Source organism: Halichoerus grypus, chromosome 2 (genome assembly GCF_964656455.1).
Source record: "Halichoerus grypus chromosome 2, mHalGry1.hap1.1, whole genome shotgun sequence".
Lineage (NCBI taxonomy): Eukaryota > Metazoa > Chordata > Mammalia > Carnivora > Phocidae > Halichoerus > Halichoerus grypus.
Window position 1 is genome coordinate 71,199,553 of NC_135713.1, and position 127,046 is coordinate 71,326,598.

The 127,046-nt window shown below is 34.4% G+C and overlaps 1 long non-coding RNA gene across 2 annotated transcripts; it reads left to right on the top strand.

The window, feature by feature from the left end:
• Positions 1 to 7,603: 7,603 nt before the first annotated feature.
• On the top strand, positions 7,604 to 107,916 carry LOC118537505 (uncharacterized). 2 transcript variants are annotated; one of them, XR_013445321.1, is made up of 3 exons: positions 7,604 to 7,821; positions 88,307 to 88,421; positions 96,427 to 96,578. It is a non-coding gene; the product is annotated as an uncharacterized LOC118537505 (long non-coding RNA). The 2 variants fall into 2 exon arrangements; XR_004918163.2 differs by lacking the exon at positions 96,427 to 96,578 and adding an exon at positions 107,779 to 107,916 and having other exon boundaries at positions 7,605 to 7,821.
• Positions 107,917 to 127,046: the final 19,130 nt, after the last annotated feature.

The window sequence follows — 127,046 nt, forward strand, 5'->3', positions numbered from 1 at the left end:
GAGAAGCAGCAATGTCTGCTTTCTGACAGTTTTAGCCCAGTGTATTCTGTCCTATTCCAGACCCTGAACACCCTTCCTTGGCCAGAGTGACTGCTTCTAGAAAGTAATTTTGGATTGAATTAGAGCTTTCTGAGACAGACAAAACATACTTTACAGTAGGCAAATTGAATTTCTCTGGTTCAGTGACTTGCTGTGCCACAGCGCCTCTCAAGAAGACTTTCACATTATTGAGAGCTGGTAGATTTCCTTGTAAAATAGCCACAGGCTGCACGCACATACTACACAGCTGATTCTTTGTCTGCCATTTCTCTCAGAAATATTTCTATCTTTCTTTCACACACATACAAAACTATTTAAATGAAGCATACAAAGAAACGACATAAACTATTGTCTCTGTCTTTGAGAAGAGTATGTTTCAAGTGGTTACTAATTCATAAAGAGGTCTCGAAGGAAAGGCTTAGCCCAGTACCTGGTATTGTGGAAATTCAAAGTATCTCTAATGGAATGAAATGGAAGGATCATTCACTTATCTCGCATACAACTATGAAGGGAGGATTGGAAATATTTGCAATGATTAAACTGGGGACACTATGTGGTACCAGCTGTTGGAGATACTATATTTATCCTAACAGTTTACAAAGAAATGAGTGTCTTCTTTCTAATTTTCCCTTTTGGAACATCCCTAAAAATTATAGGCTGACTTAACTTACAAAAAAGATGTTACTTTCTAAATATTTTTGTTCAAATGAAACCAGAAATTTCTATTGAGTTTTCAACATTTACAGGTATAAATGGAGGGTTCTTTGGTGGGGTGAGTATCAGAGGAATTGGCAGCACTCATGAGAAATAACTTCATACATCCCAAGTTTCAAAGTTGACTCAAGAATACTTTTATGATTAAAATATTATATATAATAATCTATATAAATATTATGATTAATATTTATTAAAATAAATTTTCATAGGGCAAACTTTTTTTTTATTCACTCTTATTTTTTTTCCCCTTGATATCGCTTTATTTCTAAAACACCTCATCTTGCTGATTTTGGAGTCACATTACCTGAGAAGAAGTATGCCTACATACTTTTCTACATGGCATGAAGTGCCACAGTCTAATTTATACTGCTTTCTCCTACACACATGTCATTTTATACATCTCAGGTAAAATTTCATGCTAGGAGAAAAAAAATGTCAGGGTCATTAGGCAATGAGGAACATTCATTCTGACACAGGGGAGAGGATTGCATTTAACCAGAAAATGCAGAGTTCTCTGTGGTATTTCTTTGCTCAGAGGTCCCTTGGGCTTAGAGCCCTATGAACAGATGTGATCTCATGCCTGGTCTAAAGAGAACAGAGCCATGGGCGGAAACACCTCCCTCCATCAGTGAGGGAGCTTCTGCCAAAAGCAGATTTCTCACCAGGAGGACCCTAAACTCATTGCCAAATTAGAATCTGCCTGGTGAGAAGTCACTGGGCATAAAATCTCCAGTGATTTGGTGCTTGTTCAGTGAGCAAACCAGAAAGCATATGTGAAGAATTCACGAAAGGGCCTGTGTGCATGTGCCGAAGCCATTGGGGAAGTCAGGCAGGGGGATCATGTTGGCTTCTCTTCTGAAAGCACTTTCTCAGCATATGCTGTATTGTTAGAAACCTCTGGCAAAACTAGGATATCTAGAACATATGGGTTGGGAAGGTTGATATGTGCTTTTTCCTTATTGTGTTTGTCTCAGTAGTTATGTTTGATTTTGTTTGGTTTCTACTTTTGTTTGGTTTCTACAAAACCATCTGGTTTCTACTTTTCTTTTTTTCTTTTAAAAGTATAAATAAGACATTAAGAAGAAATTTGAAAACAGACCATAATAATGCTTAATAGGTCTAGCAAGAATAAAAAAAAGGTTCTACGTATTAAAGGATTAAATAAAATAAGATTTATTATAGATACCTTTTAACCCTCACTTTAAAGAAGAAGTAACACAACATTCAGGACTTTGTCCTAAATTCTAAATCGCTTTAGTGTACCTGCAAATTAAAAGCAATGTAAAGAATTTAACACTGATTTATGTATTGATGGGTTATATCACATAATGCCATGAATACATGTAAGCTACCTAGCTTGTTAGCATCTTAGATGCTATGTCAGAAAGAATAGCTTGAACATTTTATTATTTTGTTTTGTTTTGTTTCAGCAGCTTTGAGGTCCCATGCACTGGCTAATTTCACAGCAAAAATTACGTTTTTACTGCTTTACATATTAATCAGGTATTTAGAACATCCCTGCTGAGAAATACCATCATAGCAACCACACCATTTTAATGGAGAAATGCAAAGACACCCTGGAGAATCAATTACAATGAAGGCCTGTGAAAAACTGTTTTGTTTTTCATTATTTTATGGGGTTAGGAGGACAACTGATGAGGTAATAAGACCTGAAACACTTCCAGTACTTCACAGGGAAAACCGAGTAAAATTCAGTTGGATCAGAAGAGTTACTAGGTTGCAAATGTTGGTCTCTGTGACTGAACACTTGGAGACAGTTTGTGTATCATATGAAGCACCTCAGGTAACGGTAGGGATGCCTTGACTAAATTAGTTCAGTTCCACAAATTTTCTTCAGAAAAAGATTGGTGAATACAATGCTGGGTGACATCAAGTTCAGAATTATGCCCAAGTAAGTTTTTTATCAGAGCTAGTCTGAAGAAAGCCGGCAAATTATCAGAACGCGTCTGAAGAAAGGAATTTTAAAATTAGCTGCTAGGTGTTACTAACCAGAAATCTGCAGTCTGTAGTTGAGAATCTTATTTTAATATTTTTTTAGTTGGGATGTATTTGTCAGTACCCAACAAGACAGTGCAACCCTAACGATATCAATGAAACCTATTCCTGGAAGTGTTTCCCATAAATGCAACTCACTTCACGTAATAAAAGAAAAGAATGAAATACAAAGTGTTTTCTGAAGCAATTTTGCAAGACTAAATGCAAGAGAACTTCCTTTTAATCATGTCTCAACTTACATTTTCAGCCCTGTCTCCCAGAAATTCTTCTTCTGTCACCTACTCTTTAATAGCATATAAATGATTTCTGCTCCTGATCCCCACTTTAAACTTTCTGCTCAAAGCAAAGCAGACTTCCTTTCCCTTATTTTCACTTGCCCAAAGCATGTTCAGCTTTCATGGTTGGTACTCCTTTTTCCTTAAAGCATTGCCTAATCCTCCCAGCTGGAAGTAATTGGCAGAGGGCAGTTTGTGCTGTAACAGCAATTTGTAAAGCTCTCAAAATACTTAGCAGGTTCTGTTTTGTATTATAGATAGGTTTGTACCTCTCTTCAATTCAACTAGACTCTAAGCTCCTTGAGGATAAAGATCACATTGCATTCATTGCTCCTAGTATGAAACACAGTATCTTAAACTTAGTAGGTGTTTAGTATAAGATTGTGTTAATTAGTTAAGTTAATGATCCACTGAAAACTACATCAAAAAGCATTGTTCCACTTCAGTTTACATATTTAAGAACACTCTCTTCAGAGAATTCACAGAATTTAGGGATGTTTTAATTTGTGGCTAAATCATATGTGAAAACTGACTAAAATGGCAGAACTTTTTCCTCAAAATATCTGTCTTGTCAGATGAATGAAAGTGTGTATAAAAAGTATCAAATAGAGCAATTCCCTTTGGGCAAAATGCATTCTTCACTGATAACAGAAACATTATTATTGTATAAAGTGAACCACAAAAATTAACATTTAATTTTTATCATACTCCTTCAAAATAAAGTGAAAACTAAAATGATATGGGTAGAAAAAAACCACTAATCCAAACTCTGACTGAATTACAAATCTGGACTCATAAATAATTTCTTAGCATAGTTGAGAGCCACATTTCGATGGTGCTGTAATTATAGATGATAGGTGTATCTTACATAACAGTGATCAAGAAGGTTATTACTTTAAGACTTAGAAGAGGTGATACGATGCCTCTTTATTTTTGAAAACTATAACTATTACATCTTTTTATAAATTGATTTATAGATTACATTGTAATATATCATTTAATTCTGTGTGGGATTTTACAATATAAATTCTTCATCGTTTATTACAAATTCCTAGATATTTGACGTTTAATATATGCAGGAATATACCTCTGGAAAGCCTGAAGCCCAAGTTCTCAGGGCCTAGAACACCAGGAAGATTTACCCTAAGTGACTGACCTTTATTCTATCCTCACATAAGCTTAGGAAATATGTTGGTTTTGACACCTCTTAGTTGGGGCAATAGGCTGGCACAAACATATCCAGAGACTTCGGAATATTCTGATGAATATGAACAACTTCCTGCTACTCCCCTGGCCCCCGCACACCACCTATGCTTTTTGAAAGGATCTGAAAAGTGTCAGCTGCAGCAGGACATCTCTGTGACAGCTTGAAAGATAAGGAGGCTTTCTTCCCTCCATGGAGGATAGTGACATTGAGTCTCTTGCTTTGTATGATTATCTTCATGCATTTACATTTATGTACATATACATATATAGTTATAAATGGTTATATATATATCTTTATATATATGTGACTATATATATATTTATATATAAAGGTATATAGTAAAATTTTATATGTTCTCTATTATATATAGCACTATTGTTCTTTTTTTTTTAGCACTGTGGTTCTTTTGATTTATTTTTACACATTCTCATAATTATTTAATTGGGATAAATTCTTAGATTTGGAGTAGGGATGTGAATAGAGGGTGGGTGAAGGGGTATGTTTGCACTGGTTTTTATCCTATATATCTTATTGTTTGAATTTATGATTTTATTGAGTATGCCTTCTGTAATATTTTAAACATAGTTTGAACAAAATTATTTTTCTCTGTATTTTTAGATTTCTGTTTTCCTTTCTTACTCTTTTTTTTTTTTTTTTTAAAGATTTTATTTATTTATTTGACAGAGAGAGACACAGTGAGAGAGGGAGCACAAGCAGGGGGAGTGGGAGAGGGAGAAGCAGGCTTCCCGCGGAGCAGGGAGCCCGATGCGGGGCTGGATCCCAGGACCCTGGGATCATGACCTGAGCCGAAGGCAGACGCTCAACACACTGAGCCACCCAGGCGCCCCCGTCTTTCTTACTCTTGTGATTTTGTGTCTTCCCTCTTGTTTATGTCAAACAACATTTTAAATATGTTTTTCAATATTTAAACTATATATTTTTGTGGGATAAACACTATAGTTCATTGGTGGACTTGTTGGCATTCTCTTGGAGATATATCAGAAATTAATTGCTATTCTGGTTTTACAGAGAGGGACCTCAGGAATGTTCTTGGATCAGTCTATATTTTCACCAAGAATCTGAAGCTGATGTATCAGTACATTGTTCCTCTTTGAATTTAGTGTTTACAAGTCTCTACCCTTTGGGAATCTTGGTGAGTCTTTGGTAAGCCATCTATTAAGTATATTTGTCCATAGTCATTTGTAAAAACTCTCTTTATTTTTTTAAAGATTTTATTTATTTATTTTGAGAGAGAGAATGAGAAAGAGAGAGCACATGAGAGGGGGGAGGGTCAGAGGGAGAAGCAGACTCCCTGCTGAGCAGGGAGCCTGATGCGGGACTCGATCCTGGGACTCCCAAGATCATGACCTGAGCAGAAGGCAGTTGCTTAACCAACTGAGCCACCCAGGCGCCCAATGTAAAAACTCTCTTTAATTGTTAATGTTGAATTGTTTAATGTAGCAATGCCTAAATTCACCCTAATTATTCCCTACATTTTATTCATTTTGGATTTATTTTACCATTATTTTTCTAGATTTTTGTCCAATCGATTACTTTATCTTTTTAACATAGCTTATTCAATGAAAGTACCTTAGTTATAAAATTTCCTGGCAGTTATAAATTTCCCCCTTTTCATTAATTTTATATTTTTCTTATTTTAATCATTTCCTAAATATTCTTTTAGCTACCATTTGATTTTTTTCCTTGATCCAGGCAATTAGATGAGTTGTTCTCAAAGATTTCCCTTAGTTTGTTTATCCCTTTATATTATTATCTATTGTAATTCATTGTGATCAGATAATACCATGTGTAATATTCTTTTATTAAAAAGCTTTATTATTTTCTTAGTTTTTAATAAATGTATACCCCATTTTCCCATTTTCCCCACTCTTTCTTTTTAATATATTTAAGTATCATTGAGCTTAGTACACTATCCACTTTTGTAACACTTCCCAGACATTTAAAATAATGCATTCTCTCTTTTCTCCGTATGGAATGAAGCATCTCTAATTCTCACATATTGTTATTATTAACTCTAGTCTGTGAATGGGTAACTGAGGCTCACATAGTTTGAACTTTTTGAAGTCAACACTGGTTATGTTTGAAATAATTGGGACTGGATCCTCTGCCTGACTCCAAAGCTCTGCTAGCATGGCAAATTTATAGGGTTTTTTGGGGAGGACCCAGGAGTAGACAATACACAAAGCAGTTAAAGTGGGTGGAAGAGGGAGGAATAGATCATTCAATAGAGCATCAGGATGCATGAAAGAAACTAAAGTATTCTAAAACATTGGTAATATATCCATGTGAATGTCAACAGGGAAAGGAGTGAGCTCTTCCAAAGCTGTGAAATTATGAGAGAGGAAGAAGACAGAATAGAGCCTTGGTTTTTCATATATATTCTCCTTCCTATGTGTTTAGGAAAATGGTGACATATGGCAAGAATAAGTTGCAATCCAGAAAAAAAAAAAGGCATTGAACACAGGGAGGAAAAGGCTGTGGCATTCAAATTATCTTCTAAAATACTGAAGTATCTTCATTTTAGAGGAAAAGATGGATAGTCACAAGTAACAGTGAGGAATGAAAATGGATTTAATCACACAGGAGGCCTTATTACAAATATATATATATATTTAATAAAATTATTTTGATAAGGATTTTTTTTTACTTTTTATTTGTTTCTTTTATTTTTATCTTATGCTTTTTGTCAAAACATTGTTTTTGCGGGGTGCCTGGGTGGCTCACTTGGTTAAGTGTCTAGCTCTTGGTTTCAGCTCAGGTCAAGACCTTAGGGTCTTGGGATTGAGTCCCACCTTGGCTCCATGTTCAGTGCTCAGTGTGGAGTCTGCGTGAGATTCTTTCCCCCTTCCTCTCCCTCCTCCTCTGCTCCTCAACCTGCTTGTACTCGCACTATCTCTCTTAAATAAATAAATAAATAAATAATAAATAAATAAAATATTTTTAAAAAGAGTTCTTTCAGTAGTTTTTACCGCAGGGATTTTTTTTTTTTTTTAGATCACATGGATTCATAAAGTTGAGGAGGAATGTTGAATGCTTAATGTGACCTTAAAATATTTCATTTCAGTTGCAAACATAGGGGCATGGTTTAAAAAAAAATTAAATGGTACAAAATGATACATAGTGAGCAATAATAACAGGATGATTTTTGCACCCTCACAAAATCCAACTGCCTATAGATGAACCTGTATTTAGGATTTTGTATCTTTAAATAGCAACAAGCCTCACTGTTGTGGTGGATTGTTTTCTCATGCTTGTGGAAGGTGGACGAAATAGCCTCACCAAAACAAAGCAAAATAAAATAAAGCCAGACGCCAAATGTGAGGGAGAAATGTGGTTGGAGGGCAACATGAATAATTGTGTAGAAGGTAAGAGAGTGGAGAACATAGTTTAATTCACAGAGGACTTCTCTCTACAGAGCTGCCAGGATCCCACACAGTTGTGCTAATTTATTTCCTGGCTACTACCCAACTGGGTGGTTTGCCGATCATGGAGAATTTTGAAACCCTGTAGAACCTACACCAACCAGAACTACCTCACCTGTTATGGGTGAGTATTACCCTGTGCATCTATTGTTAGTAACTTTGAAAGTGCTTTATGTATCCATTGCTAGGAAACTGTACCATGATTTTCCTCTAACATGGCTATGTTGTCCAGTAGAGTCTGACCAGTTAGAGTAAGCAGTTCTAAGCACAACATGAGTCCTCATACCAGACATTTATTTATTTAGCAATCACTTAGAGTGCTTGCAACTTTATTGCAGCTGTACAGTTTCTCTGGGATAACCATTGCAAATGAGATCTAGAATCTTCCCGATCCCCTTAATTCTCCAACTTTAGAACAAACTTCATTAATAATAATCAACTACAGTGATATATTTTTGAGTTGACGTCAATATGTATAGTGTCCTGAATATATTAACCGAAGTATATTTCCGTCTCCCTGTATTTTGGTATGTCTGAATCAAGGAAGAGATGCTTCTTGGCTTAGAAATGAATTCATGGCATAGCTTTGTTCAAATTCTACTGTAATGGGGTATTAGCTCCTAGATTGCTGCTTTCCTGATGTTACCAGAGCTGGGGCTATAGATGTATATATTGAAGAAATCCCTAGAGCCATAAGTATTCTTCTGTTATGATAATGTTACCATTAGTCTTGATTGCTTTTGACAATGGTTACTGAATTGCCCAAAGCAAGTTTAGTTTGTTCACATTTTCCCCCTTAATTTGAGAGAGTGTTTTTATTTCACTTTTATTTGAAATGAGTTCCTGTGCTGTTATTATGGCATTTTATGTGGCTTGTCATTGTAGTAATCAATTTTATATTTTCTTCACGCCAGTTCAACATTCTGCTCTTGACGAGCACTTTGTCATATTTACTGGGGTTCTTGTCATACATAGGAAAACGCTTCCTCTATTTGTCTCCTAAATTTTCTTTTTCCCTTGTTAGTAATTTTGCTATCTCTATATCAATGTTCTGGCTGGTTGCAATTACAAGTTTTCCCAGCTGGGAGCTTGTAGCATTTTCTCAGTCTCTGCAACATGCTGATCTATTCTGATATGAGTTCCAATTGTTTCACCTCCGTGTTCTGCATTTTTACCATGCCTTTGTTGAAAAGGAACTGTCGAAATTTGAAGCTGTAGACGTTTTCTTTTTTGTGTATTTCACCTAAGACAAACTTTGTGTTTTTCAAATATCTTCCCAGTGAGATGAATACTTTTTGGCTGAACTCTTGGAATTGATGCTTAGAGATTCTTATTCAGGTTTAATCTATAAAAATGTGAAAGGCAAACAGTGATTAAGTTCAAATCCTGAATGAGAAACTAATTGTCCCTGCCCATGGCAACAAACGTTAAAAAGATTTTTACTTTGTATTCAGTAATTGTGAAGATCTTTGTGGATGTGTGCACATGTATGTCATAAGTGTTCTCCATTGAGACTAGAGTCTTAATTTTTGCCACAGATTGCTACATTTTCTTGTCTGTTTTTTTTTCTCAAATAAATAAATAAATGAGTAAAATAAAATAATCTGTTGACAATGAAGGTGTTACTGTAGCACAATGACTCTAGTTGTAAATCAGAATCACCTGGATAGCTGATTAAAGCACAGAGATTTTGTAGGTCTAGAGTAGAGTTCAAGAATTTACATTTCTAATAAATTTCCAGGTAATGCTAACATTGCTAGGCAGAGGATCAACTTGCTCTAAGCAATGAGGCATTTGACTTTAATGGGTCCTAAATTTCTAAATCAATACTTCTCATATTTTTTAGAATATTGTTTGAATGCTCCTTTAGATGTGATGGCAACCAAGGGAAGGACAACACCAGCCATAAATTACTCATAAATTAAAAATTCACTAGTCCAAAATTTTAAATTATATACATACAAACACACACACATATATTTCTCTTCTATAAAAAGTTTATGTATTTGGATGATTTGACTTAAAGATTTATTTCTGATATAACATAGATTGAAACAACAAAAGATTTTTCTATGGTGTTCCAAGCATTACTTCAAAAACCATACAAAGGAAGCAAAAACACAGCAATAGAAGGAAACTTTAAACTGATAGCCTAATTTGAAATGACACTAAGGCAAGTTTGATTTTTCTACTCAAAGTTACTTTTATTTTTCAAATTACCAAAATTTGACTGACAATCCAGTTATAAATACTTTTCAGATCTGATTAGGGAAAGTCAGCAGAAAAGGGTTAAAAAAATAGGTTTTCTCTATGAATGTATTTTGGAGGCTAAAGAGTTAAGAGAAATAAAGGCAAATTTGTAGAATAATGAGAGATCTACAATTATCATTATATGTAAGAAATTTAAACTAGTTAAGCCAGCCATTAAAATGTTATAACAAGGGACAACTGGGTGGCTCAGTCAGTTAAGCATCAGACTCTTGATTTTGGCTCAGATCATGATCTCAGGGTCGTGGGATTGAGCCCAGCATGGAGCTTCACGCTGGGCATAGAGCCTGCTTTAAGATTCTCTCCCTCTCGCTCTGCCCCCTCCCTCGCCAAACTTGCCCACATGCATGTATGTGCATTCTCTCTCTAAAAAAAAAAATGTTAAAATGAAATATAAAAACTATTTTAAAAACATAGTTACAACCACCGCATTCATAATATTTTAAATATTATTTTGGTTTTAAATAACCTGTATTTTCATGTTAATATAAGAAGCAAAATCTTGGAGGTGTTGGGAAACAACCTGAAAGGTCTTGAAACAATGTTTGAATAACAGAAGATCATCAATTTTGTTTTCTGGTTTGGGCTGTTTCATACATTTCAGAAGTCACGCATATAAAAATTTGTTGTAATTATTTCTACTATCATTTAAATAGCTTTCAATCCATATCTAATATTTTTATTTTATCTTAACAGTTAAATTGACATACAATAAACTAGATATATTTAAAATGCACAGTTTGATTAGTTTTGATATACATATAAGCCTATGAAATTGGTAAAACAATCATTATAATTAACATACTCATCTTTCCTCAAAATATATCCTGCCCCTTAGTAATCCTGTTTTCTCACCTTCCCTAACACTCCTCCCTGTCCCCAGGAAACCACAGATTGCTTTCTGAAACTGTATGTTAGATGGCATATCCTATAATTCTATATCAGTAGAATCATCCAGGACATATACTTCTGAATCTGCTTTTAAAATTCAACTTAATTATTTGGAGCTTCAGCCACATTGTAGCATTTATTCACAAGCTCTTTTAGAGCACCTTCCAATTCATTCTCACATCCTTTCCACATTGTAGAGCATAGAGAGAAAAAAGAAAGTTGTGTTTGCTACAAGGCCATTTTTCATTAGTATCTACAAAAATAATATAACAGAAGCTGAATTATAATATCAGTTTCTCTCACCTCACATCCTTTATGGGAAAAAAGTCCCCAGCTTCCACTTCAAAACTGCACCGCATCTGGAAACCAGTTCCCTAATGGGACTTGGAGAAGGGAATAGAGTAAGAGACATTGCCCGAAATCTTAAGACAAGCCCTACATATATCAAAAACAAGATACAGTGCACCCACAATACGATACACTTAGAGGAAAACTATTCAAAACATACATAAAGCCCACATCTACCCTGGCCTTCCCTGACTCTCTTTCTCTCCCCAGATCCTTTTTCCTTAGTGCCCAAAGTCTGGTCTCCAGACACTGCACCTTAGCTCCCCTACACTGTGTTTTCTTAGATGTTTGGTAAGGAAGAACTCTGATAAGGAATGTTAGAACTGTGGCAGAGTTAAATGGGAGTACCAGAAAATTTCTGGATGAATTTCAGAGAGGGAGTAGAAACCCCTGAGATGACTCCGTACAAAATCCTGAATCAAGCTTGTTTGTGGCTCAAATTATTTAAGAAGAGAAAAACAAGTAGCCTAATATCTAGCTCAAATGTAGCTTCAGAGTTCTCCCTATTGCAAATTGACACCCAATATCCCTCTTTTTAAAATTAAAGTTTATTTTTCAAAGAAGTTAAGTGTTTCCATAGAATTTTGTTCTTATATAAAAGTGCAAAAATGCACAGATAAAGTAAATGTTCCAGTAAATGTTTGAAGTATTTTATGAATATAGCTTTGTTTTTAGAAAACCATGTTATATGTGTTACCAGTTAATCCCAGTGAGAAAATGATCAAATTTACAGGTTAAGTGATTTGTAGACAATTACATAGCAAATCAGGGAAGGAAACAGAATGATGACTCTTGTCATTGAGGTATATGCACTTTCAAGCCCACTCTATGTCTAGTGAGCAATGATAGTAAGCACTGAGAACCACCATTCTTTATTCTAGGTCTCTATCTATCTATTGATTGATCTATCATTTCTTTCTAAATGATAAGTTACCCATTCATTCCATTAGAAACATCGGAAAGTTTTTGAAGTTTAAAGATTGATCCTCTCTTTATAGTACTTTAAGTATTATAAAGTATAGTACTTTATTCCTGAAAGGCTCTAGGACAAGCTTGTATAAGTAAAAAAGGATAACATTTTTTCTGGGTTCCTACTGAAACAGTTTGTAAGAGCCTGGGTATAGAGACACTGAATCACCTACATCCTTCATGGTGGGGCAGGGAGGCTTCACATTATACTTTATTTGATAATGCCCCCAAAAGACAGTACACTGCACGTGTGGGTTTATGTAATAGCCCTTCCACAATTCTCTGTGCCTCCATTCAGAGCCACAATGTCAGGGTTTTTGTTTTTGTTTTGTTTTGTTTTCGTACTGTTATCAGCGGTCATTACATGCTCTGACGTGTTTAATCCAAATGACTCATTACTTCTCACAATCAAAGAATAACAGAACAATATGAAACATCATAAAATCTAACATCATCTCTTCCTATTTCATTAAATATTCTCCTTGTAACAGGTTGGCCAAAACATCCCTTCAATATGATTAGATAAGTGAAGAAATTATATTAGATTCAGTTCCCTGAAAGACCATCTACAGTAAATACAGCAGTGGGTTTCAATTTAAATTAAAATTGATTGTATGCTTATTGGTTCTTCTAAGCTTTGGAACTGGAAAATTAAAAATTCACCCATAGCAATTTTGATTTGCTTCTGAGAAAAAGTTCTTGATTTAGACGCCCAGCAGGCTACCAAAAGGTAAATATAAAAGTGGGAAAAATATAAAAGTATTCTGTTTGGGAGGTTATCACAATTGTATGGAAAAAACTGAAAGCAGTCGCTACCTCTGGGCTTCTTAAACAATCATATCATAAATTTCTAGTTGTTGTTATGGTTGAATACACAACAGTAAGGTTAGCGTATCTCCTTTTTTTCTTGAGATTGCCTTAGTTTACATATGTTATCCCAGTGTAATTTTCCCAGTTTCCAAATTATCCAGGTGGATGCTCATTTATATTGACTTCTTATATATTAGAAACTGCAGTCTTAGCTGCAGTCTAATAACAGCCTCAGATACTTAGAGCTGGACTATTGCCCTTTATTCAAAGGTGTTTTTCCAGTGGTGAACTGGGAGTAAACACCATCAAATTTAAATCATTATAGAATCACATTTGAATTTTGTAAAGATTGGTTTCCAGATGGTATGTAGGACCTTGGAGTTAGGTGATTATAGTTGAATAATTAAAGTTTTGATCTAGCCATACATTTAAGTAGATAATGAATGAAATGAAATTTGTCTTTCGCATCAAATCCATCCAGTCACATTTGCCCACCACCTGACCATCTCTGTTTAAAACTAGGTTTTTGAAGATCTATTCATATATGTTTGTGATGGACACACAAAATGGACAGGAAGATAAGAGCTCTCCCTTAGAGTAATCTGCAATCAATTAGAAGCAAAAAAGTAGAATTAAGAATACCAAAATAAAAAAATTGTGTATCATACCCAGTCCATCCATGGAAATCCAGAGGAACTTTATCAAAGTATTTTATAATAATTCTGAAAAGTAATGATACAAGCTAATACCAACTGGGTACTTATTACATACCAGGCACTGTACTAAGTCTCACCCAAAAAATGTAGTCGGTACCTTTATTATTTTCACATTACAGATGATGAGACTGAGGGACTAATAGTTTCATTGTTTACTAGAGATAATGTTTTTAGAAATCAGCGGAGCATGGACTTGAATCACATAGTCTGACTTCAGAAACTGCACTTGAGCCACTAATAGGTACTAAAAAGAAGAACTGTGTCATGCCTTCCACAGGATAATGAAAACCTAGGTACTTGAAAATTGAGAGTTACATAACTTTTATAATACCAATTATACAGAGTCCATAAATCATCATTTACCTAAATGATTTCCATAATTTGATCTGATATTAACATGAGATTCATTGGTGTATATTTAAAAAATTTATCTTTTCCCCTTAAAAAATTCACAAGGTTAACCCACACTCTGACCTAAAAATACCTCACGTCATTCTTCATGATTCCTCAGAAATTATAGATAATGATTCATAGTCATATTTAAAAGTACTAGAAAATAATACCAGTGAGTTCTGATTATGTCAGTGCTATTCCCAATACTTGACATATATTATATCATTCAGTCTCACTAGAACCTCATGAAGTGCGTACTATAGTTCTCCTAACTTTTATAGATAAAGTACTTGTGATTTCTGGGATTCTTGGAGATTTTCTAGGTTCTTTGTTATTATTGCAACTAACATGAATATCAAAAGAAATACATGATTTAGGTGGTATTACAGCTGATTGTTTTTAATTTCTTCCAGCAACACAGCATATAAAATATATGGACATGTGGAGGAGTATAATATCGTCTCTTAAAATTTCAACTACCTAGAATGTCAATCCTTTATTTCAAATTAGTTCTGTAATTTATGGTGTAACAACTATTATCATTCTCAGAAATAACCAAGACATAATGTGAGTTGAATCACCTCATTAATTTAATAATATTTTACCATTACTCTTAAGCACCAGTCCACTCTACTCTCTCATTTTTGTTGTTTATCTTCTTGATTTTAATATAAATTTAAAAGCCTAATTTATTTTCTTTCAACACTTATTTTGCCCTGCAGAACTCACCACATTCTAGGCTTTATTTTTCTGCTCAGCCTTATTAACTGGTATCACTCTTATATTCTCAGCTATTAAAAATAATGATATTAATAAGAGGAATGTCTTCCTCATTATCTACTCTAAGCTTGGCGCTCACAAGAAATGAGATGGAAGAATCAGGTTGCTAGGGCTGACAGTAGGAAAGAGGTCAAAATTCCTCAGTTTAGGGCATCCCACTATATATTTCCCCTACAGGAACCAAACAAGACTTTTTCAATCTAGCTTATCTTTTGATTCACTTAATCTTCACAACAATCTTGTACACTAACTATTAGAATCTCAACTGATTGTATGAGGAAATGGATTGTATGAGGAAATCCTCAATGGTGAGGATTAAGTAACTCGCATAAAAGACCATGTACTTATGTGTATAGAGATCTGGGATTCAAACCCAGCTTTGCTGATTTCAGAACCTGTCCTCCACTAATATCCTCACAGAACCCATCACTGCCCTGCTGGGCTTCTCTTTGCTGCTCTTCTCTGCCTTCTGTAAGACCCCATGATGTTTCTTTTCTCTCTCTCTCTCATATTCTGGACAAGAGAAACAGAATAAGCCCTGCCAGAGCGGACAAAAGACTGAGAATCCAGGCCTCGTGTCCATACCTTCTTCTCCCCCAAATCTATACATTTCTTCCCATGAAAAGCACTTTTCTGAAGGCCATAAATGGCTTAAATTTAATATCAGAAAGTTCTCTTGTAGAGTGTGAAGAGCCTATAAGACTTCATTTTATAGATGGAAAAAATGAGACAGAGCAGAGAAAGGATGTGCCTCAGAATCATACATCTAGTAATGATAGAATTGAGCAGAGGACCTAGGTCTTCTGAGTCTTGTATCCACACTATTGTTTCCCAGATTATGGGGATATTGGATGAGTTACAGTTCTCAAGGTGATTTTAGCTGTTACATGGCAACAGAATTAGATAGCAGTAAATCACATACTGAGAAAGTTATTCCCATTTCAATTCCTTACAAGCCTTCAATGAGAAATTCTTGGTTTAATGCTAGTGTGTCTTTTAACCCCACTTAAACATGCCTCAAACCTTGCTTTCCTGTATTGAAAAATATAGTGAATGATACAACAAACACCTGTGTCTTTCTGCTTTCTTTGAAAAACAAAGTATTACCATTGTTGAAGAATATACGAGCCTGTCTTAGATTTTTCGGGCTGCTATAACAAAATATCACACACTGGGTGGCTTATAAACAGCAAACATTTATTTCTCACAGTTCTGGAGCTGGGAAGACAAAGGTTAAGATGTCAGAAGGTTCACTGTCTGAATTCCTGGTTCATAAGACAGAAGTCTTCAGTTTCTTCACATGGTGGGAGGGGCGAGGGAGCTCTCTGGGATCTCTGTCATAAGAGCACTAATTCCATTAATGAGGGCTCCACCCTCATGACCTCTCATAGGACTCACCTCCTAGTATTATCACATTGGGGATTAGGTTTCAATATGAATGGGGGAGGCACAAAAATTTAGTCTGTAGGAGAGCCCCTCCATGATTTTTTCCTCCTCCCTTTCAACTGGCATTCACTAACCAGAATTTGGTGATTTCTATTTAAATGATTTTTTCATAATTTTAAGGATAAGTATATTCATATATATGTATATATGACAGATGCATATGTACAGTCAGTAAAATCAGAAGTAGTATATGTAGTTTTATCTCTCCTTTAAAGATAAGGCCCTATTTTCATTTTTAATATATACTCAAATGATATCACACTATTTTTTTTAAACTTAATTTTAGCTTATGCCTATGGCTTTCATTTATTTTTATTGCTATATATTATTTTACTTGTTCATTCTTCTATTAATATGCATTTCATTTTCTTCAGTTTTTTTCTTCTTTTTTGATATTACAAGCAAAGCTACTTTGGATATTCATGTTCATGTTGAATTATCTATACAAGTTCACAAGTTACTGTTATTTTGTGGAAATAGAACAGTAATTACCAGGAAAGTCTTGTGTGTATATATTTACCATATATTTACCAGATTCATTTTCTTCTCCAGAATCATGATCCCAGTTTCATAGTCATCCTATGCTGAATGAGTATTGTTAATCCTTATTACGGTCATACTTTTTGAATTTTTGCAGAGTAAAGTACAAAGTAATTGTGTCTTTAGTTTGAATTTCCCTATATTAGTAAATTTAAGCATCTTTAATATGCTTATTTTTCATGTGTATTTATGTTAATAACATTTTCATATTTTTTTTAAAGATTTTATTTATTAATTTGACAGAGAGAGACACAGCGAGAGAGGGAACACAAGTAGGGGGAGTGGGAGAGGGAGAAGCAGGCTTCCCGTGGAGCAGGGAGTCCGATGCGGGGCTGGATCCCAGGACCCTGGGATCATGACCTGAGCCGAAGGCAGATGCTTAACGACTGAGCCACCCAGGCGCCCCACATTTTCATACGTTTTACTTGCATTCACCAGTATTTTACTTTAGATAATTATGTATTTATGACTTATAGATATTCTTTTTATATTCTAGATACCAATTCCTTGTTGGTCTTATATGTTTCAGTTGTATTATTCCAGCATTGGGCTAATTTTCTTGACTTTATTTATGGTATTTTTAGATAAAATAAAACTATTTTAGTGTACCCTAGTTTATATATATTTTTTAGAGTTCAAGGGTTTTACTTCTTAGTTAAGAAATCTTTCCTTTATAAATATTTGAAATATATTCTGCTACATTTTATTCTAAAATGGATATAATCTCTTATTAAACATACAGAGTATTACATAAGCAATCATATCATGTGAAAATAATAATCATTATAATTTTACTCAAAAATAGTTTATGCTTTCCCATATAAGGAGCTTGGAATTGACCACTCCATCCTAATAAGAAGTAAAAAGCTGAAGAGACTAAAAAATCAACAAGACTGGGGAGGACACAGGGCAAATTTCTGCCCCTAAGATTGGAGAGACAGATAGAAAAATACAGGGAGTCACAGGTTATTGAAGCAGATTAACCTGGGAAACAGTGTAGGGGTAGGAAAACCTGAACTGTAATTGACAAATTATTGGAGACTTAGTGTGGACAAGTCTGAGAGTTAAATAACTCACAGAGACCAAGTCATGGTGGGCCTCCTTAATATTGTGAGATGTACATCCAGAGCTCAATCAGGTCCTCACAGTAAATATCCAAGAAAAATCCTCACATACATCCAGCAGGGGGAAAGAAAAAGAAATAGGCCAGAGAGCACTGTTCTTCCTAACAAGGCCTGCCTTTGGGGAAACTAGTAAACGAGAACCTAACCTGCCAGGGTATTAATAGAGACTAACTGACCTGGGCAAAGGGGAATACTCTAGCCTACTCTGCTATCTTGTTCCACCTAACCTGGGGCCGGGGGGGGGGGGTTGGTTAGAGAAAACAAACAAACAGAAATACTTGTGTCTACTAAGAAGTTGCTACAGCTTAGGTCAAAGAGTTTGCTGCCTGTGTTCTCCTTTAGGATTTTGATAATTTCCTGTCTCATGTGTAGGCCTTTTATCCATTTTGAGTTTATTTTTGTGTATGGTGTAAGAAAGTGATCCAGTTTCATTCCTCTGCATGTGGCTGTCCAATTTTCCAAACACCATTTCTTAAAGAGACTGTCTTTTTTCCTTTGGATATTCTTTCCTGCTTTGTCAAAGATTTGTTGACCATATAGTTGTGGGTTCATTTCTGGGTTTTCTGTTCTGTTCCATTGATCCATGTGTCTGTTTTTGTGCCAGTACCATACTGTCTTGATAGCTTTATCATATAGCTTGAAGTCTGAAATCGTGATGCCTCCAGGTTTGCTTTTCTTTTTCAAGATTGCTTTGGTTATTTGAGATCTTTTGTGATTCCCTACAAATTTGAGGATTGTTTGTTCTACCTCTGTGAAAAATGATGGTGGTATTTTGACAGGGAGTACATGAAATGGGTAGATTACTTTGGATGGTGTAGACGTTTTAATGATACTTGTTCTTCCAATCCATGAGCTTGAATGTTTTTCCATTTATTTCTGTCATTATCAATTTCTTTCTTAAATGTTCTATAGTTTTCAGAGTACAGATCTTTTACGTCTTTGGTTAGGTCTATACCTAGGTATCATGTTTTTTGGTGCAATTGTATATGGGATTAATTCCTTGATTTCTCTTTCTGCTGCTTCATTATTAGTGTATAGAAATGCAACAGATTTCTGTACTTTGATTTTATATTCTGTGACTTTGCTGAATTCATGTATCAGTTCTAGCATTTTTTGGTGGAATCTTTTGGGTTTTCTACATAGAGTTATCATGTCGTCTGCAAATAGTGAAAGTTTGATTTCTTCCTTATCGATTTGGATGCCTTTTATTTCTTTTTTACTTCCAGTACTATGTTAAATAACAATGGTGAGAGTGGATATCATTGTCTTGTTCCTGACCGTAGAGAAAAAGCTCTCAGTTTTTCCCCATTGAGGAGATATTAGCTGTGGGTCTTTTGCATAAGGCCTTTATGATATTGAGGCATGTTCCCTCTATCCCTACTTTGCTGACACATCTCTGGGGGCAAGGGAAACAAAAGCAAAAATGAACTATTAGGACTTCAATAAGATAAAAACTTCTGCACAGCAAAGGAAACAATCAACAAAACTAAAAGGCAACCTATGGAATGGGAGAAGATATTTGCAAGTGATGTATCTGATAAAGGAGTAGTATCCAAAATCTATAAGGAACTTATCAAACTCAACAACTCAAAAATAAATAATCCAGTTAAGAAATGGGTAGAAGACATGAATAAGCATTTTTCCAAAGAAGACATCTGGATGGTTACAGACACATGAAAAGATGTTCGATATTACTCACCATCAGGGAAAAACAAATCAAAACCATGGTGGGATACTAACTTACACCTGTCAGAATGGCTAAAATTAACAACACAGGAAACAACAGATGTTGGTATGGATTCAGAGAAAGGAGAAACTTTTTACTGCAAACTGGTACAGGCACTCTGGAGAACAGTATGGAGGTTCCTCAGAAAGTTAAAGATAGAACCACCCTACAACCCAACAATTATACTACTAGGTATTTACCCAAAGGATACAAAAATACTAATTTAAAGGGGTATGTGCACCCTGATGTTTATAGCAGCATTATCAGTGATAACCAAATTATGGAAAGAGTCCAAATATCCATTGACTGATGAATGGATAAAAAAGATGTGTGTGTGTGTGTGTGTGTGTGTGTGTGTGTGTGTGTGTGTATAAAATGGAGTATTACTCAGCAATCAAAAAGAATCAAGTCTTGCCATTTGCAATGATACGAATGGAACAAGAGTGTATTATGCTAGGCAAAATAAGTCATTGAGAGAAAGACAAATATTATATGATTTCACTCATACGTGGAATTTAAGGAGCGAAACAGATGAACGGGAAGGAAAAAAAGGAACAGAAGCAAACTATAAGAGACTCTTAACTATAGAGAACAAACAGGGTTGATGGAGGGAAGGTGGGTGTGGGATGGGCTAAGTGGGTGATGGGTATTAAGGAGGGCACTTATTGTGATGAGCACTGGGTGTTATATCTAGATGATGAGTCACTAAATTCTACTAAAACCAATATTACATTATATGTTAACTAACTAGAATTTAAATAAAAACTTGAAACAAACAAAAAACAACAAAAACAAACAAGCCAAAACACTTGTGAAGTTCATACTCAAGCACCATAGACTCATTAAAAGACTGAGATACAAGGCAGGAGGGAAGAATTAGGATTACTTTGTTACTGTAAGGTACTCACATACCTATGAAGTGTATAGTGTTATTTGAAAGTGGACTTGGATTAGCTGTAAATGTATATTGCAAACTGAAGACAAACCACTAAAAAAAGTAAAAAGGAAGTATAATTGATTTGCTTAAAGAGGAAAGTAAAATGGCATCATATAAAATGCTCAATGAAAATAATAAAAGGCAGAAAACAAGTGGAACACAAAAATAGAAAAAGGACAAGGTCAATAAATAGAAACCACTAATAGATATGGTAGATATTAATCCAACTCTGTCATGAATCCCTTTAAATGTCAATAGTCTAAATACATAATGGGGTGCCTGGGTGGCTCAGTCGTTAAGCGTCTGCCTTCAGCTCAGTTCATGATCCCAGGGTCCTGGGATCCAGCCCCTCATCGGGCTCCCTGCTGCGTGAGAAGCCTGCTTCTCCCTCTCCCACTCCTCCTGCTTGTGTTCCCTCTCTCGCTGTGTCTCTCTCTGTCAAATAAATAAATAAATCTTCAAAAAAATACATCAGTTATCAGACAGATATCAGAGTGGATCAAAAACATGACCTAGATATATTTTGTCAACAGGAAATCCACTTTAAAATGAAGACAAATATAGATTAAAAGTGACTGGATGGTGAAATATATACTATACTAACATTAATCAAAAGAAAGCAGGAGTAGCTATATTAATTTCAGACAGGGCAGATTTCAAAGCAAGTTATTGGGGATAAAGAAGGGCATTACATAATAAGGGAGTCAATTTCAAGAAGACATAACAATCCTTAACGTGTATGCACCTAACAAGAGTGTCAAACTATGTCAAGCAAAAACTAATAGAATTGCAGAGAGAGAGAGAGAGAGAGAGAGAGAGAGAGATCAGTGCACTATCATAATTGGAGACTTCTATATCCCTCTATCAGAAATGGATAGATAACAGCAGGCAGAAAATTTGTAAGGACATAGTTGAACTCAACAATATTAATCAATTGGATACAATTGACATCTGGAGACTATTTCATTCAACAACAGCAGAATACACAGTCTTCTCAAACTCACATGGAACAATCACCAAGACAGATTACATTCAGGGCCATAAAACACATCTTAACAAATTTAAAAGAATAAAAATAATACAGTGTCTTCTCTCACACCACAATGTAATAAAACTACTGGAAATCAATAACAGAAAGTTAATTTGAAAATTACAAAATACATTGAGATTACCAACATGCTTCAAATTTACACATGGGTCAAAGAAGAAATCTCAAGATAAAATTAGAAAGTATTTTGAACTGAATGAACATGAAAACACAACTTATAAAAATTTGTGAAATGTAGCAAAAACAGTGCTTAGAAGGAAATTATAGCATTGAGTGCATATATTAGAAAAGAAGAAAGCTCTGAAAGAAATAAAGTTTCCACCTTAGGCAACTGAAAAGAGCAAATTAAATTTAAAATAGCAAAAGAAGATATGTAATAAGAATTAAAACATAAGTTGATGAGCCTGAAAACAGGAAGTCAGTAGAGAAAAATCAGTGAAACCAAAAGTTGATTCTTTGAAAATGTCAATAAAATCAATAAATCTATAGCCAGCCTAACTAAGAAAAAAGAGAGAGGACACAAAATATTGAAATGAAAGAGGAGATATCACTACAGATCTATAGATATTAAAAGGACAAAAAGGAACACTATAAGCAATTCTATGCCCACAAATTGATAACCTAGATGAAATGGACAAATTATTTGAAAGACACGATCTGCCAAATCTCACACAAAAAGAAACAGACAATCTGACTAGGCTTACATCTACCAAAGAAATTGAATCAATACAATATCTTTCAGAGAATAGAAGCACAGGGAATATTTCCTAACTCATTCTATAGATCAGCATTACCCTAATATCAAAACTAGACAAAGTCATTACAAGAAAACTACGGATCAGTATATCTCATGAATATGGATGCTATCAAAGATGTCAAGCAACAAGAACTCACATTCATTGCTGGTGGGAATTCAAAATCATACAGCCATTTTGGAAAATAGTTTGGTACTTTCTTATAAAATTAAACATTCTTTTACCATAGGGTCCAGCAACTGCACCTTTAGGATTTGAAAACTTGTACATGAAAAAACATGCACATAGATGTTTGTAGTGGCTTTATTCATAATTGTCAAAACTTGAAAACAACAAAGTAGGTGATTGATAAATATATTATGGTATATGCAGACAATAGAATATTATTCAGAGCTAAAAAGAAATGAGCCATCAAGCCATGAAAAGACATGGAGACCCACTGTGTGGTTCTAAATATATGACATTTCATAAACATATGAAAAGGCAAACTATGGAGACAATAAAAAGATTAGTGATTGCAAGGGATTGGCAAGGAGAATGGATAAATAGGCAAAGCATAAGAATTTCAGGTCTTCATGATATTATAATGATGGATATGTCATTTGGTTGGTCACTCTGATTAATCCAACTCGCAGAAGCTGACCACATCCATTCAATTTGTCTAATTCAACATGCAATTAAGGATACTACAGACTAGACCCCTAGAATCATTGAAGGCATTGAACTCAACCATGTCCACTAGGGACCTGGATTCAGCCAGCTGAACAATTCCATAAACTTGCAAGGCATACTTTAAAAAGCCAGATGGCTTTCTTTTAAAATTTCTGTAAAGGTCTTTCTACATGGCCCACTGCTTAAATCAGGCAGAGAAAGATTTGTTAGTGATTTTAGACTATATCTTGGCTTGCAAGGAGGAACTCTGGGCTAATTTTATCATTCACAACTCTGGCCAGTAAGCTGCAGCTGATCTGAATGCCTTCCGGGGATCAGATGGTGTCATCGATCATTTCATTTAAAGTCTGGAACAAATTTTGTACCAGCTTTTCTAATTGGATGACTCCAGTTATAAGGATAACTGACCACTGATAACATAGAAATATTGTGTCAGTTATCCCTACAGGAAACTCCCTCAAGGAACTGAGGGTAGCCTCATTTTGGAGGGATCACCAAGTGATGTGAGAGATACATAATTTGGAATTTCTTTAAACCAATAAATAAAGGTTCCCTTTAAGTTAGAGCTTTAATTTGGGTGGGAATTTGTGGGACAATGTTTCCCCAAAGGGAATAGCCCAAATTCTTTTGGGTAAAGTGAGATGCCACTAAGACCATCCTTTTTTGAATATAGCATTTCTATTTGACAAGCAATGCTTATCAGATCCTTCCCACTATATTAGTCACCATATCCAAGTCAGCCTACCTCAAAATGGCAAAATCAGACTAGAGAATTATTAGACTTCCATAGTATAAAAATTCAGTTTTGATAAGAGCCTCATAGAAAACAAATAACTGTTTTTCTAAATGCATATATGTGCTTGCCAAGGAGAGGTTGAATTTAAAACATCAAGGTGTGCTTCCCTTTGCCTGAGGCTCTGATAAGCAAAATCATCAGCCACAGAGACTTGTAGGTTAAATTGTTAGATTATTTGCCTGGAAGGTAGAGAGCATGCCTCAGCTTGCTAAGTATTTTTCCAACACAAACTATTGGTTTGGGTCCCACTCACAGTATGCTGATTTGTGTGCTAGTTAATATAAACAATCAACTATAATAAGTAAGTGAGGCACATTCGATCTTCAAAGGACTCAACAAGGTCCTGTATCTTTTTTTGGTGATGGTAGCCAAGGGGATAAGAATCAAGATTTTTCTTCACTATGAAAGGGATTGAGCACTGTAAATCTCCCTACATATTCCAAGTAACTTTTCTTGCCAAGCAGGCACCTGAATACATTGTTTAACTATTGGCATATATATGACAACACTGTGCTCAGGTCTGTTGAGTCTAAGACTTCTGACGAACAGGACACCCTCTATACATTGAAAGCTTTTTTATCTCATAGAGTAAAGGCACTCACATTAAATCATGATCTGACTGCTCGTTGGAAGAAATGAGTTTATATATACCTTGAAAACTATTGCAAACATTATTAGAAGACTTAGCACATGAATGGGAATTGGTCTTGGCCCTCAGATGACAGTAGGATATAAAAGAGGTTGTTAGCAATGCTAAGGCAGCATGCCAGTGTCATTAGTATGGGCAATGGATTCAGTTGCAGTGACAATTTCTGGAACAGTCAGGGCTATGGGAGCAACAACTAAATTCAGTTGACAATAATCCACTATAAGTCTCAAGAGCCCATGAGCCTTTTTTACCGGCATACATGGCTGTTGTATTGAAATATTTCATCTCTTTTTACTCCTGCTGCCTTTAAGTCCTAATCAAAGCTGTGTTTTCCTTTTCTCCCTCTGGAATTCTACATTGCTTCTGTCGGACCAACAGAGTGGAGACAGGGAATTGGTTTGAAAGTGATTTACACCTCCCACTGGTACTCCTTTACATGTAGCTATTCCCAATCAGGATAAACCCTCTGAACTTTATGAGCATTCATATTACAAGCATGTAAAACATTAATCACAATTAGACAGGCAACAGAAGTCACAACAGTACATCAAATCATTCCCAAGGGCCCTACCCACAAGATAACTTCAGTTTCCTTTCCTTGCTGAATCTTGGTCTGTATCCATCAGTTAAATTTGAGTTTCCCCTGCCAAACAAGGGCAGATACAGTAGTGACTCCAGTGTCTGTATTCAACAGAACTCTACAGTTTGAGCCCCTCCCTTCCCCAAAGTTCTTTAGTATATTCAGATAAGTGTGTATGGCCTTTTGGTTCCCCTCAGAGATCAGGAGATTCAGCTGTACCATTGGTGATTATTCTCCTTAGAACAGCTGAGATCAAGGTAGACTGGAAAGGAGGGATCAAGGGGCATGTCAGGAGAAAGTGACTCAACACTGGTAAGCATGGCTTTGCATTTACTTTTGATTTGGGGTGCATGGTAATAGCTTGTGGATCAATCAGATCCATTTCTGATGTTTTCAGTTTACTCAGTGCTAAGCTGGTTGGTGAGATCTTCGTGGTTGACACCATCTGTATCAGACACGAGGATCCCAATACTAGGCCACTTTGTTTTCTAGATAAAGCCACAGGGTTTTCTGTCTTGAGTGACTTTGGCTTAAAAAAATGTCCACATTAATTTGGACTACTTTCTGTTCCATTCACCTAATAATACTTCTTCAGTTTTCACCTAGTTTTTACATAAGGGCGTTGGGAGTTCTCAAGAGTGATGGGGATAGCTGAAGGAATTTACCTATATATCTTTGTGTTCTTTTTAATTAAATTAATTAAATTAAAATTTTTAAGTTTTTATTTTAATTCCAGTTAGTTGACATACAGTTTTATATTAGTTTCAGGTGTACAATATAGTGATTCAACACTTCCATACATCACCCAGTGCTCATCATGACGAGCGCCCTCCTTAATCAACATCAACTATTTAACCCAACCCTCCATGGGGAGGCTGGGTGGCTCAGATGGTTAAGCGTCTGCCTTCGGCTCAGGTCATGATCCCAGGGTCCTGGGATCAAGCCCCACATCGGGCTCCTGGCTCAGCAGGGAGCCTGCTTCTCCCTCTCCCTCTGCCTCTCTCCCTGCTCATGCTTTCTCTCTCTCTCTCTCTCTCTGTATCTCTGTGTCTCAAATGAATAAATAAAATCTTAAAAAAAAAAAAAAACTATTTAACCCAACCCTCCACCTATCTACTCTCTGGTAGCCATCAGTTTGTTTTTTATAGTTAAGAATCTGATTTTTAGTTTTCTCTCTCTCTCCTTTTTTCCCCTTTCTCATTTGTTTTGTTTTTTAAATTCCACATGAGTGAAATCATATAGTATTTGTTTTTCTCTTATTTTGCTTAGCATTATACTCTCTAGCTCCATCTACATCATTCCAAATGGCAAGATTTCACTCCTTTATATGGCTGAATAATATTCCATTTAAATATATACAACACCTTTATCCATTCATCAATCAGTGTACACGGGCTGCTTCCATATCTTGGCTACTGTAAATAATGCTGCTGTAAACATAGGGGTGCATGTATCCGTTTGAATTAATGTTTTTATATTATTTGGGTAAGTACCCAGTAGCACAATTGCTGAATCATAGGGTAGTTCTATTTTTAAATTTTTTTTAGTCCATTTATATTTATTATATTTATTAAGAGAGTTGGGCCTATTTCTATCTTCTATTTTTTTTCCAGTTTGCCCTATCCTTTGTTTTCTTTTTTCTTGTTTTTTCATAATTGGTATCTATATTTCCTCCTTCTCTTTGATTTTTTGTTTTGAAATAATTTCAAATTACAAAAAAAGGTACAAAAGTTACAAATTATTCCTGAATATCCTTTACCCATTCCACAGATGTTATCATCTTATATAATCATTGTACAATTATTAAAACTAGGAAAGTAACATTGATACAATACTATTAACTTATCTATGGACCATATTCATGTTTTGTCAATTGTCTAATATCCTGTTTTTAAATTTTTGAGGAACCTCCATACTGTTTTCCAGAGTGGCTGCACCAGCTTGCATTCCCACCAACAGTGCATGAGTGTTCCTTTTTCTCCATATCTTTGCCAAGCACCTGATGTTTCTTTTGTTTATTTTAGCCATTCTGACAGGTATGAAGTGATATCTCATTGGGAATTTACCTATATATCTTTCAATCAGTTCTTGTTATCCAGTAAATTATATTCATCAGTATCATAAACCCAATTTAGGGCAGTGAGATCTGTTTTCTTCCAGTCTTAAGAAGCTTAGAACTGCATTTTAAGGTTATGAATAGTAAGTCTGAAGTATTTATCATCTATATACCTGTGTTTTAACATGTTAACTTTATAAGCATATCCTGTTTTTGCATTATTCTTGGTTTTAATCTTTATTTTTATTCAAGCATTATAATTGTGTCATAGTAATTCACTTTCTTCAAACTTCAAATTCTTTAATTAATTATAGTTTATAAATAAACATAGAGAGAAATAGGTGATAATTTGCAGATTCCCAAATAAATTTCAGAATTTTTCTACAATGCTGAATCTTCAATAATAGCTAGACTTCAGTTCTTTGCTTTTTCCACAGACACCTATGCATGTGGACCACACATGCACACTCAAGCCACCAATTTCGCATTCTGGCAGGAATATGTAGATGCTTCAGCAAAACCCTCTTGCCACTTCTAGATAGACAATATTTTCATCTGCAAGTGGATAAATTTAATTCTTTTGTTTTTGTGAATAGCAACTTACTGTTATAAAATTTTTCCCATCAAATTGCACCTAAAATAATGTAGATTTATTTCCCTAATGGGCTTTATTTTATTTCCAATTACTGAATGCACTTATGCTTATTGTAAACAGCATCAAAATTCTTTTTGTTGAAACACCATCAGGACCAGAATTTTCCTTAAGTGTCTTGATTGGTTTAGTTTAACCTTCGTATGATGTTTTTTTCTACTTTTTCGTTCCAAATTACTTCAGATCTTGATTATCATCCCTGTGGCTTTTCATACAGATCTTCTAGCCTTCTCTGATTTTCAAGTGGAAATCTTGAAGTTTTGAATACAAATACTGTATTTTAAACTGACACTTTCTTCAAAGCAGTATCTGGTGAAGAGTTTATTTGGCAAGACACAGAAACACAATGTATTTAAGGCCTGGCTCAAAATCATATTATAAGGTGGTTGGGGATCTGAGAGTAGAATTTAGGAGTATTTTTTCTTTTTTCTTTTTCTTTTCTTCATTTTCGTTTAATCCACAAAAGAAAATAATTGTTTCAATTAAGATGAGAAGAGAAACAATTCTAGATGACCTCCAAAGTCCTGTCCTCTAAAACTTCTCGACTTCACACAGCTTATCTACATAACTCTTTCTTTTTATGTATATGTGTTTGTGTGTTTATTAACTTTATCTCATACTCTCAAAGCAAAAAAAAAAAAAAAAAGAATAAAATAAGCCTCAATATCTATTCAATTTTAAATACAATTCAAGGAGTTGGCAAAATGTAAAAAAAATGAAGGCATAGTAAAGAAAATGAAATGGTGGATTCAAAAACTAAAAACTATGAACTATTTTTGGGGGCGCCTGGGTGGCTCAGTCCATTAAGCATCCGACATTTGATTTCGGCTCAAGTCATGATCTCAGGGTCCTTAGATCAAGCCCTGCGTCAGGCTCCTGCTCTCTCTCCCTCTCCCTCTGCTCCTCCCTGCCCCACTTGCACTCTCTCTAAAAAAACAAACCAAACAAAACAAAGCAAAAATCGATAAAAATGTTTTTAATGTAAAACAGGGGACACAAATCTAGTAATTTTTATAAACTAGTAAATAACACATATTTATATGCCCAACCACAGGAAGAATGAGTATATATAAAAAAGAAGCAGGGAAGAAGTATCAGAACACTGCTGTGTCTGGAAAGCTTTCAGTTATTTCTCCAAATGCTTGGTGTAAATAAACATAGCAAAAGATAAAGTATATTTGTGTGTGTGTAACATTGTAAGCATAGTAACATACTGAGGTATATGAATACACTGTCTTGTTTCCCCAGTACTCTCTGTTTTACCATATTGGTTCAGTGTGACCATGCATCCCTAAAACTGAAGGATCGGTTCTTAGGCTTTACATTCCTTGAGTAGAGCAAAAATTGAGTGTCATCTACCGAATTATTCATTCACTTACCTTTTTAAAATAAAATTTCATCTAAACTATACTCTTACTGGCTCTGGTACAGTAACCAGGCAGGCTGACTAGAACCCATAACCTATCTGGACACAGTGATTTCTCTGAAAGTGTAACCACATAGGACATATTGCCCCCATCAGATCATTAGAACCTTTCTATTTGTGGGGACAGGTCAGATGTGCCAATTTCTTTATACACAGAGTCCGGCATAATCTCACCAACCATTCTACATATACTGAGAATCCCAAACTCACCATTGAGTACCCACCAACCAAACACTGTTACCCCAAGCGCCACAGCCCTCCTATGTGATGAGCTCTAATGGACCACTCTGCAAGGAGGAGGGGAAATGAGGCCAGGTCAATAGCTCAAAGACACCATCTCCACTCCACATATAGATCCATAGTAATTTTCTTCAAATTCCAGTTAGACAAGTATTTATTTGATGACCATAGCCAAGCAGCAAGGGTCATTTAAAAATCATGTAAATTAGTTTGTAAATACTGATACTTGTAAATTACATGTAAATTAATTTTAAATACTGATACTAGAGGATTATAGGGAAGCAATAACTGTATGAGAATATGTATGTTTCTGACTATTTATTCAAGCTTTTTGAAAGCATTATTGGAATTTCTATAAAATGTTAACCTTAGAAACCTGCCACTTCTTTTTCATTAATGCAGTTTATTAGCATTTTTAAGATTTGCCTATTTTTTACTCTGAGAAAATAACAAACTTTTGACAAAATCTTTATTCATTTCCAAAATATAAGTCATATATATCTCAAATTGGTTTTTTAAGTTTGAACTTTTGATAAGTGTTATCTGAGGAGAAAGTATCAGTTGCAAATAAAATAATTATAATATAGCTTATAAGTAAAATAGTAATAACATTCTGATTATGTATAATGCTCTTAAATACATAAAAGAGAAGAAGAAAGGAAAGTGGGAAAAGAATTTGGAGAGACAGTATTCAGAAAAGAAAATCCATATAGCCAATACACACATGTAAAGATGCTCAAAATTAAGCAAAATTTTGTATTTTCTAAATCTTATTAGATGACTGATATAAGAAGAGAGATAAATTAAATCCTTACTTGTATAGATAGTATCAGGGTTTAGCTATTATAATAAAACTGAAATAATTAAATTTTTACATTCCTGAAGATAGAATGAGTATATAACCTCTTTATCTTGCTTGTGAAATAAGAGTTGTTCAGAGACTAAAATATGGTAATGGCAATATAAAATTTAACATTTTAATATTGTTGTTTATACTGTTTCATTTACTGTTTGGAGGAGTAGCTGTGTATGATGATGAAACTCATGCAAACACTCCCTTTGAGTTTAATAATACTAGTTTTTAACTATGTCAACTAAATAAAGGAATATTTATTATTCTCTAGAAGTTAGAGCACTGTAAATTGAAAGAATAAAGAGATGCCTTTATGACTTATTAGAGTCTTAAAAATTAAGAAAATAAACCATGATATCCAGTTTATGAGAATTAGAGGAGATCCTCTCCTTGACATGAGAATTTGATATTGTGTAACCACCTAAGGAAAAATTCTGACTTCTTATGTATTTTAATTTTAATAATTAAAGTTAGTCATACATTTGGCTAAAAAATTCCTCTCCAGAGAGCCTTGCCTATAGTAGTAAGAAAATAACATGCTTATTATATAAGTAAATATGATATATACATGCATAAATATATATCCAGAAAAGTTAGAAATATGGAAACAAAAGTAATATCAACTGTTACTTCTTTATGATAGAATTTTACTCTATTCTTTCAAACTTAAGGTATTCTTTGGATTTTTAAAATACAAATACTTGCCCTTCCTATTGAAAATAGAGTTATTTCTAAGTTCCTTAAAAACACAAAAATACAAATTTAAATTTCTCTACTTCTTTTTTATCATAAGATTAAATTTATAATTTTCATTAGATTTCCTGGCTTGCAGTGACACAAACTCAATGCTAAATTTATCTTTTAACTAAGATATCTACAGTACGTTGAGATGAAAACTTCTTCCTTCAACAAGGTAAATTATAGTCTTTTATCTCCTTTTAACTGTCTTTTGTCTTGGAAACAAGTCTGGAGTATAGTGTAAATAAAGAGCTCCACTTTCTACAGTAATCTTAACAGATCACCCTTTTCCTTAAGAAATGACCTACGGAATTATTTTCATTTATAAATTGAAAGCACAGGGTGCCTGGATAGCTCAGTCGGTTAAGCATCTGCCTTTGGCTCAGGTCATGATCCCGGGAGCCTGGGATTGAGCCCCACGTCGGACTCCCTGCTCAGCGGAGAGTCTGCCTCTCCTTCTGCCCGCCCCCCCACCCCACTCCTGTGCTTGCACTAGCTCTCTTTCTCAAATAAATAAATAAAATCTTTAAAAATAAATAAATAAATTGAAAGCACATAATTATACAACCATAATACCATCAGACTCTACAAATAAGAAAAAAAATCAATAAAAACATAAAGGGGATTTATATTATGTTTAATTCAAATACAAAGCCATTTTAATATTTTATTAAGAATTTATAAAGATTAGGATATATCTATGGAAACTCCAAACTCAAAAAATATATTCCAAAATATTGATTATTTCAAAATAAGGCCATATATAGAAATCTTTCTCCATGTTATATTTAACCTGAAGTATGTGTTAATCCTATTTTCAAAAATGAGCTTAATCTCATTAGATTCCAATATATTTAGTAGTGAATAGTCAACATTCCATTAAACAGGTGACACAGTAGCACTCATACAAGTCTCATACAGAAATTTCACCTTGATGAAGTAATGTAAATTTGAGATATGTTTATTTTAACAAAATAGGCAGAGCTTTTTCCTCTGCCCTCCAAATCCTAAATATGAGATCAGCCTTGATGCCTAAAAGTGGTTTAAAATGAAATTCTTAGCCTTCCTTGTTTTTTTTTTCCTTTCCTTTTTTCCCTCTCTTTTTTTTTTTTTTTTTTCTAGCAGCTTGCACATTTCCTTTTTGAGAATAGTCTAATACATTGCATGTTAACTGAGAATATTTTATGTTCCCAGCAGAGATGGGGGATAAAACTAAGACATACATTTTTTTAGTCACTTCAGAAAGCTCATAAAACATTTGGAAGAGAATATTTATATTCACAATATTATTATCAGTAGCATTATACAGTAAAGAGGCAATTAAAGAATTATTTGGAATACTAATAAATACTAATGGGAAAAAGAGGAAGATAGGTATATAGGGAGGACTTGAATTCATCTAATTTTAACATGAAATATTGAACTTTTACAGTATGGATTTGTTTTTCCACATGAAACCCTGACAGTTATAGTTTGAGTTCTTAGAATTGAATATACATCTTTTACTTTAAATACATATCTTGAGAAAATTAAATGCATACATTGAGCAAATTAACAGTTTAATATACACACATATAGATATAATACAATATAATTTTTACATTCACAAAATTTTAAAAAATTAGGCACTAAAATCTGGTAATGAGGTGAACATTAAAAGCTCATGAGTATCTGCATGTTTCTGTCTTAACAGTGTATCTCTCTGTGGTTATATATTACCTCAGTTGTACCAAAAGTCAAAAGCCAATATTTAAAGCCCTTTGTGACTCTGTGGCTCCCATTCCATGAAGGATCCCAGCAATATCAAAGCTTCACTATTAAATCATCAGTGTCAGACAGAGTATGAATTCTCTCACAAACCACGTGAGACACAAGTACACTCTATATGATTACCCCTTTCCCGCAGGCTATTGTTTGGAGGCTTGGTTGGAGACCCTGGGTGGTAGAAGTGGTAGGCACCATCCCATCTCTCACTAAAAATGCCTAAAAGATCTAGATCAGCAGCACTGTCATATAGAAATTATAAATCTAAAGTGTAACATCTATGTGATTTTAAGTTTTCTAATAGCTATAATGATTTTTTAACAAAGGCAAAATTGAGCCACCTAGGTGCCCCAAGAATTTTAATATTCTTTTAGTTTTTACTACGTCTTCAAAATACAATGTCTTTTATACTCACAGCACCTCTCCGTTAGACCAGCTGCATTTCAAGGGCTCAGTAGACATCTGTGCTTAGTGCCTACCATATTGAAAGTACAAACCTAGATCTTTCCTTTCTCTACCTCCTGGCAGTCAAGCCCCTTCAGTAGGACTGTGCTGCTTGGGACTTTGAATCTTGAGTGAGTAAACACAGAGAAAAGTAGCTATTAAGTTGCATTAAAGCATGAGCTGTGGTGATTCCTGTAATATACTGGCTTTCTGGCTAGACTTTCCCACATAAAAGATGATTTTGTGGCTACTTTTTGTTCCTTTGAAGCTGCCTTATTTAATTAAAGCCTATTTTTCAAATCTTGGTTTTCCCCCTTTCATTGCTTCTCTGAGCCTGATATCCTTCCAAATAATACAGTAATTACATTTTAGGAGAAAGACAAAGTCTGATAATGTTCCTTGAAGCTGATGCATTCCTAATCAATACATAATAAATATTATGGATAAAAGTGAAAAAAAAAACTAACCATAGCTGATACTTAAACTTTATGTATTAATATTAGAGATAAAGCATAATTGGGGATAGCAACTGTTCTTCTTTCATAATAAAACCTTATGCTGTGAAGTACAGTACATGCTCTGAATTAGTAGCCAGGGAACTAATTGCAATTCTGGAACTACATTCATTCTCCCACTTATTCAGTATCTCTTTTATTTATTCATTCTTTTAGCAAATATTTATGGAAATAGATGATGTTCAAGACACACTGACTTATAAAGATGAATAACGACACAGTATACCTAATTCAAGGATTTATTTTCTTAGAGCATTTGTGTCATATACACATATGTAAATTAGCAGACCAATATCACATGATTGGTATAAAGAAGATTGTTGTAATTTGGGGGAATGAAGTGGTGATGATTTGTGGAAGAGGTACCAAATATACTAGGATTTAAGGGATAAGAAGAATTTTAATTCCCTAAAATATGAATAATACAGAGGATTAAGGAAAAAAATGCATAAAGGCAGAAAATCACAGAATATGATTTCAGAGCCAAGAGTGATCAGTTTAGCTGGAACATTATAGTGCCACAGTGGGACAGTGATGTTGCCTGAGAGTAGCCAACTGAGATTTTTTGAATTTTACTGACCCACCATCACCTTATCACCCGGCTTCCCTTTTGTAAGTGGGGCATTTTGCAAGATACATAGTGTGAGATCTGCAAGCAGAACAATATTAATTGGCCATGTGGGGATTAGACCCTTAGCCTTGACCCCATTAGCACCAGACTCTAAGCAGCTAAGTTGCCTAATTGAAACTGGCTCAAAGTAAAGACCTCTGTCGTTACCTTCTCATCCCTTTATTAAAAAACTAATACAAAGAAATGTTCTAATGTTCTACTCTGCACAAAACATCTTATGGAACAGTTTATCTTTATATGCTCTTGTTAACAATTTAAAGATAGATGCCTAAAAGGAAATATGGTTACATGCATATGTGTACATTTGATTCATGAATCAAACCATTTGTATTCAAAATTTTAGAAATTTATTTTTTATTAGGATATGAGGATATAAATGTTATGTGTTATGTGCCTTTTGGAGTTTAGGAATGTGTTTAACTAGTGCAATTACTGCCCAATTAGCTCAGTTAAAATGATAAATTTTTGTTAACTCATGTTAAATAGCTGAGATATTCAAGAAGAAATACATTTCAGCCATTATAAAAAATTTAGGAGATCTAGTACAATTCATAGAACTTCACAGATATAGGTAGTCATTTATCCATCTTTGTGGTCTGTTTCTCTGGAGAAATAGTAAATTTAACTATACCTTGAGAGTTTATCTTAACTTTTCCATACCACCATAGCATTCATGAAACAATTGCTATGCTAAAATATATATTCTAAAAACACACACAAGGTCCTGATTGTTATTAAATCAAGCAAGTATAGTTCCTTAAGAAAAGTAAAACTGTTTGCATAGACAGTTTATATTATAGACACTTTAAAATACTATATGAACCATAAAATAAGGAGATTAGATGCTGAATTTTTCATAAATTGGGTATTTAATGGAAATCAAGGAGAAAGACGTAGTACCGTATGTGTACACTAAATGTAGTGAAGGGAACCAGTTAGATTTTCATCCTTCTGGGGCGATTTCCCAAACAGCTGCATCATTAGAATACAAAAGTATATTTATTTTACTTCCATAAAAGGATAAAGTAAATAATTGAGAATCTGGACATTGTTAGTAAGTTAGAGTACTTTTATTAATGAATGTACATACTTACTTTTTTGTTTAAAATTCATCAAAGTGTGCAATAATTTTTATTAATGCAAACAAAGCTTACCTTAGTTTTAAGAAATATGGGAGGCCTTCCTGCAGTGTTTTATTCAAACTGAGCAAAATGAGTCAAAGTGACATTTATAGAGGTGTAGAAATTTTATTTTTTATTTTTTTTAATTTTATTTATTTATTTGACAGAGAGAGAGAGACAGAGTGGGAACACAAGCAGGGGGAGTGGGAGAACAGGCTGAGCGGGTAGCCCGATGTGGGGCTCAATCCCAGGACCCTGGGATCATGACCTGAGCCAAAGGCAGACACTTAACGACTGAGCCACTCAGGCACCCCAAGGTGTAGAATTTTTAAATTTAGATTTTTCTTTAAAAACTTTTCACTAAGTCAGATACAGTGTAGGGTTGAAATTATTTAAATGTAATATATTATCACAAACTGGATTTTATAAATTTACTATATTTCTCTTCTCAATTTGTCTGAAGTCTCAGGTGTTTATTAGAGGACAAAGTCCAAATGACTCCTTTCCTATTGTAGTTCTTTCCCTACTTAAGGTGGAGACTGAAAAAATTCCATGAGAAGTTTCTGCAGGCTATCCCTGAAGATGGTTGGGACTTGCTCTGACCTCTCCTTTCCCAATGACTAGTGATGTTGAGCGTTGTTTTTGTGCTTATTTGCCATTCTTATACCTGTATCTTTTTTGGTGACATATTTATTCAAATCTCTTGCTCAATTAGCATGTCTTATCTGGTTGTTGTTGTTGTTGTTATTATTATTATTATTATTGAGTTATAAGAGTTCTTTAAATATCCTAGATATATGTTATATATCATAGATAGATGTTGCAGATATTTCAGTGCCTTGCTTTATATTTTCCTAATAGCAGATTTAAAAAAAAAATTTATTCTTATGAAGTAAAGCTTATTTTATTCTTACTGTGACTTATCTATGAAATCTATTTCTAATTAAAGGTCACAAAGAAGTTCTCATACGTATTTTTAAAGTTCTATCCATCTATATACAAGTTCTATACATTCCCTACACAATGCTTACATTCAGGTTTATGATGCACTTCAAGTTAATTTTTTATTTCAGTTAGAAGTATTGAAGCTCACATTTTTGTTTATTTGTATATGTATATCCAATTGTTCTAGCACAATTTGTTGAAAAAGACTATATTTTTCCCATTGAATTACCTAGGGAATTTTCTGAACACTCAATTAATCATGTATATGTTGGTCTCATTTCTAGACATCCTTATCTATTCCAATGATCTCACGCAATAACACACTTTCTAAATTTTTGTAGCTTTATAGTAAGTTTTGAAATCATATAGTATGAATCATCTATCTTTGTTCCTTTTCAAAGTTGTTTTTGCTCTCTGAGAGCCTTTGTTTTATCATAAAAATTTTGGAAGCAGTTCATCAGTTTTATAGAAAAGAACCTCCTGGGATTTCTGTTGAAATTGCATTGTGTCTGATCCATGAGCATAATATTTCTCTTCACTTATCTGAGTCCTCTGTAATTTTGCTAAACAGTATTTTATAGTCTTTGATGTAGAGGTTATATTCATATTTCATTAAATTCATCCCTAAATACTTCGCATTAAAAAAATTTTTATTTCGACCATCTTTAAAATTCCCCTTACTTCTATTATTATTCTGAGTGGATGTATTTGTATAATACCTCTCTCGTTTTTATCTTTTTTTAATAAGATGTGCCAGAAGTTTGAGTATTTTCCTTAGGAATTAGCCCTCCATTTTATTTATCAAACCAATTTTTTTGTCTATTGTTACCAGTAATTTCTATATTTTTGTTCCTTTTGCTCTTCTTAAATTTGCTTTCTGGGACTTTATATCCTTTTTTAAAATTTTAATCTAAAAAAAGCTTGATCGAGAAAGCATTTTTAATTTATAGATATTTTATTTTAGCATGGTCTTGAACAAAAATTTAGAAAACAAACAATTTATGATGATCCCATGACCCCAAATATGTAACTGCTATCTTCAGGCGTTTTCTTTCTCTGTATATGTTTAATTTTTTTTAAGTTTTTATCTTTTGTAATTCAAATGAGAAAAAATTGTACTAATGGTACTTATGCAGGCAGAACATGAGTATAATAATTCACAGCTTTTTGATGAAATTGGCATATTTTTTCTTGTTTTAATTCAAATGAACATACAGTGTTATATTAGTTTCAGGTGTACAGTATAGTGATTCAGCAATTCTACACATTACCCAGGGCTCATCACAATAAATGTGCTCTTAATCCCCTTCATCTGTTTCATCCATCCCCTCACCAGCCTTCCCTCTGGCAACCACCAGTTTGCTCTCTATATTTAAGAGTCTGTTTCTTTTGTTTGTCTCTTTTTTGTTTGCTTGTTTGTTTTGTTTCTTAAATACCACATATGAGTGAAATCATGTGGTATTTGTCTTTCTCTGACTAACTTATTTTGCTTAACATTGTACCCTCTAGATGCATCCATGTTGTTGCCAGTGGCAGGATTTCATTCTTTTTTAATAGCTGAGTAATATTTCTTTATATATACATATATATATATATATGTCTTCTTATCCATTTATCTATGGATAGACACTTGGGTTGCTTTCATATCTTGCCTATTGTAAATAATAATGCTGCAGTAAACATAGGGATGCATATATCTTTATGAAAAAGTGTTTATTTTTTTATTATGTTATGTTAGTCACAATAAAATCATGTTCCATGATTCACTGTTTTCGTATAACACCCAATACTCCATGCAATACGTGCCCTCCTTAATACCCATCACCAGGCTAACCCATTCCCCCCCCAAAAAAACCCTCAGTTTGTTTCTCGGAGTCCATAGTCTCTCATGGTTCATCTCCCCCTCCGATTTCCCCCCCTTCATTTTTCCCTTCCTTCTCCTAATGTCCTCCATGCTATTCCTTATGTTCCACAAATAAGTGAAACCATATGATAATTGACTTTCTCTGCTTGACTTATTTCATTTAGCATAATCTCCTCCAGTCCCATCCATGTTGATGCAAAAGTTGGGTATTCATCCTTTCTGATGGCTGAGTAACATTCCATTGTATATATGGACCACATTTTCTTTATCCATTCATCTGTTGAAGAGCATCTCGATTCTTTCCACAGTTTGGCTATTGTGGACATTGCTGCTATGAACATTGGGGTGCATATGGCCATTCTTTTCACTGGACATACAAATGGCTAACAGACACGTGAAAAAATGTTCATCATCACGAGCCATCAGGGAAATTCAAATCAAAACCACATTGAGATGCCACCTTATACCAGTTAGAATGGCAAAAATTGACAAGGCAAGAAACAACAAATGTTGGAGAGGTTGTGGAGAAAGGGGGACCCTCTTACACTGTTGGTGGGAATGCAAGTTGGTACAGCCACTTTGGAAAACAGTATGGATGTTCCTAAAAAATTAAAAATAGAGCTACCCTAGGGGTGCCTGGGTGGCTCAGTTGGTTGGGCGACTGCCTTAGGCTCAGGTCATGATCCTGGAGTCCCTGGATCAAGTCTCGCATCGGGCTCCCGGCTCAGTGGGGAGTCTGCTTCTCCCTCTCGCGCTCCCCCCTCTTGTGCTCTCTCTCTCTCACATTCTCTCTCTCAAATGAATGAATAAAATCTTAAAAAAAAAATAAAAAAATAAAAATAGAGCTACCCTATTACCCAGCAGTTGCACTATTGGGTATGAAAAAGTGTTTAATATAATTGGTATATTTTAAAAGTAGTTTCACTTATTTTAGAGAGAGTATAAAATTATTGCTCCTGGATATTTTTTTCCCTTTTATTATTTTGAAATTTTCTTCTTTTTTTTTTTTTGGATAATTTGTAATATATTTCTTTTGCTCTCTAGTCTCTTGTCATCCAGAAACTTGAGAAGGGTATCACATTGCATTATGTCAATCACAAAGTCAGTTAATGGAGCAGTCATAGGGAAGTGGTTAAGGATCGGGGTTTTGACCCAGATTCTTTGGATTCCAATTTTTGGCTTTGCCACTTACCATTTATGTGACCCTAAGCAAATTACCTAACATAGCTATACCTTAGTTCTTCCAAAGATAAAATGTGAATAATAGTACTTACCTCATAGGATTAAGAGATCAAATGGTAAATATACATAAAGTGTTAGAAAAGTAAAAGTTGTTGTACACAGTAGCTATTATCATTATTTATGCAGTCTGCTTTTTTGTCTTAATCATAATATGAAGAGCATAGTCCAGCATAAAAACAAATATATATAATAATGGAACAGATTAGAGAGCACAGAAATAAACCTACACGTATATGGTCAATTAATTTATGACAAAGGAGCTAAGAATATATAATGGGTAAAGGACAGTCTCCTTAATAAATGGTCTTGGAAAAAATGGACAGCCAGTTTTCGTCCAAAAGAATGAAACTGGACCACTATCTTACATCATATAAAAAAATTAACTCAAAATGGATAAAAGACTTGAACATAAGACCTGAACCATAAAACTCCTAGAAGAAAAGATAGGTGGTAAGTTTCTTGACTAGGTTCTGGCAATGGGTTTTTAATCTGACAGCAAAACCTAAAGCAACAAAAGCAGAAAACAACAGGTGGGACCAAATCAACCCAAAAAGCTCTGTACAGCAAAAGAAATCAACAAAATGAAAAGGCAACCTACTGAATGGGAGAAAATATTCACAACTCATATATCTGATTAGAGGCTAACATCCAAAATATATAAAGAACTCACGTACAATTAATAACCAAAAAAAAGCCAATTTAAAAAAATGGGTGGAAGACCTGAACAGACATTTTTCTCAAAAAGACATACAGATGTCCAACAGGTACATGAAAAGATGCTCAACGTCGTTAATCATCAAGGAAATGCAAATCAAAACCACAATGAGATATCACCCCACAGTTGTTAGAATGACTGTTATCAAAAAGACAAGAAATAGCAGGTATTGGTGAGGGTGCAGAAGAAAGGGAACTCTTTTGTACTGTTGGTGGGAATGTAAGGTGTAGCCACTATAGAAAACAGTATGGAGGTTCCTCAAAAAATTCAAAGAACTACCACATGATTCAGCAATTTTATTTCTGAGTATTTTTCCAAATGCTTATAAACCTGACTTATAAATAAGACATTTTGACATTTGTTCAGGTCACAGGGAATTTAAAAATATAAATATATTTTAATTGATAAAAATATTTCGAAGTCTGAAAATTGATAGGAAATGGAAAATGATAGGGTGGGGTGTGTGTGTGTGTGTGTGTGTGTGTGTGTGTGTGTGTGTAGGGCCTAGATAGGCTAATAGTATAGGTAGAGATTGTCTAAAAATCATCTTATCCTGCCAACACCTTGATCTTGGATGTCTAGAGGCTGGAACTGTGAGACAATAAATTTCTATTGCTTAAGTCACCCATTTATGGCATCTCTAACAAATTTACAAGCTGATTAAAGTGACATACTTATATTTGTTTATGAATGGTCAACTATATGTGGTTTAAACTAGTTCCAGCTATTTGTCTAAATAGTAAAAAAATTAAATTTACTATTCATAATACTATTTAAAAACAGTGTTTATTAAACTAAAATATTATTTTTATTTCAATGTACAAAATGCTGAACACAATATATAATACCGCAGCAAGTCAAATTTATAATCATTTATGACAACCACACTACCATGCATCAATACAAAACATCAGTCAGTGGTCTTTATACATTTGTAATTGCTATTATTTGTACATTGAGATGCTGAAGTAATTAGATAAACAGAAAACAAATTATGAAAGATTGTTGTGGATTTAAATGATTGAGAATAATTTGAAACTTTTGAAGTAGAGTCTGGGTACAGTTCTGGAGGATGCCAAGAGATATAGTTTTTTAGGGAAAAATGTGAAAATAATTTCTTTTTCAGGCATTTGGAAACTAGCTGTTTGGAGGCAGGGAAAGGTAAAGTAAATGGGTACTTTCATGCAGTTTGTATGGACTGCTTACAACTTAAAGTTCACATTTAGGATCAGATATGTTTGGTTATGCGAGTGCTGATGAGATGAAAAATGATACACTCAACCTGTATTATCATAAAATATTATCAGAAAATATCTACTGAATTTAAAGGGAGGACATCATACTTAAATATGATTATGAAGTTATTATAGCATATATTAATAAATAAGTAGAAGATGGAAAATTTAGCACCTATATTTGATGGAGAATCAATAAAATGTAATGGTATATTAAAGGTAATTAAAGAAAAAAGGTAACAATATATCTGGATATGTCAAAAATTGATTATGCAAGGAGTAATATTTAACATAAAGTTTAGCATCCTAGTTATAATTTACCTACTATGATAAAAACAATTTTAAAATTTTATATTTTGTTGATTTGCATAACAAAATTTTCTTTAAGTTTGGAGCCAAATGAAATCCGAACATCTATCTTATGATAATAATTTGGTTTTATTACAGTTCTAACCCAAACCACAAAGATTCAGTTTTTCACACCTAACCACAAAATAATTTTGAAAAATTCCCTGGTTCTATTGTAACCTGAAGTAGATTTATTCAAAAGATACATGAACTTTGGCCCAACTTATTCCAATTTGAGAATGGGTTTTATATTGTACATTGCAAATCAAGCAAGAATTCTTTGTTTGAAACTCTCCGTTAAAATTCTTTTCATGAAAGTCTGGTATAGGCTTAAAAATTGGAAGAAAGAGTCAAATGTAACAGACATGACCTGTCATTTTCATCTCCTGTGTAAGTGACTCAAATGTACTTCTCTTAGGTCAGAGCTCAGATATCATCATTCACCAGATAGTTATAGAGGCTGTACCTTAAAAAATGCAGGAAATGACTCATTAGACTTCTACTAGCATGAACATAAAAATAAGCTGGATTGGCAAAAATGTTGAATGTGGAAATTTATATGAGTTTTAAAAATCAGTATATTTTTAAAAATGTAATTATTGGATAGATTTAATGCACAACAATTGAAGCAAAGAGAAATGAGAGAGGCTCAGAAGATTGTCCTTCAGGACTTACAGTAACTTAAAGCAAATGGCAATTCTGAGTGTAAAATAAACATTTACCCTCTATATTTCTTTTTTTTTTTTAAGATTTTATTTATTTATTTGACAGAGATATAGAGAGAGAACACAAGTAGGCAGAGAGGCAGGCAGAGGGAGAGGGTGAGGGAGAAGCAGGCTCTCCGCTGAGCAGGGAGCCCAATGCCGTACTCGATCCCAGGACCCTGGGATTATGACCTGAGCCGAAGGCAGTCGCTTAACCAACTGAGCCACCCAGGCACCCTACATTTCTTTTGTTATAGTGGTAATATTTTAACTATTCCCACAGTAAAGAGCATATACTTCCTAAAAGTGATTATACGGTAGGCTTCTCCCTCATCTTCATCATCATAAAGTGGTCTTTGCTATGGTTCAGTTTTCAAAAATAACAATAGGATTTAGTGAAAGCAAAAATCTAAACATCACTGTCACCATGATATTTCTCTTAATTAGTGAGATTAAATTAGTGAATTAAATTCACCATTGTGTATCCATTTCATTTCAAAGTTATTCTGAATTTTATTTTTTAATTTTTTTGTTATTTGCCTGTGCATTTAATTTTTTAGTCTTTGAAGACCATAACAATTCTCTACTATTTGATAAGTAATACTGTTACACATACTATTTGATAAGAAATTAATTTTATCTTTATTTTGCATTTTTCTTTGAAATTTGAAATACAAAATCTCATTTCTACTATATTAAGTGATATTTAGAATTTCCTTTGGGAATTGTACAGTATGCAAAAGCAATTTATTGCAAAATCTTCCTTTTATGCAAATATACATTCATAGAGTCACAAGTGTTCTGCTTAAAATTAGCATATAATAATTGTATCATGTTTTATGATTTACAGTTCTCCTATAGTTTGATGGTGAAATCATAACAGTAAAAAGAAACATTTCATGGGGAAATCAATCATCCTTAATCCAATGTTTTTGTATCTTCTAGTTATAGTCTAATATACTTATAAAAAGCATCTCACTAGATTTACCTCCATTATTGTAATAACAATACAAATCCATATATGTATGGATTATTATTAGCAGACCATTAATCATATAAGCCACTTTATTTAATTCTTATAACAAATATCTCTCTTGTACATGTTATTTCCATTTTCAAAAGAGAACTTAAACATAAAGTTTTCATAGTCCTTTCTATGCACTCCTTTTTATGTCATTTTTTCATTCATTCATTTGTTCAGTAAAAATTATTAGAGTATTGGGGCGCCTGGGTGGCTCAGTCGTTAAGCGTCTGCCTTCAGCTCAGGTCATGATCCCAGGGTCCTGAGATCGAGCCCCGCATCGGGCTCCCTGCTCCGCGGGAAGCCTGCTTCTCCCTCTCCCACTCCCCCTGCTTGTGTTCCCTCTCTCACTCTCTCTCTCTCTGTCAAATAAATAAATAAAATCTTTAAAAAAAAAAAAAAAATTATTAGAGTATTTACATTGTGCTAAGTGTTGGGCATGTAAGTCTGAATCATGCAGATGCTTTTCCTGAGTTGAAGAGGAGATTAATGTGTTTGATAAAGTGAAGAAGGCCCAGGTGTGAGAGCACATTAAGTAGTTCTTCAAAAATTTTCTAACTAGTTTTTTTCATCCTCAGTTACTCACAAGTATTATGAAAATTAATATATAGAAAATGATTAGATAAGATCATATAGAAGTTTTATACTTGTATTTAATTTGCACGAGACTAAGGAAACATCTGTGGGAAAGTGAGGGTGAAGATCTGGGGCTCTGTAGTCAAACTGTCTGGGCTGGAATCCCAGTCACTTCTTCAGTGATTTTAGATTCTGAGTCTCATTTTTGCCATGTTTCCAGAGTGAATATTAGCTTTATTACAAGGCTACAAATTCCTTGACTATGCCTGGCTTTTAATATGCACTGAGAAAACATGTACTTCCTCCCCAAAACAAGACATTCTTCTGTATTCCCTGTGGATGTTAAACATGGCCTTCTCTATTCAGTTACTCAAGCTACAAATCCCGAATTCTTGTCAGCCTTCTCTCAGTCCTCCATCAAGTAGTCCGTCATCCAGTCTGGCCAATCCTACTTTATATTTTTCTTAAACTGTTACTTTATTTTCATGTGGCTGTTGACTTAGTATATAGACCATTGCCACTTTTGCTTAGACAATTTATTTGAACTAACTGATCAATAAGCATTTATTTAATATCAATTAAAAAACAATGAAGAAATTCAAACTACTGTTTCTTCTCTCTTGGGGCTTAATATAAAGTTGGAGAAACTGGATATAAATGTGTAAAGTAATAAATAATACTATTTTAAAAATAAACTTCAAAGTATTATTGTAGTAGATTCCACAAGACAGGGGCGCCTGGGTGGCTCAGTCAGTTAAGCGACTGCCTTCGGCTCAGGTCATGATCCCAGGGTCCTGGGATCGAGTCCCACATCAGGCTCCCTGCTCTGCGGGAAGCCTGCTTCTCCCTCTTCCACTCCCCCTGCTTGTGTTCCCTCTCTCGCTGTGTCTCTCTCTGTCAAATAAGTAAATAAAATCTTTAAAAAAAAAAAAAAAGATTCCACAAGACATATGTAATTAATTGATAAATAAGCAATATAATAATAATTAACATGGGAGTCTTGAAAATCAGAAGATAAGTGTTGCTAATGGTTTTTAGGAATGCTTACAAGTTCCTGGGGATTTGGTTATATTTTGATCAGCCAAGAAAGGTGAGCATATTAATACTAATATAGGACTAAATGAATTAGGGTAATACTGTTCAATATATTTAAACTTCAGTTCTTTTTTAGATAGATTTTCTTTCCTCAGCCTTAGACAGTGAGGAATTCATGTCTTTGGCTTCGTGATATTTTGTGCCCTGTGAGGCAGTTTCTGGGAGACACCTGTAGCTTCCGCAGCCAGCATGGTGAATGACTTTCCAAGACTAGCTCAGTTCACTGTATAGAAAAATGGACTCTACCATAAATTGCTTGAAATCCTATATCTGTTTGTCCTCTATGTAAACATATGTTTCAGATAAATGAAATTAATAAGATTTGAAATACATATTTTGTTCATCGTTTATGTTAGTGAAATAAAATTTGAAACTGAAAAATATATGCTGGATGCTGGAGAAGAGAGTAGTAGAGATTCCCTTGATCTCTAATTAGTTCCATGAATGAGTGAAACCTGGGAACCAGCTCAAAAGTATTAGCTCATGATCGGAGGGGGAGATGAACTATGAGAGACGATGGACTCTGAAAAACAAACAGGGTTTTAGAGGGGAGGGGGGTGGGGGGATGGGTTAGCCTGGTGATGGGTATTAAAGAGGGCACATACTGAATGGAGCACTGGGTGTTATACGCAAATAATGAATCGTGGAACACTACATCAAAAACTGATGATGTAATATATGGTGATTAACGTAACATAATAAAAAAAACTAGAAGAAAAAAATAAAAGGCATCTTTCATCTTCAAAAGAAAAAAAAGTATTAGCTCATGGAGGCCTTTTCTATCACTTCCTAGGCATTGTAATCATTGCCTTGTATGCATTAGCACTATACCTTAACATATCCCTAGTGTTCAGCCCTCACACTAAATAGAAGTTTTGATTTTTTTTTTTTTTTAAGATTTTTGTTTATTTATTTGACAGAGAGAGAAAGAGAGAAAGCACAAGCAAGGGGTAGCGGGAGAGGGAGAAGCAGACTCCCCACCGAGCAGGGAGCCCTATGCGGGGCTCGATCCCAGGACCCGGGGGATCATGACCTGAGCAGAAGGCAGACACTTAACCAACTGAGCCACCCAGGCACCCCTAAATAGAAGTATTTTTTAATTTGCCTATATTCTCAATTAAGAAAGCAAGCATATAAAGACAATGGCATGTTTGTTTTGGTTTTAATTTAGTACCAGGTAGAATGCTTTAGTAGTCACTCAGTAAGAGAGTTTGATTGCATAACTTTACACTGTTCATCATTCAATTAGTTGTTTTATCTAAAAGGCAATTTAGTAAGAAATTATCTTTTTTTAATTTAAACTGGACTTTCTTTTTTTTTTTTACTGAACTGAATAGATGTGTGTGTATTTGCTAGATATAACTCTGTTTTGAATAATAGCTGTACTAAGCTGGCTTCAACTGATAGCTGTTTTCCATGTCCTATAGGCATTTTGATTGATTTTTACAATTCATGGGTTCTTTAAACTTGCCTGAACACAATTCTTTCTCTACACACACCAAAGAACACACAGTGTATTTCATTATCTCAATTGATCGTTTTAACTTCTAATCTTCATGGTAGGATTCCAGTCACTTCCCTGACTCCTTAAGTCTTTTACTTTTGTTGGTTCAAACCCCCTTGCTCATTTTAGTTATGAAACCAAAATACTTCAGATGCTAAATTTGAAGATGGGGGAACTTATATATGTTTTTTTTTTCTTTCTATCTTGCCTCTAGGCTTCTCTGATTCTTCTGCCTGAATAATGTCTTTGACAATCCAGAAATTGTATACTCCCAATTCCTGCGGGCAATTTACAATAAACATAGCAAACATGTAATGTCCGTAATATTGTGAAATATTTGCTGATTTAGGCCATTTCAGGAAGCTGGTTTCAGACCTCCCCATGCCTCATATCCTGTCATATGCACGGAGAAAGGGCAAATAATTTTGCTGCTTCAAAAGGAGAAAATATGGCATTGTGTGGTAAAGATTCTTTTTAAACTTGGTTTGAAATAATTGCAGACTTATAGAAAAGTTACAGAAACAATAAAAATCATTCCCATTAACCCTTCACCTAGATTCCCCAAATGTAAACATTTTATCAAGTGATATTTGTTATACCATTCTCTTTTTCTTTCTATATATTTTTTTCTGAACCCTTTGAAAATAAGTTACTGAAATGATACAAAATGATACCATTTACCCCTAAATAATTCAGTATGTGTTTCCCCAAAACAGAAACATCTTATTAATAACCTTAGTACGTTTATCAAAATGAGGATATTAACATTTCTACCATATTACTATCTAAACATTTACAGATTTGTTCAACAATGTTTCACTTGTACCACAAATGTTCTTTATACCAAAACAAAGAGTAGTTTTGTTTTGTTTTTTTCTGGCCCAGTATTACATGGTACATTGAGTTATCCCATCTCTTTTTCTTTGTTTGTTTGTTTGTTTTTAAACATTTTATTATGAAAAATTTCAAACATATACAGAGGAGTGAGGATCATAATGCTCCTCTCTTTACCCATGACCCAGCTTACACAATTAGCAACCTTCTGTCATTCTGATTTATAATACCATCACCTTGTTTTCATCAATTGCATAAAAATAATCATTTCATCAATTACATTAAAACAATCATTGTAATAGTAACTCAGATCTGATCAAAGGAAGTTAAAAAGGTTTTTTAAATTTATGTATAAATTTTCTTGCTAAGAAGTTTGACGGGTTATCCCATCTCTTATTTCCTTTAAACTAGAAGTGTTCCATAGCTGTCTTTTTCTTCAATTTGATATTTTTAAGAAATAAAGGCCAATTATTTTGTAGAATGTCTCTCAAATTAATCTTGCCTAATGTTATCTCATGATTACTATCAACTATGTAGTTCTGCAGGAATATAACATAAGTGATACGGGGTTCTCAGTATACCACATCAGGAGGTAAATAATGTCTACTGGTCCTATTGCTGGAGATGTTGACTTGGATTACTTGGTTAAGATAGTGTCTAATAGTTGTATCTAATACAGAGTTACAGTTTTTCCTGTGTTTTAATAACTATCTCATGGAGAGATATAGTGAGATTCCCATTTCTCTTTAAACTTCCACCCACTAGTTTTAGCATCTATTGATGATCTTTGCCTATAACTATTACTATGGTGGTCGCCAAATAGTGATTTTCTAATGCAATCATTTTTTTACATTTAATAGTTATAGTTATACAGGTATAGGTATAGCTTTCTCTTTTTGCCATATTTATATATTTCAATCTGCGTGGACTCACTGGTTCTCATTTTAGTCTAAGGGTTAAAATTACTTATTATCATTATTTATCTTAATTATCAATGTGTAGTGGAAGACCCTATCAAAGTGGCCATGTGTCCTTTTTTTTTTTACCATTTTTTTTTCATTTTTTACCATTTCCTTACTATCACAAAAATACATTCCAGTCTTGCACTTCCCTTGCCAAAGCCAGAAGAAACCATTTATGAAAGGAGCCTTAGTTTCTTTTAGTAAAGAAAGATATTTAAAACTGAGATCTGAATGCTAGGTATGCCTACTTTTTTTTTTCACATCAGTGCTTCTATTACCTCTAGTAAATGCATGCACACATAAATAAAGATATATACACTTATACATCTGTATTCATTCATTCATCCATCATTCTGTTTAAAATATATTTTATATAAAATTGACAAATTTTTGAAACATACAACTAATGGAAGCTGTGAAAAGAGGTTGAAAAGCTAGATAGTCCTAAATCTATTAAAGGAAATAAATTTACGGACATCCTTTCACTTACAATGGAGTTATGCCCTGATAAACCCATCCTCAATTGAAAATATTTTAAGTCTGGAATACATACAATACATCTAACCTACCTAACATCAGAGCTGAGCCTAGGCTACCTGAAACATGCTCAGAACACTTACATTAGCCTGTAGTTGGGCAAAATCATCCAACACAAAGCCTATTTTATAATAAAGTGTCAACTATCTCATGTAATTTATTGAGTAGTGCACTGAACACTGAACGTGAAAAACAGAATGGCTCTACGGACACCGAATGGTTGTAAGTCTATCAGTGGTTTGCTCTCATGCTTGCGTGGCTGACCGGGAGCTACAGCTGGGGGCTGCCCAGCATCGCCTGACAGTGTCACACCACCTATCAGTAGCCCAAGTGATCAAAATTAAAAATTCCAAGTGTGGTTTCTGATGAATGCATATTGCTTTCACACCATCATAAAGTCAAAGATTTTTAAGTCTAACCATCTTCAGCCAGGAACTCTCTGTATCACTAAAAACAAACAAAAAACTTTTTATAAAGAGAACTCTAAACACAATCACATTCTTAGTGAAAGCTGCCTAACATGTAATAAAGATAACACCCATCTTAAACTCTTTCAAATATAAAAGAATGGAATATTTTCCAATTTGCTTTTTTGAGGCTAGAATAACATTGATTCCATATTTATAAAGAAGCTCACAAAAAATAAAAGTCACTCTTCAAACACTTTTATGTTTATAGGTACAAAAATAATTATTAAATCAAGTTTATATATTAAAAATTCTCAAAGAGCACAAAATTACATGTAAATCTCTGCTCATGGCTATTTTTTGGTAGATTCTAATTGGCTTTTTTATGCAACATGCTTGTTGTTTTAACTGTACAGCTCTGTCGCTTCAATATGGTTCATTTTTCTGATTTTATATCTTAAATAATTAATATATGTATTTGCAAGATCTGTTTTTCCAGTATGCAGTGTATCAGTTAACCTTTTTGTTAAATCTGTTGACTCTCCCTCAAAGTAACTTTTGTTGATTGTTAATGCTGTATTACATTTCCTCTCTGTTGAAGTCCACTGTGCTCTGGACCATGAAGATGTTGCTAGGTGACAGTTTTGAATTGGTTGGTATCTTTCTGGTTTTAGAAACATTTTGTTTCTGGAACTTGAGGATTTCTCCTTCTGTCTCTTGAGATCTGTTTTCTTCTCCTTCTCTGTCTTCTCCTTCTTCTTTTCCCCCTCCTCCTCTTCCTCTGTCTGTCTCTCTTTGTCTGTCTCTCTTTGCCTGTCTATATCTATATCTGTATCATCTATATCCATATCTATATCATCATCTATATCTATATCACAGTATATATATATACATTGGTGGGGTGGAAAAAGGACCCATCTTTTTCAGCATAGCACACTATTTTGCATTTCCACTTTTTTTAAATTCCAGTATAGTTAACATACAGTGTTAAATTAGTTTCAGGTGTACAATATAGGGATTCAACAGCTGTACATTACACAGTGCTCATCAGGATAAGTGTATATATAATCCCCTCACCTATTTTACCCATTCTGCCCACCTCCCCTCTGGTAACCACCTGTATGTTCTCTATATTTAAGAGTGTTTTTTTGTTTGTCTCTTTTTTGTTGTTTGTTTTGTTTCTTAAATTCCACATATGATTGTAATCATATGGTATTTGTCTTTCTCTGACTTATTTCACTTAGCACTATACCCTCCAGGTCCCTCCATGTTGTTGCAAATGACAAGATTTCATTGTTTTCTATAGCTGAATAATATATATATATATACCACTTCTTTATCCATTCACCTATTGATGGACACTAGGGCTGCTTCCATATTTTGGCTATTGTAAATAATGCAATTAACATAGGGGTGCATATATCTTTTCAAATTAGTGTTTTTGTATTCTTTGGGTAAATACCCAGTAGTGCAATTAATTACTAGATCACATGATAATTCTATTTTTAATTTTTTGAAGAACCTCCATACTGTTTTCCACAGTGGCTGCACCAGTTTGCATTCCCATTAGCAATGCACCGCGGTTCCTTTTTTCCACATCCTTGCTGATACTTATTTCTTGTATTTTTGATTTTAGCCATTCTGATAGGTGTGAGGTAATATCTCATTGTGGTTTGATTTCCTGTGTCTGTTGGCCATCTGTATGTCTTCTTTGGATAAATGTTCATGTCTTCTGTCCATTTTCTAAATTAAATGCATTTTCACTTTTTAAATTAGAGTTAGTATTTTAGAACACGTATACGTCTAAATACTATTCTAAGTACCTTGTCCCCATTGATTAATTAATGCTAACAAAAGTCCTCTGTATGAGATGCTTACAAATATTACCTCATATTTTTAAAAAAATTTCCTCTTTTGCTCAATAAGAAACCTGAGGCAAGAGGGGTTTTGTCCCATGTCATATTGTCTATAAGAAGCAGAGACAGGATTTTGGATTTACATAGATTATAGAGCTGACACCATGACTACCAACCCTTTTTTCTAATCTTCCTATATCTTCCTTTCCTTCAATTAGACTGATTCTTATAGATAGATTTTTTTATATGAAATTTGTTTTTTTCCTCCCAAAGAATGAAAATTTGAAAATTTTACTCTATATCTTTTCAGATTCTAGCAAGTAGTTGGTGATAGATTTTGAATATTTTTCATGTTTATATAAAAGTAGTGTGATTATCAGCATGTTGGTGCTGCAATGTGAAGATTTTTTCCAAATAATTCTATTTGTTATTTGCTCTAATTTGCACATGATCAATTATTTCATCTTCCTTGTTACAATGATACCAATTTCCTCCTTCACTTAACAGCTCTGACCATTGTCTCTGATACCAGTAAGACTGCCTTATGTTGTTATTTCTTTTTTTTATTATTATGTTACGTTAATCACCATACATTACATCATTAGTTTTTGATGTAGTGTTCCATGATTCATTGTTTGCGTATAACACACAGTGCTCCATGCAGAACATGCCCTCTTTAATACCCATCACGAGGCTAACCCATCCCCCCACCCCCCTCCCCTCTAGAACCCTCAGTTTGTTTTTCAGAGTCCATCGTCTCTCATGGTTCATCTCCCCCTCTGATTTCCCCCCCTTCATTCTTCCCCTCCTGCTATCTTTTTTTTTCTTTAACATATAATGTATTATTTAAAATGTTTGAAATAAGAAAAAAATTACATGATTAGCACTTTCTCAAATACTTTATCCTTATATATTTTCAGAATTCACACTTAACAAATAAGTTCAAGACATATATTGAGTTATTTATATGCAGTCACACATCCCTTAGTTGCTGTGAATAACTTTACCAATAGGGACAAATCACTAAAACCTTTTGAATATATCCAAAGAGGAAAGCCATGCTTAAAAACAGCAACAAATAAAAACAAAATTATCCAGCATTTTAGAAGTTTATTAATCAATTATTTTTCATACATTCATTCATTTGCTAATTTATTCAAGATGCATGTATATTCAGATATATATAATTTATTCAAGATATAGATATAGATGATATATTGGAGGGACTTTTTTGATTACCTACCATGTACTACCTACTACATAATATTAGGAAATATTTTAAGCACTAAGGATATAAGAGTGATCAAGAACCATAGAATCTGGGCATTCATGTGGCAAAATTTCTAGGGATAAAAAGAAAATAAACAAATAAATGAATAAGATATTTATAAATTATTGATAGGAGAAAAATCTCCATGGATTTCTCACCTTTTATACAGGTTTGGTTTCTGAGCAGAAGAAATGTTGGAAGAGCAAATAGCCTTGAAATCTAGAGAGAATGTTTCCCCTCTGGACAGATTTAGATGTATATTTGCCTGGACATGTCTATGTTAGTAAAGATAAAGCCCCTTCTGCCCACTTTCCACAAATATTTGCTTATATTCCAAGAAGCAAGCCTAGAGAGTTGTCCTTTTACATCCAGGAGATTTTCCTATATTCAAGAAAAATGAGAAATCTCTCTTCAGAGAGGAGGGTGGGTAGATTTGCCAGCAGCCCCATAAAATTCAAGTCTCCTCCCCTTCTGTGGCACAGCCCACTGCTCATGGAGGTAAACATCTGTCCCTCTTCAAGCTGCTCTCTGAGAACTGGGGTATGGGAAACTGACATACGAAGCCGCTCTGGCTACTGCTTTTGATCTTTTCCCGTGGTCTATTTTTGACTCAGCAATCTCAATCTTTTGTTGACATATCTCTATCTCTATACATTCTATATAAATGTATTTATATGTATCCTTCTGTGTGTTTGTGTGTGCACACGTATGTGCACACCTGTAGTGCCCGGGCCAGCTAACTAGGTAGTTAGCAAATAGGGTCAAAATCTCAGATCCTTCACAATTTCTGATTTAATAATCATATGTACTAGGCAGGAATTACACACAGTAAGAAAAAGGAAATATATGAATATATGGGTGGAGATGGACATGTTTAAGGAAAGGCTCTCAGCCAATGAAACAGACATGAAGATAAGCCATCATCAATGCAAAGAAAAGAAAAAAAAATGAGATGAGATAACATGAAGTATTCAAGGAAGAAAAAAAAATACTAGCATGGAGGAAGCTTAAACAGTCAGAGACTGTGTTGTGGAAGACAACAGAAGGTAGTTTTTCATATGCTGTTGTGGCGATGTGTCTACTGTATTTGACAATGTGATAGTCATTGGCAAAATTCATATGATTCATTTTAGTGAATGTGCCAGGATGGTAGTTGATCAGAGTGGGTTAATTGGTAAGTAGAAGGTAAGAATACAAAAATACTGAGTGCATTAAATGCGTTAGAGTCCCCCCCGCCCCCCCACCCCCCCACCCGTGTAAAGATGCAAAAAGAGAAACTGAGAGATAGATAGGTTCAAGTGAATTTCTTCACGTACTACTTTTTTCTTTTTTCCAAGTTAGGGTCATTAATGTGAAAGGACTATCATTGGGTATTAGTCTTATGATGATCAAAAAACCCGTTGGCTGTTAAAGGAGATGTAGTTCTGTATGATGGAAAGAACACTGAACAATGTGGGTAGGGTTCTATAATATAGTCCTGGGTCTTGTACTCATTAGGGGTGTTACCTTGGACAAATAATGGCCTACCTAATCCTCAATTTCTTCATATTTAAAATCCAGAAAATATTTTTTAATCTATATAGAGGCTTGTAAGATTAAAATGTGTTTAAATATGAGAACACATTTTCAAAATCAGTGGAAGCTATATAAAAATGTAAGGATTTATTTCATCCATTTATACTAAAACAAGAAAAATAAAACTACTTGATATCATTAATAATGTATAATAGGAAACCATAATATGCAATACAATGTGCTTATCTAAGTGTATTAAAATAGAATTCGTTATTTTATTTTAATATAGAAGAATGTAAAACTCCTGTAAGAATAGGGGCAATGTTATCAGGTCATAGCCAGTCCTCATTATATTTTCATGTAGGTGGAAGTCCTAGAAATTAGTCAGAATGCTCATTTAGCAACTGTAATCTGTTTTACATATAAAATATAAGAGATTTAAAGAAGTTAAAATAGTTGAGAAAGTGTAATGAGTTGTATTATTATACTTTTATACTAGAATAGAAAGTGTTCTAATATCTTGATATTCAAGTTAACAATTTTATAGGTTAAAAGTATGCTTTATGAAAAAACTTATATTTTGACTAACTTTTAAAATAGTTTACTGGCTCTTTAAAGTGAATAAATTACAAGACATTCTAGAAAAAAATGATACCAAATACTTTTGGTAAAGTTGGCTCTAACAAAATAAATGGCAACAAAAATCCGTGGGCTTGGAAATGTTTGGATATTTAACTGTATTTTTCAATTATCGTTTAGTATTTTCTAGATCCAGGCATCCCCCTTTCTCTCATTTTATTAACTACTTGCTCTTCGAATTTTGCTGTGGAAATATTTGTTTGTCATCATATTAAATTATCTCATATGTCAATAAGAAGCTCCCCCCCAAAAAAAGAGAAAGCATTTTTCTCTCTCCCCAATATCAGATTTTTGACCATTCTCCTTTAATCTTAAACACAGAGCACTGATTTGGAATGAATGGGAAGAGAGAGGTTTTACATTTTTGTTTTATATCAATGCAGAAGAAGGGGACAAAGGCTGTTCCTTTACCATTTTATTCAAATGTCACCATTCTTTCCTTACTAATTTATAAAAATGTTATGATTTTACAATTTTCGAATATCTGAGGTTAATCCATGCATTTTGGTTACCTGTGGGGACAATATGTCAGCCTGCTTCTGACATCATTTCTCTCTCTCTCTTGCTATCAATCTGCCACCCTCACTTTACTCTTTTTAAGAGTTTTAGGATCCTCCAAAGTAGTGATAATAACTACAAAATTTTCCCTTCAAATGAAAAGGAAATACGATAAAAGATTTAGGGCCTCTCATGTAAATCATGCCATTGTCTATTTTTTTATGGACTTCGAATCACTAATTGAATTGTTATATTTCTAATTGTGCATGTGACAGACTTCTATTTTACTGTTCTATACAAAACGTATGTAGCCCAAATTAAATCTTAGCTTTTTAGTCTGTCAGAATTTTTAAAATCTAATACATCTGTGTTCACTGGTTTGAGTATAATATCTTGGTCTCCATGGCCTGCTAGTCATCAAATTGTTCTTTTTCATTTCTGTCATACTCCTTCTGAGATACTTACTAGATGTCACATATTTGATTAAACACAATTTTGGAGAAATAGAAGATCTATTTGATGGAACTAAGAGACTGCTATTAAATGTTTCCTCCCAAATCACTACTCTAACTAATTCACTTGGTACTCAAAGTTTTATATATGAAATAACAACAGAATTTTTGCTAAGGGTCAAGTTTATGATGAAAAAAGAAAAAAAAAAAAACTTCCCAGGGTGAGACACATCCACTGTGTGTCTATACATTGCGTCTAACATAGGTTCACGTTTTTTTTAATCTGCCTTTATTTTTATTTCTGATATAAATGGAAGTATGTTTTTACTTAAATATTAAAGTCATGAATGTATCTGGCCCGTGATCCATTCATTCTAGCTACCAGAGTACAACCTCAGGGGAAAGAAAAGAGGGCAAGTGACCTGGCCTAATCTTCCTGTCAACTGGGTCTCTGGGTACATAGACTAATGATATTTTCTAGGAGGAAGAGACCTTATCTATAGAACTCCTTAGCAAGATGTCCCTGGCTAAAGGATTACTTATAGTAAATAAAATTGCAGACACCAGATTTATGAGGCATGGCTCCCCGGAGAATGTCATGTAAGCCATACAACTCTGTGGGTATAAAATAGAGATGTTATATAATTTAAATGCCTCCTGTTGTGTTAGGTAAAGCCACAAAATCTTCTTTCAAAACCTCATCTATTATTCTGGGCAAGAGAGTGTGTGACTGATATTGAAAAGAAGGATCTTGTAAGGTTGCCAGATTTAACAAATATAAATACAGATGCCCAGTTAAATTTGAATTGGAGAAAAACAATGAAATGTATCTGTGTGTTAAGTATGTCCCATGTAATATTTGGGATTTACTTACAGTAAAAAAAAAAAAAATGTGTTGTGTCTCTACAATTGAAATTTAACTGGGCAACCCATATTTTATCTGCAAACCCTAATCTGGAGAAGAAACAGTTGGGATATCCCAGGCATGTGGCATTTGTCGTCTTCTGTGTCCTTGCCTCTGAAATACTCATATTATCAAGATCATTGGTAAGCTTGATACAGGATAATATCTCGGATTCATAAGTCTTATTTGACAATTTGATCCTGTATGTGAGCTCAGTAGAATATATATACGTATATACATAAATCAGTTTTACTTAATGCATCACACTTTTAAATTTGTTAAAGTAATTGTTCATGAATCACTAATACTTTATTAGTGATTAGGGGCCAGATTTGTGCTTATATACATGCCTTGCAGATGCATAAATCTCATATCCATACCCACCCATATTTTCACTAATGTAAAAAGTTATGTCCCATATAGCAGAAAAATTTCTCATACTTAGAAATTAGACAAAAGTATGATTGGCTGTCATTCCAATACCATACAGGAGTATTATTTAATAGACATACCGAAGGGCTATTTAATTCTCTATAGTAAAGTACCTTTGTTTGACTTCCTATTTACACTTGAGTAGAACCCAGAACCTATGAAATTTTATGTTAACTGGTAGATGATTTCTTATAGAAATGAAAATAATTCCTGCCTTATTGAAAAGATAATCCTAAATTCTATGTCATTATTGCCCTTTAGGAGAGGAAGTAGTTTTATATTTGACCTAGACATCTTATAATATCAGTGTTCTTTCAAAGCCCATATATACTCACCCTCTCAAGTTCTTTGAAACAATTTCGTCTTGCCTTTTATTAATGTGCTAAATAGCACTTTGGCCCATGTTTGTTCTGTTTGTATGTAAATCACATCTTTAAACTTTTTTGAAAATAGTATTTTGACATGCCTAATATTGAAGAGCTTATGGTTTGTTGGGGAGCCTGATGACTAAATAGATGGATTATGTCTTCTGGCATTACTAATTTGTATACCTCTTCTATTAGACAAGATGTTGAGAGCAGTGACTATATTCAGTCATGTTACATTTAGGAAGTGACTGAGTCAAATCCATCCAGTTAAAACTATCATTCAGTATTTTGCAGATGGTAGATGATTAATAAATTGAGCTCTAAATGAAACATTTGTTGATTAAATGACATATTCCTCAATACACTGTATACAGCTAAAATAGGATTGTAAATAAAGCCAATAAATTCTGATAGCATCCCCAAAGAGGCTCTGTGGTGTGATACATTTAATCAGTACCTTAATAAGAAAGAATGAATGATGACCTTTTCTCTTGAATGACCACTGTCCTACATACCATCCATTTGACCTTCCAGATACACTCCTTATACTTTTTTCTACTTTTTTTCCTTAAGGCTGACCTGTATGGCACTCTTTAAGTTCTCTTGCCCTCTGGATTTAGTTTGCTCTTATCAAATGCTGACAAGAGCTAAGAAAGAAACTCTTAGCACTGCTGGTGGCAATAGGCTGCTTCCTTATTCTTACAGCTTTTAGAGTCTAAGTTCAAAAGAACTTGACTACAAAAGATCTTGTTGACTCCTTCAATGTCATCTAATTAATTGATTGATTTATACTCTACTTCCCGTCCCCCAGAATTATCAGTGAATTACTTAAGAAACACTTAAAAATCACAAAATGACATGATATAGAAAAGTAGTATGAAAGAAAAGATTAAATTAGAGTGAGAGAAAAGTGATGTGGGGTGGAGTTAAGCTTAAGTGCATATCATGATGACCTTTACCTATACAATTTTGAGGAATCACAAATTTGTCCAAAAAAATTAAGAAAAGGCAAATTTTACCCATTGCAGTTCATGGTGTCTAAATGGAAAGAATATTGCTTGAAATTCAACTGCTCATAGGACAAGAAATAGATATATTCTCTCTAAGATCTTCATTAAAATCTTTGTAATGTTAAGTAACACATTTAACAAATCATTTTATGTCGTTACAGACTTAATATGACTTTTGTTACTGTTTTGTTTTGTTTTAGGTAGGTGCTTTGCTTTGTTTATAACAGTAGTTATCAATATAAGATGGATAATTTACATACAATTGTAATTCATATACAAGTACTGAAATTCTGAGGGAAAGATTGAGTGTGAAAGACAAAGCGTAGCAGAATGCAATGTCAGCACCTAGGGGACTATTTTAGAATAAGTGAAATTCATTCAACTGGATTGTAGGTAACTCTTGAACTCTACTAAGCATGAGATTTTACTCTGTCAAATGCCTCATTTGCCAATATTGCCCATTGCCAGTTGAGAAGAGACTCACAGATATAGATGTGCTACAGTCACAATGGGAGAAGAGTGAAGGTCTTTTTGAGGAGGTTCAGAGGCTAATGATGACTTGTGCTTGAAGAGAACTCTTCAGTCTGCCCTAAACTGGAGTGCTGGCAAGGCCATGTTTCCTCTTAGAAAATTATTTTAAAACAACTTTACCACACTGTCAAATGGACAGTAAGGGCAGAAAAGCTTGACCCATCGAACCAATAAGTAGTAAGTTTGTAGTTTAAACCTAGCTCTATTGAACAACTCAGTCTCTGCTTTTTCTGATGCACCATTAATAACATTTAGTGTTAGCTATTAGATTAATATTACTCTGAACATTATTACTGCTATGGTACGCTTGTAAATACAGATGTTTCAAATAATGATGCGACGACCTCAATAAATATTGCCACTTCTCAGTGAATTGCTCCAAAATGAAGTGGCTCTTTAAAATTAGATGTTTTAGCGTTCCCTACTAAGTGTCCAACTGCTCATTAAGAATGAAAATGTGTTTCACATATGCTGGTCTTTGACCTTTCTATTTATAGAGCATTTTGCACTTATGGTTTCATTACCTTCTCCAAAGCCCTTACAATATTTGGCAAGCTTTAGAAAATAGTAACTTGATCAGCTTGACTTAGGGCCACCCAGCAAGTCAAGAGCAATCAAATAAGCACAAGACCCCAGGCATTTCGACTCTCTTTTTTCCTACCTTGTACAAAAATATTTACATATTAAAAATGTACTTTTTCCTCAGAAGTGCATTTTACATCTATATTGATAAAGTATTATTAAGAAATTACTTAAAGAACATTTAAGGAAGTAAAGCAAGTTGATAATGCTCTAAGTTATATTGCTAAATTTTTTAGCTCTTAGTACCAGTAAGGTGGAACTTTCTGAGTCATGGTTACCAACTGTTTGAAACTCATGATTGATAAGCAGCTGCCAGAAATGCTCAGTTATAAGAGGAAATATTTTACAACTTTTCGGCTAAAAGTAATCTTTAGTACACGTCTTCTTAAATGAATATTTGCTTTTTCTGAAAATTACCCAAAAAGCTAAGAGGCTTATTAAATTAACTCCATAATTCATATGAGATTATTTGCATAACCATTGCAATGAAGCTTTCCTCCCTCATGCTAAATCCATTCCAAAGATAATTGTAGAATAAAATCATAGAGCTTTACAAGCAAAAGGGCCCATAGAGATAATTGCTGTCCTTGCTATGTATGTAAAGAAGTTGAGGTCAAAAAGATTAAGTGACTTGTTCAAGGTCACACAACTAACTGGTAAGTAGCATTTAGAGATCCTGATACTCACTCCATAATATTGTGTTTATGATCTATTTAATAGCTTTCTGTGAAAAGCAGTAAATAGCTTAATCACTTGATCACAAGGGTACATTGATTCGACAAGTCAAATATGACACAGCTTAAAAGGTGCATTTTAGAAAAGATGTTTATCTTATCCTTATTTACACAGCAAGGAACTTTGAGGAGTTAATTTCAAAACTGTAAGCTGCATGAATCCACTTTGATGAAATACAAATATAGAAAATCAGAACAACCTCTAAGTATTTTAAGTAGATAAATTTAATAATATAACTTAGAAACATGCCCCATTGTGTTTGCCGCTCAATGAGATGGAAGTTGATTCAAAATTCTTCATGTCAAGTCAGCTTACAAAAAGATCAAGAAAGTGGAAAATAAATCCAAGTAATAAAAAAGAAACTCACTGTGATCACTATACATAAAATCAAACTTTCTTTTTTTTTTTAAAGATTTTATTTATTTATTTGACAGAGAGAGACACAGTGAGAGAGGGAACACAAGCGGGGGAGTGGGAGGGGGGAAGCAGGCTTCCCACAGAGCAGGGAGCCCGATGTGGGGCTGGATCCCAGGACCCGGGATCATGATCTGAGCCGAAGGCAGACGCTTAACTACTGAGCCACCCAGGTGCCCCAAAATCAACTTTCTTTTTGTTCAACTCTTTTTTTTTTAGGGAGGTGAAAAGGGAATAAAGTAGAAGATATTCAGCCAAAGGTAAAAGGTAAAAATCCAAACCTGGATTGTTTAACTTAACAATAATGTCAAAATAGAAACTATAAATTTGGAAACCAAATTTAGGTATGTGTACAGTCTCATTAATTAGCATAAGAAAATGTTTTTAATAGCAGAGGTTTGCGTTATTAGGATCTTAAAGAAAAAAACTTTAATCATTGTGAATTACATCGTTGTACTATGAAGAAAGACTTTAGAATCATAATGCAAACATTAAATGTATTTTTCCACATTTAGAATTAATCCATGTATATTCTTTTGTTCATTAATAGATTAAGTTTTTACAACAAATTTAATTATGATTAAAGAACAGAATATAAAGTATATCAGTTGTGACAATGTAAAAGTTATTTGATGTAGATTAGGAGGTGGTAAGGAGAGAATGTTAAGGGAACAGAAGATGTACAAATATTCTCATTTTACAAAGACATGCTGTCTATTCTTGACAGAAAAGGAAATGAAAGTTTAGATTATTATTCCAAGTTAGAAATTTTATGTAACTAAATAGAATAATAAAAATATATAAATGAAAAGGATAGTTCAAGTGTATAATTAAGACAAATTCTCTTCTGCTACAGTATGCATATAATAGGTAATGTATAAACTTTATACATTGAGAAAGAAAAGCCTATAGTATATTATTTAGAGATATAAAATTAGTCACCAAAAAAAGAAAAGCTACTTTAAAATATCTGTTAATAAGAATGCCCCAGGGAATGGGTAAAATACTTCCTTTTTATATTCTTTTATTTTGTATATCACATTTATATATTAGCAATTTTAGATTTGATTATAAGTTCTTTATTAAAGTAGTAATTATATAATCACTAGTTCTGACTTAAAGTCATCAGTAAGATCGTCTCTAATCTGTTACCAAATTTCACTAAAACTGAAAGTATAAAATATATGACCATTTCAAACTACATTCAACTAATATATATCTGCAAAAATAACCTGGGCTTTGGCATAAGCTTAACTGAAGAAGTGATAGTCTTTAGTAATATTTTCAGTTAAATCAAATAGTTCACAGAGTACCATGGTTATTAGGAGCAAACCAACTTAAGTGCAAACCTGGTGGACTGTTGACTATATTGAATTAAATCCCATTCTGCATTCTTTTGGAAAAGTCTTTCAGAATCGAAAAATAATTTAAATGACATATTCAGGGGCTAATTAGACTATACTTCTAAATATATAAAGTTTGGAAAAATAGTTATGTACTCTCATACATAAAATCTTTTAAATTTTTATTATTCACTCTTTGGGAGTATTTAGTATTGAGAATGATGTTTTTTTAAACCAGTGAGAACAAATGAGAACCATATATTCTAGGCATTTAAAATTAACCACACATTATTTTAGTGTTGTTAATACAGTATAATAACATGTCATTGTGCTGTAGTCAGCATTATTGTGCAATATAAGCATATTTAATATATTTTTGAAAGGAAGGTATATTTTAGTTTTGATTAACAATTTTAATAATAATATAAATGGTGGAAGACATTTTAAGCAAGATTTTAAAATCTGAAACAATATTGCATCATAAAATGTCTCATATTGTTAAAGAATTTAAACAGTGTATATGGATTATTTTGTTCTGTAGGGAATACAGTGTTCATACACATATTTACACATGATGTGCAAATTATTGCTTGAGCATCACAGATATTTCAGAAATATTTCCTAAGCTGTGTTGGTTGTGAGGAATCTTTATTTTAGTTCCACCAATGCCAGTAAGTAGTTATGAAACAGTTGTTGAGTCATTAACTTCTCTGAGCTACGGGTTCACACCAAGTTCAAACTGTGAAATTCTAAACAATGAATGATTTTACATTTTTAAGTTTTTAAATTATCTCTTAGAAATCTTAGGCTATCCTCCAACTTAAAAGTACAAACAACTTAAATACAGAAGTAAAACAAATGATTATGTCATATTAGTTCTATTTTAGTGAATGATGACAGTAGGTTAAAGAATAATGTAGCAAATTAGAAAACCTACTGTGACCAGAAACATAGTGTAAATCAGTTGGGCAGGAAGAGTGTGAAACAGTAAGGATATAGTGGGCTTTCTTGAGCTACAGAGAGCATGCTTCTTCAAAAACAGGCTGCGGCTACACAGATTCAATTGCCTGTTGCCATGTGAAAAGGGGTGGGTCTTGTGTTGTAGGTTTGCAGTTTCTCTACAGAATCCATAAATCTAAATTTTATATAAAATATCTAGTTTCTAAATGTAGGCAAGTAATTTAAACTATGTGAGCAAAGAAATAAATCTGCTGACCAAATATGTCCCATTGGAGAACAATAATTTTTTTTTGCATATTTTACCGTTTCATAGTTAACTACAAGAAAGATTTTTTTCATCCAGTAATACATAATGGGTAACTTAATAGAAATGTTTTAGTCCTTTGATTTTAATTAGTGTTTATATTGATTTCTTGGAAAATTTCATTTTAATATTAAGATTAAAAGAAGATATTCTTTTTTTTAAAAGATTTTATTTATTTGAGAGAGAGAATGTGTGTGAGAGAGAGAGCACAAGCAGTGGGAGGTGTAGAGGGAAAACAGACTCCCCAGTGAGCAGGGACCCTGGGATCATGACCTGAGCTGAAGGCAGATGTTTAGCTGACTGAGCCACCCAGGCACCGCTAAAAGAAGGTATTCTTTAAAACTTATTTAATGACTTGTCTTGCCTATATTGAGATAATACTTCATTGAGCCATTACAAAACACTTGCATTTTTAATTGCACTTTATCCTAAAGACTTTAGCATGATCAGAAACCATATCATCTTTGGACCCTAAGGGAATAGAAAATTAATTATAAAGTTAAGGAAGTAAACATGTTTTAAAAATGAGTCTATGGGGCAAATGAAATGTGGTGATATGATGTAGTAGAGTATGGTGCCTTTCTTCTAGCTCAATTTTAATGGCATTTGAAGTAGGAAAAATGAATACATGCCACAATTTCTAATGTTGAGGAGTAGAAAATGTAGTATTTATAAAGTTATTAACTTTCCAAAAGCTCAGTGATTGTAAACACACACACACACACACACACTCTCTCTCTCTCTCTCTCTCTCTCATGCTAAATCTAAACATTAAACTCACTTTGTAACAAATTTTGTTATAAGCCACCAAGATCTTGGCCTCTGATGTTAGATACCCACGGGTCATGTGTGTGTTGGGGTGAGCTGTGTGTGAGACAGACTGTATACCTAGTGTCTAGAATATTGACTGACATGTGATAGGTTGTCAATAAATATTTGTTTAATCATTGAATTATGTTTATGGGTTTTTCATGGCACATTTTTGACAAATGTGTTCCTGTCTCCTCTGCATGCATACATGTAGAACAGCAGTATTAAAGAAATTGTTGGTATTCTCAGTAGAAAAAAACGCTCTCAAAACCATAAACACTGTGGTAGGGCAGTAACAGACAAGACAATCTTATAGGCACAGAGGATCTGCACAGAAGGATCTGAAGGTGAAAGGAGTACACTATTTATATAAAAAGAGAGAGGTGAACCAAACAGGTCATGTGAATTATCTACACCAGAGAAATAAAACAGCTTTTCTATCAGTGAGCTTACTGTGTCTTCTATGTTTGTTTTGAACTAAAAGATTGAAAGAGTGCTGTGTTACTCAGGTTCAAACCCTTCAGTGACCTCTCAACTTTTACAAGATGCTTTAACAACTTTAGACTTTTTAGTTATTGGTTCAAAGACAAAATGTTATGGGTGTGCACAGGGTTTGTCCCCTCAGTTGCAAATAAATTGAAGCAAAACTAAATTCAATTTAATTTTCCTCTGGCACAGTGGGTGATCATTGAGATTGGCCATTTGCAGTTCAAAGAAACTGAACTATGTTGTGCTTTTTGGATGAAACTTTTTCTAGCCATATGTATTCCAGATGATGTACTAGTTCCATGTTTAAATCATATTTCTTCTTACTCCCATTAGGATAGCATTATAACTAGAATATGACTTTGATATTTATGAATGAAAATGTTTATTTTCAGTGCAATTTTTCAAAAAGATTACATTTTAACTCTTACAAAGCTGGTGGTGTCCATATTTCCATAGCTATTCCATGTAGTTATTAAAATTACTCAATCTTTATTATCTATATTTTATAATAGTAAAATAACAAAAATTTATCAGTTTTATCCTAAAGGAACTCTGAAAAAGTAAAGAAAAATATTTTAGCTAATAAAACAAGTGTAATGTTTAATCCACAAACAAAAATACAGACTTCCCTATATAGAGTTCACAGTGTAAAATGTATCTCTCATGCTTTCTCATTGCATTCTACTATTGTCCTACACAGTAGATAATTGCCATGTTATCACAAAACAGGCATAACAGTCATCAGAAAACAAGTTTGAATACTAATTCAGAAAGTTCTGAAATTCCATTCTGTTATTTGAAATGTAAACACCTGACTTGTAGACCCTTTGATCTGGCAGACCTTGTCTACTATTTTAGATCAACTCAACATTTATATATTATGGATTTACTGTATATCTACGATATACTTTATATACATTTCTAGCTGCTAGGAAGCAAAATTAATTTGAGTAAATTCCTAGTCTCCAGAGGCTATAGTCTAATGAGGAATCAGAATTTCACACGGTGTAATCTTCAAACACCTGCATCAGTATTATCAAAGGACTTTAGTAAAAATAAAGATTCTTTGGCCTAACCACAGAGCTAGTGAATGAGAATATTTGAGAGTAGAGCCACCAATCTACTAATTGAACAAACAGCCAATTTGAAAACCACTGGTATAGTCTAATCCCTTAATTTTAAGGTGTTTAAGGTAAAGAAATTTAGTTTCAATTAGTTTAGCTTGGCCAGCCCATAAGTTAGTTAATGACCAAGTTAGTTAGCTGTTAAAATACACACAACACTCTTTTTCTCTCTGCTCCAAATGTGCACTACCACCCCCATGCACACATAAGCAAACACATGCCTCCAGTAGTAACAGCCAAGGCATTGCAGCTCTGCACTAGCAGTAGGAATTTCACCTTACTTATATTTCTAGTTCAGATTCTATGCCTCTGTCGCACACAGCATGTTCCTCTCAACAAATTACTGGAAAAAGCTGGTGGATCAGCACATTGGAATATTTGATGCAGAGGAGCATTTCATGATTTTATAACTTTTCAAGTATTTCAAGGGTTAATTGATGATTATACATAAACGAAGAGAAATCTGAATCTGTATTTCATGCCTTTGAGAAGCATGCCTTCATATAAAAGAGATTATTTATATCTAAAATAGAAAGCAGAAGCTTATAGATTGGAGAAATTTCCATTGTCTTTACTTATAGGTATTTTACTCCCAGAATTCCAAAGTACCAAAGAAAAAGAAAAAAAAAAAAGTGAATAGAATTCTATCTCCACTGAGCATGTAGAAACCTGCAGTAGAATGTCTCTCTTATCTTAATAATGAGAAAAATGAAATAACCTACAAAATCATAAATTTTCCTGTCAAAGAGCTGAAATTGCAAAGTAACAAGGAAACTGATACCCAAAGAGTGACAAGCGTCTCTAAGATAGATGGTGTATATGGATTGTTTCACCTTTAGCACAGCATGAGAGGAAGAGGTGGCTGTTCTAAAAGCCAATCACAAGAAATGAACTGAAATTGTAATGAATGACTGTAGGCCAGATTGTGAATAGCACACGAGTTTAGAACAGTATTTCTCAACTAAGGACTATTGACATTGTGCACTGGATAATTCTATGTTGTGGAGGACTGTCCTGAACACTGTAGTATGTTTATAAGTTTCCTTGGCCTCTACCTGTTAGAAGCCAATAATAACCCCCACCTTTTAACAATCAAAAATGTCTCCGGATGTTGCCGAAATGCACCTAGACTAGGGGAAAAAATGGTTCTATGTTGAGAATCATTGATTTAGAATAACTGAAAACCTAAGACACAAGGGGACTATGCACACACTTATAACTTTTTTTTTCCCAAGGACCTCCAATGAGAAAGATTGGAGGGCATGGCAGGAAACCAGAGAAAGCCACCCTCAAAGCCTACAGGAAGCAATCAACTGGCATTGATGACAGACAAGAAACATTGTCCACTGTTGCCAGACTTACCTCTCAGATGAAGGAAAAGCTTTAAGCCACTGTGGGATGAATAACAATCCCTCTTCCCCAGCCAAAACAGCTATGGGAAGGAAAAACAAAAGGAGGTAGGAAACCCTTTTATCCTGCCTTCAGGACACAAGCAAAGATCCAATGCTTCTGGAGGAAGAGTAGAAGACTCCTGTCTCTAGTGGTGGAGTAGGAAGACTTCTCAAACTGAGCATACTACATGAAAGCCAAACAGAGGACTTCTACAGCTAGGTGCAGGACAAGAAATCCTTTCCTGCCTAAGATCCCCCAGAGAGTAAATATAGGGTTTAGATGCCATATTATAGACATAGGAGCAGAAATGCTGAAATGGCACCAACCCTGAGGCCCACATGTGGAGTTTATAACATATATAGAAGAAAATGTATACAATAGCACAAGGGATGGGGTAAAACAAATAAGAATTTATTGTCAGAAGGTTCTTATAGAAATTATGAAATGAAGTACTATTATTTGAAAGTAAACTGTGGTAAATTAAATGTGTAAGTTACAAACTCTAGAAATATTTACTAAAATATTTGTAAAAGAGTTATAATTAATAAAACCAGGATGGAGGAAAAAAAAAAGTAGAGTCAAAAATGCATTAAATATAAATGGTCTAAATATCTGCATTAAAATGCAGACCTTGTCACACTGAATAAATAAGACAATGCTGCCATCTACATTTCCTTTTTAAATGTAAAGATATATTTAGGTTAAAAGTAAACTAGATCACTTTACTACTCTATAAAATAGATTATTTTACAAATTAAAATACAACGTAACTAAGAAATTTACCAGTGAGGATGAGATATTTTATAATTCTGAGGAGTTCAGTATATCATAAAATATAATTATTCTAAATATGTAGTGCTATGGATTGAATGTTTATGTACCCAAATTCATATGTTGAATCCCCAGTGTGATGCTATTTGGAGGTAAAGCCTTTGGGAGGTGATTTGGAAGGTAAGGCCTTTGTGAGGCCTCATGAATAGATCAATGTCCTTATAAAAAAGATCCCACTGAGCTCCCTTGTTTCTTCTGCCCTGTAAAGACACAGGAATAAGATAGCCCTCTAGGAACTAGAAAGCAGGCCCTTACCAGACACTAAATCTGGCAGCACCCTGATCTTGGACTTCCCAGCCTCCAGAGTTAGGAGAAATAAGTCGTTGTTTAAGCTGCCTAGTCTATGGTATTTTTATTATAGCAGCCTGATCAGACAAAGAATATGCAAATAGCAATATGGCTTCAATTATATGAATAAAATACTGATATAACTGAAAGGAGACATGCTTGGAGACTTCCACATTCCTCTCTCAGTAACTGATAGGACTGATACACAATCAGTAAGGATATACAATATCTGAATAACACTATCAACCAAATTGACCAATTGAGTTATAAAACAGTTCACCCAGGGGTGCCTGGGTCGCTCAGTGAGTTGAGCATCTGACTCTTGGTTTCAGCTCAGGTCATGATCTCATGGGTCATGGATCGAACCCCACGTTGGGCTCCACACTCAACGGGGAGTCTGCTTGAGATTCTCTCCCTCTGCCCCTCCCCAACTCATGTGCTCACTCTTTCTCTCTCAAATAAATAAATAAATCTTTAAAAAGATCATGTCACCCAATAAAACCAGAATGTACATTATATGCTAGCACATGTAGACAATTCACTAACATAGACCATATTATGGACCATAAAATAAATATCAAAAAATTTTAAATAATTCAATTTATACCAAATGCCTTCTCTGACCAGAACAGAATCTAACTAAAAATCAATAAAATAAATATATCTAGAACAACTCTCAAATATTTTTGGTAGACATACTAATGGCCCCCAAAGATGTCCTAAAACTATGAATATCTTACTTTACATGGTAAAAAGAATTTGGGGATGTAATTAAATTAAGGACCAAATTAAGGATCTTGAGATAGCAAGATTATTCTTGATTATGTGGGTTGTCCTAATGTAATTGCAGGGGTCCTTATAAGACAGAGGCAGGAAGGTTAAAGAAAAAGAAATATAATCATGAAAGCAGTGGTTGATGTAATGCACTTTGAAGATGGAGGAAGGGGCCAAGGAATGAGGTGGCCTCTAGAAGCCAGCTGAGGCAAGGAAACAAATTCTCACTTGGAGCCTCCAGAATGAATGTGATGCTGCAGACACTTTAATTTTAGCCCCATGAAATTCATATTAAGCTTCTGACCTCCATAACTGTAATATGATAATTTCATATTATTTTAAGCCACTAAGTTGGTGGTAATTTGTTAATAGCAATAAGAAACTAATACAATTTGGCAACCAAACAATATACTTCTTACTAACCCTTGGTTCAAAAAATAAATTACATGGGGAATTTGATAATATTTGAAATTAAGTGAAAATGAAAACACAGCTATGAAAATTTCTGAAACTCAACAAGAAGCAATGTAAATAGGACAATTTATAGCACTAATGTTGATATTAAAAAAGGAAGTTACCTTAAATCAATAATCTAAACCCTCCCCCCTTAAGAAACTAGAAAAAGAACAGATTAAATCTAAAGCAAACAGAAGGTGGAAAACAATAAACATAAAAGAAGAAATCAAAGAAATGGAAAACAAAAAAAAATAGAGAAAAATCAATGAACCAATTTTGCTTTTGAAAAAAAATCAGTGAAATTAATAAATATATAAGCCACACCTCCAGCCTATAAATAAATGGCCTAGATATGTATCAGTTATATATGTACATACATACATGTATATATGAAAAAACACAAATTACATAAATATGAGAAAACACAAATTACAAATGTCAAAAATGAAGGAGGGGGTGGCACCTGGGTGGGACAGTTAGTTGAGCACCTGACTCTTGGTTTCTGCTCAGTTTGTGATCTCATTCTCATGGGATCAGGCTCTGTGTGGGGCTCCATGCACTCAGCACAGAGTCTGCTTCAGATTCTCTCCTCCTCTGCCTCTCCCACTCATGCTCTCTCTCTCTCTCTTTCCAAAGTAACTAAATAAACATTGGGGTACAGGTGCCCCTTCATTTCACTACATCTGTATCTTTGGGATAAATACCTAGTAGTGCAGTTGCTGGGTCGTAGAATAGCTCTATTTTTAACTTCTTGACACTACATCTGAAACTAATGATGTACTATGTGTTGGCTAATTGAATTTAAATAATAAAAAAAAAAGGAAAAAATCTTTTAAAAAAATAAAAAGAATGAAGGAGGGGACTTCACTACAGATTCTACAGATATTAACAGGAACTATATTATGAATAATGTGACCTCAGTAAATTCACCAAATCAATGAAAGGGACCATCTATGAAATATTTAAAATAACAGAAGAATTCATTAAGAAGAATTAACAAACCTATATATATATATTAAATAAATCAAATTTATTATTAAATAACTTCCCACAAAGAGATTTGCAGATCCGATGATTTAACTGGTGAATTCTACAGAATATTTGAGAAAGAAATAATTTTAATTGTAGAGAATCTCTACCAGAACACTTCCCAGTTCATTTTGAGGCCACCATTAGCTTAAAGCCAGTCAGAAATTACAAAAATGAAAATTATAGACTAGTATTCCTCATAAATGTGAACACACAAATCCTTTATCAATATTAGTAAGTAAAATTCAGAAGTGTATAAAAAAGGTAATAAATCTTGACAATACGGGATTGTTCTAGGAATGCGAAATTGGTTCAACATTTAAAAACCAATCAGTATAAGTCCCCCTATCAACAGACTAAAATATAAATGATTATCTTGATAGATTTAGACAAATGTTTGACAAATTTCAATATACACACATTATACAAACTGTCAGCATCTAGGAGTAGAAGGAAGCTTTTTCAATATAATAAAGGTATTCTATGGGAAGCATACTTCCCTTGTATTTAATGGTGAGAGACTGATAGTTCTCCCCTAAAATATCAAGGCAATGATGTTCACTTTCACAACTTCTATTTAACGTTGTACTGAAAGTCCTAGCCAGTAAAATAATGTAAGGAAAACAAATAAAAATCATAAAGGTTGAAAATAAGAAATAACACTGTGAGTGTGTGTGTAGGTTGGCGGGGGGGGGGGCGGGAGATTAACATAAGCAACTACATAGAAAACCCTAAATAATCTGGGAGAAAAAAAAAACCCAACTCACTTAATACTAATAAGTGAGTTTTTGCAGGTTTCAAGGCAGAAGATCAATAAAAACTTAAATGCATATCTACACATTAGAAAAAATAATTTAGAAGTGGTGGAAAAAACAATATCATTGATAATAGCATTAATAGAATATACTCAGCTATAAGTTTGAGGAAAGTATGTGAAAGAATTGTGTGCTTAAAACTACAAAATATTGATGAAGTTAATTAAGGTAGACCCAAATAGAGAAGTATCCACTGAATTGATGGGAAATTCAATATTATTAAGTTAGCAATTTTCCCAAGTAATATATAGGTTCAGTGCCATTGCAGTTAAAATATCAGCAGGGTTTTTATAGAAATTAATAAGCCAATTTGAAATTTTATATGGAATTGTAGAGGACCTACATTAACCAAACAGCTTTAAAACAAATCTGTTTTGAAGTACAGTAATCAAGTTAGTACAGAATTGGCAAAGAGATATAGATCAATAAAACAGAATACAGTGTCCAGGAATAGATCCATACAAAAATATTCAATTGATTTTACAAAGAAAAAGGTGCTAGGGTAATTCGTTGGGGGAAAAAGTAATCTTTTTAACAAATGGTACTGGATTAAATAGTCATATAAGAAATGAACCTTGACACATATTTTGCAGTATATATAAAATTCAACATTAGATGGATAACAGACCTAATTGTAAAATGTAATAAAACTATAAAGTTTCTTTAAGAAAACATGGGAGAAAATCTTTGTGACATTGGATTAGGAAATAATTTCTTCCATATTAGGCAAAAAATATGAAAAAAACCTAACCAATTGAACTCTGTCAAAATTTAATACTTATGCTCTTCTAAAAACACCATTAAGAAAATGAAAAGGCTGGTCACAGACTGGGAGAAAATAATTGCCAAACACGTTTTTGTTAAGAAGTTGGATCCAGACTATATACAGAAAATTTATAACTTAATTAAAAATTAATCCAATTAAAATGTAGTAATAGACATGAATAGATATCAAAGAAGAGATAATTGTCAAGTAAGAACATAAAAGGCTGTTCATATCATCAGTTATTTGGGAAATGCAAATTAAAAGCACTATGAGATATTGGGACATACTAGAATGGCTAATATGCAAAAAACAGAAAGTTTAAAAAGCTGACAAGGAATCAGATCAACCAGAAATATTGTACATTGCTGGTAGGAATCAAAATGTGCCACCATTCTGGGAAAGAGCATGGCACTGCTTATTGAGTTGTACCTGTAATAAGATCCTGTGAAATCCTCTTCTAATCATTTATCCAAGAAAAGGGAAAACATATGTTCACATAAAGGCTTGTAAGTGACAGAAATATATGGACAGAAATCAGGTCAGTGATTGCCTGGCCTTGGCAATGATGGGGGGGGGGGTTGATATCAAACTGACATAAGGAACGTTTGGAATGATGAAAATGTTGCATATCTCAATCAAGGTGGTGGTTACACCACTGTGTAAATTCATCAAAACAAATTGTAGTACATACCAATAGTGAGTTTTGTTACATATAAATTAAACCTCAGGGGTGCCTGAGTGGCTCAGTTGGTTAAGTGTCCGACTCTTGGTTTTGGCTCAGGTCATGATCTCAGGGTCCTGGGATCAAGCCCCAACTCAGGCTCTGTGCTCAGTGGGGGGTCTGCTTGAGGATTCTCTCCCTTTGCCCCTCCTTTCTTTCTCTCCCCCTTTCTCTCTCAAATAAATAAATCTTTAAAAAAATAAATTATATCTCAGTAAACCTTGAAAATAATATATAGAGTCTCTTTAGATATGTAGAACCATAGAACAATCCTAAGGAAAGTTTGCAAGTATTAGGGAAAGAGTCTACAACAGAAATTGGACTCTTTGTACCAGCAATCTGCTTCTTATATAATTAGCTTGATTAAGGGATCCTCTCATTTTTGTCTTGGACATAAATGTTACATTTGCTTAAATTGGGATAATTGATTTCTATGTAAAGAAGTAGAAAATAATTTTATCTTCCTAAATTCAAGCATAGACAGCTCAAAGAAACACATTTTCATTTTCTTATTTACATTGGTTAAACTACAAAACTAACATATTTGTTAAAAATTAATTAAACAGGGGCATCTGGGTGGCTCAATCGGTTAAGTGTCTGCCTTTGGCTCAGGTCATGGTCTCAGGGTCCTGGGATCGAGCCCTGCATCGGGCTCCCTGCTCAGCGGTGAGTCTGCTTCTCCCTCTCCCTCTGCCCCTAATCCTGCTTTTGCTCTCTCTCCCTCAAAGAAAATAAATAAATAAATAATAAATAAACAAACAAACAAACAAACAAACAAAATAATGGAAATTAAAAATAAAATACTCCCCAGTATCCCTTCAAAATAATCCCTCTCCCATTACTCCTTCAAAGTATTCATTGTAGAGATAGGTAAACAGTAATTTTGGACATCTAACTCCAAGTCTGATCTTTACAGATACTAAGTTGCATGTGTCAGGTATCCTGCACAGTCAACTATATTAAATTTAACGTGTTCAGATGAAGCTGGTAAACTTGTTAAATATACCTACACCTGACAAACTTAGATGCATAAAGGTTGTGTGGCAGAAGTGAGAGTCCATCTCTCTGACCCCTCAGAGTTCATATGGACATTCAGGCTTTCCAGGTGCTAAAAGTGTCTTCCATGCTCATCTGCAATCCTTACATCCCTCAAATCAAGTAGATTATTGTCCCTGATATTTGAGCTTAATTTATTGCATGTAACCCACGAACCTGACACTACTTTTGTATTAACATAATAGCCTTCAGAGTTAACCACTATTAATGTTTTAGAATTCAAGATATCTAGGGGAAAAAAACTATTAAGGAATCTGAACTATTTGAATAGAACTGAGCTGAAGCTGAATTTTAATCTAGTATGTCTGGAAAAAAATAATTGCTGATCTGCATATTGAAATATTAACGAAAAACAAGTATTTTAGGTCTTTTAATATTAAAAAAAGTAATTTTTCTATATGTATAGAGATTTTGTTCATGCTAATGACAATTGTAATTAATTATCAAAACTTTCATTTATTTTAAACGGTTTGTTATTGACTACAATAACTTGCCAAAACAGTTATTATTTAAAGATAACTGATGGGTTTTTTACTCTGAAATATGAACTGTTTTTAATAGTTGTTTCATTCATTAGACATTTGGAAACTTCATATATCCATGTATTTAATGTACTTCTAAATTAGATATTTTATAATGCCTTTATCAAGAGAAATCCTTTTTGTTTGTGAGATTTAGCATCGACAGTTTTCCTTTAATTATAGATTGATTTTCTCCTCACTATCAGTAACATTTCAGCAATGCTGTAAAAGTAGTATTTCATCTTATGTCAGGTAAATTAATATATTCACTGCCAAATACATATATGGAGATACCCTATATTTCACTCAGCTTTCTGAAACCATGGCCCGAGTCTCTCATTATGCCAGCAAAAGCCCTCTAGGTCACATGCTATTCTGTAGCTTTACCTTAATTTCACAGTGTTCTTGGCTCTGGAAATGTTCAGATACTCTTTGCTTGCCTGAATCTATCACTAAGCCCAATCTGTTCCTAACACCCCACACAGCCATTTTCACTCTATTGTTCCCATACTATTTGTCATGAGAGATTATTTTAAAATTGCCAACTCTGAGAATTCCACACAAAGAGAGGGTACAAGTCTTTTCTACTAGAGTATTAAATTTATTTGGAGATCCTATAGTCTCAAATTTGGAACAGAGGACAGAGAAAGAGGCAGGTCCATGCCATTGGCATCTACCATTCTTGTGGCATTCCTTTCAAATCTCCTTTTTTAAGAGCAGTGGTAATGGTAGAGGATTGTGGGGTAGCTGCTTATGCTTGATCTTGTCTTCTTCTGCATATTTCATTTTATTTTATTTTACTTGAACTATATCTTTTGGGGGGAAAGTTTATTTTTTAAACATGAAGTTGTGAATTATACATTTTGGTCCAATAGTTACTAGGACCACTCCCCTCCCTGGGGCAATGCCAGACTCATATCTCATAAGCCAAAATAAGGAAATAACATGAAGTTAATATGGAAGTTGGGACGGAAATTAACAGAATTGGCATCTGTTAATAATTCACATATTATCCTAACATGTACTATTCTTTTCTTACACATTTTTGTGGAATTCGTTATTGAGACAGTTTTTATGAGCTTCCCACTTTGTGTTTTAGATCAAACATACTTTTTAGTGTACCCTTACTCATTACACATAATACTTTTACTAAGCCATGAAGCTAAAATTATAACATGTCATTGGTTATGAGAATGGTTCTTAAATATATAATGAGACTATAAATACATATTGAAATAACATTTTTATTATATTTTAGAAAAGGCTTAATCTAGTATTCTACAGTGTGAAGGATTTAAATCAGATACGTAAAATGGTATTGAACACTATCTGTTCCATAAATTGTTTGGTCATGATTTTTTTTTTTTAAGATTTTACTTATTTATTTGACAGAGAGAGACACAGCGAGAGAGGGAACACAAGCAGGGGGAGTGGGAGACAGAGAAGCAGGCTTCCCACTGAGCAGGGAGCCCAATGTGGGGCTCGATCCCAGGACCCTGAGATCATGACCTGAGCCGAAGGCAGACGCTTAATGACTGAGCCACCCAGGCACCCCGGTCATGATTTTTTTTTTAAGTCAAATATGTAAAAGTACTCCATGTTGTACCTGAGTGCATTCTACAGAAGACTATGTATCTCCCAGTAGGTTCATTGTAAGGATTGGCACTAAGAATTAGAGAAGAAGGTGAAACAGGCAAATCTCAGAAAAATAATACTTTCTTTGGTTAAATAATAATTAAATCACTAGGAATGAGATTAGCTAGCAGCATGAAAACTTCCCAGAAAAAGCTTGCCTAGATGGATTTAGAAATATTCAAGTTGCCTCCCTGGATGCTATTATTGAAGTAGTCAAATTAAAATGAACCAGTTCCCCCCCTTCCCCCCCAAAAAACAATTACTTTGTCAGATATGCTATTAAATAACACTTAAATTATGTAACATGATTTTGTGATGACAAATGCAGCAGGCTCCAAGCTATTGAAGCTGTGGGGAGAACTTATGATTTCTAGATCAGTAAGATTTCTTAGATAAAGCAAACTGAATCACTATTAACTACCCTACAGCTTAGAAAAAGAGGAAACAAAGAGGGTCTCAGAATAATACCATAAATGGCAAACAAATAAAACTGTAAAGCTATAAAATCACCACACTTTTCCCTAAGAAATCGGGTCAGGTGAGTAGGATCAGGCTAGATATTTTTAAATGTTTTGATTTATTTATTCTTTTAGAAATTCCTCCTTTCATAATCTCCTTACTCTATCATTTTACTTTCATATTGGACTTAGTAGGAAAGTAATGAGTCAGTAACTGGGAGTAAGGAAGAAAAGGAGAATTAGTAGTTTGGGTAACATCTTTCCACATTATTCCAGTGCTTTATTGACATGAAACAATTTTGTCATTTATTTGCTGTTTAGATTGCTCTGTGTTTCCAGCATATGGGAGATCTAATAAAATTTTTGGTTATACCAACTGGATCCATCAACCTTAAAAGAGTTGGACAGTGATTTTTTTTTAATCTGTTCACAGAGTACTTTTGCACTCATGTTACCTTAATATGAACTATAATAGATCATTAAATTACTTAAATAAAGCAATGTGCAGTCATTTACTTTCAGTGGCATTATTGTTGTTACTTAAGAGAGAATTCCTTTATAAGAATGTCTACACATTTAAAGATATCTGCAAGCAAGTGTATATTTGTGTGTGTGGATAATAGGTACAAACTGGTACAAGCAGAAAAATGGTTGGAAAGATAATTTCTCTTTCTTTTTACAGTGTTTATTTAAAATTCACTTTGTAGGCAAGGCACATTAGAGACTTTGATTTGAAGAGGTTTCCTTTTGAAGATGACAAGCTAGCTTTCACTAAAACATTAATCCTCTGGCTATTTATCAGAGACTAGAGACTGTAAGGACATTGCAGACTAGAAATATTATGCTCAGAGAATAAAGAAAATCCTAGTGCTTCTTGAACTCAAGGTTTTCATATTATACAAAATCATTTGGAAAGTATATATTTGGAATTAAAATGGAAGTGTGAAGTTTCATCATTTATGATAAACAGATTACAGAGAGCTATCATTTAGTGGCTTTCTTTTTAAATGTTTTTTAAAGCTCAAGAAACCGTACATGCACACACACAAGATTAGGTGCAAAGGACAGTTTTAATAGCTATGAAAAACGGAAAGATGAATTAAAAGGTTTTAGTCATATTAATTATTATTATTATTATTATTATTATTATTATTATTATTTATATCACTAAGTTAGTCCTGCAGGCAAAATAATGAGAAGAAGCAGAGTACACAGTAGAGGTACTCTTCCGGGAAGGCTATTCAGAGAATTTTGTGGATAGATTAGTGTACGGAAGTAGTCAGATAAGTTTCACAAATCTTGATTCCTCCCTAGCTATTTATGTGCCCAGAACTATGAGCGATTTCAGGAGAACACACAAAATGTAATATCAAGAAGTCAATATATTCATGAGGAAATATAAACATAGTCCCCATGAAACAGGTTTTCAGAGTTGTGGCTTTTAGACTTTTGAAAGTAGAGATCATCTAATTCAGCTGTATCATCTTTACCATGTTTACTAATGAGAATGCCGAAATCTAGAGTGGTTTTTATGCAAGATCATGCAGGATGTTTATGGTAGTGGCTGCTATGTTGTGGAAGAGCTACTGGCTTGAAAGTAAGGGAACTGAATGTTAATTTACTAAATTAACCTTGTTAAATAAAATAGCTCACCTTTCGCTTCATAGTTGTAAAATTGAGATGGTTGGACTAAAATGTAACAATTTAAAGGAACAGACAAAACATATAACAACATGTCTAAATCTTGAAAAAAAATTTCAAAACACACATACAGTCTGATACTATTTTATGCATTTAAACACAGAACACAATATTAAATACTGTTTATGGCTAGACATGTGAATGTAAAAGATAAAAATGGACTAGAGGAGTATATACCAAACTCAGACTAGTGGTTGCTTCTGAGACCAGGGTCAGAATATATGATTGGAGCATGTGGTCTAAAGAAAACTTTGCCTATACCTGGGATTTGTTTTTCCCAACTATAAAATGGGTATAATAATAGTATGTGCCCTATAAGGTTACTGTGAATATTAAATGAGCCAACATGGTAAAGTGTTTAGAACAGGTGATTGGGAATACAGTAAGATGTTATTGTTATTATCATTAATATTTTGTAATTGGGGCATCAGATTTATCTCTTGAGCTAATTATATTCCATATACATTCCACATAAATCCTGAATCTTCCTCTGTTCTTAGCAAGATAGCAAGCACCACGGGAGACAGGAACACATTTGCTTCCAAACAGTTCCAACACAACCAAAGTTCTGTATTTATTAAACTACTGAAGTATATATATTAAGATGAAAATGCCTATATATCACTGGTGATCTTTATAACATCATTTATTATTGACTATTCCAAAATAATATAAATTTTGCATACACAGAGAATATCACATAAATATACAAGCAAGTTTTGTTAAATTGCATGTCAATTTTTTATTATAAAATGTTTTTAGGGGTGCCTGGGTGGCTCAGTCAGTAAAGTGTCTGACTCTTGATCTCAGCACAGGTCTTGATTTCAAGGTCCTGATTTTAAGCCCTGTGTAGGGCTCCACCCTGGACATGGAACCTACTTAAAAAAAAAAAAAAATGTTTTCATATGTAATGGAATTACAATTATCTTCATATAACACAGTTGCTTATTTAATATGTTTGTGGCATTAATTCATTACCACAAAGTTCATTATACTTTCAAACGTATTATCTTTTAACTGTATGTTAAATAGCCAGGTATTTTTCAATAAAGTATGTATTATAATGTTACCTCAAAATAATATTCTCAGCTTGTATAATTTGTAATGAATACATGAATGACATTTATTTGAGATATTATTTTTAAGTTCACTATTTCCATCCTCTAATGTCTTAACTATATTTGCTCTGTTTTCTGTTTACAACAGTATTGATTAGAAGTAAGTGAAAATATATACTCTAAGTAAACCTGTTTCAATGTTGTAATAATTTAGAATTCTAGTCTATCAGTAAATATATGGAAATATTATTTGCATTTCCTAGTTATAATTTAGACATGTGTCTAATCAAATGAAATTTTCAGGTTAATTTTTAAGATTAAATTTAAATCTAATCAAGCAGTGGTACCTTGATTCCTCAACAAATGATATTATGGACTCCAGAGCAATTATTGCAATGTGGCACACAAATTAACAGCAGTTTAAATAATATATGCACCAATTCACATAGAGCAAAAGCAATAATTTTATTTTATAGCTCCAAGGAGTTGAATTTTAATGATCGCTAAACTTTTAAAAAAACTCTTAAATCTCTCACAATAAAAGATTAAGTATTTTTCCTGTTACTAATATTGAACAATATTAGAGATTTTCTGGTTTAGTCAACTTTATGTCATAGAGTAGTGGTTCTCAATCTTGTAGCTTTTTGTACAAATTTAGAAAATAAAAAAAAAATTACTTAACATAAAAATTTCCTATAATCTTTATTGCCATGATTCATCAAATTAAGACAGCATTGTGGGGGTGCCTGGCTGGCTCAATTGGTAGAGCATGTGACTCTTGATCTCACGGTTGTGAGTTTGAGCCCCATGTTGTGTGTAGAGATTACTTAAAAATAAAATCTTAAGGGGGCAACTGGGTGGCTCAGTCAGTTAAGTGTCTGCTTTTGGCTCTGGTCGTGATCCCGGGGTCCTGGGATTGAGCCCTGCATGGGGCTTCCTGCTCAGTGGGGAGCCTGCTTCTCCCTCTGCCCCTGCTGCTCCCTCTGCTTGTGCTCTCTTTCTCTCTGTCAAATAAATAAAATCTTGGAAAAAATAATAATAAAAATCAAATCAAATCAAATCAAATCAAATCTTAAGGGGCTCCTGGGTGGCTCAGTGGGTTAAGTGACTGCCTTCAACTCAGGTCATGATCCCAGGGTCCTGGGATCAAACCCAGTGTTGGGCTCCCTGCTCAGCAGGGGAGTCTGCTTCTTGCTCTGTCCCTCCCCCCACGCGTGTGCGCGCGCGCTTTCTTTCTCTCTCTCTCTCTCTCTCAAATAAAATCTTTAAAAAAATAAGATAAAATCTTAAAAAAATTAAGTCAACATTGTGGTCCCCAGAGTCAGATAATCATCCTTATATCCTTAATATTATCAGTGTCTTGGTACACTGAAGACATTAAACAAAAGCCTGTTACATAGGAATGAATGAAAAAAAAATGATGCTTTACATATATGTAGATTTGATCTGTATCTCTGAATTGTCCTTGCTTTAAGTGGAGAATTAAAGAAAGAGAAAATTCTTCTCTAAATTTAAAGGGAAGGCAAAAGAAATGGTGGAATTGGATGATCAGTTCCATCTTTGGTACAATTATACTCAACTTCTCCACATAAATCCTGAATTTTTCTCTGTACCTGGCAACATATGAAGGTCTATGGATGCTAGAAAAGAAATGGAAGATAATATTCTATGTTTCATGAGCTTGCTATTTTTAAAATAAATGATTATTTTTAAAAAATTAAAATGTCTATCCATCTATTTATATAGCAATAATTTGGATATTTAGTCTCTTAAATTTGGGCACATAAAACTATCCCTTTGAAATTATTTATTTTGTATTTTATGTAAATCCTATTAGAAATTTGTATGATCTCTTTATTTTTCAAAAATTATGGGTAATATGAACGCTATTTATTTCAGATATTCATATATGTAGGAAGTTTTAGTATTTATTTGCCTGTAGAATAAATCCTGAACTATTCAAATAATGCCAAAATTCACAAAAAATAACATCGTGAACTCCATGTCCTCTAAACCAGAAAATCATATTAAACAGTTTAGACCAGTTGCACAGGACTCATTTAAGCAACAAAAAAATTTTATATATATTTTATATATGTTATAGACCAACAAAAAAACATATTTCTCCGAACTCCTACCTACTCCCAGATGCAGTGAAATATTGCTCTTATCACAAAAAGATATTTCTAAGTTTATAAGAAATTAAAGCTCATTGTGTCTTTAGAAAGAATAAAAATTGTCTAGGAAAAAAATAACTATATAATCTCGAGTACCTGAATAGGAACCTCCTTTTTGAGAAAACTCCTGTCCTTTTGATTCCTAGACAAATGAAGATTGCTGCAGATGGTTTTTCAGAACTGCAAGGATTAAGGCTGTGAGCCGAAACTACATACATTTTGCATCATTTTGGCAATAAAACAAATAATAGATATGGATTTAGAGGAAAAAAAAAAAAACCTTAACATACTTGCATATCAATTTTGAATGCCATGTTTGCCATAGATTCATGGGGGTTGGCCAGTGATTCCCCAAAGAGAATGGAGACTGTATCATGTCTATAAATGGGCAGAGTATGTGGTTACTTTCATGGCTTAATTTGGGGAATATCAGAAAACTAACTTACTAAATATACAGCTGTCATCACACCTGGACTTTGTAACCTGAAATCCCTACCATTGGTCTATCACTTTGTTTTTTTGGGTTTTTCCGCTCTCCCCCATGGTCTATCACTTTGAATTGTAATGACACAAAGCAGAATCATTGTTCCAGAAGGTCCTATAAGAAACTATTATATACTGTCTGGACAGGGGACTGAAATATTCAATTTAACCTGACTTTATGTTAAAATAAAGAAGACCATTTATATATATAATATATATATATATATATAATATATACATATATCTTATATATATATATTTTATATATATATATAGGAGTTAGGTAAAGAAATTCTAACTCATTTTCCTTTCTACAGTATTACTTTGAGATGCCGGTATATATGGTCAATATACAGAAATCAATTGTATTTTTATATGCTACCAACAAACAGTTGAAAATGCTATTTTAAAATGATGTTTGCAATATCATAAAAACTATATACTACATTTATTGCACTTGTTGATATTTCTAAGCTGAAAAATATTGCTAAGAGAAATGAAAGAAAATCTAAATAAAAGGACAGGGGCACCTGGCTGGCTCAGTCAGAAGAGCATGTGACTCTTCATCTCAGGTCATGAGTTCAAGCCCCATGTTGCTCATAGAGCTTACTTATAAAAAAAAAAAAAGTAATAAATGGAAAAGTATATCATGTTTATGGACTGGAACAAAAGGGAGGAAGAGAATACAAAGAGGGATGGGACAGATTTAAGCTCAATCATACTGATAATCACATTACATATCAATGGCCCAAACAAATCAATTAAAGGCAAAGATTATTTGATTGGATAAATGGTAAGACCTAAGGGTCAGAAATCTGAGAACAGCATTACTGAGAGGTTCTGGCTCATGGTCTTTTGTGGGCTTGCAGTCAAATCGTCCTCAGTGCCTGAAAGGCTTCATGTGGGCTGGGGATCCACTTGTTGGCAGGACGATTCAGTTCCTCACTACGTGGACCTTTTCACAATGCTGACTGAGAGTCCTTGTGATAAAGCAAATAGCTTTCCCAGAATGAGTTATTTAAAAGAGAGAGCAAGGAGGAAACTGCAGTACCTTTTATGACCTTGTTTTTGAAGTCTTACACTACTGTGTCTGCTTTATTCAATTTGTTAAAAGTGAATCCCTGAGTCTAACCTGCACTAAAGGGGAAGAGAATTAGACTTCAACTGTTGGAGGAAGGAATATCAAATAATTTATGGCCATATTTTAAAGCCACTACATCCAACTATATACTATCTACAAGAAACTAAATATAAAACCACATCTAGGTTAAAAAGAAAAAGAAAAATATATACCATGCTAGCACAAATAAAAACAGCTGGAGTAGCTGTATTAAAAACAGACAAGGTAGCATTTAAGGCAAGAAATATCAGAAATGAAGGCAGTTGTTTCATAATGATAAAGAAGTTAATTTGTCAAGAGGCCATAATAATTCTGTTAAGAGAACTACTACAATCCTAATAAACTTGATAAGAGAACTTCAAAATACATGAAGCAAACAATAAAGCTAAAAGGAGAAATAGATAAATCCACATTTGTAGTTAGAGATTTCAATACCTCCTCTCTCAAGAAATGATAGGACAATTAACAGAAGGCAACTTGAAAAAAAACTATAAAGCACCCAGACCTAATTGACATTTATAGAAAACTTCACCTAACAGTAGTTCTTTTCAAGCATACATGGAAAAAATACCAAGATACACATTATTCTGGGACAAAAACAAAACAAAACAAACAAAAAACAGTATGTCTCCATAGATTTAAAAGAAATAAAATGCGGGGCGCCTGGGTGGCTCAGTTGGTTAAGCATCTGACTTTTGATTTCAGCTCAGGCCAAGATCTCAGGGTCCTGGGATTGAGCCCCAGGTCAGGGTTCAGCACTGGACATGGAGTCCACTTAAGATTCTCTCTCGCCTTCTCCCTCTGCCCCCCACACCCCCACGTACACACTCTCTCTCTCTAAAAAAAAAAAGCAATCAAATGCATATGGATTGGAAAAGAAATAAAACTCTCTTTAATTGGAGATTGTATGGTCATATATATAGAAAATCCAAGGAAATCTTCTGCAATGTTAATATATGAAAATAGATTTTTTTTTGTACAGTTATATATGTCCTATGGCTACAACAACAAAACAAAACAAAACTAGTAATTGCAAGAACTAGCAATTGAGCTAGCAAAGCCATAGGACACTATATAACTGTACAAAAAAAAATCTATTTTCATATATTAACATTGAACAACTTGAAAGTAAAATGGTAAGTAAAATATTACCATCAAAAATATGAAATAATTAGGGATAAATTGAATGATAGGTGTGCAAGATCTACATGGTGAAAAATCACAGAATACTGCTGAGAGATTGAAGGACTAAATAAATGGAGAGATATACTGTATTCACATATTGGGCAAAGATTGAAATCTGAGTAAATGAAGTTAATTATACCTCAAAAAAGTTGATTTTTTGTTGAAATATAATTCATATACTTTACACATTACCCTTTTGGGGTGCAAATCAGTGGGTTTTACTATATTAAGCAATGTTGTGAAACCATCATGATTTTCTAATTCAAGAATATTTTCATCGCCCTAAAATGAAATCACAGCCTATTAGCAGTCACTCCCATTCTCCCCTCCCTCTAACCCCTGGCATCAAATAATTAACTTTCTGTCTCTAGAGATTTGCCTCTTCTGGACATTTCATATACATGGAATCATGCCAGCTTTTGTGTCTGGCTACTTTTACTTAGCATAATATTTTCAATATTCATCTATGTTTTAGCATATGTAAGTATTTTATTCCCTTCATAGTGAAATAATATTCTATTTTTTGTTTATTCATTCATCAGCTGATGGACATTTGAGTTGTTTCCACTCTTTGGCTATTATAGCTATTATGAACATTTGTGTATAGGTTTTGTTATGAACATATGTTGTCACTTCTTGTGTGTACATACCTAGGAATGGAATTCCTGGGGCACATGGTAACTATGTTTAACTTTTAAGGGACTGTCACAGTTTCCACAATGGCTCTACCATTCTACAGTCCCAGCAGCAATGTAAGAGGATGCCAATTTCTCTACATTCTCATTGAAACTTAATATGGTCTTCTTTTTTTTATTACTGCTCTTCTAGCAGGTGTGGAGTAGTATCTCATGGTTTTGCTTTGCATTTCCCTAATGATTAATGATATCGAGCATTATTTTATGTGCTAACTGGCCAATGGTGTATCTTCATAGGAGAAATGACTTCAAATTCTTTGGCCATTTTTTAACTAACTGACTAAAGTCTAACCCTGTACTTTTATATGCAAGTAGAAAGTTTTTGGTTACTAACACAGTCTATTTCATTGTTATAGGTCTGTTAGTAATTTGTCAATTTCATCTAAGTTATCTCACTTTTTGCCTTACAATTATTCTTAGCATTTCCTTATAATTGATTTTAATTCTATAAATTCTGTAGTAATGTTCCCTCTTACAGTTCTAATTTTGGTACTTTGAGTCTTGTTTTCTTGTGCTGTCCAGCTAACAGTTTGTCAATCTTTTTAACTTTTCAAAGAACACAATTTTAGTTTTGTTAATTTTCTCTACTGCTTTTGGATTTTCTATCATTTATTTCTGCTCCTTATGTTCGATTTTGGTTTAGTTTGCTTATGCTTTCTTGTTTCTTTAGTTGGAAAGTTAGAATATTAATCTCTTTTTTTAATATAGGCATTTATAGACATACATTTCCCTCTAAATACTGCTGTAGCTTCATCCCATAAATTTTGATTTGTTTTATATTTGTTTTACTTATCTCAAAGTATTTTTTAAAGACTTTTTATTATTTATTTGAGAGAGAAAGAGGGAGAGAGAAAGAAAGGCATGGCGAGGAGAGGCAGAGGGAGAGGGAGAGAACCAATCTCAAATCTGATGTTGTGCCCCTCCAGTGAATTTTTCATTGAACTTACTGTACTTTTCAATGCCAGAATCTTCCTGGTTCTTTTATTTATACTTTTTATCTCTTTATTCTCTATTTGGTTGGACGTTATACTCATACTGCCCTGTAGTTTTTAAAACATGGTTCTTTTAACTTATATGAACATATTTAAAATAGCTGATTTAAAATAGCTGATCCCTGGGCTTCCTCAGGGACAGTTTCTATTGTGATTTTTCCCCCTTTGTTTGAGCCATACTTTATAGATTCTTTGCATGGCCTATAACTTTTTGTTTAAAACTGAACATTGTAAATAAGACCATATGGCAACTCTGGATATCAGATTTTCCCACCCTTCCCCCACACCTCAACTTAAGCTGATTGTGGATGCTTGCTGTTTTGTTTTTGTTGTTTATTTAATGAGTTATATAAACTAATTCTGTATTCTGTAAAGTTTGTATTCTTTGTCATTTATAGCTGTAGAGTCTCTCTTAAGTCAGCTTAGTGTTCAGCTAATGACTGGACAAAAATTTCCTGAAATCGTTGGAAAACATACATCTCTCTGTATTTGCAGTTCTTTGTGCATGTTGGAGGCACATCTTTAACTTCACCTAGTCAGCTGACATCTTTGTCTTAGCCTTCATTTCCTGCATGTGAGAGCCTTAAGAGTAGCCAGAGGTAAGAGCATAGGGCCTTCTTGGCTCTTTCTTTTTTGAGCATATGCATAACCCTGGGTATGTACACAACCATATTTATATGTGACCTGACAGGGTCCCAGGGATATATCAGAGCTTTTCAAAGCCTCTATGGATATCTCATTCATTTGAAGCTTTTTAGTTAGCCTAATTTCTGCTTCAACTGTTATCCACCGTCTGAAGCAGCTGCAAATTTAAATAACTGCCTCTATTTGCTTTCAGTAACACCCCAAATGAAAATACTTTTCCTTTCATACCTCTTTCAGAATTCCTTTATTCCTTTGTGAAACATTCATGATTTTCACCTATTCCTTTTTATGATACTTCATTGCCTGAGAGAACCTTGGGAAGAGAAACCCTTTATGGGTCTGATCTGTCCTCCATGAAGCACCAGACTTAGACCTCTTTTGACAACTTCACTCCTCTCCATATCCTCAACCTAAAACAGTTAGTTCCAGAAATAACCATGTGGCAAGAAATTATTGGTTTTCCCCAAATTTTATCCCACTTCATTTCCTGCAACTCCTGTTCCATTTCTTACGCCCCAATCAAGGATGGATTTTCTTAGAAAAATTTAAATTTAAAAAATAATTTATATGCTCTTCCTCAGGGGTATTTAATTCTTGTAAGATTAAATTTGGAAGGAGGCAAATCAGAGTTCCAAAGAAACTCACAAAAGGTTTTCTATTTGTTGTTGCCAAAATTGATATATAGTCTCTCTCTGACAAGAAAACATTTTCAGAATCCTCAAGTTCAAGTCAGTTCTAGTGTCCAGTACACTTACCTTCTCTGGATTCAGTTCCTTGCCATCGTTAAGTAATTCCAGTAATAGCACAAGTTCTCTCTTTAGAACTATAAAAATGGCTTTGGTTTGGTTTGATTGTATCTTCATCTTTCAAATCATCTTTGGAAATAAGGCACATTAAACAACACATACAACAAACACTGCATAATATCCCTCTTTTTAAAGCAGATATGATTCAAGTGACTACCACATATAAAAATGCCTGTCTAGGTACTAGAAACAGTAGTTTTTGAGAAATAAATTTTATGGTTTAGATTTTAAAATATACATGGAGATTTCAGAAATGGGAAAATCAAAAAGAGCTGGAGCTGTTTGGAAAAACAAATGAATGAGGGAGGGAAGGAAATGAAGTGAGCATTAAAGAATGAGTAGTATTTAAGAAAACAGAGGGAATTCAGAAGAGCAGTCATGCCCCAGAGTCAGATCATGAAGTCAGTCAAATAAATCCTGAACTATCAAGCCTGACAGACCCAATGTTTCTTTCTAAGGTAAATGTTGAGAATGCAGAACTGCTGCTTCAGGCTGTTCATAAGGCTTTGTGGAATGGTATTCTATCATCCCTCTAAAATGGATGGGAAGTTGTGTAACATAAAAGTCTTTTCTTGATCAAAAAGGAAAAAAAAAATCCCTTCCTATTCTCTTAAATTTATTCTTTTGTCCACAGCTGGCTAGATGAGTTTTTCCAGGTATTTTATAAATACTTCTTTCATTCCTTCCCCCCACTTCCCTAAGTAATCTAGAAAATATTTCACTAACCAGAGTGTTTTGTAAAAAATAAGATTGTTACCAAGTCCAAAAAGAGTTTAAAAAAAGGAAAAATTGGTGCTGCTTTGGCCCATAAGGCGGTAGTAAATGTAACACAAGCAGAAACATGAAAAGATTTGCAGAGACTCATTCTTACTCTTGCTTCTCCCTTTACCAGGAGAATATGCCCATTGTAATCCGTTGGAAGATAAGAGATGTGAAGCTGAGCTGACTTTCCCCAATCAATCCAGCGGAGACCATCTTCGATGAGCAGATAACCAGTCAAACCCCAGGTATGTGAGTGAGCCCTGTCAAGATTAGCAGAGTCAACTGGCAGATACTTTAAAGAGCAAACTACTGCACAGAGGCAATGAGCAGTAACAGCCAAGCCATGTCTAGATCAACAGAAGCCATAAGACCTGCCAGACGTAAATGTTTATTGCCGCATACCTCTGAGCTGTGGGTGGTACATCAGGCAACACTACTGGGTCAATAGACAACTAACCACAGATGAACTGTTAACTAATCTTATGACCAAAGATACAACCTTTTCACATCCACAAAAGGTAATACTCTTTAGTAACTTCCTTGGGGTAGCTTGATTAAGCCAAAATTAGACTTTTCTGCCCGCCCAAAACTGCTATACCCCTGAGACCTGGTTCTCTTGCCTGTCCAAAGTTTTCAAGATTCCTCTGAAATTAGCAGGTAGCCAAGAGACACTACAAAGTCCCTTGGGCATGAACTAATTACTCCTGGATTGCTGAGGTTTTGTTTGTTTGCTTTTTGTGTTGTTCTGTTGTTGTCTTTATTTTCTTTTTTTCAAAAAGAAATGAAAGGAGGAAGTAAAATTATAGTCATATCCCTACCAAATTTGAGAAAGTAATAGAGAAAAAGTAGACCTCACCATTTTAAATACTGAATAAAATGTGCATTTTCTTAAGCCTGGCATAATTCAGTCATTCATGATAATTGCCTAGCTCTTAAAGACTCTGAACATTTTTATTATATACCTGGGAACTATCATGGAATGTCCACCATGTGCATTTGCATAGAAAGTGACTCACATTTGCTTGACAAGTGAAGCCATAGGATAATTGCCTAGAGCTTTCTACTTCTTACAGCCTTGAAATCAGATGCTCTATATGTCTGTACAGGTACAAGTTATGCTCAGTTTTACAAATTAGTGAGGACAAAGCCTCTACGAAGAGTCAGGTGGTAGAGAAGGCATAGAATTCCCTACCATCAGGTAGAAGTATTCTAAATGTTCTCTTCGTCCTAATAAAACTCTATGAAGCCTTTTCTGTTTCTCCTTTCCCTCTTCTAAATCCACTCTCCATGTCTCTCTCTACAACCAGAGGCCATTCTGTCCTAACCGCGTTTATATATCCAGTGCCTTTAGGTGTTCAGCTGATAGGGTAGCCCCGGTAGGAAATCATAAAGAAGATAGGGAAATGAAGATTCTTATCCACCACACCTTCCCTGCAAGATTTGGGTTGCCAAAGATCAATCACTTTTCTCTCAAGACAGAAGGCCTTATTCTACCTTTTTCTGATCCCAGGCTCTGGTAACACACCCCTTACCCACATCCCTTAGGACATTGGAGTAAACTCCTGGTTACTGCACCATCCCTTGTTTCCTTTACCCCAGACCTTTACCTCACGCCTTTGCAAGTTATTGTAAATAAAGCATTCTAGAATTAATAATTGTCCTTTATTGAATTTGCCCTCTGTTTTCTGTTGGGAACACTAACTGGTGAACTCTTTAATCACAGTCCTCAAAATTTTCCTTTTTATTAAACAACGAACTTTTTTCGGGAGCTATAAATGTGTGGCTGAGCTCATGGGTAAATTAGAACTGCCTGGCTATTGGTAGGACAGTTTGATACCTGTGAGCAATGGTAGAGAAAACAAACTTTGTGGCACAATATAACATGGTATCAAGCTTATAATGGAGAAAATGCAAGGCTGAACTCTCTTCAGACTGTATAATCTTGTTGGTAACCTAAGCCTCAACTTCTTCATTTTGAAATAAGCCATTTGACTACTTGTTCTGTTCATCTTCAGCAGGATTCTTGAGAAAATCAAATGAAACAGCAAGTAAAGATACATAGAGAACTATAAAATTGTAAACAATTTTTGTTAAATGTTGGGAATAATCTATTTTTATGTGATTTTTGGCCCAATTAAACTAAAACGTATAAGACTTACAAACTTGTACTTGTTTGAGTCCCCTTACATGTGTATAGTTTTTTTTTCCTATTAAAAATTAGGATGAATTTCGAGGTGTATTAGTGTTATCTCACTTAAAGGAGAAATCCAATAAAGTACAAAATTTCTTAACTAATTTAACTAAACACGTCTAATTTCTGCAACATCATATTTTGCTGAATCCAGGTCACTCCCATGAGTAAATATAGAAGTCACCTAGATACTATTTAGGGCTGCTCACTGATTGTTTCATGGTACTAAACGTCTAGAAGGCATTTTGATTCTCTCTCTCTCCCTCCCTCCCTCCTTTCCTTCCTTCTTTCCTCCCTTTCTCTCTCTGGGTTACTCATGGAAACAGCACACATCCCGGAGCAGTACCTGTGGTCTATATGTTATCGTCCACTACCAATGAAACTTTAATAAGCAAGTCACCCCTACTGTCCCTGTTTGGGGTAGTGGCTGAGTCAGTGAATCTTATCATGTCTGAAGAAACACCACCCATCAGGGGTCGCATTTACATGCTCTATTGAAAAAAAACTTTAGCAGAACACGTTCTAATAGTTCAGATCCTGCTGTGAAACATATGTGAAGAGACATTAACCACCTATATGTGTTAGGAATGTAAGAAACATGGAAAAACTGTGCAGTTTTTACAAACTGGCAAAATAATTGAAACTTAATGAGGAGGTTCTCTGGGCAGAAAAATGACCTCTTGTTGCAGTGTCACTGAGTTCCCACTTTCTATCAGGTGGCTGGAAAAATGAATGAGTAAGAACATAAAATGCAACCTCAATCCCACTGAGCCCATTTTTTGCTGTGTTGATCACCTTCTTTTTGCCACTTAAGTATTCAAAACAGTTTTTTTTGCTTGGCTGATTTGGATTTTTTAAGTTTATAAAAAAGCAAAAGAGAGAGACTTTCCTCTAGTGTTTTCACTCAGTAGTCTTGGTAAAGAATTAGTGAGCTTCCAACTAATCCTGACTTAATCTTTGTGACACAGTTGCAAGTAAAACCTAAAATTCCAAATTTGTTGAATTTGAACTGCTAGGCTCATTACTGCAACGTTCAAAAACAACCTGCCTTTTTAGAGAGTGTATTTCTTTTGCTAAGAAACTAATGGATTTAGCTCTGTATTCCTCAAGAGACAAAATTGTCTTTGTTTTTTTTGTACTTGTGTTGTGCGGTCATCCCAGGCTTGTAGAGGATCTCCTTGGCTAACCAAGGTCCTCCACTCCTCAGAGCTACTCTCCAGACCTAAGTTTTCCAGTAACCACTGGTCCTGTCTTCTTTTCAAAAAAGTTTTTGGGGGTGCCTGGGTGGCTCAGTCATTAATCGTCTGCCTTCAGCTCAGGTCATGATCCCAGGGTCCTGGGATCGAGTCCCACATCGGGCTCCCTGCTCCACGGGAAGCCTGCTTCTCCCTCTCCCACTCCCCCTGCTTGTGTTCCTGCTCTCACTATCTCTCTCTGTCAAATAAATAATAAATAGAATCTTTAAAAAAAAAAAGTTTTTGTAAAATATTTAGCCAACATTTTCTCCCTTTTCTCATTTGGATGAAATTCCTTATTCCAGCTATGCTTATCTTATCATTTACCATTGTCATGCAGTTATTAATGGAACAGCCTCAAGTTTATGTCCATTCCACAAGTTTGCTCCACACTTCCCCCCAACTTCTTTCTATGGTCATCTTTCAGATCTCACTGATCTTGTTGGATCTTGCAACCTGTGATGTTAGCAACATAGTGTATTTCTGTTTTTTAATGGACTAACATGCTGCCTCTAACCCAATTTTTTTCAGAACTGGTAAATTGTGACTGTTGGAGAAAGTGATTATGGGACTACTTTATGTTAAATTAGCTGAAGCGTTAATGTGAATATGGAAAAATAGAAATTCTTAAGACACTGCAAATGCAAATGTAAAATTGTGTGCAGCCATTTTGGATTTCAGTTTAGCTATTTTTTGATGATAGCAAATGTACATATATTATATATGGGGTGCCTGGGTGGTTCAGTATGTTTAGTGACCAACTCTTGATTTCTGCTCAGGTCATGATCTCAAGGTCTAGGACGGAGCCCTGCCTTAGGCTCCCCACTCAGGAAGGAGTCTGCTTCTCTCCCTCTCCCTTTGCCCCTCCCCTGCATGTGTTTTCTTTCTCTCTCTCTCAAATAAAGAAATAAATCTTTATTATATAAACCAACCATCCAGCTCTTAGGAATTTAGTGAATAGAAATGAAAACATGTTAATACAAAATTGAATACACATTTATAGAAGTTCTATTTGAGCAAGCAAAACCTAGAAACATCAGTTGTTCAGAAACAGATGAATGGATAAACAAATCGTGGTATATCCATACAAAAGAATACTATGCAGCAATAAAAAGAATGAAATATTAATATACACAACATGAATAAATCTCAAAATAATGATGTCGTGTGGGAAAAAAATGTACATACATTTATATGCTCCCATATATTTATATTTCTAGAAAATGACAACTAATGTATCATGACAGAAAACAGATCATTGGTTACCTGGGGCTAGGGATGGCTGTGGATTAGATGAAAAAAGACATTATAAAAGGAGTGAAGAAAACTTTTTGGGGTGATGTTTCTGTTTATTATCTTGATAGTAGTGATAGTTTCATTGTTCAACATGTAAGTTACAACTTAAAAATTTGTATGCTTTACACCTCTGTAGTTTATTAAATATCAGTTATACTTCAACAAAGCTGGCGGCAACAAATCTATTATGAAACATAGTATAAGAAAAACAGAGCATGGCTTCAGACTAGAAAACATTAAGTTGTTGAGAGAGTGTTTATTTTTAGAGAACATGACAAGTCATTTTTGTGGAAAGATGCTGAAAACCAGAGAAAAATGGAGGAAACAAATATTTTCAAATGGAATATAATGTTAATAGTTATAAAACCATTCAAACTCCAGATATATCTCTGTGTATTTATACTATATTATAATATAAATCTCAGTGTTTATAGGCTAATAACACTATGGCTGTACACAAATGGTTATCTCCTTAATCTCTTTAGGGGTGGGCTGTCTTTTCCTAAGAACTGAAATGATCGTCTGCTTTAGGACTTCACTCAGATGAAGCAAAGCATTGCCCATCTTCTTACCTGAGCATTTACCTTCCTACCAACACAGCTATGAAATTAGAGAGGGGCATAGGCCTATATAGACCCAACCAAGTTATATAAATTAAGAGAGAACGCAAATACTAAATTTTTGTAATTGAAATTTATGGATAATAACTTTATTCATCAAAAAACTGTAACTTAAAAATGTCTGTTTTACACTTAGACCAGCTATGTGATAGTGACAGAGAATGAGAAAAGTAAAAAAAAGAACTAGAAAGAGGAAAAAAATGGTTGAGACACAGCCTAGATAGAAAGAATTGGAAGTTGAGCAAAACAAAATAATATAAAACAAAAGAAAAGCTAAAAACCAGAGGTGGAAAGGAACTATATAAAAAGAAGTTGAAGGAAGAAAGGGACTTGAATGTTAAAGAGTGATGTTTCTTTTTTTTTTTAAATCACTTTAGGGTAGAAGATAGATGAAATATATATGATTTTTTTTTTACCTATTTATATGCAGAAAGCACCAAAATATTTTGATCTGGTTACATGACATCAAAGAAAATGGAGGTAAATATTTGTAAAACATCTGCCTCAGATTTCTTTCATTTTTTGGATATTTTAGGTTGACCTGGTAGAACTTTTAAGGTCTTTTAAGTTTTTTTAAATAAAGTTTAAAATAGAAATAATTTGTAGAGGTCTTTATTTTGTACTTTTAAATATTAAATAAACAGCAGAAAGGAAGGAAGGAAGAAAGGAAGGAAAGAAGGAAGGAAGGAAGGAAGGAAAAAAGAAAGCTTAGTGGGATTCAGGCAGGGTGGGTGGGGGAACTATGGTTAGATTTTTCTCATCCTTTCACAACCTTGCCTTCTCAGACCTTGGAAATGATATTCATCTGAATCAGGAAATCCCCCCTTACTGGATTAGATGAACAGTTTGCCTGGAAATTGCAGACAATAATCTTTTCATAAGTCACCTACCTGAATGCACAGTGCCTTCTGGGGTTCAGAACCAACTGGATACTCAATATTTTTAAACTTTAGGCAAATACTAGGTAGGCATGTTACTAATATTTATTCTAATATGAATTTAAGGTGAATGTGAACACTATGATAGACTACTCTCTCTTGGTTTCTTGAAATTTCCTTTTAAATGCAATTAAAATAATGCTTTAACCCAAAATAAAAGAGCACCTTTAACTTTGGGCTTTTATAAAACCATCCAGATAATGATGTATTTTGCTATACATACTTCCTCAGAGGAAATTAAAGACAAATGGATTCTCCAGTCAACTTCTGAGTGTCAGATAAAATAGGTGTTGTTTACTCTGTAGAAAACAGAATTATTCAACAAAAGATATGAGATGGTCTTAAATTCCAAAATAAATTACTAGCAAACCATAGCTATAATGTAGTTCTTTCTGTGTTCCACCAGGAAAGTTTCCAGTGGTCTCTTATGATATTATTGACTTTTGCTGCAAAGTGAAGTGCTCAGCTGCAACTTCTGAGAAGTTATTGGCTGAAATTTAAAGGAGTTATGACAACTTAATAACACCACCACATTTATTTAGAAAATTCAGAGCACAAATATGATCTAAAAATGACTATGAATTAGAGAAATAAGAGACAAAAAGTCTTGGAATTAAAAAAAAATCATTACATACATATCATCTTTATAGCTTTAAAATTAATATAAATAGCATTTTATTTATTTATTTATTTTTAAAGATTTATTTATTTATTTTATTTATTTGACAGAGAGAGACACAGTGAGAGAGGGAACACAAGCAGGGGGAGTGGGAGAGGGAGAAGCAGGCTTCCCACTGAGCAGGGAGCCCGATGCGGGGCTCGATCCCAGGACCCTGGGATCATGACCTGAGCCGAAGGCAGACGCTCAATGACTGAGCCACCCAGGCGCCCCAAATATTTATTTATTTATTTATTTTAAAGAGAGAGAGAATCCACGCACGCAAGCAGGGGAAGGAGCAGAGGGAGGGGGAGAGAAATCCTCAAGTAGACTCCCCACTGAGCAAGGACTCCATTGCTGGGCTCAATTTGAGACGCTGAGATCATGAGCTGAGCCGAAATCGAGCCAGATGCTTAACCAACTGAGCCACCCAGGTGCCCCCTAAATAGCATTTCATTTTAAAAAGAGACTTATTGCTCATATATTTTTATAGTTATTAATACTAACACTGGAATGGATTTTTAGTATCATCTAATTCCATGCATTTTGTTTCCAGAAATTATATAAATAAAAACCACCAAACTAGTTGAAACCTCTGAATTTTCAGAATAAAGAACAAAGGTCGCATTGATTTGACCAATGTCACAGGCCTATCAGAAGTGTAGACTCTTCTTGACTATAGGTTCTGTGGCTCCTAGATCATGCCTCTTTACAACATACTCTAAATGTTTTCTCTCAGTTGTTAGCACATATGATCAAATGGTAGTTTGTGCCTTGATCAAAAATTAAAATGAAGCTTGTTCCATTTCTTTCAAGGTGATCTTCAGTAATGCCTTTAACTCTTAAGCCATCTTGCTGGAAAATAGAGGGTTTGGATTTGTGTAAAGCTGAACTTCTGAACTCATGGTGTCTTAGTGGCTCCCCTAACATCACCAAGCTGATGAACTGGCTTTTTACTTTACTAAGAAAATTAAAGCAATAGAGAAGTCTCCACACATCCACCACCCACCAGCACCTGCAGCCACATACTTCTAGCCATGCTGGTGGCCAGAGACAGCACTTTCATTTATGTTGGGTCCTTACCACTTTTGACAACTCAAAACCGTCCCTACACAATTCTGTGCTTTCCTTCATATATCATTTATTTTTTCTTTCTACTAAATCATTCTCATCTACTGCAGTATGCCATGTTTTTCTTTGAAAACAAAACCTTGCACTGATCCTACTTCCACTGCCAGTTACTGCCCTGTTTCTTTGCTATCCTTTGCAACATACTCCTTTTTTTTAAAGATTTTATTTATTTGTTTGTTAGAGAGAGAGAGCACAAGCAGAGGGAGAACCAACCCAAGGGAGAAGCAGGCTCCCGCTGAGCAAGGAGCCAGATGCAGGACTCAATCCCAGGACCCTGGGATCATGACCTGAGCCGAAGGCAGACGCTTAACCAACTGAGCCACCCAGGCGTCCCTGCAACATGCTTCTTCAGAGAGTTGTTAATGCCAGTATTTCCTATTCCTTTCTTCCCAATTCCTCTTAACACCATATATAGATATCCATTCCAAAGAGACTTCTGTCTAAAGCATGCCTCATGTATCAACAATACCAGCCACCTCCAAGTTGCCTGGAGTCTCCTCCGCACGAGGCTCTCACTAGGGAACCAAGACTGATGGAGTAACCACTATTTGAAAAAGAGCTATAAAATGCTTGAGTGAAGAAATGACACGTGCCCCAGCTCACTACCCAACCATCCATAGCCCCAACCACCCTTCTCCCAAACCCACATCCAATCTGTCAGCAAATCATACCAACATCTGGCCACTTCTCTCTATCTGTACTGCTAATATCCAAGCCAACATTATCTTTTTCTTGAATTATGGTAATAAATTCATAACAAACAGGTCTCCTCACTTCTTATTTATATCTCAACATTTTATTTCCAACACAGTAGACTGAGAGATTATTTTTAAATGTTTAGCAACACTATCATTCAGCTTATTAAAAAAAGGAAATTCTAACACATGCTACAACATGGATGAACCTTGAAGACATTATGCTGAGTGAAGTTAACCAGTCACAGAACATATTGTGTGATTCCGCTTACATGAGGTACATAGAATAGTCAAATTCATAGAGACATAAAGTAAAATGGAGATTGCTAGGGGCTGGGGAGAAGAAGAGAATGGGGAGTTATTGTTTAATGGACACAGAGTTTCAGTTTGGGAAGACGAGAAAAGTTCTGGAGATGGATGGTAGTAATAGTTGCTGGACAATGTGAAACTAAGTCATGTCATGTCACTCCTCTGCATCCCTTTCTGAAGACTCTCAGCTTCTCTTAGAGAAATATACCAAAGTATGTACCTTGGCCTGTATGGCCATGCATTATCCGTCTTTGCCCAGTAACGTCTGTGATCATGTCACCTGCTCTTCTCTCCTAAAGTACTTTGTCCTAGCCACACTGGCCTCTTTGTAACACTAGTAGCTTGTGTCCTTTGCTCTAGGTATGACTAATTATCTCTCTACCTGGTAATCTTTGGTCAAATCTCATCTTCTAATGAGTTGCCTTGATGACACTATTTACAATGTTATATACGTCCTTTCTTTTTCTAAGTTTTATTTATTTATTTCAGTGAAAGAGAGAGAGAGAGAGTGCAAGCAGGGGCAGGGTCAGAGAGAGAGAGAGAATCTCAAGCAGACTCCTCACTGAGCCTGGAGCCTGATGCTGGGCTCGATCTCATGACCCCGAGATCATGACCTGAGCCAAAACCAAGAGCAATGCTCAATCGTCTGAGCCACCCAGGTGCCCCAGTTATAAACATCCTTAATTTTACTTACCACTAACCCACTATACATTTTGTGTAGTACCTAACATCCTTTAAAATATGTAATTTGCTCAGTTATTATGTTTGTTTATTACTTGCTGTCTGCCTCCAGTCGCTAGAATCTAAGTTCTCCTGGGTAGAAAGCATTGCTGTTTAGCTTGTTGATGTATTACAAGTGCCAAGGACACTGTTAGACTCACATAAGGTGCTTAATAAATATTTGTTGAATGTTGAATAAATAAATGTCATTCTACTACCCCCAAAGTGTGCTCATATTTGATCTGTTGGCCTTCCAGTCTCAATAACTCTTAAAGAATATATTTGCTCTCATTTTCCAGGTAAACTCCACAGGTCACAGTTATTGCAATCTTCTTCCATACCTACTGGCTGACAATTACTTGTGTTAGATGTTGCTTTTACTATTATTCAATGGCATATTTTTTTTTATCTGCCTGTGTGTTTATTACTTTTACAACAGTTTTATTTTTTGTCCTTATTAATTATTCTGGTACTTATAAATTATTTTTATAGACAATTATTATTTATTTATGGGGGATTTAACATGACTAGGAGAAATGGTATATGCATATCATCTGAAATTTTATGCAATTTATTCCAATTAGACGGTATTATCAGTATTTGGTAATAATTCCAGGCACATATTTTTATCATGTGTTTGAACTTTGAATGTGAATAGCAGGAACATTTAAGTTTAAAACAAATATTCAGAAGCAACAATAATAGTTTTATTTACTTATTTATTTATGACTCTCCAATTGTTTTGTAAATATAGACTCTTTGGGTTTAAAAATGGTATGGAAATTATCCTTTGTAATTTAATATTTAAGACATTCTATAAGAAAACTCATTCTTCCACCCATTGAGGTAAATGCCAATAATATTTCTACCTAGAATTTTGTGGCCATTTTAAGATTGTTGTTAAAAAAACAGCAGCACCGGGGCGCCTGGGTTGCTCAGTGTCAAGCAGCCAACTCTTGATTTTGGCTCAACTCATGATCTCAGGGTCATGAGATTGAGCCCCGTGTTGGGCTCAGCATGGAATCTGCTTGAGAGTCTCTCTCTTCTCCCTCTGTCCCTCCCCCTGCACACACACTCTCTCTCTCTCTCTAAAATAGAAAAAAAAAAAAGAAACAGCAACAAATATATGCCTGTATACAAGGCATCAAAATCATTTAAAAACTATTTTTTGAATGCACTCAATATGCCTATCTCTATACTCAAAACTGTATACAGAGAATCCATTTCATTGTTTTATACTTTTAAAATTATTTCATCAAAATAATTTCACAAATCCACTAGAACACCTTCTGAAATATATATATAGACAGACCTTTTACACGATAAAGTCAAAGTAAATGTTAAAGATTTGGTCTTGCGATTATGTTTGTACTTTGCAAAAATGGGCTTTTGAGCAATGGTTAACTTCCCACTCCCTACTCCATTCCTGGACAAGAGTTGGCTCCCCTGCATGTTGTCTCAATCATTGCCTTGGAGTAACCCCAGGAATAATGACTTGAAACCCCTACATTTGTACCAGCAATCAATTCAGATTCCACAGAAAAAAAAACTTAGCTGAATTATACCATTTAATGATACTGCACTTTAGCTTGAAAAATAATATAGCCAGTAATATATGAAAATCATCAGTATTTTAAAACATGCAAACATATGTATGTACACATGGTCCAGTTCTTCAAATTCCATTTTATCTATCATCCTTTTTTTGAAATAGAGCCTAGGATTTGAATGGGGAACTAGTGCTGGCAATGGCTTTCTCTACTATTCTGATGATTCCGGGGGCAGTCTCATAGTTTTGAATACCAAACTTAAGATTTATACTTTTTGTTTATTTGATTGTCTAGGCAATGGTGTGCTAGCAAATGTTTAATGGCCTGTATGCAAGTGTGTAACTAAGTTTATTGAAACTTTTTCTTATATGATGTATGTATAGCATATAATAATTAAAAAAAAAATGTACTCTTAGGGGCACCTGGGTGGCTCAGTTAGGTGTCTGACTTGATTTCAGCTCAGGTCATGAACTCACAGTCATCTCAGGGTGAGATCGAGCCCCGTGATGGGTTCCCTGTTGAGCGTGGAATCTGCTTAAGATTCTCTCTCTCTCCCTCTCCCTCTTGCTACCCCACCGTTCATACACTCTCTCTCTCTCAAAAAAGAAAATATGTACTCTTTCTTGTAAATTCCGTACAGCCAATTGATTCTCACAGAATGCTTTCACTGAGTTTTTTCAATTTTCCTAAACATGAAGCATATGATTATAATGATTAATGAGTGTAATTCTAACATGAATAGTGGTTGATATTTTGTTTACATTAATATGTAAGAAGGAAATGAAACAATTATGATATATGTTGGAACTTCACTTATTCTTCAGTGACATAAAAGATATTTTTTTCTGAATCAGAGAATGATTTTTGAGTACTGGAAGACTATTTCCTCAATTTATTGTGTTAGGTAAAATGGAATAGCTATATACACAGCAAACATTTATGTTTAATCTACATTATTAACATTTCCTCAATCTCTTTCTTAGGCCTGAACATTCAAAAAACAACAAATTAAACCGTGATTTATAACAATTGTTTATTTCCATCATAAAATCCACTCAATGTGGCCAATTTCAAGATACCAGTGTGAAATTACTGAACAAATATTTCCACTTTACAGATAGAATACACGCATTAGGTTATATATTATATCATCAAAATCCCATTTTTAAAATCCTACTTAACTATTGCAGACTTTTTTTCATAGACTTGGCAACACTTGAAATTTTACCGTATAGCCCAATGATAAAAATGCTTACTAGTGTTTTCTCCTGCATTTTTCAGTCTTTCACATACTACTTACAGAGTTTTGCTAAAGGTGGCAATCCTACACACCTGCTCTCTGTGGGTTTCCTAGAATGATAAAATAAGTATATTTTGATATTCAGGGTGTGTAGGTTGTTTAGGACCATAATTGTTTTTAATAGGCTGCACTCTTCAAAAGCACAGTTGGTTACTACACACAGCAAACCAAAGAGTTAGGCCAATAAAAATTAGGGATTTATAGGTTTATAATAAATGAAGCTTTGTTAAATATAAATAATCACTAGCCTCTCTTTTTAATTTTGCAGCATTCTATGTAACAGTTACTATCCTGCTTGTCATCACTCAGTAATGATTTGGAATACAGTCTGACAGCAGTAAGCTGCCGGAATAATGCAACAGTAAAATGTGTTTTTGTTTAATGATTTTGTTTTGGTAAAGATTTGTTTACATAGAAACTTCTGTTTTAAAGCAGTCAGTAAGGAAGGCATCTCTATTTATGACAGGAATGATCTGGCTTGTGCCAGTCTGCTCTTTGCCTTGTGTTCCATGCGCTTTGAGAATCATCAGCCTCGCAGGAAATCCAGCTCTGCCTGGGCACACGTAGGCAAAATAAATGCGTGTTGAAGTGACTCTCTGGGAATTTTCAGGCAAATTAATTGTTAAATAGAAAACAATTCACTCTAGGACTGAATTATAAGGAGTTATTTATTTTTTTACATTTAATGGGTATTTGTTAACACTGGATATCTTCATCTGTCCTTATGGAAATGAAAATGTAAACTTAGGGCTTTTGTGATGAGGTGGGTTGAGGATGGGAATTATTAAAAAACCCAAAATTTTGATATAGAGAATCAATATTTTATAAGTCCAAAGCTTGGCATTTACCATGATGAACTTATTCCTCCTTTCCTTCCTTTACAAATCCTTACCTTGGGCATGTAAGAAGAAATGTTGCCAGGTTTTGAGAAAGTTCAATGATTATTTAAATCTAAGTTTAATGTGTTTGAATTCATTTAAAATGAATCTCTTTTTCTAAGGATGTTTTCTCTAAAATCTAAACCCAACTGTATTTTAAGGGGAAAATTCTTGCCTGTGTTTCTAATTCTTCTATAAACATACCATTAAAGTATACCATTGCAAAGACCAGGGGGTAGCCAAAAAGTGTATAAACTCCTCTTTCCATAGAAATAAAAAGATTTTGGGACCAAGTGTAAACAAATATGATTCCAAAATATTTGGAGGGTTACAAAAAGGAAAAAAAAAGCTTCATTCAGCTGCTCAGACTTTTATTATATATTTTACTTTGTCCTCTTCTGTTATTTTTAACTTTCTCTGTATTTATTCTTTAAGCACTCCTTAAACTGCTGTTTAAAAAAGTAACTGCCTTTTTAGTCTTTTCTAAAACAATATGCCATGTAACTAACTTGGTTAGAAAAAGCAGAAAGTGATAGAAAAAACAAAATTCACAGTCACATGGTACAAAGAGCTTATTGCATATGTAGGTCACAATTTTAGAAAGAAAATGTAGTTAAACAACTAAACATTAAAAATGTGGGCATTTGTCAAATATTTGAAGTCAAAGCTACTCAATGAATATTTTTATAAGTTTATGCTATGTCCAAAAGGTTACTTCAATAATTAAGATGAAATGTTTGTAAAAAAGGATGTATTTTCCCTTTATGAAAGTGAACTTGTTTTTTAGTAGTCTGATGACATTAAGTTTGTTTTTTACTTTTGTGGTCATCCTGCAAAACAGTATTCATTTGAGGTCCAAAATGTTTCTGTTGGCTACATGCGTGATCCAAGTTAACCTGTTACTAGTCATACCTTTTCCTTTGGTGTGTGTTGCCAATTTCTGGATATGGGAACAATGGTCGATATGAAACTACTCAAAAACAGAAGCCAGGAGCATATCTGTGTCCTATAGACCTCAGCCGTTAAGAGGCAGAACGAATCAATGTAATTTTCCAAGACCAGTCAGCCTGATTTACCCAGAAGCACCACAGATGAATGAACTAGGTGGTGATCTATCTGTGAACTGCACCGACCATTCAGTTTTACCATGGTCCGTTAAGCTACTTACAGACCTGTGTCTATGATGCAAAGTAAAATGGACAGTTGAGGCAATTATCTGAACAATTCTGGCGAAAAGAAAGCTTGTTACTAAGAAAAAAGTGAGTTAGGGGGTGCCTTAATTATCCGTATTGAATTTCTATATTGATCACATTCACAAGACAATTGCTTGACTCACCACTTCATTTTGCTTGGGTAGACATGGGCTAAGATAATTGAAAGCAATTAAACAGCAGTGTCTGGGGAACCATAAGTGACAACTTAGGTCAGATATTGTGGTGCAGGGTAGCTTCATCAACAAGTATTTATCAAACCCCTACTGTGCTAGATCTGGGAAGATTACCAGTTAAACAGAGAAGAAAACAACTATTTGCAAACTATTGGAAACAAGGTATGCATCCATTAAAAAGTTAGGTGGAATGGGGACCAGTTCAACAGTGAGTTTCAAAATAAAACAAAACTGTGTTTTAAGTAGTATGTTGATGTCTTTCCAAAGCCTAGTGAAACTCAGAATACTTGCAGTTAGACTTCAGATTGGCCTTCTAAAAAAGCATGCCATTATTTGAGGAAAAGCGGAGAGATTTCTATGAAATCTTTCATTGAATGAAGCAAATGCATTCTGGCCATCCTTTGGAAGGCAAATATATCTGGGAGGAGTTGGACACTTAAGTGCATTAAATACCCATGGCCTTTCCTTAAGTAAAGTGAATTGTCACTTTCTTCCAGAGTGACAGGACCTTAAGACCACTGAGTGCCTGAGGAAGATAACTGAATGGTGAAGAAAGGATAAGTAAAGACTGAAAAATTCTACAGTCATGTAACAACTTTGCCTTGAGCCAGCTAGGTGGACTAGCAGGCCCTTTAGAACCAAATGATTATTGTAGTGAAAGTGACAGCAAGGTTAACCAATCTCCACCTAGAATACTGAGGCAAGACCTATCCAATACACATTTTTCTGGACATTTTTTGAAAAAAAGATTTTATTTATTTATTTGAGAGAGAGAGAGAATGAGTGAGAGAGAGAGAAGGAGCAGGGGGAGGGGCAGAGGGAAAAAAAAGAAGCAGACTCCCCGCCGAGCAGAGAGCCCAACGTGGGACTCCATCCCAGGACTCTGGACCATGACCCAAGCTGAAGGCAAACTCTTAACCAACTGAGCCACCCAGGTGCCCCATCTGTACATTTTTTAACAGAAACAATATCACTGGTAGGTCTATAGTAACTTTATCTAGAACCACATTTGTCTCTTGGAATATACACACACACAGATACTCTGAGTCAGACATTACTACATAAAATGGAGGAATTCAGTATTCATATATATTCCTTTGGCATATACTCTTTAAAACCCTGAATAAGATGTCTTCCTTTATAATTTTTACTGTATCTGTGTAAATAAGTAAATATGTAAGATACAACTGTTAAACATTTCATACTACCTACAATGTTGTTAATAGAGTGTTAAAATATAAATAATTTCTGGATTAAATGTAATTCACCCTCACATAACAATTGAGATTTTACTTATAAAATAAAAATAGTTATATTTAAGTCAGACGTGAATATTAAGTCAAATAACATATAAAAATAAATGTATTATGCTGAGTGAAATAAGTCAATCAGAGAAAGACATGTATCATATGACCTCACTGATATGAGGAATTCTTAATCTCTGGGTGATAGATATTGGGGAGGGTATGTGCTCCCCATAGATATTGGGGAGGGTATGTGCTCACCAGCGCTGTGAATTGTGTGAGACTGATGAATCACAGACCTGTACCTCTGAAACAAATAATACATTATATGTTAAAAAAAAAAAAAAAAGAAGAAGAAGAAGAAGAAGAAGATAGCAGGAGGGGAAGAATGAAGGGGGGAAGTTGGAGGGGGAGATGAACCATGAGAGATGATGGACTCTGAAAAACAAACTGAGGGTTCTAGAGGGGAGAGGGGTGGGGGAATGGGTTAGCATGGTGATGGGTATTAAAGAGGTCACGTTCTGCATGGAGCACTGTGTGTTATACGCAAACAATGAATCATGGAACTCTACATCAAAAGCTAATGATGTAATGTATGGTGATTAACATAACATAATAAAAAATATTTACAATGAAAAAATAAATAAATGTGAACGATTTCTGATAATGTTTTAATGATTTTAAAAGGGAGATCAATATATCATTTGAGTCAAATCCTCCAATGACAACTATCTTTTCATGTTCATCTTTGTCACTGAAGTTTAGAATTGGGTACTGGAAGGCAGAGTAACAGAAACGTGTTCTAGCTTTCTTGAAAGCTAATGTGCCATTTTTAGCCCGCTCTCCCCAGTACAAACGCATACACTTCCTCAGGTACTCCCACATGCATTCCTGCAAACATAGACTCACTCCTATTTAGAGCTAATCACAAAAGTACTAGGATTCAGAGGCAACTTGCGATAAACTAATTTCCTGCTTCAGACTTTCCTTATTAAAAAATTGATCTATTCCATTTGTCTCTCTGATTTAATCTATGACATCAATCAAATGAAAGATTGGTACTAATATACATATAAGGTACAGTGATTCTACTCAGCTGGAAAGATAAAACAATTGTTACCCTTTACCATAATTGTATCTCACCCTGAATCAACCTGAATTATAACTGAGAAACTGGAAAAGTTACAATTGGCTTTACTTGCTCATTCAGCTGTTACTCTTCTAAAAGATCCGAACCTTCCCACAAATCCTCAGAGGCAATACAATTCTCTATTTTAATGAATTCACTTGCACCCCACTGAGAATTAATTGCTTTGGAAGCAACCCAATGGTCTGACATGCTGAGAGGCCCACTGGTAGTTCTTTTTTTCCTAAGAGCGCTAAGGAATTAACCAACCTCCTGACCAGGTATAATATCTACTTCTATTTTCCTTTCTACCTCCTCTTTCTCGGTCTGACTGCGTGCACACACACACACAGGATTGCAAGATCCCTGATATTATTGACAAAACTGTAAATACTTTATTGTATAAATACAACTGGGGGGTTTTGTGGTATGTAAACCCATATGGGTCAACCTTCTACAGTCTGTTTCTCTTTGTGAAGAAAATCAGCAACAAAGTGTTCTTTGTGAGGATGTTTTAGGTGTTTAAGTCTATTACAAGAATAGAATTTGCCATACTTGTGTATAATTAGATGTGCCATCCTGTGATTTCTACATGAGGCTAAAATCTCCAATAAAATTAATTTACTTATTCATTAATCCAACAGATATTTATTCAGTAACTATCATATGTCAATTTTTTGCCCCAAAATTAGAAGCTGTAATGGGAGATTTGCTCCAGGAGGTTAGTACATAGCATTTTGCAGAGCTATTCAAATACATAGGTAACCCAGATGAAACACAGGAACCGGGGTATAGACTGCAAGAAACAGAGCTAAGATGTTAGTTGAATTCTGTGCAAATACTCCTTAAAATTATCTAACTGCCAAAGTCCCTTAAGTTTCTTAACAAAGAGGGTAGATACAGCAGAGCTACTGAAGCAAAGTTAATATATATAAGGCACAAATAACAAATAGGGAGGAGTCAGTGATAGATAGAGCTGAACTAGGAGTCTAAGTTACAGTCTTGGCATTTCATTATAAAATTCACATCTTATTTCTTTACAGCCAGGTAGAAAAGGGAGAAGAGGATGACTTGCCGAATTTATTGTTATGGAAGTAAGAAAAGCAAAATAGTTCATTATAAATAATATTTTTCTATAATGGAATTCCAAAAGAAATTTATCACATAGCCCTTTACTAAAAAACTTTAAACAATATAAATTACCTACTGCATTCCTAATGATTGTTTCATTAAGTGAGAAGAAATATCCTTCAGAGACTTCTACTTCCAGGCAAGATGGAGTAACAGGACCAGACTTACTCTCTTGCCTGAAAAAAAATTTAAAAAGAACAAAAAAAGAATCACACAAAAATATTAGATTTCATTGGCTATCAGGCAACAATGGATAGCGATCCCTGAAAGATATGAAACAGATGGAAAGAGCCCTATGATTGTCCCCATTTACTGCCTGGGCAGAGTTTCCAGCCTGTGGAATGAGGAGAGGGAATTCAGTCAAGCTGTTCCCGAATTGAGGGGATAGACCCGGGAATCCAGGGAGACCAAGGTGGCTAGGGTAGTCAGGACAAAATACTGGAGATGAGAGAGCTGAAGAGAGGGAGAGGAGAAGGGAGAGAGAAGGAAAGAGATGGAGAGAGAAAGAGAGAGAGAGGGGTCCAGAAATCTGAGGATAGTCTCTCGCAAGCCTTCACATCTTCAGATAATTACCTATCAGGACACACACATGAGGAAAAGACCTGACACCGAGGAAGGAAACAGCAGAAAGGATAGAGAAACAATCTTCAAGTTCATACAGGGCAAGGTAGAGCATGTCTTTGGAACAGCTGAAATGAAAAAGTCATAAATTATAGGTCTTCAGCTAGAGCATTCTGAATAGCTTCGTTTCAGTAATTATAGCAAACTTAGCCCCAGACTAAACTTTGCTCTAGTCCTGGCTTAAAAAGCTTATAGCAAGAACCAAAAGGATCAAATTGTTTTAGGTAACATGACTACATTTCTAAACAATGCTCATGAATATGTATAGGAACACAAAAATATCCCATATCCAGCACGGTAAAATGTTAATGTCTGACATCTGATAAAAAATTACCAGGTGCACTAACTGTGGCAGTAAATCAGACTTCAGCTGTGAAATAAGAGTCATAAGACCCAAAATAACAATGCTTATGCATTTCAAGTTTATTGCAAGAAATGTATAGAGTACAACAGCATGAAAGTAGGAATATGCATCATAGTTAAAAGCTGTTTCCCAGCAGGGTTTTGTAGAAGCAGGATCCAATTGTCCACCCTGTGCAGGAGTATAAAGACTGTGTTTACTTTCTCTGTAGGAACCACCATCATGTGCACAGGATACCTCATATTCAGGGAGTCCAAAATGGAGTGTGAGTTTGGACCTCATATACCCTGCTGGTTACATTCTTGCTGTATGACCAGCTTCAACCTGCTGAGAGTCTTGCCAAAACCAGGTACAAACCATCATTCTTGATTTTATCAGCAAACAGTGTTACTAAGCTTGTAAAAAGACAAACAACAAACAAAAACAGACTCTGAAACAATACCATTAATCAGTACATTTCAAGGTTTGTCCAGGAATATCTATCGGGCTGGTACATGTCTTTAAACAGCTCAGGCTATTTCCAGGTCTTCTAGAATAAACGATTTTAACACACCAGTCACACAAAGAAGCAGGAAATCACCACCGATAATGAGACAAATCAACCAATCTAAAACACCTAGAACTGAAACAGATAATATATAATTATTAGACAGGCACATCAAAACAGTTACTCTAACAATACCATATGTTCAAGAAACTAGAAGAAAGATTGAGCATGTCAAGTAGTGACACCAAAGATGTAAAAAATGACTCAAACTTATAGAGATGAAAATTACAAAGCTTAGATTAAAAACATGCTGGATGGGCTTACTGATAGAATAGATATTGCAGATGAAAAGATTTGCAAACTGAAAGACACGGTAATAAAAATTATTTAAAACTAAACACACTAAGAAAAAAAAAGACTGAAAATAATAAATAGATAAAGCAGTTGGGCCTTCATGGACCTTCATCTACATCTCACACCATGTACAGAACAACCCGCAAATAAATCGTAGATCTAAAAACTATAAAACTTTTAGAAGAAAACATAGAATATTTTTAGGACCTAAGACTTGGTAAAGAATTTTTAGACTTGAAACAAAACGTGATGCATATAAGAAAAAGATCAGTAAGTTGGATTTTATTAAAAATAAAAACTGTTGCTCTGTGAAAGACACTGCCATGAGGATATAAAGACAATATACAGACCTGGAAAAAATACTTGTACACCATATATGTGACAACAGACTCTATTTAGAATAAGGAATTCTTCAAACATAGTAAAAGAAAATGAACAATTCAGTTAGAAAGTGGGCAAAAGGCACAAACAGATTTCACTAAGGTACAAGATAGCAAGTAAGCATGAAAAAATGTTCAACATCACTAACCATTCAGAAAATACAAATTAAGACCACAATAAGATACCACTACACATGTTTTAGAACAGCTTGAAATAAAAAATAGTGACAGTACCAAATGCTGGTGAGAATGTGGAGAACCACCAATCACTCATATATTGCTGGTGGGATAGGTAAAATGGTACAGTCACTCTAAAAAATAGTTTGGCAGTTTCTTAAAAACCAAATATATACTTACCATATGTGACCCAGAAATTGTAATCCTGGGCATTTACACCATAGAAATGAAGACTTGTATCCCCTCAAAAACCTGTACCTATTTCTTCAGGGTAGCAGATTTATTTATAAGGGCACTAAACTGGAAACAAAATGTACTATGATAAATGAATGATTAAACAGTCTGGTACATCCACCCAATCATATCTCTTCAATTCCAAAGACTTTTCCATCATACACTGTGATTCCAGTATTTTGTGAAGGAAGAATATTGATTTTTTTAAAAAAAATATGAAATCTTCTTGGAAAGTGCCAGCTACCTGATTTGTCTCTAATTTGGGGAAGATATGTAGTTTCTATGTTATAAATAGAACAAATGATAAGAAACACAGAATGTTGGAAAATATAGAGCCCTTGTGGCTAGCAGACCTGTGTTCATTACATGGCTCCGCTATGAGCTGAGCTAAACAAATTCCTTCCTATCTCCCAGACTCGTATTCCTCACCTAGAAGAAGTAATAAGGACAGTTCCTGGAAAGGTTGCTGTGAAAATGAAACCAATTTAAAAGGCTTACTATATATCTTAATCTCAGGAAACAAACTGAGGGTTGCTGGAGTGGTGGGGGTTGGGAGGGATGGGGTGACTGGGTGATGAACATTGGGGAGGGTATGTGCTATGGTGAGCACTGTGAATTGTGTAAGACTGTTGAATCACAGACCTGTACCTCTGAAACAAATAATACATGTTAAAAAAAAAAAAAAGATAGTAGGAGGGGAAAAATGAAGGGGGAGAATCGGAGGGGGAGACAAACCATGAGAGACTATGGACTCTGAGAAACAAACTGAGGGTTCTAGAGGGGAGGAGTGGGGGGAGGGGTAAGCCTGGTAATGGGTATTAAAGAGGGCATGTATTGAATGGGAGCACTGGGTGTTATATGCAATGAATCATGGAACACTACATCAAAAACTAATGATGTAATGTATGGTGATTAACATAACGATAATCAAATAAAATAAAAAAACAAAGGCTTACTATACAAGCATTTAATTAAGATTTTTTTCCCTACCCAAACACGTATTCTTTTTATGGATATTATGTAGTGCGTCATTTAGAGAATGGAATTAGGCTTAAGACACTTGGATGAGAATTCAGACTGCTCCTGACGGTTGTATGAATCTGGGATATTTAGTTTTATCCTCAACATTTTCATCTTTGGTAAAAAATAATAGTATTACACTGCGAATTTTGTATTAAGTTCATCACAAAATGATATATCGTAGGTATGCCCCAAACTCAGAATCTTCAATATCTTACCCAATCTATTCACTTAGAAATGAGGCAGTTTGGATTAAGACTCAACTTTTCTTTATTGTTTTCAGATTAGAAGTAATAAATCTGTAACATTCCAAACAGTGTAAGTAAATTGAATCACTTGAAGTGGCAAATGATTATTTTTTCCCCAATTTAAGATGTACATTTCTTGAGTGGAGATAAGAAAGAATTCTAGTTAGATCTGGATTTCACCTAGACTGTCTCCCAGATTAATACTTTCAATTTGTATGTGACATATGTATATAAATAAATATAACTCTTGTGTGAAGACTCTGAAGACAGCTGTCCTGAAGGTATAAATCATGGAGAAAAAAAAAAAAAATCATGATTCAGGGCTTCCAAAATGCGTTCTAAGGAAGGTACTGGAAGGCTTAGCACAGTATTTATATTTTCTAAAATTGCTATCAATTAAGTTGTCTTTGAGTAATGGAATTAAAAAAAATAGAATTAAATATGAAAACCACCCAATTATCCACTTGTATATTGAGAGAAGCAAAGGAGTTTAAAAAATGAATAATATAAATATAAAATAATAATATATATGTGTATATGTATGTTTTTTAGTGCTGAGATTGATTATCTCTGCCTTCATTAACATTACGTTACTGAGTTGTGGAATGAAAAAACAAGATTAATAAAGGGTTAAATATAAAGGAATCGTTTTTCAAATGTAATTCTTCAGTACACAAATAACATTAGAAAAGAGCATTTTTTTGTTATTCAATGTAATCAGGTTTCCTTACTGGCATTCCACATGTAAAATTTTAATGCCTGTATAAAATGTTAAAGTTCTCAGAATAAAAAAAAATGCAGTATTTTTTCTTTATTAATTTGATTTTTATATTTCTAGTTGCTTTTAAAATAAGCCAAACAAGATAGGGTTAATTTGTTTTTTATATTTGGCTTCTCATTTGTTTGAATTGCAAGAATCTGCATGCTTCTAAAGTTCATCCATCTGAATAAGGGAAGATAACTCTGACAAAGAAGCTAAAAATATCAGAAAGATACAGTAAAATTTTATATCGAGTTTAAACTAGAAGTAATACCACATGTTTTTAATCTGTGACAAAGACACAGTGAGTTTTGAAAAGTAAAATTAACCCTATTTAAAATAAGGAATATTTTTCTTCTGCAGCTCTTTTTAAAGAGCAATTCAATTTAAGTGCATTATTTGTGTTACTTCTAAGTAATGATGATATTACAACATTTAACTAAAGTGCTTATTTCAATAGTTTTATTGCCGAAATTATATTTGGAGATCAAGACCCTCAAGGGGACCTTCTGTTTTATCGCCTTCTGTTTCACCATGGCTCGATGTATCTGCAGTAGCTAGCATGACTTCCCACACATAGGAAAATCTCAGTATGGTTTTTGGTGCTATGGGAGACAAGGAGGAGAATATGCACATACATGTGCACTGCACACACACACACACACACACACGTACACATACAATACCCTATGTTCAAAAATTTTAAATGAATTAAGAGTGTAAAGTGTCTATTCAGCATCTAAAATGGAAATGCAGCTGATATGCATGGAAAAGATGCATTCTCATTTCAATAGCAGCAATTCTTAGAAACTAAATATATGATTAGGACAGATCATGACAAAGGATAATGAGAATTTATTCTCATTGGGGGAACAAAGAAAGACAAGTTATTAAGGATGTTTATAGACAACATATTTTTTAAAAATCTTCCCAGTACTTTGAAATAGTTTCAATTAATATCATGAACATGTAACTATAAGGAAATAAGACAAATATTACAAATCAGTCAACATAAATTTTTAATGACTTTAGGCTGTATGTTATGTTTCTATTAGTTTTACCAGGCATAACCATCTTCTAGCTAGAAATCTATTGTATATCAGAATAAATCCCTAAAAGTTTCTTGGAATATGGACTATAAGACAAATTTCTCTGATATACAAAAATGCAAAAATAAAGAGACCTGAAGTACCATTTGCTGCCTGGGCACTGAAATAGCTCCAGTTTCTTCAAGTAGATGAGAGAAATAAAAACTCCAGAGGAATGGGGGTGCCTGAGTGGCTCAGTCTGTTAAGCATCAGGCTCTTGATTTTGGCTCAGGTCATGATCTCAGGTCCTGAGATGGAGCCCCATGTGGAGCTCAGTCCTGGGTGTGGAGCCTGCTTGGGATTCTCTCTCTCTCTCTCTCTCCCTCTGCCCCTCCCCCACCACCCAGAAGTGTGGAAGGAAGATGTGGATTCACTATTGATCTCCATTCTTTAATCCTCCTGAAATCAACGTTTGTCATGTTATTACTTTGCAGTTCTTCCCATTGAAAGGGTGGGGTTTAATTTCTCACTCTTTCACTTTGGTCTGGCCATGTGACTTGCATCAGTGGGCAGTTCTGAAAATAGGATTTAAGACATCATGCACATTTCTACATGCTTTCTTACAACTCCACCATCATTATGAAAATAACATCCCAGACAAGCCAGCCAGGTAGTCCAAAAAGGAGAAGAGACATGAGAAGCAGAGCTACCATAGCCTACCAATCAGATTTCCCAAGAGAAGAGCTTTGTAACCAAACCCAGTCTACAACAGACAAAATCTAGCAGGCTTGCAGATATGTAAGAATAAATGCTTTTATTGTGGCTATGTAAGAATAAATACTTTTACTGTTGTACCCACAAATATTTTTTTAATGACATTGTTTTGACAAAGTTAACTGGAACAAAAAGCTAAATGCAGAAGACAGTAAGTTCATAGGTACATAGTCAAAGACAGAGACAAGCCAAAACAGAAGGGAAGTAAGATTCAAGAACTCCTGTCTTGATGGAGGTGGGGAGTGTCATTCCCCCCCTGATGTAATGGTCCAAAAAGAACACTTTTTTAATGGCTATTAAAGCATTTTCTACAAAGGTATTGTGAGGAAGTATTAAAATGTCCCTGATTATAGTGGCAGACACACATGGGGAAGGTTCTCAAAGAGTAGTATTTGTATATGAATTTGTCCCTCGTACCAAGGCAGAGGACATCCCTCCTGACTTCAAAACATCTCAGATTCATACCTTTTGTTGTTAAAACCTGGCTATGCCTTTGGGTTGAAATGAAGAATTACAAGAATTACTCAGTAATTTAATCCCAAAGGCTGTTTTTATTGTATTGTGCTCAAGTTAGTTGGCAAGCAATTTGGGGTTATACGTAAGTGGCAGTTTGCTCTATGAGAAGAGAGAAGAGCCTAGGAAAGACTCTACTGAAAAATCTCTGTTGGGGTCTCTGTATGGCTTCTCTCTCAGAAATGAGGTGATTCAGAAATAAACAAGGTAAACCTTAAAAATAGGGAAACTCAACTCTGTATCAATTCTGTCCCTAATTAAATTGAAATGAAATGAACTTGCTATATCCTCTCTACCAGAATTAAGAGGCACTCCTCTATGGAGGAAAACAACATTATTCAGGATATCTTTAATTTTTCATGCACAATGTATGGCATGTACTAAAAAACAACCACATATTCTGGAAAATAAAATAGTGGAGAATTTCACTGGAATCAAAATAAAGTTAAAGAAAGTGAAAATAAAATAAAAAAAGGTAAAAACTAAATAGAATGGCTTAACCTCCTACTGGACACAAATGAAGAGAAAATTACTAAATTTAAAGATAAATTACTATAAAGTATCCATATTGAGGTATGGAAAGAAAAAAATGGAAAATTGAGAAAGAAGTGTGGAAATATATGGAATATTATACAAATATGAATGTATGAGCAATGGGAATCCCAGAAGGAGAAAGAGATGAGGAAAAAACAATCTTTAAAGTGGTAAGAGTCAATAATTTTCCAAAGCTGATAGAAGTTATCAAGCCACATATTTACAAAGCCCTATTTACCCCTAAAGTGGATAAATAAAAGTAAACTAAAAGCAGCTCATTCCAAAGAAAAGATGCTAACAAATAGAAAATCCTAAAAGCAATTTGAGGAAAAGACCTACTACACTTAAAGAACCTGCAATAAGACTTATTGCCGATATCTTAACCAAACAACCGAAGCCAGAGAACTACAGAACAGCACCTGTAGATTGCTGAAAGTAGCTGCTGGAGTGAATGCCGTGGTACACTGTCCAGAGGGATGACCTATCCAAGCTTATAGTACCTTACCAGGAACAGTCCATATCCAGTAACTGGTTGGCATGAGTTAGTAAATATTCATTTCACTTGCTTCGATTAGGGATGACTATAATCACCATTTGAGAACTAGATCCCCTGTTGGATTTACTGAGGCAGTTCTTAGAACTGTAATGCAGTTGAGCTTCTCTTTTTGCCAGTCTTTTTAAATTTGCTCCTTCTCAAGTGTTCTTCCTGAGAACACTCCCTAGCAAACATCTTAAAAGCAAATTACTTTCAGGAGTATACAACCTTCCCTTTCAGAGGACGCAACTGCCAAACTAGAATTCAGAAGTGAAGGTGATATAAAGATATTTATTCTTTTTTCCTCTACCAATTTGTCATTAGCAGTATCTCAGTTAAAAAAAATTTTTTGGAAGAAGAAAAATGATTTCCAATAACATAATAATAATGTAAATAAGAATAAAGAGCACTGGAAAGTGTATATAGGTAAATCTAAATGGGTCTTAAGTTTATACAGTATACTTCTATGTACAGTAAAAATGACAACAGTATACAAAAAGGGGTAAATACAGTTAAAATGTTCTAATATGTTAATATTTTCTATTAGCTGTTAAAAGTACTAATGTATATTCATCTATAATAATTCAAATATGCTTATTGTAAATTTTAGGGTATATATTAAAATAATAATAAAATAATGTAAAACTAATGAAAGTAAATGCAATAATGAAAAACATTGGATTATTTAAAAAGAAGACAAAATAGAACAAAAGTAATAGATAACAGTTGGATAAAATAGGAAACAGAGTGTAAGGTAGTGGTTGTTATAAACCCAAATATCAGTAATTAATTTAAATGTAAATGAGTTAAATATTCCAACTGCAAGACAAAGCTTTTTCAGGCTGGATTGAAAGACAGTTTTTTTTTTTCTTTAAATTTTATATGTTGCTTATAAAAGAAACATCTGAAATATAGGGACCAAGAACTGTTGGGAATAGATACATTATACGAACTCTAAAAAGGAAGCTGGTGTAAATGCACTCAAATCAGAGAAGATAAATTTTAATGCAAGAAATAAAGAAGGATATACTTAATGATAAATGGGTAATCATCTGGAAGTATTTTAACAAGTATGTATGTGTCTAATAATATAGCTTCAAAATATAAAAAGCAGAAATTGACAACTAAAAAAGAGATTAGAGAGACAATGCATAATCATGAAAGGAGATAGTGCAAACTCTCTTGTACTCAGGGGATCTGGATTTGGTAATCTGGCAGAAACGTAGGCATGAATATGTTAAAAGCTTGATAGGTGATTCTGTATGTGTCCCTTCCTTTTTTAATACCTACCATAGAATTACCACCAGGGAGGAATCACTGGAGTAAAAAAGCTTATTAGTTATTAGGTGATAACACAATGCCTTAGTCTCCTATCTCCTAGCCTCACAAAGAATTGAAAAACTAAGGTTCCACCCCATCTTCCTCATACCCATCTTTTCTATCAGTATCTTTTTCACAGATAATAGCAGTGGAAAATAGTCAGAGGATAACTTCTGGACAAATTGGAAACTGAAGTAGGATTGAATATAGGAATATAATTCTGTACTGGATGCTTTTCACTTTTAAAGATTTACTGAGGTAAATGAGTTAGTGTCATATATTGGGTTATTAAATGTGGTATAAAAGAATTTCCTTGTAGAAAAGTAAGAGTGGGGAAATTGTGAACAAGAAGGATTTTCTAGGGGCGCCTGGGTGGCTCAGTCGTTAAGCGTCTGCCTTCGGCTCAGGTCATGATCCCGGGGTCCTGGGATCGAGTCCCACATCGGGCTCCCTGATCGGCGGGAAGCCTGCCTCTCCCTCTCCCACTCCCCCTGCTTGTGTTCCTGCTCTAGCTATCTCTCTCTCTGTCAAATAAATAAATAAAATCTTTAAAAAAAAAAAAAGAAGGATTTTCTAATACTATCAATCTTTACAGAATTGTAAGCATTGAAAATTGTGTGTTTTCGTTTTGTAGGATCAAAGAACCTCATCAGGGGACACCATTCTTTCTTTTTACTCTGATAATAACTGAACTCAAATCTCAAATTCATTGTCAGATTGTCTATAATTCCATCTTTGTTACATCATATGATGTATTTATTTTATAGCCATAGAGATAATGTAGCTTATTAATATTACTTTGGTTATCAAAGTTAAACTTTCAAACTAACTTGATTTCTTATGTAATGAAACATACTGGGTAAGTATCTCTGTCTCCCCAAGCAAGGGAAGTTGCTTTGTTTCCCTACCCGCCCAATTATATGTTCATGGACATTTAAAAAATGGTACCTTCTGTAAGTAACAGTTAATCTATTCGCTGATAGCTGGATGGTCTTATATATTTAAATACGTTAGCGTGCATCTATTCTTTTAATTTAAAATCAATTCTTTGACTCAAGAGAAATTTATACAGAAGTTAGGTGCTGGCGTTGTACAATGAAACTGTAAGAAAAATACAGCAATATGGTAGTAGAAATTATGAGCAAACATCTTTCTATTTATTTGACAGATAGATACATAGCGAGAGAGGGAACACAAGCAGGGGGAGTGGGAGAGGGAGAAGCACGTTTCCTGCCGAGCAGGGAGCCGGATGCGGGGCTCGATCCCAGGACCCTGGGATCATGACCTGATCCGAAGGCAGACGCTTAACGACTGAGCCACCCAGGCGCCCCGAGCAAACATCTTTCTAAACTTCAAAAACTTATGATTTATTTTTGCTTCTCTAATTTTCAAATATATACCCATAATATTTTCTAGGTGACTAATAATTGCCTAAAGTGACAAGCTTATATTTCTGAGAAATTTCCCAGGAACAGAAGGCAATAGAATTGTGTCTATACACATTGTCATAGCAATAAGAACGAAATATATGATAGACAGACTGTATGGAATTTGACTATACAAGGATTCTGAGGAAGACATAATCTTCAGTAGTAGGGTGGGCAAAAGCCACTACAAATGATTTTAGTCTGATGCTTAGCAAAACCAATTATTTTTCTGGATGCCAAGGATTAACAATAATTTATCTTGTAAACTCCTTTACCCACACACACTGCCACAATTTAGCATCCATGTGTGGGTAAAGCATGGGCTATGTGAATGGATGTATTATCCAAGCATAACATGCAGTATAATTGTGGATTTAGCTTTTCAATTGAATTGCTTTAAGCAATGTTAAAAAAAGATATTATTCTCTAACAAAGGAGTAATTTGCATTAGCAATATGTTTGGTTTTTGGTGTTTCTATGATTTTTACAGGTTTATTTCATTTAATAGAGATTCATGCAATTATGAAAATGTTATTTTTCAAGTACTTATCAGTACCAGACAGTATGGCTAGTTTCAGCCTAGGGCAATTATCAGCTAATTTGGCATCTATCTAGTAGATTGGTTCCCGAATCACAAGGCTTTTCAGACTAAATAGCATTTATTTTGTGAGTTGTTCACAAGTGCTCATCTGCATGTATGAAATTTCGCCTCTGATTCTGGTTTCTGAATGTGCATGCTAAGCAAAATTGCAAGGCTGAATCTATTTAATATGTTTCAGAGTCTGACTAATTTATTGTCTTCTGAAGTCATTTTTAAAGTTTTTAACACCCTCAGTTAGGACTTAATTATTTTAGTAACGATTCAGATCACGGACTGACACTGACACTGTGCCTCAGTTGGGAAGCCTGCGTCATGAATGGAAGTGTAGGGAGATTCTGTAAGAAATTCTAGTTCATTTACTACACAAACTTACATGTAAGAAAATGAAGAAAAAAACACAACAACCAAACATACAGTTCATTTTCACAGTTAGGAAAATTACATCTAGTTTAGCTGTCATACTTAATATGACCTACCAAGTCTTCTAGGGCAGAGTACTCTAAAAACAGATATACCACGTATGCATTTCCTACATACGATACTTCTCAAATTGTGAGTTTAACAACTTAATTCACTTTTAAGGCTCTCTCTCTATATATTTTGTCTTTTAGCATACCTTGGCAAAGCACATTAATAATTTATAATAACCTGAACAAAATCTAATACTTGTTGCCTTTAATTTTAATACAGAATTTGATATGTGTATGTGTTTCTATAGGTCTCAATATTAAAGAAAAATAAATTTTGAGATGTTTTTATTGGTTTTCTAGTTTTTATTTAACATAAGTTGTATAATCTGTAACAGTGCTTTCTTTATATCAGTTTTACCCAAAACAGTGAACATGTTACTCAAGCAATGTTGCTACCTTCATATATTGTGCATGTATGTTATATACACTAATACAGTTTTTACAAAATATAGTTTTCATACTTTTATTTTCCGAAAAGTCAGAATGATTATGTGATGTATTTTTAATCTTAACACAATAAAGCAACACAAAAATTCTCTTGCTTTATCAGTAATCATGAGAAAAGATTACTTTGAATTAGGTTCACTCTTTTTATTCAGATATTTTTATTCTTTTTTTAAAATTTTATTTTATTATGTTATGTTAACCACCATACGTTACATCGTTAGTTTTTGATGTAGTGTTCCATGATGCATTCTTTTAGTATAACACCAAGAGCTCCATTCAATACGTGCCCTCTTTAATACCCATCACCAGGCTAAACCATCCCCCCGCCCCCTCCCCTCTAGAACCCTCAGCTTGCTTCTCAGAGTCCATAGTCTGTCATGGTTTGTCTCCCCCTCCGATTCCCCCCCCCCTTCATTTTTCCCTTCCTACTATCTTCTTTTTTTTTTTCAGATTTTTTTTTTTTTAATAGATTTAAGGTGACTCATTCATTAACTTCTGCTTATTGACCCCTCTGGTCAAAAGTGAGTATTTTTAGAGTATCAACAAGGGAATACAGATACTTGGTCTATTATAGTGGAGCTTAATAGAACTAACTTAACTGCTTTGGAATCTAACCATTTGCTGTGGCATTATTAGCCCAAGGCTCCAACAGTATTAATCCATAAACTAACAGTTGTGTGAAAAGTTTGTTTTGATTTTTGGCACACAATGAGAGTGCAAGCATTTCCTTGCTGAATCCAACTGAACTGATAATCTGCTGGTACACACAAGCAGTCATGCTGGTTGTTGAGTTGTTTATATAGTCGGCACCGTTTCAGATCGCTGGGCTCCTCTACTGTAGTGATTGTAGATCCGCTATTCATGCAGTCTGACATTCTCATTAAAAAGTTTTTCCCAAGAAAGTATTTCAATTGACATTTGTTTCAAGGTTATTACTCTTAGGTCTTGGACTATCTTGAAGAATATGTTGTATACCATACAATGTCTGAGTGATTCATTCTTGTACTCCTTGATTTATGAAACTCCTAATGAGCAGCTATTACACTGGACACTGGACTTGCAGACTAGTGGAAGAGAGAGGCATAAGTCAGTTTATTAAATGCAAATATATATGATAATAAGATATACACAGTGCTCTTTTAGCATGTTATGGGTTTCTTTTCGGTACTAATGTAACCACAGATTTTGAGTGAACTACTGCATTTTCAAGGTTACATAATTTCTATGCAGTTAATGATTTCCATAAGTTTACTGCCTGTTTTGTGAAGTATCTCTTCCTTTTATTTGTATTATATTTACTTTTCATTATTTTAAACAGGTTCACACACAGTTTAAGGTTTAAGTAATTTATTGTATCTATTCAATAATTCTTTTCTGGGTATAATAACAATAATAATTCTAGTTTATTTCAATGCATTATTGTTAACTGCTTGTTTTGAAGTTGATTTGTTTCATTCTCTTGTATTTATGGGCTAACTCAAGTTCTTCTTAAGTTTATTACTATTCATCTGGTATCGCACTGACACAAAGACCTGAGGGTCACCAGCAACTTCAAAATTTCATCTGTGCAGTTCTTTTTTTTTTTTTTAAAGATTTTATTTTATTTATTTGAGAGAGAGAGAGAACACGAGAGAGGGAACACAAGCAGGGGAAGTGGGAGAGGGAGAAGCAGGCTTCCCGCCAAGCAGGGAGCCCGATGCGGGGCTCGATCCCAGGACCCTGGGATCATGACCTGAGCCAAAGGCAGACGCTTAGCAACTGAGCCACCCAGGCACCCCTGTGCAGTTCTTTTTCAGTGTCATGTGTATACACTTTTGTGTGTGAATGTGCATATTTTATTCAATTGTATAATCTTCCCCAGGGAAAAAAACACCAACTTTATGTTTGGGAAGTTTCTTATGCATAAGACCTTTGCTTTATTATTATTATTATTATTATTATTATTATTATTATTATGCTCTATTATGCCGGTCTTCATAATAATTTCCCCTCCATTCCCCCACCTCACCCGCCTCAGCCTGGTGATTTAATTGTTACTAAACTAATTAAGCTTGCTGTAGAAGTTTTTCTCCATGTATCTAGTCCTCCTGAGCCTAATAGATTAGTTAGTCATATTTCCCTTTCCAGAAGCCAACTTTCCTTCAGATGTGCAGACCAGTACTATAACATATGGATGGCTTATCTAAAACAGTGTCTCTGTGTCACTTAAAGTATACAAATTCAATGGACAGCTAATACTCAAAGGCCTAATACATGAAAGGAATTATGGAAGCTGGTGCTGAATCACAAAAGGGGCACCAATAAATTGTTATTGGGTTTTGGAAGATTAAAAAATCGTAATTTTTCCCTAGGGGGAACTGATAGGAAAAATTAAATTAGAAAGCCCTATTAACAATGGATTTTGAAGGTTGACTGTTTGGCATGAGAGTGCCTCAAAGTCCAGGTAAAAGAGAATACCACAAACAAAGACTGAGGCAGACACGCAGAGTAGGGCTTTCAGGTATGAGGAAAATTCATTTGGCTGGAGTATTGATTAAGATCAAATTTTCCATTGAAAACCAGCTAGAAGGTTAGTTTGGGGCATATTGTAGAAAACCTTTTATGTAAGGCTGGCAAGATTTTAATTTTTTATCTGGTTGATTGGAAGCCAATTCAAATTTTGAATCACATTAATAAAACATTATACAATGATATGTATTTTGTAAGTTTATATTAAAAATATGATTTCATAAAATGAGATAAAATACCAATTATTTAATACATAATTACATGTATGAAGTCATATCTAAATAAACATGAAGCAGTATTCTGAGACAAAACAAATGTCAGAAGTAACAGGTATGTATGTGCATGGCCAAGAATTAATAGCAAAAGAAAAAAATGAATTGTCATAAGATATTATGCACAAAACCAGGAAAACAGCAGCTGTTTGACCATTTTATACAATGTGGTGAGGAACCACAGAGCACCGGGGAACAATAGACAATTCTAAATATGTAAGAGATAAAAAGAAAGATAGATGTCAGAGATTTCATGAAATAGATTTTGATGTGTTAAAACAATAGTGACTGTAGTTAGGTTTTTGAAGGTGTAACAGGACACTGAACTTCATTTCTTATTTTGACTCGCTGATTGGGTGAATTCAAGTAGTTCTGACTTAGAATGAAGACTGCAGGTTGAAAACCTTCCAAGCTGTCTGTGGCTTCCTGGCTCTGGATTCACTCAGAAATAATAATGTGGACTATTTCATTGTAAGAGAAAATAAAATGGAAGGAGATAGAAAGATGGTACCAAGATAATAAGAGCTTCTTCCTTATTCACTGAAGTTTGTGGTAATTATGCTTGAAGAGAGATGCTTTTATACTACAAACTCACCTTTCTTGGCAAAGCCCTGTTCTTTTCTTGGATCTAAGGCACTTAGACTAACAGAGATGAATGTACTCCCATTTTGAAACTTCACTGATGGGCATTCTGCTCAGAAATTTTATAGTCTGACAAATCTCACTTCTTACAATCTGATTTATTTTACCATATATCATTTTATTTTATCTCCATTTGACAGAAGATTTTTTTTACATGTTCATTCTATAATTGGCATATGGCCCAAATAAGTTTTATGAAAAAATAATAGACAGGATCTTCAGAGTTTTTAATTAGGTCAAGTCAATTTTCTCTTCTTCTTAAGCCAAGGGCATCATTATTAGAAAGTGCCTAATGTGATACAGGATTTCAAAAGCAGCACAATCGATGGCTTTTCCATTGTCAGGGAATAATAGGGCTGAAGCTTAATTACATTTCAAAAATGAACAGCAAAAAAATATCTCAAGGTACAGTAGCCTTTTATCACAGGTTTTCTGAGGTCAAAATTTATAAAAGTAGAGATAAAAATCGGTCAATTTTCTCTGAATGTTTAGTGTATATTGTAGACTCGTCAGTCCTTTGCTGTGAAGGGCTATATAATGCTGTGATAGTTCAATGCTGTGAAGTCATTATGACTTCAAATAGGTAGATGTTATTTGATTTTAAATAACATTTTTTGTGTCCCTTTATACTCATAGAAAGCTTAATTCACCTAAAATGCTTTTACCATATTGCTTTCAGCATTGCACTTTGTTACATTCCTTTTACTGCAGAAAAACTTGAAACAATGTACTATAAAATCTCCTATGTGCACTAAACTGGATTCAAGCACCATTAAAAAAAAAAAGAAAAGTTACACTTGGCCAAAATTCCCCGTTTAAGATAATTTCCTAAATTAATGTAATTGAAAGCTGTAGTGATAAGCTATTGCCTTTTATTATTTGTAGTATTACTACTAGTAAAATCCTATATAGAAATCCCCTAATTATTTAAACACACTCACCAAAATACCTCATGTGCTGTATGTATTACAGATTTTAGAGACAGTGTAGTTACTCCTCTTGTTTAGATAAGGAAATTGAGGCTAACAATATTAAATGCCTTGCCCAAGTTTATACAACATGATAAGTAAGCATGTGTCTTTGTGTGTGTTTAATAGGAGAGATGAGAGGGCGCCTGGGTGGCTCAGTCGTTAGGCATCTGACTTCTGCTCGGGTCGTGGTCCCAGGGTCCTGGGATCGAGTCCCACATCGGGCTCCCTGCTCGGCAGGAAGCCTGCTTCCCCCTCTCCCACTCCCCCTGCTGTGTTCCCTCTCTCACTGTGTCTCTCTCTGTCAAATAAATAAAAATAAAATCTTTAAAAAAAAAATAGGAGAGATGAGAGAAAGACTTCCTTAAGACTTGAACTCAGTCCTGTGATATTTGCCTGTGAACATTTCAATCCAAATAGAAATCACTGACACTTGGGGGAAAAGAGAAAACAAATGGAGAATCTGTCTCTGATCTGAAGGGAGAGCCCTGGTTAGAATTTTCTGTATAGAACCAAGAGAAACCTATCTGCTAAGTAGCTCTGTAGCAGAGGCTGATTCTTCCAAATGGTGGTGTTTTTCGAGATGTGGAGATAAACCAGGAGTCTGCATGTCTGCTTTACTGCCAAGATTTAATTTAATTTATATATATGTTATATAAAAGCTTTATATATATATAAAAGCATTTGAGTGAGCGTCAGACTCTACTTGCCTTGCAACCCCAAAGTAGTTTCTCTTCCCCCTGTTTCCTTCTGACCCTTGTCAATTTCTGTAGCTTCTCTAGAAAAACAGGCCTCAGGCAGCCTCTTCCTTTCATTACTAGAATCATAAAGTAACATCTCAAAAGTAGATTATACTTTTCCAAAGGAAAGCTGTTACAATTAGAATAATTTTCCTAAAGATTTTGATAAAATACCATAAAAGAAATGATACATGTTCATAATATTGGTAAATGTTAATGATTCAAGTTCAGAAAAATAGACATATATACACATTAGGCATATATATATATGAATCCAAAATAAAATTAAATATTTAAAATTGCTTATTTATTTTTTAAATGTGTTTTTTTAAAAATTGTCCTACTAATACGATTATTTGAAAATTAAGTATACAAAATTCAGAGAACCAAGCAAAAACATCTGCATAAAAATTGCCATCCTTATCATATGTTTATGAAAAAGGCTTGTTGCAGGAAACAAGAATCGTAAGATGCAACAATAAAGTTTTGAGTCTCATGTTGCCCTTTAAAATACTAAATGCTGGGCGCCTGGGTGGCTCAGTTGGTTAAGCGACTGCCTTCGGCTCAGGTCATGATCCTGGAGTCCCTGGATCGAGTCCCGCATTGGGCTCCCTGCTCGGCGGGGAGTCTGCTTCTGCCTCTGACCCTCCCCCCTCATGTGTTCTCTCTCATTCTCTCTCTCTCAAATAAATAAATAAAATCTTTAAAAAAAAAAAAAATACTAAATGCTAAGAGTATCCTTCATCTTACGTGATAAATGTGTGAGCCTCCTGATTCTTATACTTGCTCTAAGATAATTTAAATTTCTCTGGCCACTTTAAGAGGCAAAATTGTCCCAATTCAATAAAAATGCCTAGTCTGAGAAACAAAGTTGAGGGTTCTAGAGGGGAGGGGGGGTGGGGGGATGGGTTAGCCTGGTGATGGGTATTAAAGAGGGCACGTACTGAATATACACAAACAATGAACCATGGAACCCTACATCAAAAACTAATGATGTAATGTATGGTGATTAACATAACATAATGAAGTGAAAAAAAAGAAAAAAAATGCCTAGTGTCATGTAATAATCAAAATTTGAAACTAATTTCACATTAAATTATCTTGTCCTTCCCAGATGAGGCTAATATTTGCTGAAATCTCTTTTGCAGAAACTTCTTGGTCACAATCACTTCACTTTCAAAGGTCAAAAGTCCTTCCACGGGTTCCATGTCTTATTCCACAAGTCATACAGACTTGTCACCTCAGCAGAAAGCTGTGCAGCCATCTTCTAAATGAGCCTCTCCTTTTATGCTACCCCAAGTGCTTTAGCCAGTCTGTCCTCTTTTAGTTTGCTTAAATGCGTTCACACCTCAGAATACTGTGTCCATCAACTACAGCAGACATATAACAAGTTCCCATAGAAACGCCACTCAGGCAACTTCTTTCCACCCCCCTGCAATCCACAAGACTTTCCAAACAAATTTTCCTCAAGACCCAAAGGCTTTCCAGTCTCTCAAAAATCCTATCCTTATATTCTCTTCCTGTTAATGAGTTCTTTAATAGGTTCACAACCACTTGGCATGAAATTTGTCATTGTGGACTCTATCACCACTCACTTTGGAATGTAGCAGCGTGTACTGCCTCCATGACTCAACTGAAATTGGACTGGAAGAATTCCAAGTTAAATTGTTATGTGCATGTATACAGCTAGAATTACAGGAACATTTTCTTTAAAATAGAGTGCAGCGTCTATTGAAATTTAAATAAAACATATTTAAAAAGCATCATTTAAAAGTTAAAAAGGAAAAGAAATGTTATGCTTATACATTGATTCTGTGTATTTCCTGTATTTTCAAGAAGTCCTTTTTTTTCAGTTCTTCCTTTTGTGAAATTTCTTCAAATACCACTTTTATTTTTTTATCTTCAGAAATCATGCTTTATTATTTTTATGACTTTGATTTTTTCAACTTTGAAAATTTTCAAATATAGAAAATCTAAACATAATGTGTTTGCATGCGTGTGTCCTCTAGAGTCAAACATTGTTATTATTTTGCTTGATCTGTCATTCCCTTTATCCATCACTTTTTTCTGAACCATTTGAAAGTGTGTTGCAGGTCTGTACCAGACCCAGGTTTGGAACATTCCAGAACTTCTCATTCCCTCTTTCTCAGGCCTCAACTCTTACTGTGTTTCCTGACCAAAACAGCCTTGGCCAAGACTTACGCCGTTTTCACAGTTGTCAAGTTGTGGACACTGATGCTACTGTAGACCTAAGAGCCCCATGCCTCAGTGCCTGTGAGGAGAGCCTACTGTGCTTGCTCCCTGGCTGGATTGGACTGCAAAGCTTCTGGCTTCACCGTATCCTGCTTGGTGATCAGGTGATACAACCTGGAAATGAGGCAGAGTTACGTTTCATGGAATTGGTTTTGATAATGAGACGCAGGAGCAAGGAGGAAGAAGCAACTGATGAATTTCTTTTCTTCTCCCCATTTTCCCCTCACAAACTATTTCAAGATGCAGTAGGTTTGTACAGTCTCTCTGGAGGTGGCCTGTGCAGCCAAACAACCAAGCGGTGCAACTGTGGCCAGTTCAGGAATGCAGCCCCTCAAATCGCTGCCCGTCTTTCCTTGCCTCACTTCTCCATTGTTCTCATGCCTGCTTCTCTGAAATCACATACCCCCTCCCCCCCCATTCAGTGTTAGCACATAGGAATTTTTTCTCAGGCTCTGTTTTCTAGGGAATGGTATAATTGGTGCCAGGAATGGCACTAGAAAGTAGAACCTCAGGGATGGATTTTGAAGTTAGATTGTTTTCCATTCTGATGGCAGTAGAAATCACATTGCTGTTGGTGAAGGGATGGTAACAATCCCTGATATGCAGTGACATCATGATGGCACAGAGGTCAAAAACACATAGTGGGAGATCAGTGGCCGCTACAAGTGGTCCAGTCTAATGCAATTATAACTACAAAGATATGAGCGTGGTTTGTTTCTGATGGCAGTCAGAGTCTGGAACAGACTGACAGATGAATGACAACTATTGTCAAGTTAAAGACAGATAG